Raw genomic sequence first — 144,179 nt, 5'->3', positions numbered from 1 at the left:
CACATTTTGACACATGACAACAGAAGAAGTAACAGTGGAATTTTCATATGAAAGTGGAAATAGACTACAATAATCATAAATCATCCCCAACATGCAAACTGGGGTTGCGGTTCAATTTCCAAATTAAGACTTCCAAAACTTGAGTTCTATTCCTAGCTCCAATGCAAATTTGCATTTCAGCTTTTGATTAATGATTTCATTTCTCTGTACTTCATCTCTTCCAAATATGAATAGTTTCCTTCTTTTACCTATCCTGTCTATTTGGACATAATGATTTTGTGGAGAGGAGAACGAGAAGTGACAACACTGGCAGAAACTGTTTCTTAGCTGAGTTCTTAAGTGCCCAATCTGATCAAGGCTTGGATTTCTGGATGTTACTGTAATACCAATGAAATTTCTCTCAATGACAAAAAAACCCAAAATGTTGCTGGCACAATATATTGCTAATAGAAAAAAAACTTGAAGAAAGTGACAAACATCATCTTCAGTGACATCCTTTGATGCCTCACCTCACATTGTAATTGTAAACAGGGTATCCTAATATATTTTCTACTTTACTAACCAGGGCATTATCATAATACACTTTTCCAGACCAGATGCATCCAGCAATCATTCCTACTCATCATGTCTCCTACTGTGTTCCTCCACAACCTTACACAGAACAATATTTATGCATATCCACTGCTAATTTCATCCTTTTGCATGTCCTCTAGCCCCAGCCCACCTGACCACAGAGATTCCTTGGTGAATCCAGGTCAAACCCTGCATTTTCCCAGGAGAGCATTTTCCAGTTTTCTGCTGTGCAACAGGTTTCCTTCGAGAGCAGGAGGACTCAATAGATCCGTATTTTCTAAATTACATATGTCAAAAGATATTCTAGGCACTCTATAATTAGCCAGCAAGGAAAAGCATTTCTGATTCATTAGGTCAACTTTAATGGTTTCCTCATTAAAAGTTTTTGCTGTTAAGCTGACAGAAGCTAGAATTTAATAGTAGCTTCCAGCACTTTCTTTATTAGCCGATCTCTATTGAATCAGTCTTTATCACCTGAAGAGATATTTTAAATGGAAATTCCTCAGCCCTGAGCAACCTAGATTGACCAAAGGCCTAGAGATTGCTCTGTCCCTGCTTTAATAAACTGACTGTATATATTGCTGCAAAGGTCAGTCCTCATTAGTCAGTGATGGCTACGCAAGATTTAACACATTATATTCCAGTATTAATTTGTCACTTGTTGATACTGACATATTCATATTGATATGAAATAGCTATTGGATGGAATTTATAAATACAAATCTCTGGTGACCTTGTACAAGAACTGTTCCCCTCCCACCCAGTTCACAACAGTTTGATAGTTCTGTGGTATGGACAAGCTAACTGTTAATGTGGCAAAATATACAATTAAGTTTCTTTATTGTCCCCTCTGAATACAAATCAGGTCAAATAAAAGTGACAAACTTGTGTTGTATGCACCTGAGGATGAGTGCTTTCACAGGTAGCTCATGGAAGCTGAGATTACCCTTTGTCAGATTTCAGCCAAACCAAACCACATCTCATGCTAATATTCTTGGGTTTGCAGGGAGAAAGAATTCTTTAAAAGGACAAAATTGGATTTCTTCCATTCTCATTAATGTCCCAGCTTCTTGATTATACATTTTCAGAGCACAAACTCACCCAGCTCTAGACAGTAATAATCTCGTACCACTTGGTTATTTCACAATATACAAACTAAGCATACAGCAAAGAATTGGGCCTACTAAATCCAATCAAGACCTGCTCTATTTTAATTAAAAACTATCCTCCTCAGGAGACTAACTTGGTTTTTTAATGGCTCCTTAATAGGTAGCTCGCTCTGAGTTTGCAAGTCACTTAAAAAGCTAACTCCCATTCAGACTTGTGCTTTCTGTGAGGAATTTAATTTGAGGAACTTACACAGTATTTTAGGAAAAATGCTTGTCTGATGAGTAAGGCATCATCCCAAGACTTGAGCAGTGGGAATACAATCCATGCATCTCTCACTGAGTCTGCCTATGACCTTGAAGAAACTATCCCTCAGAGCTTCAATTTCTGCACACAAAGTAAAGGTGACATTTGCCTTGTCTCACGTTTGGTCTATCTTGTCTGTCTGGATCATAAACTCTATGTTGGCAGGGACTCCCTCTCGCAATTTGTTTGTAAATTGCCTAGTGTGGCGCTTTACAAGCTGTAGCAGCTATTCTAATACAAATTAAAAATAGTCATTCATATGTCAACATACTCACTGATTTTTTTTCCCATCATAAGCCTAAGTAAGTGCCTTAAGTAGAGGTTTTTCTTTTCAACAGTATTAGATGAGAGAAGTGGGGAAGAGAGGTCACATGAGATGGGAAAATATCACCAGAGGCCATTCAGCTCCCTGCTTCTTCCATGTTATCAAGCTACCTCAAACACTAATCGCATTAATTTGGAATTTAGCAGATTATTAACAAGGGAACCTTCTTTGCTTAGACACTGAAAATGGCACAGAATGAAGAGGACTTTAGTCTTGGCCAGGGTGTTTGGCTTCGCAGAATTCCCTCATCTCAGTAGGAAAATTAAAGGGATTCAGGAGCTCAGTTGCCAGTGATATTTTTCCTGGTAATCTCCTCTTGAGGAAAAATAAAACTGGCATGCACAGCATTAAGATGTGAGTGTCCATAGCTGCAAAAGCTTGTTGGCACAGGAGTGACCTTGGCATCCTTCATCAGTGCCTTACAATGTAAACGGAGGATTCATGTAGGGAGGAGACAGCAGCAAGATAGGGAATAGATGGGAAAATATGTGGGCAGTAAAGTAACAATGAGCTTTCAAAACCCCTCCATAGTCACAGACCATAAAAAGTGGTCAAGAGGAGTATTTACAGAACCATTCTCTGGAACTAGGAGGAAATAATTCAGTATGACAGCAGTTTAGAGACTCAGCGTAAAAAAAATAAAAAATAAAATAAAAAATTAATTATGGATGAGGAAAATGATAAACACCATAGTAGTACCAGCACGTGGACACCTTGAGCTCCTCAGTCTCTATTATCGTGGCCACTTCTGTCTGCAAAACCACCCCAAACCTCCCTTGTTTACATTAGCATACATGTTTTGAACAGACTCTTTGTGTTGCCATCAGCAGCATCAGAATGGAGGTCGAGGTTAGCTGTGAAGAATGACTGTGAAAGTGGCATCCAGTCCTAGGCCCTCTTCCAGGTTTTGTTTGGGTTTCTTTTAAAAAAAACAACCTTAGACAAGCTGCAGAGTGGCAGACTTCTTGCTGAACAGAGCAATCCTTAAAGTAGAAAATAACAGGAAGGCTTAGAGGCATATGGAACCCATTAGAAATGGCATGTTTGCAGGGACAGATTATAAATTGGATCAACTAGAAAAGCATCTGAAAAAAATCCTGCCTACAGTTCCATCTTGTGTGAACCGTCTCAATCCAGCTGAAGTGTGTTTTTAACCAGAGTCTTCACTTTTCCATCATTTCTTCATTTTACCACATTTGGAAAACACCCATAAGTGACGACAACAGAAGCCCCACATACAGTAAGATCTGTCCTGGAGTGGAGGGAAAGGGGAGAGGAACAAATGGCACCTTCATGTAAGCACCATAACATACAACTGTTACATCTCCAATGTTTGCCAAAACCAGCAAGGAACAATTTCAAAGGTGTAAGGGGCCATAATCCACATTTGTGAAGACCCCAAAGGTCTTCACACCCTGATGCAACAGACATACGGCTGCAGCACTAGCCCAGAGTGACACACACTGGGGTGCTCTCCTACAGCCACACATTCATTACAAGTGTGACTTTCAAATCCTTGGCACCCCCTCTGCCTTTGCAGCTTCTGGAGTCTGATTTCTAACTTGCCCGTTTTATGCAGATGCAGTGGATTTCAACCTAAAAGAATAACAACCAGTCATTCATTAACATCAGACATGCAAAACAAATTTAGCTAAGCTGATTACTGTAATGTAGTAGCCAAGAGCACTGTTCAAATTGACATGGGAGAAGAAACGCCTTTGATACTCTCAGTACAACGAGCTGTCTATTTTTGTCAAGTCTCATGCTTCCTAATTACCTTAATACTATAAGAATTAGGTAATACTAATGTACAATCACTCGCACTGGGCTGGGTTCACAGGCTCCCATTCCACGGTGCTTACAGGGAATGCTAATCTGATAGGAGAAGTCTGGCTTCCACAGAAACACTGTCTTGCAGCTTCTTTGCAATGATCAGCCTCACCTCGGGATAAGGAAAACCCTAAAACACCACAGGGTGGAATTCACAGTGGAGTAAAGGAAATGCTACAGGCACAGGGGCAACTACAAACACATCATCCCGAGTGACAAAACCCTTTTCACTGACAGCTGCTTTATGGAGGATTGTCCCCCTGCGCCAGAAAATCCCCTCCCCAGAGCAGATGCCACAGGGTTTTGCCTCGAGTTCTGTGAAAGCAATTCTACTTTCCCACCGTGTGTGTGCCAGAGGACACCTAACACACCCTCTCACCTCACACATCACCTCCATAATCTGTGCACAACCCACACAGACTCTCAATATGAACCTGGCACAGCAAAATAGTGCAGCTAAAGAGATGCCCTGACTTAACCTGAGAGGAAAGGAGCAGTTCCTGGAGAAGACTAATTTTCCATTCATCCAGCCTTTTCCAGCAACACTCAAATTTAGGCCTGAAGGAGTCGCATGGGTGATGTTGGATGTTAGATATGATATATGCTAAGCATGTCAGTGCTGGTAGACATCAAGCAGGACCTTCTGTGCATACCCCATGGTGTGTGCTTCACACCCCGGTATTTTTCTCTGTGTGTTTATTTATGGGCAGATTTTGAAAAAGAAAGCAAAGCGTCCCAAAATGGGAACAGATGGGGTCTGCCTATTATCCCAAATCATTCTATGACAGTGAATAAAAACAAGCAAGGCTCATGTGTGGCAACCTACAGTGCAAGACACTAAGCAGACCCTGCTGACAAGCAGTATCTTATTGCTAAAGAGACCCACGCTTGCTCCCCTTTCATGGACTTCAGCAGAGTTACTTCTAGTTCACAACACTCAGAGTAAGGAAAGGAATCAGCCTTTGTGTGCAACAAACAGCTGAGACTCAAACTTTGGCACTTTGGCATAAAAAAAACCCACCAAAAAACCCAAAATAGAAAACCAAGTAGCTAGGAGCAGCATTAAACTTTCCACAGCTACAAATTGCTCTTTCATGCATGATACATACAATTACAGCATGCTTAAATCCTGGATTATTGGGACAATAGGTTGTAGCAGCTTTAATCCAAGTGAGTCATTAAGCTGTGCCACTTCAGCAGGAATCTGCATACTTAAAAAGTGTCTGTGTATCGTACAGTCCATCTGTGTAACACACAGTCCATACAGCCCAGCTTCAGTAATTAACTGAACTACACTTCCCCATGAACATATTGCTACCATGTGTATACATTAGCATCTTGGCAATATTTTCTTTTTGTAAAAAGATTGAAAGTATTAGTGCCAATGTGGTAAATCTGTCTACGTCTGTCTGTATGTCTAAGCCTTACGGCTGTTCGTGGGGATTCTCTATCTCTCTCTCCCCCCTTGTGTTAGACTACCAACTGCTTTGGAAACTTCTTTTTCCATTTCAAATGTATTTTCTGTTTCCGTATTGAGATAAAACTCCCAGGAGATGACTAGTGAGACTCTTGCATCTGAGGCAAGGCTAACAAAAGCGGTCTGTTAGCTGTTGATGATGTTAAGCTGAGTTGGAAAGCTTACAGGGAAGAAGGCAGTTGCCACCCAGTGCAAATCAGGCTGTCGGATTGCACTCCATGGAGAGGCCACCATAAAGGTCTGCTGGGAGTCTTCAGTGGCTTATCAACCTCTTCATATAACCCAAGAAAGCAAAAAGGAATGTGTTACAGGGAAGCCTGCTAGTAGATTTAGATTCACAGTTCGGGGACAGACTCCGAAACTTGAAGAAACCTTGTGAAAACCAGACTGTTCCAGAGACTCTGATGTAAACCTCAAAACACCGAAGAATAAACCAAAAAAAAAGCTGAGACAGGAAAACGAACTCAGCTTGTTCTCTGATCTCTGGGAGTGCATCTATACTGGCAAAATGGCTTAAGACCCCTAAAAGCCAGTAACCAACCTGAATCACAGCACACTACAGTATAGATTTACCATCTCAGAACGAACTCAGCTTGTTCTCTGATCTCTGGGAGTGCATCTATACTGGCAAAATGGCTTAAGACCCCTATCCAGAGACTCTGATGTAAACCTCAAAACACTGAAGAATAACCAAAAAAAAGCTGAGGCAGAAAAATGAACTCAGCTTGTTCTCTGATCTCTGGGAGTGCATCTATACTGGCAAAATGGCTTAAGACCCCTAAAAGCCAGTAACCAACCTGAATCACAGCACACTACAGTATAGATTTACCATCTCAGACCTTCCAAGCAGCCAGCTCAACCATCTCCAGCACATATTCCTGGGAGCAAATACAGTGAGAGGCAATTTAGTTATCCAGAATATAGCCAGGCTATTTCTTATGCTGTTCTTATCCTTTAAAAGCCAGTAACCAACCTGAATCACAGCAGACTACAGTATAGATTTACCATCTCAGACCAGTCTTGCCCTTCCAAGCAGCCAGCTCAACCATCTCCAGCACATATTCCTGGGAGCAAATACAGCAAGAGGCAATTTAGTTATCCAGGCTATTTCTTATGCTCTGCAGAAGGACTGCAAAGCCTTTGTAAAGCTTATAGGTGGCCAGTTTGAATATTTAGTGTCCTAGATAAATAAGCTGCAACCCAAATAGTTCTCTGGAAAACATGCTTGCTCTACTGGACAGTCTAGAGAAAGTAAGACTACTTCAATCTGTTGGAAGAGCAGAAGGACTGCAAAGCCTTTGTAAAGCTTGTAGGTGACCAGTTTCAATATCTAGTGTCCTAGATAAATAAGCTACAACCCAAATAGTTCTCTGGAAAACATGCTTGCTCTACTGGAGAGTCTAAAGAAAGTAAGATTAATTCAAGCTGTTGGAAGTCACTATCTCACTCATATGAGAAGGTCCTAAATAGAGGACTTGCACCTCCTGATAGCACCCACAAAGGTGAGATGCAGCTACCCGGAGCCTGCTTCATTTCGGGAAGCTTGGAAAAGGAGAGTACATAGAGCCCAGATATATCAGTGATGTCCAGACCCAGCAGCAGGGGCTTTTCCAAGTCTGTAACACCACGATTCTATCCTCTGATTAAAAAAACAATAATATTACTCACAAACGTTTTGCCATGGAACTGCCAGAAAGCTTATAAAAGCACAAAGGCAGCAGGAGTCATGCTGTTTGGTCATATAACTCTAAAGGATCACAAAAAGAATCTAAACAATATTTGCTAACATCATTGCTCCCAAGCTGCAGCTATACATGCCAAGTTTTACCACCAGGAAATAAATGGAAAAAATGCATAGGGAAAATCCAAATAGACCCCTGACTCTAGAGTTTTAGTAAGTCACACCAGAATTATGATTTGACATTATCTGCTAATCAGTGCTTTGAGAATTCCCTCCCCGATTCCTTGCAATAACTCTAAATCGAAAGATACACCTTAGAACAATATATTTAATAAATGGAATGCTAATTAAAATCAAACTTGTGACCTGAAGTAACAATCTCAGATTTTTACATGCTAATTGAAATTACTAATAGGTAGCACATTAAAAGATTATTTTTTTTTGATTTTGTGGACTCTCAAAAATGGCACAAAAAGGTTAAAATACAGAACAGTTTACAGAATAAAAATGCTACTCTCTCCTCACTCCCAAAACAAATACATCTGCATGCTTATTTTTTGGAAGTCTATCTTGATCGTGAGCTATATCCACCTAAATGCCTTCTGGGAACTACAACATCAGAGCCTCAGGCTTTAATCCTCCTGATAAGACAGTGCCCAGCCCATCTCCATCTCCAACCATGTACAGCAATCATGGGATTCCTAAAGTCACAGTGAGCAGAAGTTCTTCATGCTGCATCACAGGAGATATAGTCCAGCTAAGGAAAGGACCCCAAGAAAGAACACCAAAATGAGATGCAAAAAATACATGTCCAGGTGTTGATCAGTGTCAGCTGGACATAAGCTGACAATGTATGCTCAGAATCCTGGCTGCATAAAAAGCAGCGTGGCCAGCAGGGAAAAGGAGGTGCTTCTGCCCCTCTACTCCACTCTGGTGAGACCCCACCTGGAGTCCTGTCCAGCTCTGGAGTCCTCAGCACAGGGAAGACATGGGCCTCTTAGAATGGGTCCAGAAGAGGGCCACAAAAATGATGAGAGGGACAGAATACCTCTCCTATGAAGACAGGCTGAGAGATTGGGGTTTTTCAGCCTGGAGAAGAGAAAGCTTTGGGAGATATTATTGCAGCCTTTAAATACTTAAAGAGGCTTTATAAAAAAGATGGGGACAGAATTTTCAGCAGGGCCTGTTGTGGTAAGACAAGGGGTAATGGCTTTTTAGTTTAAACTAAAAGAGGGTAGATTTAGACTAGATACAAGGAAGAAATTTTTTTACAGTGAGGGGGGTGAAACACTGGCACAGGTTGCCCAAAGAGGTGATAGATGCTCCATCCCTGGAAACTTTCAAGGCCAAGTCACTGCTCTTTAAGACTATCACTAAGGACTGAGCACAGCTTACCTTCCTGCCTCAGTACCCACTTATGCCATGCTGGGAGATGAACTAAGAAAACAGGGTACCTCTGAACCTCTACTTTCCCAGGAAAGGGTGCAGATGCTGTGCTTAACCAAACAGCATGGATTGCTGGAGGGTTCAGCCAGCTCTGCTCCCATGCACAGACTCTAGGCAGTCTGCCCCCCACCTTTCCCTCACACAATACTCTTGGAAAGGAGTACTGCAAATACACCTTTAGTATTCCCATGCTCCCTCATCCCTGGGTAGTTAAGGAGGTTGAGGTGCGGAGAGGAACCAACAACAGTTGACTCCCAAACCCAGACGTACAGAGAAAATAACAGTAAGTTGAAGCCATCACTGGGCTGAAGTCACAATAGCAGTTTTTGTATAAACAGGGCTGGAATACTCGAGGCATCTCACTGAAAAGCCAAAGGTGCACATTTGCACTTCATCCTGGATTCACGCCAGAGGAAAGCTCTCATGGAAGCAGCTGTAAAGCAGCACCTGCATTGTCAGGCTGGAGAACAGAAGCCAGATGTTGGCCAGCAGCTGCCATGTCCTTGGCCGTGCTACCTCAGTGGGGCAGGCATCAGATTGTGATGGCTTGTCACTGAATTCAGAGCTTTTTGCCTTGTTTTAGCTTGGATAATTTCATACCCCTCACCTTTTTTGTCACGTTAGCACCTTTGCTGTAATATTTGGGGATTTTGCATGAAAAAACACTATGAAATCTGAATTCCCTGTAGAAATAAGCACATTTTTTTATTTTATTGATGACATTTGCCCTGAAAAAATGGACTTTAGAAACAAAACCTCTTACCTGTCTGAGCTCACAGGCCTGCAGCTTACAGTTGTATTGATTTTATTTCAAATACTCCCTTGAACTCCAACTTGTTCTGCTGTTAGTAGTGAGGTTGTGTGCTTTTCAGATCTTGATCCCCTGAAACCAGGCACTTCTTACTATATTCACAAGGGACAGTCGCAATCAACCACAGGTATTCTATCTCTTTAAAATGCGTTATCTGTAGTTTCTATAGCCATCAGCAGTCTTCATTTGTTAAACAACAATATAACACTCATCACATTGAACAATTCCAGGAAACAGCGACTAGTCCATCAGTCACTGTTGCACACCAGGTTTGTAAGCAAAGATGAGCCAACAACACCGGGACCTCAGTCCAAATTCTTAAAAAGATTAGTGAAATGCACTGTAATCCTTGTGCAAACAATATAAATGCCTAAAATGAAATCAATTTTGTGTTGAATATTCACAAGAATTTGAAGAAGTTCACCCTGGCATAAAAGAATGAACATAAGGCAGATTTGTTAACTTTACTGAGCATCATAAGGAACAAAAGATTGCAGTGCATAAAATAATCTGGGGTCCCTTTGAAAACCAGCACAGCTCTCAGGGCAGACAGGTTTAGAAGCAATACATATCTGCTCAAAGTCTCTTTTCACATGGACCATTCACTAGCCATACATTTAAGATAATAATAGCTTGCTTTCTCTAGAGCAGCCAGGCCAACATCACCACAAACAATTGCAAAACAACGGCTGGGAGACAGCAAAAGCCATTGCTGACTTTGCCAGAGATTTGTTGCCAGTTTATAGCTCTAACATATGTCATTTTGTGTCTTTCAGGTACAGCATATTTATATGTCTATATGATGACTCTGCTGGTCACAACACTCTGCTGTAGATCGACCAACTCTAAGCCACCTATTAGGCCTCAAGTACTTGATACTAGATATCAAACACTACAACAAAGAAGAGGCTACTTGAATATCTGCACCATCACTCCCCACTGAACCAATATCTGGGCATAATTACTATCTCCTTGTTTATGGAGGGGAGGCGAAATTTTTGCGCAGCCTACCAGCTTTGGCAATGACCACTTAGCCTAGAAGGCAGAAATAGAAAACTATAATGAAAAAAAGATTACAAAGGAGGCATATTGCAAACACGCAAACAAAAGTCTAGAATCCTGGCAGGAAAAGAAATAAAAAACAGTGAAGAATGAAGGGGACATGGTTAAACAAAGTCAACATCTTGAGAAGCAGTTGGTAAAGTGAGAGACAGATTTCAGCATAGTAAACAAGCTATAAAGTTCTCCACAGGAAGAGCAGACAAAGCACCCTGGATTACTGCAATGTCTAAGCCATTTCTTCTTTGTGATGATTTTCTTTAAAAAAAATCTTGGTTTTCTGCCTATTTGTTTACAGGGAGATATCTAAGTGGCTGTCTGTTTTGGAATGATACTTTGAAGTCAAATGCTGTAACTTGGCCTAGACACATTCTCACTTGTGATGAACACACGTCCCACTTGTAGAAAGAAAACAAAGGTTTTCAAACAAAGCAAAAAAGCAAGTGGATGCCTTCTTTTTTTTTTAAGATACATTTTCTATTTTGAGAAGAATTAAGCTCTATCACTCACTATTCCAAATACAAATTTGCACAAGAACTTGATAGCAATTGAGGGTTAGAGCAGCATTAAGGATATACTCACAGGAACCTTGCTTTGCCAGCATATTGCAGAAATTCCAGGACAGGCATGTGATCTCCCAAAGCTGTATTTTATGCTCCACGTTAATGGCGTAGCAGCAAGTGCTGGCTTTGTCACCTTCTGCTCTGGTTTCCTCACAAAACAGTGTTGTGAGCTTCCTGTCCCCTCAGCCATCGTAGATGTGGTGTATCTGGAAAGACATCAAGCACATATGCAGTAGACCAAACAAGTGACATTTCTTTGGAGAATGCAGTGAAGAAAGCCACCTGTATCCCACCTTAGCAGCTGCAGGAGGTCTGTGGCAGCAGTTTTAGAGCGGCTCTATCATGTAAAGGGAAACTCTGCCATTCACAGATTTTGGACAAAAATAAGTTGTTTCTCAATACTGATGTCTTCAACCTGATCCCTCACAGATCTTCTCTCCAACATTTTGACTGACAACAGATACGTCAGCTGGGTACACAACAGGCAGGCAACTATCTGAAGAAGCCAGTGGGGAGCAACTATGAAAACCGACTGGAGAAAGATGCCTCCTCATAAATCCCCCTGACAGAAATGAAACAGCAACCTGTCACTCAGCCCAGCCCCTAATTCTTTGTTTTGGAATCCTGGATGCATGCCTTATGCCTACATTTCATCTCTTTACTTCAGTTCTGCAACAGTCCACACAGACCCAGAGGAGTGAGGGAAGACAGCAACACCTTTCGTGTTTCCCTGACAGCCCTCTTTCACTTCAAAATCAACAGTGTTAAAATGGTTCACCTACCCTACCCATGTCTGAACCCATTCAAACCTCACAGGGAGAAGAGAGAACGCTTCTAACAAAGAGATAATTACAGTCCCTCGGCGGATGGAATTTCGCAAATTCAACATCCACATAAAGTATCTGCAGGCTGCATGGATGTGCCAAAACCCTCATCTGTCTTCCCAGAAATCAAAGGGCTTGCTTAACAAGAATAATATTATCCCTGAAGTTTAGTTTCATAGGAGTTGCATCATTCACAGAGGTATTGCAGCACCAGAGAAAACAGTGAAAGGGCGGGGGGAAGGCTCCTTCTCTGTCTCAGTATAGTTGCTTTGGCACTTTTAATACAAGGAGTAATATCATAGAGTTAAAATAAACCATGCTCTACATTACCACAGAAACTATTGCTGCAGTCACAGCATGGTAACAGGTGCCACCTTAACATTGATTCCAAGCACTGAGAGAAAACTCCTCCAAGCAAATTTGAAAATAGTTGATGAAGTTTGCTAGACCTGCACTTTGTTTGCTCATTCTCTGACCGGTGGTTCTTTCTCCATGCATACAGAGACAAACATACTCATGTGTATTCGTTCAGACATAAAAGTCCCAATTGACACAAGGAAGAAAAAAAGGTCTTCAAATGTAAAGTTTGCTAAAATGCTCTTACCAAGGAGTGCAAATGTGTGCTGATTATAAATATTCACTGAATGGAGTAGAAGTAATAAATTTGATATGCCTACCAAGGGCTATATATTTTCAGCTGATTTTATTCTTTCTGGAAGGCTTTATAATGCATTTATGAAGATATGCTTACAGGCAGGATTAAATCTCTCCTGTTTGCACAACTATAATGCAAAATATGCAAATGTGGTGGTAAATTAAAGCAGTAGTTGTTGACTTTTCTCTTCCAAGGAAACTTGATTGTGAAGGATTTTTCCCTTCTCCTATTTAGCTTATTGAAGTTTAAAAAAAACAAAAACCACCTTAATTTCTATACCCTAGACCCATCTTTTCTCATGCACCACCTTCCAGAGAAGCTAATGTGTATTTTGACTGGGAAAAGACTGCGGGACTTGTCCTACTCTGGAGTGACAAGCATGCAGTGTGAGCAAGCCAGGGCTTGTACTGAGACAACAAGAAAGAAAACAACTTACATTTAGACATTTGACACAGATACTGATCACCAGAAAGAGCATTTACTGTATTAAATCGAAATCTATGAATAATTCACCAGCTTCAGCTGATGACAAACCCAGAAGTGGCAGAATATTTGATGATCAATAATTATTTCTGAGATATTAGGAAGCGTGGCATCTTATAACTGAACAATTTAATTGAGCACTAGATTTGATTGTTTAATTGCACATGCTGTATCAATCTCTTTTCCTTTTGAATTTGGTGCAGGTGCTAAAAATAGTTCCTCGCTTTTCGAAGAAATGCTTTTCTCACCATGAATTACAAGACTGGTTGTCTAATAAGGTTTTCAAGTACCACATTTTGTGCTACACTCCCGCTTTCATTGAACTGCTAATAGACTTCAAATAATAAGTTTACTGGAAATTGCAGCTCTAGGTTCACTGAAATCACATTTGAATCTCATCTGTTGCTGAGGTCTATAATAACTGACAGTGCTAAGACCGAACCTGATTTTGCTGCAACCTTATGTCCAGTGCTCCAACAATAGATAAAGTTCCCAGCAGTCAGAGCCACAATACATGTCCAAGTTGTCAGTCTTTGAAACATTCTTCAAAAATGAAGCAGATCCATATATCTATCTAAAGAGCTTTTCTATGGGAGCGGCTCCTTTCTAAAACATCTCTTTTTAAAATGTGATGTCATTGTTTTCACACTGAGAAACTCTCAAAGTGCCAATCAAATTTATTCACTGACAGCATTTTCCTAGGTCTTCTGGTTTTTTTGCTATCAGCCGGGGATGCAGAAATACAACTTGTTGTACAAGCAGGATAAATAAAAGGGATTTATTTCAACTCCTCACTCTGTGTCAGAGCAGTGACCATCCCCACCGTTGTTTACAGGAGCTTTTAGGTTTTAAATATCCCCAAGGATAAGGATACCAGTGTTTCTCGTGAAACTGTGGGACAGTTTCTGATCTCTTTCACTGTGAAATCTTTTTCTTGCTACTTGCTCCATTTTTCTTTTTCTTGCATTACTCTATAGGAAACCTCCCTGTGCTGCGGTGAAAGGTTCTTCTTCCTCCTGAAAACACCCAGGTCTCCACACATGGGTACCTTCTTCCCTGCATGATCCTCACATCCCAAATCTCCTCTATCAGACATCAATATATTTGATCTTTAAATCATCTCTCCTAAGCAACTATCCTAGAATCTTTGCTTGTGTACTCAGTTTCTCTACACTGTTTTGAGAAGGAAGGACCAAAACTGTAGTTTCCTCTTATTCTAGAGCCCCTTGTCAAAACCAGCTGAATTTTACTAAAAACTGACTTCAGCAGGCTTCTGCTGAGGCCCATGGTGTGCAAATATCAGTTGTGTCTTTATGATGTAGTGCTTTTCAACATACATAACCCTGGACCGCACAGATCCTTTTGAAGAAATTTTCGGTGTGCAAATATCAGTTGTGTCTTTATGATCTAGTGCTTTTCAACATAGGTAACCGCACAAATCCTTTTGAAGAAATTTTTCATAAAAAGCTTGTCACTCACTGCTGTCTCCCTTTCACGGCTAGGTTAATTTGTAATCCATAAAAAGCTTGTCACTCACTGCTGTCTCCTTTCATGGCTAGGTTAATTTCTAATAACTTTCAGTTAAAAAAGAGCATTAGCCTGTTACAGAGTCTTGCTGAAAACTTCTCAACCAGATCCATAGCTTTTACTGAAACAGCCAGAAATAAAAACCCAGTTTACATTTCGCATGCATCTAACTCCATCGCATCCCTCTGCACAGGACCTGAGGTGCTGGGGCAGCCTGAGACCTCTCTAACTCACTATGTACCATAGTTGCCCTTGGAGCTAGCCAAAGATTAAATGCTTACAGGAGGATCTGAGACATTTTTTTATTAATCAATTGAGCCAATTATAAAATACTTTTTGAAGTAAATAATGCCAGCTCTAAGTTGCAAATAAACCCTAGAAATCAGAGCCTTTCCACTCTAAAAAAATATCCCAGTCTGGTCTCAACTTCCATGAGTACAGAGCACCTACGGTTCATTTTCTGTCATGAGGGCTCAAGTAAATTATGTCTTGTGTGATCCTGAAACCAAGTTGATGTACTGTAAACCATTATTTCTGTCCTGGTAGGAATAATTTCTTATAGCTACAATGACACATACTGTCCCCACTGCGAGAAAGCTGTGGGGTGATTGATATGAAATCAGCCCCTGTCACTAGATATCGGGATGCTGAAGCAGCAGACTGAAGATATAAAACAACCCCAGCATTCAGAGAGGTTTTTGCTATGTGTGTTCCATGCCACCTTTCAAACTCCAATAATTTCTGATCAGATTTTAGTTTTTCCTCAGTTAGTTTTGCTTTGACCGTTCTCATAGCCCTTCTTTGTCCACTTCCTTAAAGTGTTCTGCCTCTACAACCTTCACTGACAAGACTGTTCTCCAAAGCACAGGTTATTACAGAACAGCCGTAGAAGAAGAATTATAAATGCATACATTTGCCCCAAGAGTCTCCTGTAGGCAAGGCTGGGAACAGCCCCAGTCTGAAGGGCAAGGACTAGAGACCCATGTGGTGAATATCATTTCGTGTAGCCCAGAGTGGGTACGTTATGCCAATTAGTAGTGGTAGGGGTCTTTCATCCTCTTAGCTCCCACGGTAAATCCTGCCTGCAGTCAGCATTATGTTCATATGGTCTCAGCAGACATTTGATCTGCCTAATCAAAAGAATCCATTTTCTGCGACCCAAAGAAGGCATAATGCAGAGTACACTCTAAAAAAAAGATGCAACAGTTTTACACAGACTCTCAAATCATACATGAGTAATTATGGCTCCTGTGGCATTTGTTCATGAACAGAAAAGAGGAGTTCAATCAGTTAACATACAACTCCTTACAGATAGAGGGGGGAGGAAAAAGGAGCTGGCAACCCTGAATTTTGAATAATTTTGTTGGATTTATTGTTCAAATCCATGGTTACAGAATATAAGAACATAGGAATATCTTTTCAGTGGGCACATTTCATTTTTAACTGCTAGAGACCACTTAAATTTATCTGGACATCACTATCTAATCTGGTTTAATGCCTCTGCTCTCTAGCTCATGTATTTCAAGACGACACTTGGAATAGTCTTCAGTGTTCTGCAAGATTAGGTTTAACTTAAGACTTGTGACACCTGTATTTCTTAGTCATGACTCAGTTATCACAGTACAAGTAAGTTCCATTACCAATGGGTGACACAGAAGAGAAGTCAAATCAGTAACGGGGAAATACTACAATTAATAATAACTGAATCCATATTCAACCTCAGAATAACAACATATGAAAGCAACTATTTAAACTGCTCAGGTGACACCTGAGTCTGTTATTCTGGATGATGCTTCAGAGGTAATGCTCCATATGCTTGTATCATGCTGCCCATATATTACCATAAGACTTTCTTGGAAGACCTTCCAAAGAGTATAGTACGTACGACATGACCAGACAAATAAATACCGTCTCACAAACCTTATTAAGCAAAGCCACAAGAACACTACCTTTCAGACTCAATTTTATCACAAAACAATATTTAAAAGGTCCTGTTAATTTTTTTTGCCTTCAAGCTGTTCATTTTTTTCCTTACGGTGCTGTGTACCGACCAGCTAAACCAATAACCTGCCCTTACCTCCATGCCTGGTACGTGGAACAGCCACAGTCCTATAAGCATTTCAAAAAATGGGCTTTGCCCCCATCAGAAGAAGGCAGAGAATCTCTCCAACGTATCAGCAGTCACCAGAGAATTGGTAATGTTATTACAAATTTGTGTTATTCTATTTAGCAACTGCCTGCAATGCCTTAAAACAGCACATCACAATCATATGCTATAGTCTTTGCATTTTAGCTATTTCATTTACCAACTGTAAACCATTCACACTAAATGCATTAGCGGGAACTTCTTTTGCTTGAGTCACAGGACAAGTCACACTAATTGCCAGGATAAGACGTGATCACAATGTGAAGCTAGACAGCAGGGATTAGCTGGCACGCTATGAAGATGGAAAAAGACAGGGAAGACAGACCAACCCAGTCTACCTGTCTCAACAGCTTCCCGTAACACTGCCACTTTGGCATCTCCCAGTTGTTCCCAATGCAACCTTTCTGCAGGGTGTCCATAGGCACACTGCTCTCCTGGTAGGCTATGCAGGGCAGAGGAGACTCTGCAGGACATCCTGCAATGTCACCGTTGTCCTCCTGAATACACAGGGGGAGAAACAGCATTTGTTTGTGCTGTTCGAACCAAATTTCGGTTCTAATTGAACCTCAATTTCCAACCAAACCCAAGCAACAGTTCCTGCAACAAGGGTGGGAAACTTCTACAGCTAGAAGGCTTTTCCTCTGCTGCATTTCAAAGTTGTTAACACTTGCCAAAGAGAAAAAGAGAGGAGAAGTCTTTCCTGATGGCATGTCTCAGGAAAACTTGAATTTTGGGATCACTACCTTTGACTCTGTAGTAAGACCCTCCAATTTTTTAGCATTGATTTGCAGTTACTTGTTTGTCTGAGCCTATACAAAAGAGCTTTCTAGCACCACATTGTAAGCGCATTCTGGATGCTCCATCAAATAAATAAATGCTGTTATACAGTTGAATCTCACAATGAGGCATACTCATTCTTGAACACACAGAGTTAATCCCAGGAAGCAATTTGATTCTTTTAATCTGTTCGAACCCTAACTCATCTGCTTTTTTTCTTTCTTTGTTTCTTTTGTGTATGCTTTGTGCTTTTGTGTTGTCTTGGTTAGTATTATAATAGCAGATTATTAACAGAGATTTAACTTACTGATTATTTTTATTTTATAGTGAGCATTTTGCTACTGTTTTCCATTTTGGATGACACATACTTCTTACATTTTGGAATTACTGGCAACTATTTAGCATCTATATATAAACCAGCTCTTCCCATGCCTGTTCATGCAAAGTTCTCCATAACTAATCCTGCTCACAGTAGCACACAGGGCTTCCTTCTGCAGCATGGCAAAGATCACCAGAAGTAAGGCATTCACTAGGGCTTTCTAGATCACAGAAAACAGTGTGTTCCTCCCAGAAGTGCCCTCATCTGAATTGGCCTTAGTGCCAAACACAGAAGAACTAAGAAGTTATCTAAGGACGGAGCGGTGAATTGCCCTACAAAATATGGGAGCAACAAAGTCCTGCCCTTCTGGCTCCTGCCCTGGCACAACCACAACCTGCTAGGCTCCTCCCAGAAGTGCCCTCATCTGAATTGGCCTTAGTGCCAAACACAGAAGAACTAAGAAGTTATCTAAGGACGGAGCGGTGAATTGCCCTACAAAATATGGGAGCAACAAAGTCCTGCCCTTGATGCTCCTGCCCTGGCACAACCACAACCTGCTAGAACTTCTGGTCAGTCTGGCCCCAAAGAAGACATTGCTCAGCCTATTTCATTATGCACTATGTCTGCTCTAGGCATGTTAATAAATTGTACTATAAATATTGCTACCATAAAAATCCGGTGCGTTATGTTATATGTGAATTTAAGTGAAGTGCTAAGAGACCTTGAAAAAAAAAAAAAAAGGTAAATTAAAGTTACCTTTTTTTCTGCAGCTTCTGTATAATAAGAAAAGCTTTTTCCATGGAACTTTGAGTTTGCTTTTTGTCTCCACTAAACAATTCTCAAGTGTGCCTTAAAAGCTCAATGTAGTTATATTGGCCTTGAAAAGATCACAGTGCCAAGGTCACTGTATCCAATTCTGCTGTAAAGCAAGTGTGGAAGTGACCTTTGTACACCAAGGATGGATGTGATGCGTAGCTACGGCATCCAGTTTAACTGGAGAAGGTGAGAAAAATCTCAGATTTGTCTAATGCAGATGGAACAAAAAAACCTCTGAAGCCACCCATTCTAGGTTCTTCAGTCCTCAACATTTGTGCTGATTTGGGTACTTGCCACCATGCAAGTGGACACTCAGCTGCCTTCCTCTGCTCAATACACAGTTAAGTATGACACATACACATTTGGGAAGTTTTCTTTTGTTTTTTGTCAGAAGCTCTAGGATTGCTATTCATCAAATAACTCAAAATTCCAGGTGTCAGGCAATGCACAGATATTATGAACAACATATCCTCTCTATCTGCTTTGGATTTTTTGTGTGTCATCCATTATGGGACTTCATCTAAACACTGACTATGGAACAAAAAAACCTCTGAAGCCACCCATTCTAGGTTCTTCAGTCCTCAACATTTGTGCTGATTTGGGTACTTGCCACCATGCAAGTGGACACTCAGCTGCCTTCCTCTGCTCAATACACAGTTAAGTATGACACATACACATTTGGGGAGTTTTCTTTTGTTTTTTGTCAGAAGCTCTAGGATTGCTATTCATCAAATAACTCAAAATTCCAGGTGTCAGGCAATGCACAGATATTATGAACAACATATCCTCTCTATCTGCTTTGGATTTTTTGTGTGTCATCCATTATGGGACTTCATAGGATTGAGACAATCAGCAGCAGCTCTGTATGGATGAGACCACACTGATGGTCACCAGGAAAAGGGGGAGTTCTGCCTTCCCACGGGGGAGCTGGGAGCCACTCTGTCTCAGTGAGAAGACAGCCTCCTGGTCTGAAGGGAATAAACCTATTACTGCAGTCTGCTTCCCTATTTGAGACAAGAGTCTGGAGAAAACATTCACATCAAGCATGATTTTTTTTTTTTTTTTTTAAAAAAGACTGATAATAAATACAAAGCTTCACATTCCAAGGCTTAACCTATTAACTGACAGAAGCTAGACACGTTGCATTGTGAGATTTCTCATGTATTTTCCATCCATCTGGTACTGTCCAATACTGAAAACAGGATATTGGACTAAATGGGTAATTAATCTAATCCATTACAGCCAGTCCTATATGTTTCTTTCCCTCTAAACATGTACCAATACAGAATTATAAACAGTGTTGGAAACAATTGAATTTGATGTACTGAAGGTCACTGAAGAGCACATAATTCTCCCTCCCCTTCCATTCCACAAAATAGCGTGCTTTGTTTTCCCAGAACTAATTTCTATTTCATAAGTAACTCAGCTTTTAGACAACTTGTTACTCAGAAAAAAATCAAATACTCACTCCAGCCTATGAGGTTTAGAAAGATCTTTTCAATAGTTAAAAGCAGCATGGTAAAAAATCCCAATTTGAGGAGCAAGACACATAACTTAGAGTTCAAGTAGTAAAGCAATTCATCTTCAACAGAACAGCACATGGTAGCTCTGAAAACAAAGCTCTAAATTCTGAAAATCACTCTAAAATATTTAACACACAATCTCTTTGTAGATTTCTGTTGTACTCAATAGAAAAGACCCATCGTCTGCTCACAAAATAAATGCAAATCCTTACAAGGCTGGATAACCATAATATGGCTCCAGGCATGTTTTTGGTTCTTTCTTAGTATCGCCTCCTATGAGAATCACTGTATTCCCCTTGCTCAGGGAAAGCTCTTTAAATGGCTGTTTTTTCCAGCCTCTCCAACACTCTTTTTTTTTTTTTTAGGCATCACCTCTTTTCTCTTCTGCATTTAACACTTCCATTAATGCCTAAGATCAAGAGTTCACATTTTGGTGTGTTAATCCAATCAACTCACAGCTTGTGATTTTCATGTTGTTTTATGGCTTATAAAAACTAAACAGTAAACTAAAGAAATAAATTAACACTGTGCACTGTCAAGGTAAAGCCAGAAAGGGAGTTATTTACAGTCTGTTTTTGAAAGGGCTTAAGCTCATTTATGACTGAATCCTACACCAAGTGCTACCAAGAGCAGAACAGAGTTCTCTTCACACTGAACACACACTCAAACCAGCAGCACTCTTGATCCCCCAACATGCAACACAAATTATGTGCCAAATTAAACTTTGGTTTAAAAATTGCCACAATCTTCAAAAGGCAAAAATTATAAACCCCAAATTCAGGTTCTTTCTCTCACAGACCTGATACATCAGTTTTACTGTCTGGCCTGAGCATCTTACTTATGTCTTTGGGATCACCTTCAGGATATGTGTTTTCACTGTACAGGTGCAACAACCAGCACAATCGCTGTATCCCAGCTGTGACCTCCAGGTTGGAGTTCAAAATGAAGCTTCATGACAAACTAGTAAAGAGGTAAAGGGCATTTCTCAGCCCAAACTCAGAAACAAAGTCTCAGCCCAAAGTCAAAAACAAATTACTTTGATGGATTATGCTAATTCACATCAGGGAAGAGGCCAATTATTTTTTTCTTGGGGTGAGGGAGGCATCTTATATGCAGTATTTATTTGACACTTACTAGTCGTTACATGATTTCACTTCACCCACCCACACACCTTGCCCTAACTAGAGAGTCTAACAAAGTGCACCTTGACATGCTAAAGTTCATCTCAATCTTGTCCTTCAAAAAATGAAAGAAAACTATTCAGCCTTCCTTCATCAGCCATGTTTACTTGCTCTTTATGTTGATTCCCATGGACTCTTCTCACCTCCTGCTTTGTCACCTCTTTCTTAAAACAGTCTCAAAAGGGATATTCGACACTTTATGCTACATCACATCTTAACACAGTATGTGTTCCTTTAGCAGATCGCTTAGAAACAATCCCTGCTGTGCCCAGCCAAGAAAAACGTGTCAGACTTGGACCTTTCAGTTGGAATTCTTGAGAAATTAGATGTGCAAGTCCTTTTTCAATTGTGATTAAACAGAAAATAAAACTAACACTAACCCATAGGATACCGTTACAGGAATGAAAATTTTAATCAGATTCTTAGATTGCCTCTATTTGCATTAAAATATCACTTCTTGGCTTGTATATCCTTGTATTTGTTTGCAAGAGGGCTAGTCATCTCTGCAATAATAAAGCAGCATGTCCAGTCAATCACACATTACTGCTCCAAATCAAATAAAAAAGGGTTTCATGCTTACAGCAGGGAAAATACACAAAATGCAAAGGTCAGAACGTAACCAAAGAGGATTAAAAAAAAAAAAAAAGAGGGAGAGAGGAATCTTTCAGAAAAGAGTGTAGCTATGAAACTGCTATTGCTCTTCTGTGAGACTGTATTATCAAGACATTTCTCTTGGAATTCTGAAGAGTTGATTAATTTTGGTAGGCTAGATTCTTTCTCTGAAAAGTACAGAAATACATTTTCGATTATATATTATCCATCATGAGCTCAGTTTAATGTTTTCCAGCCATTCAGTGGTAAGAAAATTATGTGGCTTTTGTTACCCATTCATTTAAATGAATATTTGGCATTTAGGGAAGTTTGGAGATAAATCTATGGATGCATTGTCTCCCTGGCAGATATTTAGGAAGACAGTATATGGAATCAGGGAACTACAGATGGTCCTTCTCATGAAACATTTTTCCCAGGTGCTGGGAGCCAGTGTTTTAGAAGTCATTACTCATAAGACTCCCAAAAGAATCAACATCGTTTTATTGGCAAATGCATTTGTCTGAAAAGAGCGGCCTTAGAAGAAGTCAGAGTTGGGAGTGTGTTTATCAGATTGTCTTTCGACAAAATGGGGGTTGTTTGCCTTTTCTTTAAACCCTCTTGCAATTATTTATATTCTTATCACCACGGCTGCAGATGATCTTTGGAATAAAGTTGGATCTCAAATGGTCTACTTTCATTAACTGTCTCCAGGCAAATGGGGTGAGAGACGTGGGCAACACCTTTCAAGGGAAAGAAATCTCCATTGTAACTTATAACATGCAATTAGTCATGCAAAAATTAAATGCTCTGGAAATACAGTCTGTTTTATAAATGCTTCATTGTGAAAAGTAGATGGTACTTCAAAATACTGCTGGAGCAATAAGTTCTTTTTTGTCAACATAATATTCCCATATGTAATTACAAAATTGTGCACAAGCTGACCACTTTACCTTGCTCCATTAGGGAAATGGACAACTAACATTAAGAATACCATGACAAAACATCTAGTTTCAACTATGGAATGAAAAATAATTCCAGTCACCAAGTTACTTTCACTGTTTTTCTCTCTGACATATTTCATCTGTGCCCTTTAACCAAAGTCAAAACGTTTCCCAAGCCTTCCAGGAATGAATAAATTATATTTTTAAAAGAAGAGTCAATTATCCAATTATCTTCATGTGTTTACTAGCGTAAACAAGAAGAATCAGCTTAATTGCATCTAAAAGATTCAGTCTGAGGTCTAAGAAAAAATTTCTGCTGCTAAAGCTAGTGACACGCTAGAGAATAAAGGTGCCAAGAGAGGTCATATAATCTCCTATACTGTCTCTATAAGTGCCTGAAGGTTTTTACCAGCTGCCAAGGAGAACCGTACTGTGTCAGTGCAGAACATTGGGCTCAGGTACTTCTCAAAGTCCCTTCCAGCCCGACATATCTATTATTCCCTTGCTTATATGCACCCTGGCTCTATAAGCACATTGCATGCTGCACTCATACAGCTGAAGGTGACAGGCTTGGCATAAGTGTAGGGTGCTGTCAAAATACTAATACCTGCAGGACCAGAACTTTCCTTTAACACAGTGATTTTCCATTATTAAGACATGTGCGAGGTCTCTACACACTTCAGTTTCCTGAGGTCATTGCAGTATCTTTTGATTAACTGACCAGTAGTGCTTGCATTTTTGCAACTGCAAATAAAGACCTTCCTTAGTAATATCAAATGCAGTTTTCATTCCTGGTGAACACAGCTGCATAGGAAAGGGTGCTTAAAACAAGTCAATTAGTTATTTTACTAAAACAAGTCAGAATTAGTCATCTGTGTTACCTGTCACTTCAACAGCAAATGTTATGCAAGAAATTTAAAAAAACAAAAACCGAAAAACCACAACCAACAACAAAAACCCCACACAAGTTCATGCCGTAGGAACAAATAAACCAAATCTATGGTGTAATCTACCCTCAAGAGACAGACAAGACTGGGTATCATGCTGATTACTACTTTGTCATCCTCTCTCAAAAATCATTGCATTTTTCTACAGCAAAATATGATTCAATCTGTAGGTAATACATAAAAAACACAGAGAAATTGTACCTGCTACAGAAATGATCACATTTCTAGCCATATTCTGGGCCTCCACAAATTGATGTGAGTATCCATTTTGCCTGTTATTTTATTTTTAACTACAGTCATAAACTAGGCTGATGCCCTCGGGGAGATTTCTATAGCTGGTCCACCAAATACTATTCCTGGTCAGTATAGCATGACTGTTCCCTTCAATACATACTCCCTAGTTTGCTCCATTACCCAAGAAAGCACATTTTTCCACTAGCCTGAGATAAAAATCAGGTAGCAGTCATGAGATCTGATGGAAAAATATACTTTATGTAACCAGCCTTTTGTGTTCAACAAATAAAAGATACTGCTTCTCTAACACGTACACAAAATTTAAAGGGTTAGTGCAAGCAAATTAAAGAGTTTCCAAGAGATAGCGAAGTGGAAAAACCTTTAAGAATTTCAGGAACTCCAGGGTGAGTATTGGGACCATTATCTTCCCATCTGAAACAAAAGCATTTTAAGTTTGACATTTTGAAGTGGTTTAGTGTTGGTTTTTGCCTCTGCACCAATGTCTGCTGAGTACAGAAGTGTGTGTAGGTACCATCGGGGAGAATATTGCTTGTGAAACCCAATCAGTTATCTTTCATTGCTACCGAAACACTGTTTGGTACTAAGCACATCAAACAACTGCTCTGACGTTGTTTTGCTTTCCTCTGTTGACAGCCAACATAAGCAGGATTTCACCTGACTAGAAATCCTGTCCATTTTAATCATGCTAAAGGAGTGAGTCAAACTTGACAGACATTAGAAAGAAAACATCATTTCTCCAAAGATGTTACAATCAGATTAGTTTTCATAGACTAAGCCATAACATCCCTGACACTTCTGGTTTATGAAATTCTAAACACAAGACAGACAGACACACCTGAACTCAATGTCAGACTACCCATGACCACTTTACAGGGTGGTCCTCCTCCTTTCTCCCCACAGCCCGTGGTATTTATTTCACTTATTACACAATATGTTAAACAAGGTGATCTCTGGTGCTTACTGTTTGCTTCACATCCACGCAAAGGATTACAAATGCTCTTAGACCAGAATCAGGCTGCTTGGGCCAGGGGTCTGCAATTTAAGAATAAGCAGCATCACTCTTTATTCTTCCCTGAATCATGTAAGAGAAAAGTAGAAAGACTGGATAAAGCTGTATCCCTACAAACAGAGGAACACAGATTATTTAGCCAATATGGGCAAAGGCTCAGGATCTTTCCAAGGAAAAAATATTAAGTTATTTTCAAGGGAAAAAAATATTAAATTCTTTGCTCAAAAGTGGTGCAATATGCCCTACTCCTCACTGACAAAAATCAGTTACTATATGACATTTAAATTCAATGATTTTTTTTACTTCTCTAGTTTTAGAAAATAAAAACATACTAACCTAACACAGCTAAAGGCTTCGTCTGTTGCCTCTTCTTCCTTTAATACTGAGACATTTCTCCTCCCTTCTCCCCAGCTATGAACAGTATCTACATTTTGATGAGCATGTCCCCTGCTACTTGGTCTGTTTACTTGTCTTAGCTCACTCCTTCAAATTCTAGCAAATTCACTCAATCTCCTTGACAGACCCACATTTCTTCTCTTCTTTCTCTTTAAAGACAAAAAAAATAACCACCAAAAAACCACAAATAAGCAATCTTTGTTTTGCTTTTTCAACTAAAACAAGTGTCAGCTGTTTCTTCATTCTCCATCTTCAGCTCTGTCCCCAGCTCCCCAGGGAATCAGTTCCCCACATACCTACACATCACTGTTGGTATATTTGGAAAACCCTTGACCTCAGGTTAGAGCGTACCGCACAGCTCTCCGTGTTCAGTATTCATATTTACTCTTAATTATCTTTAAAACAGATTTGTTTATACAGCCAGCTATATGTTGAAAGCTGCATACTTGTTGCTTACATCCTGCCTTGAGCCATTTTCCCACAAGGGTATCTGCTGCCCTTTTGCCCACACACTTATTCATTGCAACTGGGATGGACGTCAGCTGCAATCCCTCCCACCGCCGTCCCGCTCTTTGCTGTAAACTGATGAATTCTAATCCAAATACCTCAGGGCATTTTACAGTCTCTCAAAGTCACTTTCGTGTTGCTTCATCTAGTGCTCTCTCTTAACAAGTATTTCAAATTGGATGATAGCACTAGGAGGTTTTACTCAAATACAAGCAGTACCCATTTTCCAGCCTTATTAAATCATAAAGCACTTGACTCATTTCCAAGGATTAGGTCCAAATATCCTCTGGCTATATTGACCATTCAACAAATTACGTTATGAAAGCAGCTCTACACTAAAGTAGCTCTAAAAGCCTGCCATCCTTGGATTTTGCATGGTTATTATTCCAATCAATACTGGAGTGATTCAAATCCCTCATGATCAACCTCCAAGGCTTCTTTTAGGTGCTTTTCTTATCAGTACAAACATTTTACCAATAATTTTTGTGAACTGTCCTCAGGGTCCATAACAACAGCCAGCCTTTTCATCATCAACTTCTTTCCATACCATCTCTGGTTTATGGGACACCAATACATGTCTTTTGGGAAATTCTTTGCCACCTTTCAGTGTTAATGCTTGCCGTCAGAGTCAGTTTTGTATTCAAAATCTCAAAACCCTAGACCCTCCCTGGTTGGTTGGCTAGATATCACAACCCTTAAAATGTTTATTCATCAAAAAATGATAGGCTACTGAAGACGAGCAAGCCTCCTTACAAGTTCCTGTCAGACACCCATGCAGTTTGCATGGGAGAGAATTCCCTTTTAAATGCCAAAAGCAAGAAACAAAATCCAGTGCTATATTAAATATTTCACTCAGAACAATTTAGTTCTGAAAATTAAATGCTTTTTCCCCACCAAAAAGATGTGTAGTCCTGCTCTAGCCAGGAGTATGTTTTTTTCTTTTCCCTCACTTTGATAAATTCAAACTTCTAATGGCAAAAAAAAAAAGTAATCTATGGTCTCTATATCCCATAACTAAAGAGAATTCCATCCCCTCTCCTCCCTCACTTGCAGAAATGCTTCTTGTAATACGTGTTTCTAGAACACAATACCATGAAAATACACACTGTCATTGAAATCTGTGCTTCAATGCTGTTCTACAGTACAACCCCCACCACAATCCCCAAATTGAGGATCATTATAACCTGTCTACTGCAGGGATTAAATCAGTTAAAATCCAATGGAATTTCTATTCGATGCTCTCAATAGTGTTACAAATCAAGCGAAAAGGCAGGGGCACATGAAGGGTGCACTAATTTCAATCAACTCTTTCCAAGTGTGTCAATGCCAGAGAATGATTGGATCTCAAATTTCATCATATGTGTGAGTATTGCTTTATTGTGAACATTTACATTTGCAGTTTAATCCCTTTAGGAAAAGAATACTGAAAATTGGTTTCAAAATGTTCTCTTCATTAAATTTGGTGCAATTTCTCTTGAAATAAACGGCACAGTCTGAGGTAGCGAGAACCTAGCAGATGAACTGTTAGAAACATTAGATAAGGACCTCTCAACCCTTAAAAGGAAAGAAATTATACTGTACATTTCCCAGCTGAATTGTTGCAACATTTTAACATCATTTCGGGGAACAGAATTTTAAGTAAAGGCTGGCAACGTGTATCACACGTTTAAAGAAAAACAGCCACAAAGTAAAGAGCTTAAAATGTCCAATGAAGCCACATTCATAAAAAGCTACTCACGTTTTTTTCTAACCTCTCTTTTCCGCCCTTTATGGTGGCTTATTCACAGTACTTCGCTGTGCTGGGAGACGGAATGATGTTGTAGCAACCTGGGAAATCTATCTCAATTTTGTGCTTCAGCAAGTTCCCATCTCAGAGACGACCTTTTAAGATTGTCCTATGTCTTGATTTCCTGTATCTCATTCACTCAGTACGTCCCACGTTGGCAACAGAGATGTGTATTGCACTTTTCACCATCGTGTGAACAGCAGCAACCTATCCATGCAACGCAGGCACCTGTACTGGTTAGAGGACCAGATGTCAAGTAGAGAGTTTCTTCTGGAAATATTGCTTTGGAGGAACCTCTTGTGGAAAGCAGAATTTGGCCCAGTAGAATTTGCTTTAATTAAATTTGTTCATGCTCACCTCAGTCCTGGGGAATGCATTCCAGTTACTGTGGACTGGTGTATGCTCAGTAAGAAGCTTGTGTCTATGTCCTCAGTCTACCCCAAACCATATCAACAGCCAGCTTTAGCTTATTAGAAACATCTACAGTGTTAACCTTTGGGTTAAGCAAATTCAAATTGTCTCAGATCTGCTGTACACTACACACACGTGGGCACTACTGTAAATTAGCTGAGGTGCTTGTTACTCCGTCATTATCTATGAGGACGATAAGGCTCTAGTTCCTTCCCTGAAATTACTATATTCCTAAAATTGATTCTTCCAGATGCCAGAATATTTTGGGGTGGCTCACATTCTCTCTAGCTCTCACAAAAACTAAACCAAGGAGAGTTTCACTGAAGTTGATGTGTTCTGTGAACGATTTCCTATTATGTTGAATTCACACTTTCCAATCATGGAATATTTCACTTAAAATTTCCAAACACACCTAAAGGTAAAACATTTCAAGCATTTTAAAAATTTCTTCTGTAAGTAGAAATTAAGGATAAGCATCTTACAGAAATTCCATGCAGCAATCTAGCATGCTGAATTAAAATCATGATGATACTGAAAGAAAGGCATTGGTAAAGCATATTTTGTCAATGAAATGTCCTTTTGTCTTCTCTACTCAAATTTTCAGTAATCTATTACTTGTCTTTCTGTGCATACCACTTATACATTAGTAGAAGATCAGAATTCTTTTTAAAAATACTTTTGACAAAAATGCTTATCTGATCCACACGAAAGAGTTACAAAAAGAATTAAGGACTAATTTATGAATGAGACCTAACTGGGCAGTAGAAGATTGATCTATAAAGAAAAAGCATCTGGTAGTTCTGTCCAAATAAATGAATGTTACAGAAGCAACATCAGAAGTAGCAGCACAGGCAGCATTACACTCCTCCTGTTTCACTGCTCTGATAATGTTTTGGAAACAGGAAAGTAGGGATGTACTTATACTGGTAACTGCCACCATTTTGGTGGCTTGATAAACCCTGAACAAGAGGGAATAAATAATGTGTTGGAAACTTTCCGTGTCATGCACCTCTGTTGCCTCTTATCTAAGAGCAAACAGGGCATGTTAGCATTGCTCACCACAAACATCCATGACTTTAAATCTGGAAAGGTTAAAAACTTCTGCTGACCCATTTTATTGCATGACACAGATGCAGAATTGCATCAATAACAAAAACAGAGAGGATACTATTGAAAGTAAATGAGGTTTTCCATAAGCTTACTCTTGATCTACCCTCTGGCATCAGTTGTTTAAAAAGACAGTCACAGAGAGAAAATCAGTTTGTGTGGGTGGAACAGACACAGAAAACAGAGGCACATGCTATTATATTCTCTTTGGTGGGTGATTTTTCCATATTTTCAGAAGAATCACCTTCCAGACTCAGTTTTCACCTGCAAAGATGCTACGGCTACGAGAAAGCCCAGAAAACATTCCTCAGGACCAAGTTTGCATTAGGAGAGAGCTGCACATAACAATATGCATAAATCCCATTTAGCTTGGAAAAGCATAAAAGCTTCAATACAACCTAATTCCGGAGAGTACATGGGGAAGCATTTGAACATTTTCTTATGTTCTAGCAAAGCATGTGGTTAAAGTTAAGCATTTGCTTTTGTTCTCTCCCGCACTACAAAGCAATGAGCAGGACAGAAATAGATATGCTCTTTAGTCTTCATATGTGTTCTCTCATAGTGAGGATCAGCAAACCATGTCCCTGATGACTCCTGAGTCCCTATACAAATATCTCTAAGACAATATCCCAAAGTAGGGCTGCAACTCTTTAAAATAGTAATCCTAAAACACGCTGAGGAGCTATACTAGTTGCAACCAACACGAAAACAATTTAACAAAAACATTCACAGAAAATTCACAGCAAAGAAGGCATTATTAACAAAGTGCCTCACATAAATTGACTGTATTTTATCTATTCAGTATTGCTTTTCAGTGCCAGAAGTCCAGCATTAACTCAAAAATGCCTGGGTCTGTGCTTACACAGAAACCCAGTCAAACAATTAGTAACCTAATCATTAAAGAGTTTAAGACAGAAAACAGATGTTCCAGCCAATTTTGTTAGAGCTAGGAGCCTCTGAAGAGAGATGTCTGGATTGTTTACTTTGCTTATTTCTGCAGTGCCAGAGATCATTCTCGTTACTGTGTTTTGAAGCGGTAATTTCTGAATGATGATGCTGGCAGAACTACAAACAAAGAATTACACTAATCCAATCTAGATGTTACTAACACATGTAGGACTGTCTTCAGATTTTCACAGGTCAAGCAGGATTTAAACACTGCTCCATTAATAAAACAGAAAGACACTGTTCTACGACTTTTTAAAGTGTCTTTTCCTAAAAGGGCACACGAGTCCAGAGTAGGAAAGTGTTTTGTTCTGCAACAGGAGCTCAAGGAAATAATTTATATAGTTTGGACTGCCAACAATCTAATTGCTTTAAACAGATAAAGCTCATCTTACTCTAAACATTTGCAAAACAATAACCTTGCTAACACAGCTTCTTCTCCAGGGCCTGTCCATGTACATAAACTTTCACTGTAACTGATAAACAACTGTCAAAGAACAATAAGCATTACATCAGTTATGAACTACGACTTCTCACTAACATTGACCCTCCCCTTCAAGATATCAGACAATGAAACTGAGTGTTGATTCAGATCTCTGGATCCAAAACACAGCCCTTTGGGGTTTGGTTGTAAATCCAAGCTGGAAACCCAAGGAAAAAAATTATACCTTCAGTTCTGATATTGATAGAATTGATAGAATGGTTCAGGTTAGAAGGGACCTTAAACATTATCAAGTTCCAAACCCCCTGCCATGGGCAGGAACCCCTCCCACTATCCAAGGTTGCTCAGAGCCCCATCCAGCCTGGCCTTGAACCCCTCCAGGGATGGGACAGCCACAGCTTCTCTGGGCAACCTGTTCCAGTGTCTCACCACCCTCACAGGAAAGAATTTCTTCCTGAGATCTCATCTAAATCTCCCCTCTTTCAGTTTAAAACCATTACCCCTCATCCTATTGCTCCACTCCCTGATCACGAGTCCCTCCCCATATTTCCTGTAGGCCCCTTAAGATACGGGAAGGCCACTATAAGGTCTTCCCAGAGCCTTCTCTTCTTCAGGCTGAACAACCCCAACTGTCTCAGCCTGTCTTCAGAGGAGATGTGCTCCAGCCCTCTGATCATCTTCATGGCCCTCTGCTGGACTCATTCCAACAGATCCATGTCCTTCTTGTGCTGAGGACTCCAAAGCTGGATGCAGTATATATTACCTATAGCAGCTTCAGGAACTACTGAATTCTCAAGGTTTTATCCCATTACACCTGTCACGAGACAAGACACTCCTTTTGCAGTTGAGAACATTTCACAAAAGACGAAAGTTTAGCCCAAACCCAAAGGCCAGAATTCAATTCAACATCTCACCCAGATGCTGGTAAGAACTCAATCTAAAGAGCATCTTTACCAACGGTATTGAAAATCATGAAGAAAGGAAAGGCCCCTGCCCTAATACCTGCTTATGTAACTCAGTATTCACCAGACCTCTCACAAAAAAATAAAAGAAAAGAAATAAGCATCTATCTTGCCTATGCTTTCTCTCACTAGATGAAACCTAAGTAGCAACCAATTCAGTACAGTTTTTAGATAAAACCAAGCCACAAGTCCTAAGGAAATGAACAGGGGTTTTCCTTTCTAGGATGTTTTTGGCTCATTAGAACAATCGCTTTCTGAGTGCAACTCTGAGTACCAACATGGTAAATTAATGGTGATATTAGTGAGCAGCAAACATCAAACTGGCAAAGATAGGTCTGAATTTTAGGAATTAAATATTTTCTTTCCAATTACTTAGGTGGATTATTCAAGGCAAGATTAAACTGGCTTTTGAGGCTGCATTTCTTGCATTTAAATTATCCAAAATGCTGGACCAATAGTATCTTCCTATGCATTACAAGGATGACATTTACTGTAAAGAGTTTAATATTGTTCAGCACACACAAAAAAATAAAAAGTAAGCAACAGGAGGAGCAAAGTAGGAACTTGTCCCAATCACGCAACTTCCTTAGGGCTCTTGTCCAGTGGACAGCATTGGCTGGGGACTTGTTAGGTAGATGGAGCCAGAGCATATAGCCATAGATTGGAGTAATAATCAAAAATAAAGTGCCCTTACAGCCATTTTTACAGTTGCCAGATCTTGAAACCCAGTGCAAAGAGAAATCACTGCCAGAAATACATGTATGGAAAAGAGGGGAAACCAATGGTTAATAAGCAAAGCTACAGAGACACTCACGATGGACCTTCACATACAGCCCTCCCCAAGGCTAGTCATGGCCTGCTGCATTTTACATATCATCCCTTGACAAAGCTAACTTCATCTCTCCATCAGTAGGAAAGCTGCTGTTGAGTGCATCTAGGTAAGCCAAACATCTGCTCCCTTAGTCTCCAGTCTCTGTCTAGCCAAAATAAACTGGCATTAGTTGAGAGAAAAGGCTTACTAGCACAACATCTTCCTAAGACAGCTATACTTGCGTACATCTGGATCGCATCTGGCCAAATAAAACCCCAAGCAGAGTAAGCATATTGTCATCTGCTCTGCTGCATAGGTGTACCAGCAAACCATGCTAAAGATAGCTCTTTCTCTGCCTGCCTAATTGGGTTATTCACCATTTTGGGGTTCAAGACACAGTTGAATAGGAAGCCAGTGGCTTTAGTCACTTCTGGTTTTGCATCCATACCAGAAACCTTTAAAGGTACTTTAAAAAAAACCTTTAGAAGTCTCCAATTTTCACCAGATTTCCCTACCAGCACACAAGCCAGAACATCTATAAGCTGTGTAATTAGAAGATTATTAAAGATCTGGAAACAGATGAGAAAGGAGAAGGCAGAAAAAGCAAAAGATATCATACCACACTGAATATGGGCAGGAGTCTAACCTCAGGATTCCCATTAGCCACAACCACCTCAAAAAAAACGGAAATGAGTAATTATACAATAGTATAGCATTAAACTAGAATTCAGTGGGTAACTGAAAAAAACCCCACAAAACCCCACACCAAAAACCCCACTCCAGCAGAAAAGGCACAGTTGTCCCTGAGCAGCAGGAAACTTTCCCTTAAGCTTAGTAGCAGCTGGATCAAATCCAATTAGAAGAAGATAATATTCATGATCTGTTTAGAAGATGTCCATTCAAGATTATTAGAAATAGTCAAACTGCTTTTCAACGGAGTAGAAAAATAAACAACCGCTGCTGGCATATCCTCTGCCAGATCCTGAAGAAATATAGCTCTGCCCAGCCTAAACCAAGAAGCCCCTCAAAACATAGATTACAATCAGTGTAGAAAAGCTCATGGAGGATGGTTTTCACCAAGCAAGCAACCAAAAACATTATTATAGGCCCCCAAAATTCTGGATCGAGCATCCAAATCAACTCCACCTGACAGAGTGAAAGTGTACAGGTCCACTGCAGCTTCTATTAAAATTACCATATGAGACAGTACTGAACTGGTTGGAATGGCAAAAAGCCTAGAAGCTTCAAAAGCCTGGAAAGTTTGAAATAACACTAAGACTGGGAAAAGGTCGGACTGAGGGAGGCTGAGGAAGACCTGAGGGATAGAAAGGAATATTTAAAGAAGGCAGCAGCGTAAAAAGCAAGGAAGTTGCATGGCCCATTTCTATAATTAGCTGGATGCATTTAACTTCCAGTGCATCATTTCAGTACACCATTGATTGTGTGAGTCCATAAATCCTGGTCAGAGAGCACCCAATGCCTGATTCCTACTTCTCCACCCAACTCCTTCATCCCAAAAATAAAAGCTCATGTGTGCTCCAGCCATACTGGAAGAGCCCAGAAGTATTTAAAAAAAAATAATAAATTGCAGTAGAGGGGAAGAAAAAAATAAGACAGAAACAAGAAGACATCAAAGCCCTCCGCTGCTCACGCCAGAAAAGCAGTGGCCTTTGGAATGCACTATACATCATGCCTACACGGCTAGAGAAAGAAATTCACATGCACACGATCAAAATACTTTCAAATGAAGCTGTCCAGATGTTTCTGCACAGCTGCATGTTAGCAATGTTATGTGGGCAGGATGCACTAGACCCAACAAGCCCTTCTTGCTGTGCAGAACATCTGCAGGAAAATGAAAGGCACAACCATAATTCACAAAAGCTAAAATTAAGTTCTCTTGTGCACGCTTTATAACTAAAACTCAAACATGCATAAAAAGAAAAGGGAAAGGTAACCCAGATGAAGACAGCTAAAGAAAGAGGAAAATATATCCTTGCATTGGTTTTCAATTTGGATTGTAATTATGATTTCTTTTTTCTCATTGCTCTCAGCGACCCATTTTCACATTCTCTCCCTTCCTCTTTTTTTTTTTTCTGCATATTGCTGATTTATGCTCCTTCACAGAGGAACTTAATCATTTGGAAAACTTCAAACTACAAAAACTCTAAAAAATGAAATGCACAGGCTGGAATAGTAATGAATCGCTCTGCTCAGAGAAGTTCTGACCATGCAATTTCTGTCTAAACATGTTGTTCTATAGAAAGTTACTAATTTTAATTATCTTTTTGATGGTAGATTTAGCAAAGCCCATTATGAAATTTTCACTCATTTTTAGTCTCAGAGTGAGAGCAAGGCTTCTCATCGAAACTGAAGCTTTAATCCAGCTTCAGTTTGTACAAGAAAAGATATGTTTTACTCATCTGTGAAGAAAAATACACTTTCAGACAACAGGATTTTTTCTTTGACCAAGATTTGTTTCTATTATCTGATCCAGAAACAGGTTTTTGAAAAGCAGAGACTTGGGTACTTGAGCATGACAGGACTTCAATGAACCTCAGAAGAAAATATAGAAGCCTTCATTACTAAGAGTAACTGCTCAGAGACCTGCTCAAGTTGTAGGCATTTATATTTATAAGAGTATCAGAGATTACATCTTCTACTGCTTGAAGCAGTTAAATGAACAGAGTTGAATCCTTGTCTGGTATTCCATGAACTTGAACAAAAGTGCACTGCTGCACCTCTGCCATCTGTTGAGAAGACTGACTGCACACTACTCTTACCTTCAGATCTTTTTCAATCATAGGCATTTTCAACTACAACCTCCCCGAGCCACAATAATCAGAGCTCAACTAGTGATAGCAACAGAGAAAATACGAGCACATGCAACATAAGCATTAACTTGGTCAGGTTTTCCATGTGTATTTTGTATAGAAACCAACTTCATGGCCAAAGGTAATGAAATAAGTTTGCTCTAGGAGAAAAGCCTACAAAATTATTCCAACACGGAGCATGAGTGAAGCTCAGGGTTGTTGCTACACCTTTCTTTTGGATAAACAGAATCCTCCTGGGTTGTCAGTTGCTATTAGCATTAAAATAACACTCTAACACCACAGGATTTGCCTTTTAAGTGGCTTAGAAACAAACTGTCTTCTCAGTAGGGAATTTTGCAAAGGGAACTTCAAGTCTGAAAGACCAGCCCAAACCATACCTCATTTTCACTTAATCTTGAGCTTAAATCTGCTCAGAAAAGAAAGCTCCAACTTCACTGGAACTTATAGTTTATGCATTTGAGGCAACACAGGTTATCTAGAAAATCCAAGAATGCTCATATAAACTACACACACCAGCAAGGGCATATGGTCCAAAAAATGCCACAACTTAGCAGCACCAGCAAGATTAACTACCTCAATACCACAAAAAGTAACTGATAACAGGTCTTCCAACTTCATTGCCTTTCACAAAATTTAAAAAAAAAAATAAAAAAATATTTAAATGAAACCCCAGAAGGTTAAAGGCTTGAGACTCCCACTACTGTGACCATTGGATCAAGCCTGTGGACTGCCAGGACTTCAAACCAGAGTTATTGTCTTCTGCTGTACATCTTTAGCGCCTAGAACAAGCATCTTCCCCTCCTGCTATCACGTCTCCCTTCTCATAGGATCTTGTTGAAATCAGTCCTCACCCGCAGCTCACTTTCCACTCCTCCTCTCATTACAAAGATCTTTCTTGGGTTCCTGATTTTCAAGTAAACTCCTATCTCTCTCATGCCCATTTTCACCTCATTTTTCCTCTTTTTATGAATGCCTGTCTCTATGACAATTTCTTTCCCCAGGTTACAAGTATCCTAAGCTCTTGGTTTTCACAAAATCCGCCCATTACTTCAGTTAACTATCCAGCAGCCAGCTTTTTTATTTTTAAAATCACAAAACATTCACTATGCTGTCTAGTCTGCCTGAAGTAGAACTGGAGGTGACTCAGTTTTCCCACGCCATGAAAGATCCTGAGCTTTAATTGCCTTTTTTGCTGTTTCACAAAGAGATAAAACTGAGATTGTTTGATATTTTTATTAAAACCAGAGGCAGAGATGTCTATCTCAGGCTAGACAATAAGTCTTGCAAAGGTACTCATAAGGGAAAAAAAAAAAAAAAATCTCAGTCTACCTATTTAACAAGAGATTTTTTTAAAACATCACCCAGATAAATGCTTTTCACGTTGTGCTAAGGGCTATAATAGGAACCCAGCATTACTTTAATTCCTTTCTCCCAAAATTTAATCTTGAACTGGGAAAAAACCTTCCAGATTAAAAACTTCATTCAGGTGAATATGGCCTTATGAGCAGCTACGGTTTCAACAGAAAACACTGCTAAAAAACCACATTTACCTGCTTTAACCTGGACTTCTCTTTTACAGCTCCTCTCCACTCAAAAAGGTCTCCAGTAATTATTCCTTGCTAAAGCTTGACTCAAGATGTCTGTCAGGCCTAACACCTCCACTTTGAATCTAGCTCTCACAAGGCATCTTTGATTGCGTCCAAGTTATGCTTGGATTCTCCTTCCTAATCATGCCCTATGATATCCTCTGAAAGATCTTCACTGTGTGGGAGCAACGGGACTGGCTTTGGTGGACTTTGCACGATTGCTGGAGGTTGCTTAAAGGGTTAGCCCAAGACAGGCATGTTCTCATGAATCTTGCTTTTAGCCTTCTAAAATGTTGTCAGCTTCAATTGTCTGTCCCAGTCTTCTGGTATGAGATTGGCATATACCAGACACCAGTCCTTGGTCCAGTGTAGTATCTTAAACAGCAGATGACACATGATTGAGGATGATACAATCTCCCTTTGGGGAAGGAAATTTTGGGTCCTTCCAAGGAAAGGTCAGGCACATTTATTTGCTGGAAGTCAGCCTCCCAGTCTCAACAAAATGGCAACTGTCCACACAACCACAGGTAAATGTCGTTTGAAGGACTTCCACAAGTAATACTGACAGCTGGAACAAATATGACCTCAAGCCTGCCCTTCAGGCCATTTGAGAATGGCAGATAATTTAGCAACGAAAATCGGATCACATTAACGTGGGGGGGGTGAGGGGAGAATAAAAAGGTGTACTAATCCAAAAATAGGCACCACTGCTTCTACCAGATCTTTGCTTTTGACTATTACGACAATATTGCCAAATCTTGTTATTTTAGTATGTTCCATGACTTTGGGGATTATTTTAAGTAATTCATCCTAGAGAAATTTTATTGGCATCACTCTTTAGTTTTTACATAGAAAAAGCATGTCAGCAAAAGCTTAAGGACATGAAAATGAAAACACAGAAACCAGAAAATAAATAGTATATACCTTTATTTACTAGAGGGTGGAGGAAGGTGACAGGCACAATGATTTGGAAGGTCTCTCAACAGTTCAGAATTCTGACTTTGTCAGATAAAACCATATCAGGAAGTCTTTATTAAAAACTACAAGATTTAATAGCTCCACTGTCCTTTTCCTGCAAAATGGTTTCATTAAAAACAGACCTGACAATTAATGTTTGAAGAACAATAGTTAGAGAGTGGGCAGGGTTTGAGAGTCAGGAGGATCTGGGAGGAATCCAGGGAAAGGCTGTAAGTGGGTTGAATATGTAAACAACAAAGTCAGAATTATCCTGAAGGATGCTGAATTCCCACAATTCCTGTCTCATCACTAGCCTGTGTTTCTTCTCCAGGAAATTTTCTAATTTCCCCCTGGTTTAATTATCCCCTTAACTGAACTACTTTGCCAGTATGCAGAAGACATAAATAAAACTAGTCATGGGCGATAAAGCCTTGAAAGTCTTCTATTGTACTGCTCCAACTCCCTATCATCCCTCCTAATTTTTAATTGAATGTTGCCATTAAGTGGTTCCCTTTAATATGCAACCAGTGAGGTTTCTTTAGCATGCAAACTCCTGTACTCCCAGCATAAGCATTACTGACATGACATTTCTAATTCTAATTATTTTCAATTATTTTGTAACAGTCATTAAAAATAGAGGGATATTCAATTAAGAAATAGGCCAACAGCCTAAGAGTGAGCCTTAGCAAATACGCTAAAGGTATTCTCAAATATTAAAAAACTGCCGTCAGAGGAAATGAGCATGATTTCTAAAGCTGCTTTCCAAAAACTGCTGCTAGAGATAGCAGGATAAGCTGTTGTAATCCTCGGTCTGGAAGCAGGGATACCACATCTTTCAAACTGCTGTAGGCAGTAACCAGTAGACCTTTCCCCCCCTCCTTCCCCACGCTTTAAACCTGTTTCCAGCCCACTGGAGTGGGAAATACATGCAGTGATACCACAGCCAGTTTCTGCCACCAAACAGATGGTGACTGCTGGAAGCCAGCAACACAGATCCTAGTCACTGAAACTTTATTGGGAGCGCCCACCAGTGTGAATAAATGTCTTTAGACGGACTAATTAAAAGGGCTCTTTTCATTAGTTAGGACCATCTGTTAGGCCACAGACCTGGTGAAATTGTGTGCAGGTGGACATTCCTAGTTGGGTATCGGCAAAAGAGCATCTCATGGCTTGTAAAGCTATTGTGTCCCAGTAACAGGCTAATGAGGTTCCACACAGCATGTTCCTTCAGTCTGTGTCTACAGCAAGAGTTTTACCCCTCTCTACCCACTTCATCTGGGTAGGTACTGGCTAGTGTTGAGCACCAAGCTCAAAAGCAGCTTAGTCTTCCTGGCCAAGTGAACCAAGTATTTCTGGATGTGTCACAGGTGTCTTTACCCTCCCATAATTATCCTGGTGTCTGCATCCAGCAGCAAAATGGAAAGAAACAGAAATAATTAGTTTCCTCCCCTTCTTCCCCCCCTACTCCACTCAAAAAAATGACAAAAGACCAGCTTGTAAAACTCGGGAAAATTCTACAAGAATGAATGTGGAATCCATGACAATGTGCTTTGGGGCAGAGAGGATATTAGTGCAAAACGCTTTCACACTTTTCCGTGAAATCAAATCCTTCACATAGTACAAGGTAATTCTTGTAAAACTCAGCATTAAATCCCTATGGACTCTAGTTCAGCCTTCCTTTGAAACCCATATACACCTGACAGATACAGTGTAATGGGCCAGACTTAGTTTTACACTTGCTCTTCCTTGCCCCTCATCCTCAGCCCGGGACATCCAGCATCCCTCAGTCCTTACACAAGATCTCATATTCAGAGTCATTGGTAACAGAACTCCTGCTGAAGCCCATATTTCCCAACTGCTCAGGGTTTTAAAAAAGCCAAAGCCAGCTTACCCCTGTGAAGCAAAACGGTCACATGTAAACAGCAAGTCATAGCTGTGAATCACTCCTGGCAATTGCTCACATTTCCTGGCATGGTAGCTGGTTATAAGGTACATTATCTAATATTTGCTTTTCTGAGGCGCTTGTAATTCTCAGAGGAACCAGAAGCTGTACAAAAATAGATGGGTTAAAAACCTTAGTCTAAACATGTTAATAAAATTACTGGTCACTGCAATTCTCCTGCACTAACCTCTATGCTACCAAGACTTCTGGAGGCGAAAGCCAGACAGAGGAGACTTCATTGCTAAAATAAGATAAAGGTCTGAAAGGAAATATTTTCAAGAAACAGTTGTTTCAGGCCTTAGCATACACAAAAGGTCACCAATAGGTTATTTCCCTCCCCTTATACATCACCTTTAAACAGCCAAACAGTTAAGGCAACACAGGCATCCAGGAAGCTGGCTAGCCAACATGCAAAGAGCTTTAAAAAAACGGCAGAAAGGCCAATATGTTCCTATTTACAATATTTTGTGACCCTAACCTAATCATCATGTTTTATTATTTCCTCATTTTATAGCTCTGCTCTTTCAAGAGAGCCAGCAGCCAACATTTCTTTGCCACTGGCCAAAGGAGCAGCCAAGTGTCTGCTTCACAGCCAATATCGGTTACTGAGCCATAAGCAGCTAACGCAAGGTTGTGAATGCACAAGGTAGCAGCTGATGCCCTTCTATTGGAAAATTAGACTTGGGTTTTTAAGCAGCTAAGGATATTTTTTTTTTTTAATAGCCTTAATTCATTCTGGAACTTGATTTGAAATTATTTGGTCAAATTTGGATTGAAATTAGGGCAGTCAGTGGAACTACACTGATTTATGCCAGCTGAGGAACTGACTAGATTTTAATACTACATTCTGTTAGTTTAAAATAAGTGGGCAAGAATTCAAGCCCAAAGAAAGCAAAATACAAATAGAAGAAGCATGTATGCTGAAGTCAGAAACCTCTAACTTAAAAAGCCTTGACAAAACAGAGATGATTTTCCCAGTGTGGGAGCCTCAGTAGAAGACCTTCAAGATCTGGTAAGAAAAGTCACTTATCTCTAAAGCAAGTCAAAAGTGTTGACATGGTGTATTCACTAACCCTATCTAAACAGTCACAACTCTTGAATTCCTTCAGTTGATACTTCTACAAGCAACCAAACCATCTGTAGCTAAGCTATGTAAGATGATAATGGTTCATTCCCATTACCTGACAAAGGTACATTGCTTCACAGAGATACAGTTCCTTTACAAGGCTTTCAGCCCTAGCAGTGACTGGCAACCTTCTCCCTGTAACACTGTCCCTCAACACAGCTGTCATGCAGAGGGGAAAACAATACATTAAGCCTATTTGAGTCCATCTTACTGAATTCATAATAGGACTAATGCCTAGAGATCCACATTTAAAGACCATCTCACCCCAAATCTTGAGGGCCTCCAGGAAACCTTGAACCTGAGCATGCTCTGAACAAATTTGCATTTGGACATGGTTGCTCCAAGAGATACACTGGGTGGAGTTCCTGTCCTATGGAGAGTCCAGTTATTACTCGTCTATAGCTTGTGATGTGTCTGGAAGAGGTAGAGGCTGAAAGATCTTGATAAAGTTTATACCCACGTTTTGCATTTTAAGGATTAGAGCCCCAGTTCCCTAGACCCCAAGAATTTAAAATGCACTGCAACCCTCGTTGACATTTTGCATAGAAACAAACAGTAGTCACTCAAAGAGGAAGCCATTCCCAAACTTTAGTCTTCCACAGAGACAAGAATTAAATTAATGTTTGCAGAGAAGAAAAAGTGAGCATCCCAAACAGCTTTTGCAATATGTCCCCATACATATTTAGCTCAAATATAGCCCAATACGTAAAGCCATACAAAATTCCTAAATGCGAACAGTGAAGTAGTAAAAAAGGGGATTTCAAACTTTTCTAGAAGAACATGATGTAGATTTCAGAGAACTTGAAGCAATTAAGATGTATGTAGAGCAGGAAGTAAGGTGCTTCAGCAAACAAAAATTTAGTCAATTGATTTAATAGCCTATTCTTAGAGCTATGCTAACAGATATAATTAACTTTATAATGCACCCAGAATTCCATGGTAGCCTAAATATGAGGAAGGAATAGCAACTAGGCAAGATCAATATTGCAATTTCCCCTTAAATGGAAATTCTTTTTCCAGTATACATCAGAAATGCCAGTCAACTCACCTGACTGGCAAGTTTGTGTTGCAGTGCATTGCTTACAAAGTGTTGTTTCCTGACAAATACCAAAGAAAGTTCTGCCTAAGTTGATTTCCCAGGTGTTATAAAATATTTTAAACTCTGATCCTACATCAAGAGTGGAAAAAAAAATAATCATAATCACTGCAAATTTAGGGGATGTATCCCTACAGGATCCATGGTTTGGTGTTGCTTTGAGAGGAATTTTGGGAACACCCTTGGAGGCGTTACTGGTATTTTAATGCTTTTCTACTTCCCCATTAAAATGCACTTTCACACAGAAACGTGTCTTTTTAACAGCCTCTGACCACAAGAACAATAGGAAGCTCTCATGCAGCAGCAAGTGAAATTTCAAGCACCTGCATTTGCCAGTCACACTCCAAAATGGAAATCAAACAGCGCTTCAGTCAATCTGGTAAAGGTAAAAATGGGATGATACTGGAGGTCTAGAGTGTCTACTTTTTTAACATATTGCTAAAAATTATTAAAATAAAACCTGAGTTTAGAATAAAGATTTATATACATTTTTTCACTTATGTGGAAAACAAGTGGCAATGCACCTTCATTAATGCATCATCATGAATTTCTGCAAAATTAAAATTAAACCTTCTGCTCTGAATCCCAGCATTATCAGATTTATTCTTAACCTGTAAGGAATTGCTTTGCACAGCTAAAAGTATGGGTTAAAATCTACTCTACAAGTTACTAAAATCCCATTTTATTTGTTATGCTTCTAACTAATTTCTTTTCTCCTCCCATTTGCATTTCATTCTTGGTTTATTCAAAAAGCAGACGTGTTAGCAGTTCATTCATAAACAGAGCTGGGTATGTACAATTAGTAGTGGGACAACTTTCTCCCTAGAGGCTGAACAAGCCACCTCTGGGACATTTAAAACCTCTACTGGCCCAAAGATCAAGAAGCACAATTCAGTTTTTCAATTTGCAAACCCTTAGGTACAAGTAGCAGTGAGTCTGCAGCATTTTAGAGGAGCTATAATTGATCACTTGCAAAGATCATAATTGTGCACAAAAAATGTAGGAGGGGAGCAGAGGTGGGACTGAGGTGTACAGCTAAGGTGCAGCAACAAATTGAGGAAAGACAATTTCAGAACAGAAGTTAAATAGGAATGAGAAATATTTAGAGTAAATAGCATAAAGCACCACAACTTGTCATCCCAACCCAACAGAAAGGCTGGCAGTAGACATGAGGACCTGGGAGCAGGCATGATTCATGTACTGGCTAATGTATGTTGTAATAGCATCCTGAAACTACTGGCAACACCAGAATCATAACAAAACAAGGAAGACCATTCAGCTAAATGTGCCATTACAATGCATGCACAGTTTTTTTACTGTACACAGGCCAGTAGATTAGTACTCATCACCTAACAATGTATGATTAGGTTCACTTCAGAAGGAGATACAGATGGGCAACGAGGATCTCCACAGAAACCACACAAGCAGTGAAATGCTACGTGCATGGGAAAACTAGATAAACTTTGCCCTCTGATAGATGATGCGTGTAGATAAAGGCAGACTGATATTTTCCCCTCACCACAAGTCAGGGGATAAAAAGGTGTTATAAAATCTTCCATTTCTTGATTACACACAGCTATAACATCCAGCTTGTTTTAATTAAAAGGATGGAACATCAGCACTTAACAAGATTTAGAAAAACTGCTTATGAGAGACCTTCCATTTACCCTTCTGTAATACGCCACTTACAACAACATACATTCCCCAACACCACACGTGAAGCTCATGTTTGTCAGCACTGCTATATGGGGGTCCCAGCATATTTCAGAAGTTCCACACAAATTAAAATAATGGGAGAGATGATACAATGCCCACCACAGGCTGATTCCACTCCATCTGCTTCCATAGCGCTGCAGACACTGCCTCTGAGCAATTTTGTCTAAAATGGTTCCTCTAGAGCAGGATAAAAGATAAATTTCCAATGTCTTAAGGAGACTGTTGCTAGCCACCAGCCTGGCTGTAAATATTTGTTGTGCATTATATAAGAACATTGATCATCATTTCCTACTGTAATGGTCTTCATTACATCAGCCTGTTTTCAGCTCTTCAGTCCACCATTAAAGTTACCCTTTAGCTCAGATTTGATATACTTGTTTCCCTTTACTTTTTCTTTTCTTCAAAGAATGTTTTGGAGGTTTGACAGTAGTAATAAACGTAAAGAGCTTAGTTTTATGGTACAATTTTGTGCTCACGCTATTCAAAATCAACTTGGATATAAATGGAAGCAGACACAGGCTACATGCAATAGCTAATTATTTTAAATTAAAAAAAATAAAAATAAGACTATCTTCACAAATTGACCAAAGGCTGGCAAGCCAGGTCGTCTGCAGCTGGTACAATAAGTATAGTGTCATCCACCTTCAAACAAACAGACACTGTGAGTCATGTTTCCAACAATCAGGAAGCAGTTAGAAATGCCATCATTATTCATATGCATTGGAGAGATGGTTTTTTTAAGTGGTTGAACCACTTTTTCAAACTTCTTACCAGAAAAGCTAAACCAAGAATCTCAGGTACTTGCTTGAAATAAGGCATTAGGACTTTAAGGCTAACATCAAGTATTAGGATTCAAGACGAAAGCTGGAAACGCCAGTGCTTCCTTGTAAGAGAGTGTTGACTTCACAGAAAACATAGCCCATGTTACCTTTTCTGCAGTCAACAACTAACATGCTTTCACCTGATGCTCTGAAGATGTGATTAGGAGGCAAATCTTCAAGAATTAACTCCCACTCTATCCTTCATTATAGGCAATTCATTCAGGTGCATACAGCAAGTACAAAACAGGGTAACACCCAAACCTGGCAGCCAGCAAGTAAACCATCACCATTAACCAAGGGAGGAAAGTCTTGTTTTTTCCCTACCCTCAACCCATATACAATTGATATTTAACCATGACAGTATAATTGTTTCAGGAATCTCCAAGCCCTTAGCCTCAGTGCTTATGGCAATGAGTTCTGCAAACTAACAACAGGAGTGAGGTAAATCAGTTACCTACCACATATAGTTAGTCTTGCTTATGTGTACATAAATATGTGAATATATATATATACAGAACTACATTGGCACAGCTTCCATCACAAGCCACAAAGTACTGAGCACTCGGTGCAATGAGAGGGTAGTCATGATACTGTAGCATGTTAGAAGAGCTCCAATATTCCTGTGGCACATCAACCCATAACGACACCCCAAGAGCATGACATCCTAGGCCAGATGCATTGCTTCAAAGCACATACCACCTTCTTGTTCATAAACACTCCCTTTGGCTCCTGAGATTCAACCACTTCCCAGCAGAGCCCTGAAGGCAGTTGCAGTTACTCACTGACTTAAACACTTGCTGAGTTTATATTTCTTCAATACCTTTTTTAAATAGAAAAACAAGAACAAAGACATTTAAAAGCATACATAGATTTCAATAATGTTAAAAACAACTTAAAAATTAAAGCAACAGCAGGCAGGAAATTAGGAGTTAAGACTGCTCCCTGATTCTTTCTGCAACCCACATCAGCAGCACTCCTTCCTGTCCTTCTCTCTGAATCAGATGCATCATTATTTAAATGCATTTATTTAATTTAGCTGTGCACTGCTCCTTCCTCTTGCAAAGCAGATAAAAATCAAGCTGATAGTGATCAAAGACTTTAAAAGATCAGCAGTCAGAAGGACATGGCTATTTTATCCTCCCTTCTCTCCACCTCTTCTAGAATAAACTGTAGAGTCTTACTGAGAACCAAAGAGAACTGTGGCTCTCTGGCTGCTTCTGACCCTTTAATTAGAGCAGCAGGGTAGAAATAAGGAAACCCTGCCTTCTACCTTTATGAACTTTGATTTCTGGCACTGCAGAAGAAGAAACATTTTAATAACACTGAAGAACTCTGAAGAAACATTTTAATAACAAAATTCCTCATCTGAGGAAGGAGTAAAGATTCTGATCTTCCTCTCCTGGTACAGTAGTTTGTTTAGAGATGAGAATGTGGCACATTTCTGTTCAACAAACAATTAATGTCCCTTTCAGTTGAAATTGGTATTGGGTACTTTGTGTTGCACTACTGCTCTTCAGCTAATAGGGGAGTCTCCCAAGTACGAAAGGAAGTTCTTCCTGAATGTTACTATGACAGACGGGTTAAGTGTAGTGAACAACTGATTCTTACTTTCATAATAAAAAAAATAAATCATGACAAATGCTCAAATTGACTCAAACTATCCCATAATATTAGAGGAAGAACAAGTTTAAAAAATGACTTATGGTTCAATTTCAAAGCCAACTCTTTTACTTAATTTGGATGTAACCCTATAAAGCTATTATTTTTATTACTTTCTAAACTGAAAACTCCAGTTTTACACAAATTGGAAAACCTCTAGGTACAAAAAATTCTCAGCTAGATGAAATCACTGAATATGATTCAAGTTTGTGTCAAGTTTAGTTAATTTGGTTGGATTTCCAGTAGATTTGGTGCTTTTCAAAAACAAATCAGTCCACTTAATACAGCCCTTCATAAAGACTTGTTTGCACACTCCGCTTGGAAATGCAGCCACATTCATTGGCCTCTGTTCTTCTCACATAAAATTCTCTGTCCGAATAATGAAAACTTTGAGACAGACTCTCAAGCTGGTATGAGCTAAAGGAGTTTCTCTAGCTCTAGATTTATGATACACAGATTCTGGTGCTTCGTTTCAGCAGCTGTTATGAATAGTTCAGAAAATATATTCTGTAGAAGCATACACAACACTGGTTTATAAAAAAATACAGCTATGATTATCTGGTGTACTAATCCAATTCATTTTCATCAACAAGTGTGTGGTCCTTGTTATAAACTAGACACTCAAGCAGTCATGAATAGGCCAGACCTACAACTAGGAGAAAAAATAGTGACTTCAGGAGATACCTCCCCATCAACTTAGATCAGATAATAAGTTAGGCCCAATAATTTTACTCTTCCTTTTTTTTCCTCCATGTGAATCCTGACCTGTGATGCATTTTAGGAGTCTAACTTTTCTGAGACTTTTTAAATTATTTGGGCATCTTTACTGGCAATATACTAGAGGAATAACAGTGAAGCTTCACTTCTTTCAGGGCCATCCAAGAAAGGGCATTTTTTGAAGGAAACAGTCCTTTGTTTCTCTCAGCAACACAAGAGCCTCCCTGAAGAGCTTCCTGCTATTCTGCAGGGTGTCTGAAAAGAAGGGGAATTGCTGTTAACCGTGCCTCTCAGGCTCCATTGTTATCAACATCCAAGTTCTTTCATTGCCCATTTTCCCCTCACCTTTTGCTATATTTCCTCAGACATAAATTTCTTGATTTTTAAAAAACGATGCCTACCTGCCTCATGAGAAGATTTTCAGAGGTAGGGAAAAAAAAAAAGAACAGAGAAAAGTCATCTCAAGTTTTACATATCTTAGTGTAACTTGAAAACACAATGGGTTCACTTTTATCCTGTATATTTTCTAATGGACAGGCTCATGGTATGGGAGTAAGGCTGCGTGCAATCCTCCTCCCTACATCTAGCTCCCCATGAAGCCCTGAGACACATTTAATCTGTGTCTCATACACACAATATCTCCCCAAGGTGTCAGAAACCTTAGGTCTTGTTGTTATCAACACCGACTCCTTGTCCACTTTCAAATGCTGAAATAAAGATTAATTAAAAAAAAAAAGAATGTAAATCCCACTGGTCTTAGTTTTCACTGGTTAAAATGGAGGCTTGTAACCCAATTATAGTTCTTTGGATGCACCTCAACTACTCCCATATAAAAAAAAAAAATCAGTTGTGTTGGTCATGCTTTCATATAAAACAGTAAAATAAAACAAGTCACAAATCCTTTAATTTGTCTACAGACTAAACTGAAATCCAGGTATTATGGGATTTAACATAGATTGAGTATCTCTGCTCTCCTTCCAATATCACCAAATTCAGCTGAATTACTGGCTACTACGAAGTGACTGCATAGTCGAAATAACCACAAGTGTCCAAAGAGAGGACTGATAGGTGGCAAAAAAAAAAATTCTCCTCCTTGAAAGAAATGCTTCTGCAACCTGAGTGACCAGTTTCTCTGCAAGTCCAAAACAAAAATAGTCCAGATGTATTCTATAGCTTGCATCTGACATATACTACATTTTCACCTTGGTAAAAATACAAGATCAAAAGAGCATAGCCAAGGGGTATAATTTTCTCCTCCTTTGTCACATCCCAAAATGTTAAGTACATGTTCTTTTCCAGCAATCCCCACACAAAAGGATAAAATGAACAGCAGTGAACTTCAGTCTATTAAATGTCACCCCAAAATAGGTAATTACCATATGAAGATTAAACTGATGCACTCCTTTCCTTACAAGGTTCCTTTTTACTAGCTAAAGATATTACCAGATCTTAATTGGTGTGGAAATGAAATCTCTTGGAGCCACAATTCAAAGACCTCCAAAACTTCACCTACCAGCTTATTCTAAACGGTGTTGATAAAACTGGGCCAAAATAAACCTTAAAAAATAATCACTAAGCACTTGTACACAGAGCACATGTTAGAGCCAGAATTGCATGCAGAATTTGAACTCAAGCACTTAATCTACATGGGTCACTGTCACTGAATGTTTGTGGTTTTTTTTAATTTAAATTTTTGCCTTTTTTTTTTAAAGCAATTATTGGCACTTCTCAACCAGTAATTGCTGGTCTGTTCCTCTATGGAAAGGTTTGCTGTCTGTGTCCTTACCCATAAGCTTCACGGCGAAATACAGAAATACATGAGCATCAGTATGTTGTAGGCTATAGGAAAATAGGATATCGCAACAGGCATCAGCTGAGCAGTTCAAACCAAAAGCTACAGGCAAACTTGGACTGCACATGAACCTAGCACTTGTTTCATTCATTGAGGAGAAGAGAAAAAAGCCACGCATTTCAGGTTCTTTAAAAGATTTATCTCTAAAAGTTAGAGCTATTTGGAGACAACCAGATTTAGTTTCACTCCAAAGAAATACTTACCAGACAATCTCTTTTCTATGATAGTTCCTTCAATAGCTCTTTGCTAAAATACAGGAAAGGGAGAGAAAACCCTGGATGGCTGTGTCCATCTTACATCAAGGGCAACCATGAGAGGAGTCTTAAAATTAGGTATCAAAGGAGAAAGAACAGAAAATGCTCCAGTCCAGACAGGTCAAAGCACAAAGCCATGGTATGTCACGTTGTTTTGGTTCAGGATGTTCCTTTATGAACACAAAACTCATTTTTCTGTTTATATAGTACTTAGAGAGCACATATAGAACTACATTGATGCCAAGAGGCTGAACAAACTCTGACACGTTTGAGAGGATGATCTACATTAACTTTCAAATACTCATCTACATGCCTCCAAATGTAAAGCAGCTGATGCTTACCACGAATGAAGAAATATTTTTTCCTAGGAGTTAAAAAATTGAGAAGTTACTTCAAAACGAAGCAAGTGTCAGAAGAGCCACATATACACATAAAAGCTCCATGATGTTAAGGTCATGTCATATTGTGGATCAGTCCATGTAAGCTCCATGTCAACATGGAGAAGTCACATATGAGAACATGCTGCCTTCTTTCTAAGAAGGTCTCTAATACATCCTATATCCTTCCACGGACACAGCACTTTCTTTGATGCTCAATACTCAAAAGCCATAGCTTGTAAAATTAATCTCCAAAGCCCACAGCTTTCCACTCAGCTACAAATTTTCCTTAACAAGTGCCTGTGAGCACCTGTATGCTCATAGAGAGAAATTTGTTTCCTTGTTTCCTCACTGCATATTCCCATGTAGGAAGCATTATCACAGCCCAAAAACTGAGCTAGACAAGGATGCCACAGAGCTGTGGCTCTCCAAAAGCTTCCAACACAGAAATGAGCTTTCATATTTCTATTCCAATATCCCCACTTGTGTCAAAAAGAAGAGTCTCATCCAGTTTCGCAGCAGACACAGTCCAACTGGCACTGCTGAGTTCACAGAGGCTTGAAACTCTGACATGAGTTACTGTGCCTGCTCCACAGACCTGGGTTCTGCCAGAGCAGCAGGGGAGGGGGGAAAAAAAAAAAAAAGACAAAACTCAAAAACAAACCACCCCAGAACACCAACCTGCTTGTAAGAGGGTTGGTTTTTCATTCCTCCATATTCATTACCTAGGCATTTATTCATTGGGACAATCACTGCCATCATGCTAAACTGACAGAAAGCTTGGATAGCTAATTTATACCCACACCAGAAAGATTCAACAGCATCACATAACTTTTGCACCCCCAAAACTTTATGGAGAGAGTTGTCTCACCTCCTTCCCAGCTGCCACAGTCCTCTCCAACATCTCTGGGCTCCAGGGCCTCCAGTCCCTTCCATCTGCTCAAGCCTGTGTGCAGCTTGGATTCAACCCTGGACCAACACAGATCTCACGAGCGCCAGTTCCATACAGATTTTTACAGCTGCTTTTCAAGTTCTAAGCCCCAGCTCATGGACTGATTCATCTGCAAATACCTTGCCAGCTCCTGCACTTGGTTCTGCCTGAGGAGAGCAGCAGCATTAAAAAGGTCATGACTTGTCACTGTTCAGCATGCACGTTTTACATGCTGAAATAGTTTCTGCAAGAGTTAGCACAGACAGAAAAAAAAATTCTGCAAGAGTTAGCACAGACAGAAAAAAAAAAAAATCATTGCTCCAGGATGCTGGCAAGGAAAATTATTCCCTCTACCAACACACTGGCTGTCAAAAAGAAGAGTCTCATCCAGTTTCGCAGCAGACACAGTCCAACTGGCACTGCTGAGTTCACAGAGGCTTGAAACTCTGACATGAGTTACTGTGCCTGCTCCACAGACCTGGGTTCTGCCAGAGCAGCAGGGGAGGGGGGAAAAAAAAAAAAAAGACAAAACTCAAAAACAAACCACCCCAGAACACCAACCTGCTTGTAAGAGGGTTGGTTTTTCATTCCTCCATATTCATTACCTAGGCATTTATTCATTGGGACAATCACTGCCATCATGCTAAACTGACAGAAAGCTTGGATAGCTAATTTATACCCACACCAGAAAGATTCAACAGCATCACATAACTTTTGCACCCCCAAAACTTTATGGAGAGAGTTGTCTCACCTCCTTCCCAGCTGCCACAGTCCTCTCCAACATCTCTGGGCTCCAGGGCCTCCAGTCCCTTCCATCTGCTCAAGCCTGTGTGCAGCTTGGATTCAACCCTGGACCAACACAGATCTCACGAGCGCCAGTTCCATACAGATTTTTACAGCTGCTCTTCAAGTTCTAAGCCCCAGCTCATGGACTGATTCATCTGCAAATACCTTGCCAGCTCCTGCACTTGGTTCTGCCTGAGGAGAGCAGCAGCATTAAAAAGGTCATGACTTGTCACTGTTCAGCATGCACGTTTTACATGCTGAAATAGTTTCTGCAAGAGTTAGCACAGACAGAAAAAAAAAAAAATCATTGCTCCAGGATGCTGGCAAGGAAAATTATTCCTTCTACCAACACGCTGGCAAGGAATTTTTTTTTTTTTTTTTTTTTCCTTCCCTCACACCAGGCTTTCATTTTGGAAGTTTTCCTTGCATCAGGATGCTAGCCAGTCTAACACAGCTCACAAGCATCTTAAAGTTGACATTTTTTTATTTTCCTAATAGTAACACTGAAATCTTCCAACACCAGCTTCATTAACTAGGTTAGACATCCTTAAGGTTCACTTTCAATACATGTATTTTCATTTCCCTCACTAGCACCTTCATGCAGAGAGAATTTTAGGTATACAAGCCGTTCTACCATGAGGTTAAGAAATGGCTAAGAGAACATAGATTTTGGTTTTTGCTTGTGCAGAGAGATTAATTGTGTACAGGATCTGCCACTGACATGTGCTGCCTGTTCAGTTCAACTTTTTTCTCCAATCCTTACCACAACCTTAATTTTGAAGCAATAACATTCTGTTTTGCTGCTAACATGCTATAAGCCTCTAGGTTCAGGAAAAGACAACCTCCATCTCATATTGCTCTTTAAATAAAGAAGGATTTCCAAGAACCTACTCTCACAGTCCTCAGACATCAGCAAGTTCATAGTACACGTTCTACCATGAGGTTAAGAAATGGCTAAGAGAACATAGATTTTGGTTTTTGCTTGTGCAGAGAGATTAATTGTGTACAGGATCTGCCACTGACATGTGCTGCCTGTTCAGTTCAACTTTTTTCTCCAATCCTTACCACAACCTTAATTTTGAAGCAATAACATTCTGTTTTGCTGCTAACATGCTATAAGCCTCTAGGTTCAGGAAAAGACAACCTCCATCTCATATTGCTCTTTAAATAAAGAAGGATTTCCAAGAACCTACTCTCACAGTCCTCAGACATCAGCAAGTTCATAGTACATACTTTCTGCAGCATTAGACAAGCTGTGGGGGAAGAGGCAACTAGCAGCATTAGACAAGCTGTGGGGGAAGAGGCCTACATCATAGGCCTACAATTTTTCCTCATCTTAGACCCAGAAGCTGAGGTTCTGCCCACAAACTGCTCACAACTCCAGAAACTCCACCTTCACATTACCACACTCTCCAAGTGTGCCATACACTACTCAGCAGGGTTTATTGGATTAGGATCACTAACAACTGCATGGCTTTTAAACAGGAGCAGGCTTGGGACACAGGTACAGAACAGTATGCATTTGACCATGCTAATTTTTATAGGTTCTGCACATTACAGTATCTATCGAGGGCTTTTTTTGAGTTCAGGCAGAACAGAGTCACCATGAGTTTAGCAGCAGCAGCATTTCGCAATCAAGGTCTTCCACAATTTCTCCAATCCTTACCACAACCTTAATTTTGAAGCAATAACATTCTGTTTTGCTGCTAACATGCTATAAGCCTCTAGGTTCAGGAAAAGACAACCTCCATCTCATATTGCTCTTTAAATAAAGAAGGATTTCCAAGAACCTACTCTCACAGTCCTCAGACATCAGCAAGTTCATAGTACATACTTTCTGCAGCATTAGACAAGCTGTGGGGGAAGAGGCCTACATCATAGGCCTACAATTTTTCCTCATCTTAGACCCAGAAGCTGAGGTTCTGCCCACAAACTGCTCACAACTCCAGAAACTCCACCTTCACATTACCACACTCTCCAAGTGTGCCATACACTACTCAGCAGGGTTTATTGGATTAGGATCACTAACAACTGCATGGCTTTTAAACAGGAGCAGGCTTGGGACACAGGTACAGAACCGTATGCATCTGACCATGCTAATTTTTATAGGTTCTGCACATCACAGTATCTATCGAGGGCTTTTTTTTACTTCAGGCAGAACAGAGTCATCATGAGTTTAGCAGCAGCAGCATTTCGCAATCAAGGTCTTCCACAAGCAGTTATTTTCTGCCAGATGAAAGCAGACTCCCTGGACAGCAAGTAACGGGCTGCCTGCAAAGTTAGTGCTCTATGCCCTTCAGATTAGGGAAATTGCAGATTTGTTTTCATTATGAGAAATAAACTGATTAGCAGATGGCTATTCATTTTTCCCCCCTTCTGTCAACTCTAATATAATATAAATGGAAATCTTACTTCAATGAGCATTCAAAGAGCTTTCAGGAAAAAAAAAAAAAACACCACAAACACAAAATTCCTGTACATTAAGTGTGGTTTTTGCAAATAAAGTAAATTAATCTTTTAGAAAGAAAGTTTGTTTTTACATTTGACTGATAGCAGGCAATATGATTAACATACATTGATCTGCAAGCTTTACACAGATGATTGAAGATTAATTTAGGCATTAAACCCACTTTGCTAGGTTTTACCCACCTGCACGGATATTCCTCAGACTCTGTAAGTGCCATTTGCTGCCTTTCAGCTCAGTATCTTTGTCAACATGCAAACCATGATAGGGTGTTAAAGGACAAACACTCAAGCAAGGAAGTCCCACTTTCAACTTCCCACACTCTTCAGGGCCAAATCTGAAGCTTTTTGCCAAGATTTACATTTATGCAGTAGAAAGTGCATTTGAAATACAGAGGAAAACACTCATGCAGGAGGCACACAAGTGTGTACAAGGAGGTCTGAGTCCAATGCTAGAAGAGTTAGACATGACCTGTCACTCTGGATATGTCATTCCATGTGTCTTTCACCTCCAAACATTTCTCTGCCTGCTCTATTTTGATTATAAACACTTAGTTGGGCTGCTCACATTAGCCCAGGGAGGCCGCTGCCTCAAGAGGCTTCCCAAACACAGCATAATGTGTAAACAAACAACTCTGGAGGGGATTTACAGGACTATAAAAATACAGGAGAATGCTTTATTTCCTCTGGAAGCTGTTCTTCAGAAGTCACCAAAAAGGACAAAATCACTACTACACTGGTGCCCTCCCCTACTCGTTCAGCAAATCAACTTTAATTATAATGTGATCCAGCCTTGCTATAAAGTTGTACAAAAAAAATACCACAGCTTTTCAGTTTATTGCTACCATATTTTCCATTAATTTACACCTCAATCCCCAGATATCACCTATGCAAGGAATTGCCATCAGCAAATACTTTCTCCCAGACCCAGGGGGATTAGGGAAAGTGCTGCTGCATGGTTACAGTGGTTTCCTACTCCTGCTCAAACCCAAAATTCAGAGCAGCAGCATACCAGTACATCAGTACACCAGGCTCCAACACAATACCAATCAAAAGAGTTACAGTATTGTAGTAGCAAATACAAACCTGGACCAGATAGGAGACCTGTGGAGGAAGGCACATGGTCAATGAATGCTTGCCTCTCACTAAGAATATAACTCTTGTCAATAAAGCACTTAAGCATGTTTTTAAGTCACATTGCAGTCAGTGAGCCTTAAAATGATTAAGTGCTTTCCTGAACAACAGCTTAAAGAAAGAGGAAATAAAGTATTCTCCTGTATTTTTATAGTTTATTTCAGAAGAAGGTCCCTTGATTGAAATAATACTCTTTGTGTTGTAACTATTTGACTCATGGCTTGAATTTCCTGCAGTATAACATTTCCCCAAAGAACACCTGGAAATGTTGAAATAAGGATTTGTCTTAATGGTCATTTCCAGTCTTGCAGTAAGGGCATGAATTATCTGTTTCCTCCTAGACAATGAACAATAAATTGTAATCTAAAAAAATTGGTCAGATATTAAAACATTCTGTAGAGCAGAATAAGATCTATAGCTGTCATACTAACCCAAAGTCTGGAACAGAACCAGACATGAAGTCCTTGTGGGATCTGAGGGAGCAGAGGATCACAAGGCCTCCTAGTTCCCCTCTCACTCCCAGTATATTCCTGGTCTTACTTTTTTAATTCCCTGGGTGGTAATACCAATGCTGTATCTCAGCTGACAAATCCTCAGGCCTAGACCCTTTTTCAAAGCCAGGTTTACCCACCATTCTTAAGGCATTCAACTGCTACCTCAATTTGAGCTCTGGAGGTCTCCAACAGCTACAGAAGTAAGAAGGGTTTGCCACCTTAACCCAACTGCCACCCTTTGGGTAACTGTTTAAAGCAGGCAGGTAGGGTTGAGCACACTTCAGCCCAGTTCATCAGCAACAGCACTCAATCCTCCCCAAGGAGAGCAGGAGCTCAGAGCCCAGAGCAGTCAACCACTGGCAGGACTGTTGGGTCTCAGGACCTGGCTCATGGTCCACACTGCAAAGCCTTTTCTTCATCATATGAAGAAGACCCTCCAGGGTTACTTTATCACTAGGGATGCTTACAACCTTCTGCAATTTGCATGGCTTCAAAGCTTTAAGAACTTCCTAGTTATTTCACCCCAAAAGAAAGAGTTAAAGAAATTTAAAGCCAAGTGATTGGATTTTTACTGTGTGAAATGAATTCAACCGAACACAGCAACTCAGTGGAATCCCCAGACCTCTTTAAATGAGCCCCTACAGCAGATAATCTCTTCTTAATCAGTTTGATGCTCTGATAAATCGGCTCTTATTTCCTAGCGTGGGGAGAAAAGGAGCAACTGAGTCAATGCTTGTTTGAAACAGAATATTTTGAGATAGAAGCTATTTGTATATGTAAATGCCAGAAAGCCTCTAATTTAGAAACACAGGCAATTCATTTCTATTCGAACTCCATAAGTCTATGTTTGTCTAATCCTAGGATATTTTGAGGGATTTTATGTTAGCCCATGTGCATATCATTGCACTTGCCTGCACAGCAAAATTTGCTTGAGTACACAAAACATATAGCAACTTGTTGGGCTGAGTAATAGTAATAATCCATCTAATCACAGTCAATTCAGCTGCTGGTTGCTTATGGGCATCTTTTACACATTAATTTAAAGACTGAATAAGCAAGATCAGAGCAGCTATTTAACAAAAGCATGCTCATAAAGCTCCTCTAAGCACCCAACATTCATTTTCAGAGGCTTGTGATCTGGGAGCATGCTTTTAAAATAAGTTTACCAGCTTTAACCTTTCTGCCTGTCATCAGAAAAACACTCTCAAATCAGGGAATTTTACTTCATTTGTTACTAAATAACACGCATATCTGATGACTAATTTGAGAATGAAGACACAATATACAAACATAATGTAGTGGGGGTTTCTGCCATATTTTCAGTGAGTTGCACTCAGACAGTTGAAATCACCCCAGCAAAGGCATAGCACCACAGAATGTCTAGGTGGCAGGAACAGTAAAGAAATACTTTTTGTTTAAATATGTTTAATGTAAATATGTTAAATATGTTTAGGCATGCACTGTCTCTGGAGTCGTAGCCCATGATGGGTTGTCACTTGTTTCCAGCTGCCTCAGAGCTGGCTGGCAGCAGCAGTGACCAGCAAGGAGCAGTTAATGGCCTACTCAAACAGGTCACCCCTGCAAGCCCCCACTGCTTAAACCCGGTGTCTTGTCCCCTTTATGCTGTCACAACAGGGAAATAGTCTACAAGTTTGTGGCTTCAAGGATGGATGTGGAAGAACTAAAGGTCACATTCCCCCAAACTGGGTGGCCATTCCCATGTGGAACAAGCACTGCCTGGTCAGGGTGTCAGGAGGTGGTATGGCAAAGTTAAAAAGCACGACTCCAGACTTCCATCCAAACTTGTGCCAAAGGTTGTTCCAATCCATGACAATGTAAACAGGGTCTGGTCACCTGGACCAAGATTCAGAGTTGGCTGAAGATGATTCTGTAACAAAACCGTAGCAGTTGGTGATATTCTTCCCCACAGGCCACAATACTTCACATCAAGGCAGTCTTGGAGGCCCAAGAATGCAGGCACAACACCATCTCATACTAACTATGGGAAACAGTGACCTGCAATTTACAGAAACAGCAATATGGATCTGTCTTACGGAATTGAAAAACGTGAAAGCAGAGACATGATGGAGTGATGTTGGCTTTGACTTCATAATTCCTTCGTTTCTGTGCTTCAATAGTCTTATTCAAAAATTTGCTTAATAAGAGAACACACCTCATGCATATGGGCTCTTAATATACTATGTTGATTTCAGTCTTTCTTTGATATGTTCCCAAGGCCAGCGCAGTACAATTCATATCACACATTAGCTTCAACCGTTTTTATTCAATCAGCTGTCAAGTACATGCTATACATTGAAATATCTCTCCTTCTCTACAAGAAAGCAAAATTTAAGATTAACAGAAAAAAACCCTGGCTCAGGCTTAGAAAAAAGGTACAGAAAAGATCTGGCTTTTCAAGCATTCCTCTATAGCCTGTTGTATGTTCTTCTACAGCTTCCCCAGCGTCGGTCGGTCTGTTCATCTCAGGGGAATTACATTTGATAGCATATTTAGTTCACAGGACTAGCACAGTTACATTAAACAGAGGCTGCTAATAAAACATTACATCTCCCTCCCCCCGGCACTCCATTTGCCATGATGTAAAAGGCAGACACCCCATAGAGAAATTAATCAGAAAGAAGGAGAATGAATTTAAGGAGTGAAAATTAAAGACCCCATGACATCTACATCCATCTACTACATCCAGATGAAACAGTGTCCCAAAACTCAAGGATGTATTAAGATCCTTCTGAGAGACAGAAGTGGTTATAGAATTCAGTATATTATCATCAATATAAATTATAGTTATTTAAATGGAAAGATTTCTTTCCTCATCACTAAAGCTCCACAGAGAACGCAATGTCTTTTAGAGGAAAGCACACCTGTTTTGCTCTGCAAAGTGATGAAAAAGCTTAAAGACAGATCCTGTAGAGGCAGTGTCAGTCTGACTTCAGTAAAGCCATGCTGCATTACCTCCACTAAGGTTACAGACTAAGAATCTACATTTCCCATAAAGGGAAATCTGAAGAAGTGTCCGTGTTCAAAGAAAGAGACATAATTGGGTGTCCCCAAATCCCAATTCTTCCCCAGTTGGTCTAACTGCCCTCAAAGCTTTTCAGCACCAGAACCATTCCAGCATAAGGTGTGCCTAAAACTGCCTTAAGGACATCTTTATTTCCACTTAGCCCTTAACCAGACACTTATCTGGTTAAGGGCTAGCTAAGTAGGGATGCTAACTTTGTAGCTTTGTAGCATCCCTACATAAAGATGTTTGCAGAATCTACTCAGGCTGTAGACAGAAAGGGTCCCAAATGCCTGGGCTAACAAATTTGTCTGAAATGGATTAACCTGCATAGAACGCAAGAGAAGCAATCTTCGCTTTAAGCACACGTGCACTCTTGTAACCCTTATATACTTGAACTTGTAGCACAGATGACAGCTTTCACTAGCAAGGGAAATAGTAAGATACGGGCAAAAGTACCTGCATTATGTAGCACGTTTTAAACAACCATGCAGGCATGTAGGTTTTGCAACCCCCTAGCTAAATGCCGGGATTTAAATTTATGACACGTGAGCAAAAGTACATGCAAGAAAAACCTCATGAACCTTAGCTCTTACAGACAATACTAGATTTATGAAGCAATTTACCCAGATTAGAGCTTCTTTAAAAAGCTCTAATCTTCTTTAAAAGGAATTTAGTAGAGATGGGTGTGAAATGCTACTTTCAAATCTGTTATGCCTGATTTGGCTAGAAGACCTGAATTTAGAGTGGGGAGCAGGGAGAGAAAGACCCTTAAGTAAATCACATCCCTCCACAACACAGGATACAGAGTAAACTCGATTTATAAAGCAAGGATATTGTGTTATGTCACTTCAGGTGTTTGCATATGAATAAGATTGAATCAACCATGCAAGCCTAGTTTTTTACCAAAGCCTTTAATTTTTACCAAAATAAAAAGCTTAACTATATTTTAAATTTAAACTCCCGTCTTCCAGATACACATAGCAACTTTAAGTCACTTTAAGGGAGACTACAAAAATCCCATCAGAACAAGAACTTTAGTATAAAGCTACTTCTATTCTCAAACACCAAGATCATTCTAATCTTGGCAGCTCTGGGTCAAAAAATCACAACTGGGCCTTGAGAGACCATTAAACAAATTTTAAAGTAGGATGAAGACTATATTGTCTAGCAAGAGCATGTAGTCTCATACTTCCTGTGCCACAAAAGCTGTTACTTGCTGAAGCAAGTGGCTGCATACCAGAAGACAGATAGGAAATGGCAAATTTAGTTTGTTTTGAAACTCAGCTCTCACATCATTTATTTACAGGGGGGGAAAAAAAGAAAAAAACTTGCTGTATTATGTTATAATAGACTTCCAACACACCCATAGATCGACAGCACACCATATGAAAGCACCATGGCCATGTCCAAGACTGCCCCAGTACTTAGTTTTTCTTAGTGATGAAATTTGTCTTGGGCCGGGGTAACATCTGCAATACCAAGGTATCTTATTGTACCACTGCAGTGATAGCAAGGTGCTATCCTGGTTAAATGATAGGAAAGAACAAGTGCAAAGGGAGCATTCAAGTAACATCATTTATAAAAATTATTTATGCTACAGTGTCTTCTGGGATTTAAGAAACATTCTAACTATACCCTCTAAACCTGTGGCGCTGTAAAAGGTTGGAGGGAAAAGTATGAGAACATTTGTAACAAGTGTTCATAACAGATTAAGTCAAGATGACTACCTATGCTTAAATGTTATTTGGAGGTATTTACCTCATAAAAGTAGATCTTGGTACTAATCAGCACTACACATGCGAACATTCTGCAAAATATTAACTAAGTGAAATAAAGTGAGGTGGAAGTTGCCATGCATTTCTGACTGTGTAACACCACATTTTTGTAAGTTAACTCTCACTGGCTTACACTTGGCATTTCCTGTGGTTATTTTCCACTACAACCTTATGAAACACTAGGCACTATTTCATTACTATATTCAATACTATAGCTTTCTTTATTCTTACATTACCATCACAATAACAGAAGGACAGCCATTCCCTATACCTTTCAAGAAAAAGGCCTGGCCCCATAGGCACTTGCTGAATAAAAATGCAGAGGTTTTTTGCCCTTGGCACATTAATCTGTTCCCTAATACAACAGGCAAACAATAATTAAGATAAAGGCTTAGATATATGAATAACTTTCACCACATGTTAGACTGAAGTCAAGGGTAACTTCACTCAAGGGTTAATAATCTGCCCAGGGTTGAGGCCTGTGTGAAATGTCAGGGTTTATCTGAAGCTGTAAGGAAGACTTGTTCTAGCTTTCAACACCAGCAAATAAAACACCTTATTTTAACAAGTTCACAAAGCAAGGCAATGCAATTTTGTTGCTACCTCAGTTTTCTGCCTGAATGTGTGCCTGTGCGTATAATAAAATGAATCATTTAGTCCACATCAGCTTTCCACAGGAATGTGACAATATCCAATTGTAAAAATATCAGTGAATTCCTACCTGAGGCAAGTTTAGCAGAATTCAGATTTGCTAGTTTTACAGTGGCAGGATGACCATCCTTTTCTCAGAAGCACTTTTTTTTTTGTCCTGTAAATAACATTTCTGCATTTGATTCAAGATGTTTGTGCAGGCCCAGGCAATATTAGACTGGTAGCTCTGGGACGTGGTGTATTTTCTAACAGCCTGAGTGAGGAATGAGGAGCCAAGTCTACTACCTACAAGCCTCACCACCTTGTGTACTTTCTCTCTTCCTCAGTTTACCATCAATAGCACTCTTCTAATAATAGCTTGCTTCAATGTTTGCAAAAGGAATTGAGTGCTAGGCTCTGTGCACCTAAATACAGATATTAATGATATCTGTTCACAGCTCAACGAAGTATTTTGGCATGCCATACAAATGTGAAAAAAGACTTAACCAAAAACTTCTCCTCAGACTAAATGCTTTAGCTCAGCCTGACAATTTACATTAGAAGAATTCACATCCACTGCAGGCTAAGGTGTATTTCAAACGAACATAACTTTTTGCACTGCTAAGGGAATAAGAGAGCTCTGGTAGGAAATAACACACATCAGCACTTTCTTCTCCCTTTAAGCACAGCGCAGGCTTTGAAGTAGCAACAAATGAGAACAGGTGTATTTTGTAAACAAATTTCTACATCAACTTGCAAGATTCCCATGCAAAGAGATTAAAAGACTCATCACCTTCCGTACTGTAAAGACTAACAAAAATAAACAAACATTTTTTTTCCAAGATAGTAGGTTGATCAATTAGGCCTATTGCAGAAAAGCTTGAATTAGTCTGATTAGTCTCAGCTACTTAAATTCAGAAACAGATGCCTCACTTTGCAAGACTGGTGATTAAAGGCTGCATTCACCAAAAAAAATTGGATTACACACACTTAAGACAATACCTACCATTTTTCAGCCCTCCCCCACCACAGCAGATGGCCTGTACAATTAGTGACTTCAAAAAATTCTCACTAGAACTCCTCCAAAGCCAAGACATGACTGCCCTCACTTCTAGAGACAAAGGTGTGTGCAAGCCAAGACCATTCTCAAATGTTCTCCTCATATTAGGACTGATCACACAGGTCAAGAAAGGCATTCAAACCACTTACACAGGGGTGCAAGTCAAAATACAGCACTTGCACGTTCCCAAAAGAGTCACCCATATGGCTATTGGCAGCACAGGAGAAGAAGAAGAATAACACAGAAGACTCAGCAGCAAATAAAATCCATATCTCACCCTCATAATGCTCCAGCCAACACAAGCGAGAAAGCCAGGACTCAGGCACAAAATGGCTCATTATCTACCCCAGAAGGCACAGCACTGCCAACACTGCTCTTTATCAAGTCCTTAACAGGTGTAAAATTAGCACTCGTTATTAAAGACAATGGAGTTACATGTATTGCCAGCAGCTGAAGAAATGTGCTAGAATTGTTTTCACCTCCAGTTAATTCGCTACCATTCAATAATGCACACAAAGCCCGTAAATTAGGAAAGTGCTTTCTTCAGAGCATGGCAGTGAGTTAAGCTGGTGTGTAAGCATCCTTTCTAAACACAGGTGCTTTCCTGAATGACAGCCTAAGGACCAAATTCTCTTTTCATCAATACCGATGTAAGTTCAAACAAACTAAATTCACCTGAGTGTACTCCCAGGTAAAGCTGTGCCGAGGTAATCTGTATCCAGAATCTGGAGCCGGAAGAAATCCTTGTAAGCAAATTCCAGCACAGAGTTATTTTCAGCTTATCTAACCCCACTGAACACAGATCGACCGGCTGCACCAATATCCTCTCTTCTCAACTACTTACAATTCATTCCCGGAAGCAGAGAAAAGCGTTATTTACTGAGAGAAGCAAAACCCTATTTCAGATGTATCTCATTACGGGAGATGACCTCAGGTTTAGGACTAGAAGTCACTGAATCACTCAGGAGTGTGTTGCTTCGCTGCGTATTTTTCTGGTTTAATACCGTGCTCAGCTTTAAAACCAAATTATTTAGATTCAGGAATCCTCTCACTGCTGAGCCACTTTTATTCAATAGCACGGTACTTCTGATCACTCTCTCCCTTATCCTCAGTAACTGGGAGGAGAGTTGGCCAACTTCAAACAAATCTGACCAAGGGCAGAAATCTTAGTGATAATTACGTTCCCACGGGGCCTCATGAAAACTGGCAGCGAGATAGAGGAGGAAATTAACTCCTCCACCAAGGGAAGGGTGGACACAAGTCAGGCATCACGCAGTCCCTGTGGCAGCAATTGGCCAGGCGACCAGCACACAAATTGCTCTGCATTAGCCACAGCCCACGCTGGCTTTTGTCTGCTGGGGTTGTCACTGGGAATGTGTCAGGAGTTGGATTTTAGTGGCAGGGGATGGAGGGAAGGTGTCCCTAAATCCATAAGAAGCCATGTTTCTCCGGTTCTCCTGCCAGATACCATACATAACCTCAAGTGCCAACCCCAGGGCAAAGCCCTCTTGCATTAATATAGTATATTACTGGTGTGTGTGGGAATGGCACTGGTCTAAGGGAGAACAATAAACTCAGAGGTAGTTACTAATCGCCGCAGGTTCTCTTTTGTTGTAGTAGTTCTGCAGTCTTCCTATTGTCATTTCATGATGCAGTCAGAACATGTCTGAAACACCCAGTATAAAAAGCAAACTGCGTTTCTATTCAAAGGCCTCTGGACAAGTTCAAGTTTGGACAAAAAGGGGAAAAAAAAAACCCAAACCTGTTTGCTAAGGTATGAAAAATCTTACTGCTGTCCTTGGTTCATCACGCATCTTAGCAAAGGCAAAAATCAGCACAAAACAAATAAAAAGAGCAATTTGTCTTTATACAGAGCAAATCTCCAGCACTTGTTGGATTGCTCAGTGTGGTGAGTCACCAGCACACTGCCAGGGCTGTCAAGTCATCACGCAGGCTGGCTACAGTACAAAGTTGAGTCCTTCCACATGGTCACCGCTCCCCTCCCTGCCTACAGAAGAGCTGCAGAAAAAGACTACAACCTTTTCACTCCATGTTCCAACTGCACAGGGAAATCTGTTATTTCTTCATCCGTCTCACATCCCTCTGGGCAAGGGGAGTGATCGTAACCTGATGCATGTAAATGCTAACAAAACTCCCACCTTGACATTAGGTGGTTTAAAACTTAAGGTACAAGAAAGAACAACTGCAGTGCAATAAGGACAAAAACCCAACCCGTTCCAGGTGGCCCTGCCACACTGGCACTGGCATCTGTGATGTTGCCAAAACTAGACCTGGGACTTTTCAAAGACTGGGAACTCACAGGAGAACTGGAATCACAGTCTGGTTGTCACAGGTACTTCTGTCAACCAGTGGAGCTGCTCGGTGACACACCGTCCTTCTTCCCAAGCCTACAGGTGCTCACTCCAGAAACAAAAAGCCACAACAGGTCCCTTTAGAAGAATATGTGCCAACATGCTGCAGGCTGGCAAAACAAATCATTCATTCACTCTGATAAGATGATAGCACAACAAAGGCAAGGCTGATGCAACACATTTGTAAACACAAAGCCAGGCTGGCTTTCTTGAAGTATTGCCACCTTTTAAACTTACATACAAATAGCAGAACTACCGCCCGTGCAGCTTGTTTTGGTAGGAGATTACAGTTAAATTACCCCTTGCAAAGTATCGGGAGCTCTGTGTAAATAGCAACCCAGTGGAAGCCACTTGAAATGCATGCAACAACTTGCATGGGTCCTAGAGTGCCAGGAGCAGCCCTACATCTTCTCTCTTACCATCAGCTGGAAAATTATTAACTAGCTGTGTATGTGCAAGGGGCGGAGAGAGGCTTTTGCCGGAGAAGGGACGGCAGGGCGCTCGCATTTCCAAAGGTTCCCAGTTAGTTTGCATATGGTGCTGTCAGACTGCTGTGCTCGTTTCCAGCCTGATTATTAACACTGCTAATGGGGAAAGGCCTTGGAGGGCAAGGATTGCACAGCTGCATGCCTGGCGCATGCAGAGCCGAAATTCCTGGCCATATTCCCAACATATACAGACCTATCATTTATATTAACTGATCTTATAACATCAATGACTCAAATATTGCATCCACACCATGAGCACCATGGAGGGGTAAATTTTGTTTAGCTTTCAAACCTGCATTTAAGATTTACACACCTGAAAAGGGATCATTAGCCCCTATGGCAAAAAAGTCAGTGTGTTGTCAGTACATCTGGAAGTATTTCACTGAATTTCACTGAATTTCTAGAGTTGGAAGGGACCATAGAGATCATCTAGTCCAACTCCCCTGCTGAAGCAGGATTGCCTAGAGCTTGTCAGAGCATGTTACTCAGGACTGCATCCAGGCGGGTCTTGAAAATCTCCAAGGAAGGGGAGATCATCCCCTGATATGATCAGAATACCTTCCCTACTTTCTGATTTTAAAGCAAAAGTAAACAAGATGTCATTTCATTAATGAAATTTAATGTTTCAGTGCTATTTCAGAGCTTGGTTTGTGTTGAGTCAGCTCAAGGATAACCCCATCAAGTAACATCTACATCCAAACTGGAGAAGGGAATTTTACCAAAGTCAGAGGACCTTTGAAGAGAGCTCCAGGACACCCGAAGAACATACCAGACCTTAGCTTGCTGATCCAATGCATTTTGTTTTTTCCAAACAGTAGATTAATAAGGCAACATAATAAGCTCTGAACATGTAAACCTAGAAAAATAGTTACCACATTAAATGTTTCCCTCAGCAGCCTACCAGATATTTTATAGAGAAATCCCATGCAAATGGTAGCTGTCTTGCTGGACCTCTTTGGAGTATGGCTATGAGGTGCATATGCATTTATTCAGCAGTTGCCTAAAAGTTAACCTTAAAAAATCCTAGCAGTGTGAAGTTCTGTCTTTTGAACTTGGATTTAGTAATTACCATGGCTCGATGTCTATACCCAATACACAACTGAGCAGTTCTCAAATGCATTTCAAACACAGGTGTAGCTCAGTGAACTTCAGGCAGAAGAAATTCTGATATATGAAGATGATTAATAAATGTCTCTGCTTTGCATAATGGTACTGCTGATCTAATTCTAGACATAACCTCACTGGCCCCAAAACAGGTGAGTCTTTGAGTCCTAGATATGAATTCTATTCCCAGTTTTTCTACCAGGCAGCTTTCCCTTACCAACCCTTCTCTCCTTCCACTGTATCCTCTCCCAGCAGGGGCCAGCTCCCATTGCACAATACCTACTGGCAAACTGCATTTACAACTGGAATATTGATAAAGAAGAGCTGGAAGAAAAGGTGGAGATACTTTAGGTATCAAAGAGCAAATCAGAAACAAAGCGAGGCATCTGAAGAGGCAACAGTAAGAAGAAAAGACGATGCGATGTCCTACAGAACAGTAAGAACTGGGAAAAGGAGAAACAGGGAAATCTTGCATTTGCAAATGTGTTTTATAAAATTGTTACATCAAAACTATACATAGGATCTTGCAAATGATTTGGCTGGTAGGAGACAGCAGAAACGTGACCAAGGATATAAACAGGGAGGAGCATCACATGGCTGCCCTCAGTCTTCTCCACCCCAGAAGGCACAGCTTTTGCAAAGAAGTGCACAGTCCTGGAACTGGCATTTTCTTCTGTTATGAATGTATCTGTATGCATTATTACATTTTCCTCCTTCTGTTTCTCTCCCCAAAAGCCGAAGGGAAAGCTTTGCTTTCCCTCATTTCCTGTCATACAAGTAAATAACACGTCTTCACTCTGAAAGCTGAGCAATTTGAAAACGGGATCCCATCAGAGCCTGTCTGCAGTGTTTCTGCTGCCACTGGTGAAGGTTTTGCTCCGTACCCAGCAAAGGACATTGCAAGAGGCACATTTTTAAGAACCGTTACATGCTCAATTTGGAGGGAAACACAGTAGTCCACTTTGTCCTTCCCCCTCATACCCTGTCTATTTAGGCTAAACAATTGTGTTTGTACAGCACTTAGCCCCGCGAGACTGAAGCCTTTAGGTACAAATGTAACTCATTTAAATGGTAATGTACAACAAAATGAGTGGCACCCTTCAAAACAAGCGGCATTTGTCAGTGTATCTGTGCCAGGTGCTGACAAATGGAGGGTCACTGTTACAGACGGAGGGAAAGGTCTCGCTGAGCCAATATTTAAAAGTCAGTTTTTCCAGTCAAAGGCCAAACTCTAAGACGTCTGCTTATTTCTCTATTGCCTGTGCCCTGGAGCATCGCGCCTGCCTCCCAGAGAGCCACACATTAGAACTCCAAAAGTATTTCCCATACAAGGTCAGATCAATTAAAATGTGCTTTAAATACAGTCACATGAGCTGTGTCAGGAGCTCCGCAGCCCTGATTAGGTCCCTGATGCTCTGAAGGGCAGAATCTAAGGCAATCTGCTGACCTCGGTGAGGAGAGCCAGATAACAAGGAGGCATGAACCTGCTTTTTCACTGGCCTGGGACTGAAGGCTTTGCTCCTTCTGGCCACATAATATTGCTCTAATACCTATGATGCCAGAAGTTAACTAATTACCTGGTCCTTCTCCTACTTCTCTACTAGGGTAGATGGTTGGACTCGATGATCCCAAGGGTCTCTTCCAACTTAGACGATTCTATGATTCTACTGAAGTCAACAGCAAAGCTCTAAAAACAAGTCTTTTGAAAGACAGGACAAGCTCTTTCAGCCATCCCAGAGAGGCCAGGCAGTATGCACTGCTGCCTTCTTCATAGGAAGGTCTCACAGAAGTGGTTACGTTAAAGAAATAAATGAAGTAAAACCTTTCCAGAATGAAGTTCTACTGGCTGACGGCAGGACCTGGGCTATCCACATGGAAGACAAATCAATCAAAAGCTGTCTCAGAGAGACCTCCTTACCACCGAGATTTAAATAATTCCTAATCTCTATGGAATATGTTAATATAAAAGTACAGCAAGTGTATTATGCTACTAAGTCTTGATGAAGTGGAGAGAACGCTGAAATGTCATTTGTATCTTCTGTATGAGCATCTCTTTTACTGTCCATCCCCCAGTAAGATGTAGCCAAGTGACAGCTTCCCTTCCTTCTCATCCAAGAGCCATGGGAATGTACCCTCATTTGTATCTTCTGTATGAGCATCTCTTTACTGTCCATCTCCCAATAAGATGTAGCCAAGTGACAGCTGCCCTTCCTTCTCATCTGGGAGCCATGGGAATATACCTGGGAATGACCTATCTCAAGCTGAATGCAATGGTCAGAAGCAAAAGACACATTAAAAAAGGTAAAACCAGGTCACTAAGGAAGTGAGCATCACCAGGAATCCCTGTGTGGGCTCTTCTGAAAGACTCCCCTCCTTTTGCCACCCTGGTCCTGCTGTGTCCATCCCCAGCTTGTGGGGAGAGTCTTGGGAAGGGAAACAATGGGTGAAGTGATGGTCTCCTGTGCAAGGTGTTGCAAGGTTATGCCAAACACACCCCATCATCAGGCAGTTCCCTTGCAGGTCTGATAATAAGTCTCTCTGAACACCTACATTGTCAAGAGTTACGTCTTACTCTATGTCGGGAATGACCTATCTCAAGCTGAATGCAATGGTCAGAAGCAAAAGACACATTAAAAAAGGTAAAACCAGGTCACTAAGGAAGTGAGCATCACCAGGAATCCCTGTGTGGGCTCTTCTGAAAGACTCCCCTCCTTTTGCCACCCTGGTCCTGCTGTGTCCATCCCCAGCTTGTGGGGAGAGTCTTGGGAAGGGAAACAATGGGTGAAGTGATGGTCTCCTGTGCAAGGTGTTGCAAGGTTATGCCAAACACACCCCATCATCAGGCAGTTCCCTTGCAGGTCTGATAATAAGTCTCTCTGAACACCTACATTGTCAAGAGTTACATCTTATTCCACACACAGATTTTTGCAAGTCAAATTCTGCATGAAACCATGAGATGCTACACACGGGAGCAGCCTGGGAGGCAGTTTCTGCTTTCCAAGTTGCACTTGTGGTATCATTTCACAACGACAGAATCACTCTTTACTTTCTCCCAAATACCACTGATAAGTATTTTCAGCAGGATCTTTGTCTGGTGAAAGTCAGCATAGCTCCACTGAATGACTGCTAAAGCAGTTTACACCATCTGAAGCCCTGGAGCAAAAAAAATCCAAGTCAATGGGATATAAGCCAAAATTGGAGTGTTTTGCTGGATACAAACCAGATTTATTTGTTTGCTTAAACAGGTGCCTAAGAGCTCTAGTGAATTGGAGCCCAAATACGGCACCTTTTTTCATTTGTGTCTGCTTCTGCCAGCTTGGACATCTGATACAGAGGTCATCTTAGAGCTAAGATTTTTGCCTTAAACCCTGCCTGTAGCCACAGTATAGAACAGCTGCCTGTGGAGTTATGTTCCATACGTAGCTTTAAAAATAAAATGCAAGTGACTGGAAAACGTGGGTTTATAACTAGAAACAGAATACATGAGTACCTCGAAATAGAAATAAATGAAACACTTTCTGCATGCTGAGAAAAGAACAAATAATCTCATATTTCTGTCACATTCTCTTTTAGTACTGATGTTTCAATACTGCAGTTAGAATGTCCTAGAAATGCCTTAGTTGGAACTGGTTAGACCAGAAGCACTGCAGGGTTTTACACATACATTAAATGAGTTTTTGCCCACATATCCATCTGATTTCTCTAGAGGGTTATCTGTGTTTGTAATAACTGCATTTCCAAACACTTCTAGCAATGTAGCAATGTCCCCGTAGATGGGCACTGCTTAGTACATGGTTATCAAACAGCACAGTTTACAGGAGTGGCTACTGACTCCTCCAACTCATCCATCCAATTTGTAAATTATAACAAGTGAGTTGAAATCCCACCTCCCAGGAATAGTTTTCAATATTGGACCATGACTATTCGATGGGAAAATGCAAAAGTAAGCTTGGAGGCCATGTCTAGAAGGCAAGGTTCTCCTCACTTTCCTGAGTCCCTGGTCACCAGATGAGAGTCGTGCTTTCTCACTTGGTTTCTGTTCCAGTCCATACTTCATCTCTTCCTGAAAGATGCCTGACTATTTGACTGAGGCAGTGAAGACCTCTCCTCTCCCTGCCCCTCACAAGCTCTCCTCTGGTGTCCTGGTTACTGAAACCTGGTGAGAGGTGGGGAAAAGGGGATTTACACTCCACTTCCTGGAATTTGATCTTTAGGCTTTACCTAGAGTCACCATTGCATTGGTTTAAAAAAAAAAAAAAAAAAAAATTAAAAAAAAGACAGCAGCTGTTAATACGTTTTTTCTTGTTGCCAGAAAATAAATGTGATGTAAGCTGCTTGGTAAACTGGGCCATCAAGTGACCTAGCAAGGGTTGTCCCAGCAAGGAGGAGGCAAGGGATTTCATGGAAAGATCTGCAACCAAGGGAAAGAGAATTCTAGTGTGAATTATCCCCCACCCAAAACTAACTCAGCCAGTTCTCCAGTACCAGTGGGTTTCTAAGGTTTATTTGATCCCATAACAAACTCAACTCATTAAGTATGCAATTTAAGGGCTATTTGAAATCATTAAATCTCAATAGAAAATTAATGAAATAAAGCATCCAGCTTAATTTTGCAATTATCATTTGTAACCTTATATAATTAAGCCTTTTGCACAATAGGCTTGAATCATAAACTAAGCAAATATTTGTACAAATCTTAACTGGACAGAACTGCAAAAGTAACCAAAGAGAAGGAATATTACAGGCACTGGGGTCTTGAGATATTAGATAATTTACTATCCACAACTACCAATAAAGAACAGTATTTGCAGATGGAAAAGTCTGCTATTTCATCCATCAGTGCCTCACCTTATTTTGCATCTCAGGCTCATTTTGTGTCACCATGCCAGAGGCTAAATGTATTTAATATGCATGCTATTGCCATGTTTACATGGAACTAAGCAGCCCTGAAATGCCTCTTTTGCTACTTCGTGGCAAATGTAACCATAGTTAGAAATTAAGGACAAAATATGAAAGGCTGCAGGCCTGATCAGTGAACACTACGTAGCAGAACAGTTAAATTGTCAGGTCTATAAAAATTGGGATGGATTATTAGTGGCTTGATTTTTGTTTCAGAAGATTATAATCTTGCCAGACTAGGGGAGAAACAACAAAGATCTCTGAGAAGAGGATGAAGTGGCTGGCAAAAAAGCAAAAACTCTTGGGTCTGTTCAAGAGGGAGTTTCAAGCTACCTTGAAAATCAGACTGAGCCCAGCTCTGCTGTGCCCAGGGCTCAGAAGCTTCCACAGGTCAACCCACCTTGCAGCAGCTCCATGAAGATGTGCATCTCCAGAGGACACCAGCGCAAAACTCAACACTGCAGTGCAGAGCTCCCACAAATACATTCACCTTTTGGCCCTCTTGTTTTGAGGTTTTCCTGTCCCTCAGCATGCTACTGCCTTTTTTATTTCAATTGTATTTATTTATCTGTTCCTTGCTCTGAAAAAAAACCCCAACAAACCACAACGTATTGAATCACCACATGGTTTTGATTCCATCTTTGGAAGAACTGTAACTTTCTGCACACATCAATATAGCAGGAATTTACAGCTTAATAAATATATCATGGTATTCGAGGATATCAACATGGAGATCCTCTAGAAATCATAGATGTAGATGCCACATTCCCCCCACATACAACCCAAAGCAGCACCAAATGTCAGTAGGCAAACACGGTGCACCCTCTTCCTGTGATAAACCAGAGGTAGGTAAGACAGGAGGAGGGAAAAAATTCACACGTTACAGGCTATTTGGCCAAATATCTGGAAAAATACTCAAGATGGTGTCATTAGAAGCACTAGTTTTAGAGTATATCTGCCTGGAGTTACTCCAGCCAGCATCAGCGGGAGATGAGGACCAGGCACAGCTACTGTCTAACCAGAGAGGAAGCGCAGCAGCATCAGAGAGAAATGAATGTAGTCATTTCCTACGATGGACCTGCGAGGCCCAGGGCTTGACTCCACTTCCTAAAGTCTTCTTGTGTTTTTAGACCCATTTTTTAATTGCTTTGTCTCATCAGGGAAAACAAGCATGTGAGCCGCAGGTCTTTGTTCTGTAAACTATGAAGTGCTAAGAGAATATAAGTATTATCATTGCTATTTATTTTACCCTTCGGTGTTTCGTCTCTTCTTCCCGATTGGTTTATGATGACTAATGTCAAAAACTCTGTTCCCAGTTATCTCTCTTGGGCAAAGAGATAATATATGACATTTAATACAGTGTACCACAGGCCATGCACTCACTCTCTTCCACACATTAAAATCATGTACACAGCAAGAAGCAATCGTAACAATAGATGTATCTTTTATTCACAGATAAAAACTGAAGCAAGCTGTTATAATACATATTTGTACAAAGGATTTGAAAAAACCATAAAAAGGAAGATGATTAGAAAATATGATTCATTATGAAATGCGGTATTACATACACTATTAAACCTTTTCAAAAGTATTTGTTTGGCAACAATTTATCAATAGTTTCCACACTTAAGTGGCCTCCTTCAAAAAAGCACAAATCTCATGCAGCATGTATAAACTTGATCCTGAGGGTTTGCCTTCCTTAGAAAAACTGTAAAAAGATATACTATTTGTCTTAAAAGTTCAAAATGCAAATGCTATATTTATAGTCAAAACTATATAAAAATATGGACCTAACTTAACATTTACAAAAACTTTTTGTTCCTTTTTTTTTTTTTTGCTTGTTTTATGGTTTTGGTAATAAACATAATTCTCAATTCCTGCAGTCAGAGAGGAAAAAAGAAAACCAAAACAAACCACAGTGCCCTTTGTAGACTTCCTCACGTTACGTTTATGACTCCAAAAAGACCAGGTCTCTGATAAGTGAGGTTAGTAACCACGGAAGTAGGTAAGCAGTTAATATATATCTATATATGTATATATAAAATGGAAAACAAACATTTATTTTGATCTGAAAAAGTAATAATACAAAACCTGAAGGTAAAACAATCATTTCAAAATGCCATAATACAACTTTTCAATAGATAAATGTTCATAAAAATATCTTGAACCCTAACCAAGAAAACAATTATAATACAATTTTAATTCTGCTACATAAAACAGCTTTTCTATGAAACAAGAAGGCAAGTTCAGGTATGAAAACATAATTTACTTATTGCTTTTGCTACAACGTTGTTTGTTTTTTTTACATATAGTCATAAATACACTATACAGTATAAAATATTTCGTAGGAATACATTTTGTGGTCTGCTTAGGTTTGCTGGCTTTAATTCTAGCACCAAATACAAAAATGAAAATCAAATTAACTTTAAAGGCACTTCCATTGTATGTTTGTTTGTTAATTAACATCTTGGTTTGTACTAAATTTCTTCGCTTCCCTCTGGTGGAAGCAATACTTGATCCTCCTTTTATCTTTGTACAGTTCAAGTCACGTTGAGGCACCAAATGATTTACGAACATTCCCATCCCTCAGCTGTTTCTTTCTTTTACAACATTCATTGTTGCTTTTTAGTCTTCACCTTTCCTCCTTCACTTCCCAGCTACTTAATCTCTTTACTTCTTCATGTCGTACGATCCAGCTTCACTTCCCTCAGTCCCTTGAAAAACCTCTCTTCAAACCTCCACTTCCCTCACTCCATCTTGTGCATCTGTTATTCCAATATCAAAACACGTCACTATCATGATGTGTGACTTGCACAGATTAACACACTGCTCCAGTTCCTCCGTCACTTGTTCCAGTGCCTCCAGATACTCCTGTGACTCCTTATCGAGATCAGGATCCACTTCAACTGTCAGAAAAAGAATTAGCGAGTAAGAGAAACAGCTCATAGTAAAACATTATTCTATCACAAGGGAGCCAATAATGTAGAGTATAATTTTATTTCTCTTGAACTAAGAAGTATTTTTCACTTCATTCAACAGATGCAAACCATTTTTTTCCCTTCTTTGGAAAGAAGGATAATAAAAGGTTATATGAGTATTTAATATTAACAAGCATCACAGTGAGCCTCTACATTGCTTTGATGTTCTCTTCTGGTTGGTTTGGAAGAGCTTTTTTTGTTCATTTCCAGTACTACTCAGCACTGAACAAAACCTGTATCACAGAAATACGAATGGAGCCACAGAGTATTTTAGGGCTCGGTTCAGCAAAGTATCTTAGCAAGTGCTAAATTATTTCAGTGGGACTGCTCACATGCTGAAATTTGTTACATGCTGATCATACTGTTGTTTTTGCAAAATACTTACAGTCTTCTTTCCACTTATTTGGATCCATCATCAGCCTGCACTTTGTCTCTTCCAACTCTTCCTTCAAAAATTCATGCTTTGCCTTTACTTCTCTGATTCGCTGCTGGCGCCTTTCCAGTATCTTCAGCTTGGTATGGAAATACATCAGACCCTTTTAAGACACAGAAAGACCATCTCAAATTTGTCTGCTATGAACTGACACAGAAAGACCATCTCATAAATTTGACTGCTATGACCAACAGTTTGACACAAATTGCTCCCAGCTCATTACTTGGATGAGTTAGCAGGTGGGCTGTTTTGTTTGGTTGTGGGACTGGTGGGGTTTGTTGTTGTTGTTTATTTATTTATTTGAAGTTCACATTAATGGATTCTAATCTAGAGGAACAGCATGCTAGATCACTCGAGCATTTGTTGCACCTCTCTGAATTAGCAAACATCTCTAATACATTATGGAATCACTCCTGTTTGTACAGGACTTTTTTTTTCCCAGTAGTGCAAATAATAAACACAGTCTAATAATAATGTAAGAGTTATATTTAATCCTAAAACATATGAATTCTTATTTTCTTAAAAGCACTCCTACCTTCTCAACATCCTGGAAAGGCTATTATGAAAGAAATGGGAAAAAGGCGTCAGAAGAATATAGAATTCTGGTCTCCAAAATAGAATTAGCTGAAGTGTTTTCCAATTACAAGTAAATTAAACTCAGTCTATCCCTGATTTAATAGAATCCTGTCATTTACATAAAGAGTTAATGACCCTATAGTTGAGGGATGCTGTAATGTTTCATCAGCCAGTCTAAGATTATAAAGTCTTCTCATAATGTATTCATTGGTAACTTCCATTTACACCATCAGTCATGTTAGACACAATTAATTTTAGACAGTAATCATTTTCATTTTCTGTGTTAAGGGTACCCCAACATATGAATTGTAAAATTAATAATTATAGTGCTTTAATTGCAATCAATTTTCCGAACACCATTCCGGCATTGAAGCAAGGATTCTGCCTGTATACTGTAATTTAAGTTGTCTACAGTTGTTGTAAAATATGGGCTGACCTCAGTTTCCTCTTGTCTGTGTCGCTGTAATCGTTCCACATCATCAATCTCATAAACTTTAATTTCAAAAGGCTCTTTTAAAGTGCCTGGCAAAGGTGGGAGATCAACCCATTGGCCAGTAACACTGGGTTTTCTTCCTAGGGAGGCAGCATCTGGTAACGGAGCAGGAATCAGTCTACGACGCTGGAGACCTAAAATACAAAAGACAAACGTTCCTCAGACTCTAAGAGACCAACAGACTGCAGAACGTACAGTAGTAAATTAAAGAAACATCTAGGTTCTCGGGATACTTAGGAATAAATGCTTTTTTTGATCTTTTCCTTTTAGTAAAATACCCTCAAGCTGCTAATTCAGGTACTGCCTTGACAATGTTCCACTTGGTTCATGGATAGGAGTAACAGCCATTCCTCTCCCAAAGCAGATGTCTGAGCATCACTTATTTATTCTCTCCTTGCAAAGATTTTTTGCCTGGATTAATTTTAATTTGGTGGGCTACAATGGTTTGTGAAGAAACTGCAACCCATGGGAAAGACTCAGGGTGGAGAATTTTATGCAGAACTGTCTCCGGGGAGAGGGTCCCCACAGTGGAGCCAGGGAAGCATGTGAGGACTCTTCCCTCTGAGGAGGAAGAAGCAGCAGGAACATGTGATGAACTGATCACAACCTCCATCCCCCTGTGCTGCTGCAGGGGTGGAGGTAAAGAAATTGGGAGTGAAGCTGAGCCTGGGAAGAAAGGAGGGGAGAGGGGAAGGTGTTTTATGATTTAGTTTTTATTTCTCTTTTCTCTGATTTGATTGACAATAAATTTAATGATATTTGATTAATATTAATATGATTTCATGATATTTTCTCTCCCCTGTCCAGCTGAGGAAAGGGAGTGACAGAGCAGCTTTGGTGGGCACCTGGCATCCAGCCAGGGTCAACCCACCACAAGGTGCTAAATACCAGCCGTTTTCAATGACTTTGTGGGATTAGGAGGCATTCAGAAGGCATCGACCAACCAAGCTGCAACCTGAGCCACCTCTAATGTCGAGGCCTATCGCCATCCAATTTGCCCCAGAAGCTCAGAAGCTCAGAGCATGACAAAACTCACCAATTCCTCAACAGGAGGGCTCCCAGATTTACAAACAAACAGTATACTGCCCCCCTGATGCATCCACTAGTTCGCAGGTTTCATGAACCAGAGACTGACTTATGTCCTTCAAAAATGCTGGTACTTTTGTATAGAGGAGTTGGCAGTTTGGTGTCCAGCGTTTTTTTGCAATTATAAGTCTCTCTTTATTCTCTAAAAGGCTGACCTTTACACTATACGTGTCAAGGATGAGTATGTGCATACAGCTGGTCAGGCAACGTTAATTAGGCTGCAGTCCAGTCCCTAGGTAAATAGGAGAGCTGAAGGCCACCAGAAACAAGCTGAAATGCCACATGGTAGCAGTAAGTACAAGCAGATTTTGGTGACTGGTGACAATAAATTTAGTGCCTAATTTCCTTCTGTTACTAGAAAACAACTCAGAGGTCTTATTTATTCTGGTATTTTTACAGAAGGGAGCACATCAAACAGACAAGACAGTGCTGCCAAAATAACTTCTGGGCTGAGAGGTCTACAGGAGACTGAAGTGCAAGTTAAGACTGTCAGGTAAGCCCTCTCACAAACTTCAACAGCAATTAGAGACAAAATCCCAGCAGGTACCCCCAGAGCAACACACCTCCGTGGATACCTGAAGGGTTACCTGCTTTACATGTTCTTAAGAAAAATATCCCTAATTCTTAATTGCATCCTTGCTAATTTCTAAGTACCCAGAACAATCACAACAGGAATTTCTTGGAAAGGGGAAGACTTGATTCTACTGCTACAGCATCTGTTCATCATTGTCACAACACCAATTCATTTAGCCTGAATCGCCACTATAGCCCTGCCTGCTGAAATCACCCACTGTAACTCTGATCCTGTACCCACTTTGCTGACAGCAGGGTCCCTCTGAAGAGGATACTGAACAGAAGCAGCCAAACACGTGTACTAAGCAGGCAAACTTCATATCCTTCTGCTCTGCCAGCCAGGGTCAATGTCATTTCTCCAAGAATGAAGTTAAAGGATAAGGGGACATGGTTTCCAGGGTCATATATGGGGAATAGGATCTGTCCTTACATCCAGAGACTGCATGACTCCATCACAGCTTAGAGCAATGTAAGGCATTCTAAGAATCTCTAACACTTTTGCAAAGATTACAATACATTTCAGGCCAATAATGGGTCTGCACCAAACATTTCTTGTAAGAAATATTCCATGAACTTCCCAGGAAACCTCATTTCATGTATAAAACGCATAATCATCTTGAATTCTAGAGCACTCCAAAAATGTAATACATAATTTACTGATACAGAGCAATTTCAATTGGAAAAAGAAATAGTTTGTCATTTTTAAAGATGTTATAAGCATTTCCTGGGGCAAAAACAAATACAAATCCGTCAGTGGGTAATGCCTTCTCAATATGTGTGCAACTTATACAGCTGTTAATATTGATTTGTAGGAAAGGTTTAAGAGGTTGATATGCTACGGAAAGAGAACTGCAGAAAATGTTGGACTAAGTTTCCAAAATGATTTATCACCTGCTGAAGCAACTCAGCTGCTTTGACCAGAAAGCACCATGAGATTTAACTCATTTGGTTTTACTGCCAGAATCAGGCACCACGGGCGTCCCCAGGGATTGCAATAATTGCCACTTTCCAACCAAAAGGTCGGATTCAGCACATTGCCGATATTAGTTCCTACTATATTTCCAACAGGCAGTATGCTTAGGTTGCCGAATGAGGCTGCTGGTCATTACCTATATGGCACTGATTGACACAGATTCTTTATGATACTACAGGACTTCAACCCAGAGCAATAAAAATGAATGCTTTAACAGCGGTCATATGAGCCTGATTTTGAAGCTGGCTACAACTAGCGGCACTTACACGAGCACCACCTGCGAAAGCAGTAAGGAAAGGCACCGGAAAGCAGGAAAGGGGACCTGGGTCTCGTACGCCCACCTTTGCATGGGGTGGTTGGACATGTCTGCCTTGGAAATAGGACCCAGTCCGTTTCCTATTGCTTATAGCATCCACACACACACTCTAAAATTCCCTTAGAAAAACATCTTACAGTGCAATACAGTAATTTTGCAAGTAGCTGGTAGCATTAACGTAAGAGTTGCTGCTTCTTATACACACACCCTTCTGCTCTGACCCTAAGCCTTACCTTTGGGTAACCTAACACACATTCAGCAATCCTCATTAATCCACAAACACTCTTCTCCCCTCCTCCAGGCCTATTCTCTTGTTTCCAAACTACTGCCCCAGCCCATCCCACTGAAATTCCCTGACAGACGCCGGGCAGCAGAGCTCCTCCTCTCCTCACTGCCCTTCTCTCACCAGTCTTCCCTGGCATTCAGCTGACCTTCACAAAAAAATCTCGTCAGTACCCACTGAGAACCCTCCCCTCTTCCCAACCCACCTGTAACACCCTCCTAATTCTGGGCTGCCCTGGTGCGGCCCTCACTGTGGAGGGGGGAAGGAACGTCCTCCCCTCTGCCGGCAGCCATCTGCTGCCTCCTCCCTCACAGGGAGGCTGCTGGCGCCCCGGGGCGCCTGGCGCCTCTCCTGCCCTCTCCGCCACAGCACCTGTGTTGCACCTGCAGCTTTGAAGTGAAATAAATGACAAGTAGCTGCTGTCACAGCGAGATGCATCCACACGCAACCGCATACAGTCTGCATCTCCCAAAACCTCCTCTCCCTCTCTGTGGGAGACGCCATGACCACCCCCCCCCACATCCTCAGGGAGGCAGTGGAGCGTGGACACCTGGCCACCTTCCCCTTCGTTTCTTACCTGTCGATCGTTTCTTGGGGGACTTGAGGCTCCTCATCCGTCCTGGCGAGGACATCCCGCTTTCGCTCATGGAGTCGTGCGCCGAGGAGGCGCTGCCGGTGGCCTCGCTGTCCCGAATCATGCTCTCGTAGCCGCTGCTGCCCCCGCTGTGGTAAAACAGAGCCGTCCTCCCCATGGCTGGCGGCAGCTCCCCGCTTAGGACGCTGCTGTTGTCGCTGCCGTGCCCGCTGCTGTACCGCTGAGGCCGCCGGGGCGCCGTTATCTTGCTGTAGGGAGAAGGCAGCACGGGGATTTGCGACTTCTCGTCGCTGAGGTTGATGCCGCTGTCGTTGCCGCTGTCGGAGTCGGTGGAGCCTCGGAAATGGCCCACCTTGGCAGAGCCGCCCGACACCAGCTCGTTCACCCGGCTGTTGGCCGCCCTCATGGCCTGCTTGGTCCCCATGATGGTCCCTCGGCCGGGTTTGCCGCTGACGGGCTGCACGGAGCGGGGGGCTGCCTTCCCGCCGGGGGCCATGCCGGAGCCCTTCCCTGGGGGCTGTGCCAGGGACTTCACAGAGGAGCTGAGAGATTTCGACCCGCTGGCGGAGAGGCCCCGGTTCTTATTCCCGGTGGCTTGCACCTTCTGGTTAGCTGTGGGTTTTGCCTGGCTATTTTTACCAGGCACAGCGGCAGTGAAGGGCGGTGGTAAACCTACACTGGGGGCAACAGGGGGGACCCCCAGCCTGGGGACGGAGCGCCCTGCCCGGCTGGTGCTCCCGTTCTCCCTCGCCATGCTTGCCTTGGACCCGACCGACGTCAGGCTGTCACACCTCTCCAGGGACATGTGGCTCCCGTAACGGTGCACGGCTTCGCTCTTCGATGACTTGGCCTTTAAGCTGGACGTCATCTTGGGCAAAGAGTGGTCGCCCTTCAGGTTCATTTTACTGCTGGCACTTTCACTGAAGTAAGATCCAGCTTTCAACCTCAGATCTGCTTCGTCTTCAGCCTTTGGCGTGGCAGCTCTGGCAAAGTCCAGACTGGAGGCTTTTCCCCCACTATTACCCAGACCAACAGGTTTCTGTTCCAGGCTCGACTTGCGCACAGGAGGTGTTGGAGGTGTTGGTCCACCTGGCCTGGGCAACATGGTCGACTTCTGTGGTGCGCTCTTCTTTCCCAGCGATGATTTCAAGCTGCCAGTAGCCAAGGAGGCATCCAAATTCCCTCGGGACACAGCCTCCGACAAAGTACTGTTAGCGTGCGACACTGGCATCACTCCCAGCGTGGTGGCTCCTCTCTTCAGCTGTGGCATCTTCATTGTCACTTCTGACTTCTTTGCAGCTCCGCTGGAGGACTTGCAGGCCATTTCACAACCATCCACGACCCTCTGCGAACAGGCGAGCATAGTCTGCGACTTCGTCGGCCTGGGTGCTGCACCAAAATATTGGGCAGCTTTTCCTGGCTGCTTCTCAGTACCAAATGCGTGAGTTTTTGGAGACAGCAGTGAGTCCGCCGGTTTTGCTTCCAACTGGTAATCGGTGCGCAAAAGCCAGGGATCTTCAAATATACCATGTGGATTCTGCAGCTCTTTATAGGTGAGGACAGTATTATTGTGGATTGGAGACGAGGTAGTTTTCGTTTTCCTAGGAAGACTAGAATGTATTGTTTCTATCACAGGTGTATCGCGAGAATGACTAAATTTTATTTTTACAGGCTGATCAGTGACACAAAAAGCACTTTTTATCTGAGATGCTTTGGTAGTTTCAGAGGTTTGTGGGCTTTTGCTGATGCCTGAGGAGAGCTTGCTGGAACTCAAGCTCTCACTCTCCAGTTCAGAGAAGCAAAATCCACTATCGTTGAGAGCGCTTTTCAGGGGGACGGACAAATGGCATGAATCCAAGTTGAAGGGTTCCTCGGACTTATTACAGCTGTAAGATGACTGTGCGACAAAGCTGTCACTAGACTGGGCTCCATCACTTTCGATTGTACAGATACTGACTTCACTAAGCCATGAACTGATGGAGGAACGTCTGCTGCTGGTAAAGGGATCCTTAGCAAAGGGCACAACAATATCAATATTTACACCAGTAGAAGTCTCCTGTGAGGTATAAGCATCAAACTCATCATTTATGCTACTGATAATACTGACCGGCCTCGAACCCGATGCAAGGGCCTGAAGGGAGCAGTCGCTGTTAAAGCTAATGATACTGGAAGGTCTTCCGTTATCCATAATCCCGCTAATGGATAGTTCTTCCACCACAGTGAAAACAAGCTCATCCTCTCCATTCAGCTCAACAGGCTGCTGCAAAGTCACCGTGGTGGTTAGTATGTCCCGATCAAAACACTTCCCTCTGAACGCTGACCTGAAGCTGTGTACCTCTATCGCACCTGACTGATTCTGGGCATTGCTACCAACCAAGAATGTGTTTCCTACAGGATTTTCCTCAGGTTTGTTTCCCATCTGCTTGCTCATTCCCACAGGAGGAGTCCGAACTGCATTGCCATTTTCCAGCTCCAAATTCTCAGCTTTGGAGCTCGGTGTGTGCTCTTTCTGCTGTGGAGGTGGAGGTGCTGGGCTTGGCAAGGGCCTCTTCATGTACAAGGATTTCTCCTTAATGACACATTCAGCTGTGGCCTTATTCTGCTCCGGATTCCTTGAAGGGCTATACCTTGACGACTGCAGGGAATCAGTGATTGTCTCTCTCTCTCCCTCCAGTATCGAGTCTATTATTTTGTTGTCAGCTCTGCTCTGTGGCTTGGAAAGCTCTGTTTTCAAGTGAGGTGTGCTCTTTTCATGACAATTGCCATTGCCACCCTTTGGTGCAACAGCCTGGAAAGGAAGGTTTTGCCCTTTTTTGGGAGATGCAGTTTCCTGTAGAGCTGGTTTCTTAAATCCTCCAGAAGGAGAGCCAATTTTTTCCTTTATCAGCTTAGACTGTGCATTTTCTGTACCTCCAGGGACTGGACTACAATTGGACACAACAGAGATTTCTCCACAAGCAAATTTGATGGGTTCCTCACTTCCATCAATGCACTCTAACCTTTCTTGCAGTTCAGCAAAAGTGTTGCATTTAAAATGGTCCTTGTCAGAACTCCTACCAACAGCAGAATTGTCTTTACTTCTCTTCTTGTTTAGGGATGGGATTATGGGAACAAACTCTGGAGGACCTTCATTATCTGTCAATTCCCTGTCAGACAAAGCTGCACCATTGGGACCAACATAGATGACAGTATCACAAGACTGTTCACTGCTGGAGGAATAATCAGGATCGCTAGATATACTCAGGACAGGAAGGTCAGGGTCAAGGGCAACAGTTCGTGGGTGGAATGGTCGCAAATGGGGTGGTCTTCGGACATGTCCCTCTTCACATGAGCTCTCTCCTCCAGACGAGCTGGATGCATACTGCAAATGATCAAGAAGGGAAAATTTATTGATATAAGTATTTATATGTACATACAATTGGTGAAAAGGTCAGGCTTGCTATATACTCTGTGCTTCGTGTATACTATCACAACTACATCTAGTGGAAAAATGTTAGAGTGTGAATTAAAATAACAAGGTCACGCTACATAGATTTTACTGTATTAGGAGTAATATAACAATCACACCTTTTCAGATAATTTCCATTAACTATTATGCATTGTCTTTCTGTTTTCTGTTCCTTTCTTATTGGTTTTTAATTAATATGAATAGGAGCTTTTGACATAGTTCCACACATAAGCAAAGAAAGAATACGTGTTCAGAACAAAAAGAAGGGAATTTCAGGATTAAGGATTGGGGGCGGGATGATGGCTCAGTGCCAAGTCATTTGTCAGTTCCTCTCCTGAGCTTTTATGCATTTTGTATTACTTCGTACTGCCGAGAAATCCCATGTTCCCCCACCAAGAGGTTAGGAAAACTAATTTTCAAATGAATTAATTTCTGCTTGTTTGTGAACCAACCTTGGATTTCTTCTTCCTCATTCGGTGGATTCGCGATGCAAGCTGAATGGTGGTGAGAGTTTCCGCATAATTAGCCGGGGAGTCAGAAATATGCGCAATCATAGTAGTTCTGCAGTTGATGTTCCCAAGTGATTCCCTCAACAACATTGTCAACTTGTTGTCCCTGTGTAACAAATGAGAACACTAGGATGGTTTAAAGAAATCACAATCTTTTTTTGCAGATTTTTACACCACAAGCTGTGCTTTCACTCTCACAGGATATATGCATGTATGGTACGTGTAGATAAGAAATATGCTCCTGTTATTTGACTACACTTAAAATGTGTCTAAATGTACACATACAAAGATACCAATATTTCAATTATGTATCTTTGTAGTATGATAAGTCATTTTATTTGTTACTTACACAATTGTAAAACCATTGATTGATTAGTAGTTTAGTTATCTCAGGCTCGTATTACCCAAAAAGCTCACGATTGCTGTATTTTTAGCTAAGCAGACTTAGCACCTGGATAGCTAAGCTCTGTGAGCTCTGTGCAAACGATTTTGATAAGAAAAAAATAAGTCAACAGAAATGGTAAGAAATCTCTAAATAAATACAACGTTAGGTATCAGCAATATATTAGCAATGCCACTCCATCTAATCTATTTTCCATTCTGCCTCCCATGCTCTGCTCTGACATAGCAAATCGGAAGCAGAATTTCTCTCTCAAGGCTCTCATGGTGATGCTAGTCCTCTGCCATGGACAGCAGAGCTGACAAGACAGGTGGCGTTTTGTCTTCTACTGGTCTCCAAGACATCTTCCCAGGGCTCCCTGAAGGCTGCTGCCTATCCTGAGCTGGCCCAAGATGTGGGAACTACCATCATGTCTGCTCACTAAACCATGGTGGTGACGAAGTTGACGATCTGCCCTTCCCTACTGTAACCCATCCATCCTCTACTCCATCCACAAACCCAGCAAGTAGCCCGAGGAAATTCTCTTTCTTCCTAATACAGAAAGAAAGAACACCTGTTTGAGATGCAGCACTAGATAAATATGTGAAATGACATGATTGATAACAACAGCACAAAGTTATAACGCATGAAGACAAGCAGCAATTAAATTTAAGGACTGAAGGCCAAGATCTAGTAAAGGTGTTTACAATGTGGCTGTTGTCCTTCAGCTGGGCTCCCCACAGGTGTGTCTGACATAATATTATTGTCAAGTACACTCCACACCTAAATGTTCACTTCTGCTAAACAAATGTGCAACATGGTGGTCACCTTTTTTTTAATTGAAAAGATGTATCATTCAAAAAGGCACACAGAAATAATAACCTTTGATGACCATACTTGATAAACTCACTAGTATTTTCTGAAATTTCAATGCAATTTTTGAATTTGGAAAAAGGAGAGAAAATCCTATGAAATTTTCATAAAGTTGTTCACTAATGTGCAGCTGGCTGAGATCGGTCTAAATTCCAAACCCAAGAGGAAACAAAGAGGAGGTAGAAAGAAAGAAAACATTTTGGCCAATTTCCCTTGCTTTCTTCAACAGTCAAACTCTCCCCAACACTTCATCCAATTTAAGTATATACCCATATGCATATAATTTTTGGCCATGTAATTAAGAATTTCATGTTACTATGTGACATTTTAAAAGTTGTATGTATGTGTATATCTGTATAGACAAGTAGATGAATAGATATATATATCTGTAATATAGAAGTAACCTTAAAAGAAGATGGACCTGCCTCTGACAGAACTTCCTTTGACTTCATCTTAGGTAAATAGTAAATAGTTGATGCAATTCATTGCTAAAGTAGTATCAGCCACAAATTTAAGATAATGCAGATAATGATTCACTTACTTATATGGCACGTGCTTAGCACCATTAATTAAGGCCAAAATTACATTGCCCAGGGCAGAGAGAGACAGACACAGAGAGCCTCCTCCATCTCGGCTCTTGCTCAGCACTTTTTCACAGCTCCCTAGATCAATGAGATGCAAACGGCTGCGTCCTCCAGACACTACAACAAAAAGGGGAAAAACAGTTGTACATCACGTTCTTGCATGGACTCAAGCCAGACTTGGTATTCAAAATGTATTCAAATGAGGAAAATAATGAATACAGCACGGCATAATGACCAAATTAAATATTAAGGCTAACCAGATATTAGCCACAGCCACCAAAGTTAAAGGTGACTCGACTGGTTTGAGGGTTCAGTTAATTTTTTTTCAAGTTTATTGCAAATTATAGTTTAAACTAACCCAAACCCACGTCATTTAAAAATAAACAACAGCGTAAGAAGATTCATACTTCCTCCTTTTCCACTTTTCTCCATGCGATACTGGTATATGTGAAGAGTAAAAAGCATGTGTGAATTCCTCCTGTCTTCCTCCTCGCATTCAGGTTTGCTGGTACTTCTGGCAGCAATTGCAGCATCAAGGAAAAATGCAGCTTTCTCTGCTGTTGGGGCCCTTAGCTCACTTTGGTTTTGAAGCTTGAATACAAACAAAAAAATGACTAATTAGCGCAGGGGCAATTTTTTTTTTCTTTTTCCCAAACTGGTTAAATCTCGCGGGCACTAAAAGAAACAAATATGTACACCATGGGAGAAGGGCTTATAAATAAAAAGCAATACATTTTTTTTACCGTCTTAAAAGTTGTCATAGTTGTTGTCAGATAAAAGGAAATAAAAAGGCTCAGAAAAATCTATGTTGTGATATCCATTATACCTGGGTTCCACATATTGGATCTTCTCTCAGATAAACCCCGGGAGACTGGCCATCCTGAAGGCTGCCAGTGGCTACTTCAGCTAACAAATCCTTAAGGTTTTCGTCTTTGCCACTGATCTCCACAGCAGATACTCTAACGGAGAACCGAGTCCCAGTTTTTTCTTTACGTTCATTGATTAATTTGAAGAGCCAAGAAATTGCACAGGGGATGATACCAAGGCTTTGTGTGGAGTTATCCTTCCCAATCATTGTAAAAGATTTTCCTAGAATGAAAAGACAAAGATGAACTTAATTCACCTTTCTTGTACAAGACAGCATCCTCTTCATATCACCACTGTACACTACATGCAATGCCAAGTGCCGCACCGATAATAAGAAAAAACAGATGCAAAAATGCAAAGTATTTAATTATTAATCCATTATTATTTATTGAGTTTTTGCAATTTTTGTAACTCAAACCCACAGCAAATTACTGTTAAAAACATCTCTGATCTTTTAATTTTCATTACAATGCACCTATATAAACTTGTTCTTGAATAAACTAATCTGATATTACGTTTTACCTTTCCAAATTAAAACTTACAATCCCAGTGTAGAAATAAATCATGATAAGTTTGCAAAGCTAATTAAAAAGAAATTCTAATCTATTCATATACTCCAGGTTTATTGTTCCAGGAGCTGACAGCATGTAATTACCAGACTGACATAGTAATTAACTGTAACGAATTTGGGAGCTCACCAAGCTTGACATGACCAAAGCAAAATATGCAACCATCTGCACCATTCACAACAGACTGGATTACTTCTGCTACTGTTCCAGAGCATACCTCAGCCTGAAAGAAAGATTAGACAAATAAGTAAAAAAGCACATACTGCTACGTTTTTTTTACCATTCCTCTGTAATGAAATGAATGACTCAATATTTTTGAGGCGTAATATTCTCCCCATTTTTATGGCATCAGTCCTATTATTTTAGTAACTATGCTATCCTAGAAAATAATAAAATATGCTACTACAGCCTAAAATAGTTCTCAATTCTATTAAACCAATTCTCTTGGAATATTGATTCCATGACTAATGTAGCAAACTGAATGCTATCCAACCAGGCTTCCTGCTGGTATAATAGCTTAGCCAAGGCTATTCAGCAACAGCAGCAACTCCACTGAAATTAAACTACTGAAGAGTGCTCACAGGAATTAAAATAGACGGTTATACTGAATAAAATGCATTAAGATCCCTGAATAAGGTTTCATAGTATCCTATTTTCCTCTTCCAGGGGGAACATCACCATCAATGAAGAAAACTTGCTAAAACATTTGAGTGTACTAAAAGCAGTTTATCCCCATCAGTGAAGGTTTCAAATATACTATAAGATGATCTATTAAGTACGGCGACTGGGGGCAGGGGAGCGGGTTGGTGTAAATATGTAACTACAGTGAAATGATAAGGCTCTGTTTGCAGGTGGCATGGCAGCAAGCTTGCCTCGAGCAACGACGTCTACACAAAAGCGGCCGTGCTGGCCAACGTCACCCAGAAACACCACAAACAGGACACCCAACAGGCCCACCACAAGGACCCGAATGAGCCTAGGCCAAACCAGGGATCAACAGCCTGAAAGACTGGTGCCAAAGCCAGCAGAGAAGCAGGCTGTGAAGGGCTACCTTGCAGCAGGGCTGACAAGGAAACGGCCTCAAGTTGTGCCAGGGGATGTTTACATTGGACACTAGGAAAATATTTTACACTGAAAAGGTTATTAAGCATTGGAACAGGCTCCCCAGGGAATTGGCTGAGTCACCATCCCCGGCAGTATTTAAACGGTTGAGTCACCATCCCTGGCAATATTTAAACGACAGGTAGACATAATGCTTAGAGATATGGTTTAGTGATGTTTTTGCCTTCTTGCCAGTGTTAGGTTGATGGTTGGACTAGATGATCTGAAAGGTCCCTTCCAACCTCAACAATTCTATAATCCTACGGAAAAAGTAAGCCACTTCCAGTTCTGGACTAATGTTGAGATAACTCATGTATTTCTGCACAAAGATGCCATTTGAGCTTATGCAGAATCTTAACCCAGCCTCCTGGCATGGCTACCATTGCTTTAGGCACTGATCTGTGGGGGAGGTTATTCTCCATCTTTAAGCTCTTTGCTAGAACTTGGACCTCATAGATATTTTCATATCTCTAGTTGAGAACCCAAAAAACCTAAACAAAATCCTAGGAGAATCTGAGGGTGGGATTTGGAACTACATCTTGTCATGCATCTTTGTCATGCTTTCTCAACATTAATATACCCTTTTCACCTTGGATTGTTTGCGTTTTATTTCTTTCATGAAATCCTAATTTTGTCCAGTTCAACTTGAAGCAGATCTTCATATTCTGCTTATTTTTTTCCTATTTTTAAAGTTGTTTAGGATTTTTTTTTTTCTGAACCCAAGATTTTTCCCAGAAGGGCACTCAGGTGTCCAATCTCATCAAATACACTCTTTTTTTTTTTTTTTACAGGGCAAGAGAAATGCATGCACCACCAGCACCACCAGCAAGATAAAATAATCAGTCAAAAACACAGTATAAATAAAATGGAAAAGGCAAGGAAAATATAAAAGCTCCCTAATTGTTTCAGTACAGCAATCCCATGGGGTTTGCTGTATCTCTTCTCCTAACAACAGTATTTAGTTTAACGTTAAGCACATGTTCATTTGCCATTGAAAGCAGTGGGGAAGGACTTTATTTCAGTGACATCAAACAGGTTAAAACCTAACTGGATGGAAAAGTGATTTTCAAATTGGCTGTGTGTCTTCTTCTAACAAGAGAAAATGCAGGAAGACAATTTAGTCTGCAAATCCATCTCCCCAGATATTACACCTTAATTTTACATCTTGACTAAACTGAAAATGTAAGAATTTACCCACTTATCTATTAATTACCATGTTTTTTCCAGGTATTAAGGCAACTCATTCAAATAAAATCCCCAGAAACAGAAAGAACTCTTAGGGCAATAAAATGCAGTTAGCCATGAGAAGACTCAGGAGGTTTATGCGAGGGACTCCAGTACCTGCGAAGCATCCTGGGGGAAAACTGCATCAAAGGCAAACATCTTTGGGACAGCAACAACGCCTCTCCTGTGACCTGCATTGGAAGGCCCACTTGCCGCTGGATCATAAAACGTGATCTGCTTTTTCCGCGGGTCTACCTTTAGGAAGGACATGGATTCGGATGTTTCGTGTGCTCCTTGAGAGGGACAAATCCTTACCATCACTTTCACCTGCAAGATTCAGAAGGAAGCAACAACTTGAGTTCCCAGCTACAGACGAACACATACAAAGCATTCCTTCCAAACCCACTCCCCCTGCCATGACATGTTCATTTGTAATATTTAGGTGTGTCAGAACAACCGTGGGACAAAACCAGAGCCAGATTTTCCAGCCTGGTTTCCACCCTGGGGTCTTCACTGAACTGACTTTTAAAGGTGCACTTTGTCTCTTCAGTTGACTCTGTTCCAGTTTTACCATTTCAATTTATAATTGTCTGATCTGCAGGTATAATCCACTGTAGGTGTAATGCTAAGCCTAAAGAAAAGGAAACTCTAGTCTTCTACCTTTTAAGTACTTAATGTGACCAAAAGCATAAACTAATCAATCTGAAAATCAGCCTGAATAACCCAGGGCTCAAAGAGCTCATGCATTCAAACTGAACTAAATCTAGAACCTTTCAATTCCTGGTTCATATTCTTCTAATAAAAAAGTGCTTCTCTTAGAGCCTTCCCAGACAGAAGCCTTTATGCTGTCATTGCTAGGCTCTTTGGTGGTTAGTTGCAGATTTAATGGGAAAGGAGGGAAGGGAAAAAAAAAAGCATTAGAAGGTCAAAAAGCTTGAAAAGAAACCACTCACAAAGTGCATTTCTATAGCAGCATTGAAAATGCCAATTTCCCACACATGGCATTTTAAGACAGCATTTCTTGAGAGCTCAGACATGTTGGCTGTGATTCCCAAAGCAGCTTATGCCAAGTGACTGGGTCTCACTAAAGTTCAGCAAAGGCTGCACACCTGCTTCTTTTAAGCTTCCTGGAAATCATACTCTCACTTTGAAAAACTGTGAAATACTGCCTCACACCCACTTATGACCATTTATCCTTAAGAAATGCTCCCAGGTCAGAACCAGCGTGTTTTATACACCTTGTGCTGAAGTAAATGCCTATTACAGGCGCAGTGAATCACTTTGCCAGTCTTCAATTCCGCACTGCTCAGCAGATCAAACTTCAGAGAAAAGCAACGCTTGGCCAGAGTGACTTTTCATGGCCAGCATGCAATGTTTCAATAACAAGCTGAACAGCAGCATTATCTCCTTATCCAACTACCAGACCACTTTCCCAGCACCAGTGTCAACCATTTAGTTTCACTGGGTGAAGATTCTCCATGGCTGTAATGACTGCAGCCAGCAGAGCAGGAACAAATTACACCTGTACTCCTCAGAGCACCCATGAGGAGCTTCGTCTGCTGTGAGGCAACTACTGACTCACAAAACACCCACTCCTTTTACAGCCCCTGCACCTAATTTGGAGGGGGAGGTATAGATAGTGACCCCTCTGCTACAAATCACCAGGTGAGCCCTCCAAACAGAGAGAGTATGCAGTCCCTTGCTAGCCTGAGTCAGGTTCATCTCTAGCTCTGTGCTGGATGTTGCAAGGAGAAGCCAGGTTGGAAAGCATCCATCTCTGATAAAGAATGATCCTCCTTTTCAGTAACTTTTTCTTGCTAAATTTAACCTTAAATCCGCCAGAACAATTTGACTCCTATTTGCTATGTTCTAAGAACATGTTTTCGTTAAAATGGTGTGCGCTTATTATATTGACACATCATTTGTGTTTTTACATTAAAAAATGTGCTTTGCAGCCAGCACTTCCCCATCACCCCTGTATCCAGCGAAATAATGACAAAGGAAGAACCAAAGCTTAAAAACCACTTCAGCAAAGCACAGCGTGGGAGAGGCAGGTAACGGACAGAGATCAGAGTAGGCTGAGCCACCCTCTAGGACTGCCCTTCGTACCAGGCGAGATGACAAAGGTGATGGCAAACACACCAACACCCAGTGGGTGCAGGTGAAATGTAGTGTCTGAGCCAGGGTCACCCACGGCAGACAGGTGGGTGCAGCAGGAAGCCCCATCCCAAACTGTCCCTGCCCTTCTCAGCTGGGGAGGGTGGGTAGTTTGAAGATCTGTTGGAACGGGTCCAGCGGAGGACCACGAAGATGATCAGAGGGATGGAGCATCTCCCCTTTGAGGACAGGCTGAGAGAGTTGGGGTTGTTCAGCCTGGAGAAGAGAAGGCTCCCAGGAGACCTTATAGCAGCCTTTCAATATCTGAAGGGAGCTACAGGAGAGCCAGAGAGGGACTCTTTGTCAGGGAGTGTAGTGACAGGACAAGGGGCAATGGTTTTAAACTGAAAGAGGGGAGATTTAGATTAGATTTCAGGAAGAAATTCTTTCCTGTGAGGGTGGTGAGACACTGGAACAGGTTGCCCAGAGAAGCTGTGGCTGCCCCATCCCTGGAGGGGTTCAAGGCCAAGCTGGATGGGGCTTTGAGCAACCTGGTCTGGTGGGAGGTGTCCCTGCCCATGGCAGGGGGGTTGGAACTAGATGATCTTTAAGGTCTCTTCCAACCCAAACCATTCTATAATTCTATTATTCATTCAGGTCCTCAACTGTCTCATTTTTCCAGCTCCTACTTTCTCCAGGAGCTAAGCTGCACACTGACATCCTTGCACAATTACTCAAGCATCCTCACAGAAAATATTTTCCAGAAAATGGCTATAAAAGCTTTTCCCCAACGTTTTTTTTCTAAACAAAGGGTTAAGAAATAACCGATCCCCACCCAATATACACTGCAGGAGACTCCAGCAAAGGTAGCAGCAAATTCTTCCACCTATTGACTCAAGCAGTCTCCCAGTTCCAACACTTCCTTTTCTTTCCCCTTTCACAGTGATATGAATATGAAAATACAGTCCCAGAAAATAAGCGAACCTTAGAATAAATGAAACAGCTGCTTCAAAAGCCAAGCACAGAGGTGATACACTCAAGGCTGTTTCCCCATAAAAGCTCCATGAAGCCAGCTTTGTGCATTAGCCTGCTAGCTCAACCTTGACATGCTACCAAGGTGCTCAGAATAATAACCTCCCCCAGGGAAAAAAAAAAACAAAAAACAAACAACAAACAAACCTAAATATATATATATAAGTACAAATGCCCACTTCAGGGTCACTTGATTAAAATGAATTTTAAAATATATCCAGCTTTCAAAGCACTTCTCTAAACAGTCCTTTCTGTTCTCTCCTCTACCTATTATTACTGTATAGCAGCCAGAGCTTGGAAAAGAGGAAAACTGGTTTGCTCCTGACCTAAACAGTGAGTTGCTCCCCCTAACACAAAGATAGCTTCACGCCCACAAAACCCTTGTGTGTCAAAATCAGCTTCTTGAGACCCCCTCTCTGAAGCAGGAAGATACTAAAATAGCTTCTCATAATGGATCAGATCTGAAACGTAACAGGCCTCGAGGGTCATCTTCATCTTTACAGTGGAAGTAAGCTTTCAAGAAAAATGGGAGGGGGAAGAGAAAAGCAGCTCAAGGGAGTTCCTCTTTTAGTGTTTTGTGTATAAAAGCTGATTTGCAGAGCAGAAAAACACTGATTTCAAATTTAGTTTCTCTGCTCACTAAATCTATCCGTTAAGTGACGCCTGCCAGAACCTGGAGGGTAATAACGTGTCACACTCATCCACGATGACTGAGCCAGACTCTGACTTCACTCGGAAATGAAGCAGAAATGCTCGTGAAAGTACCAACAAGGACAAAGATTACTCAAACGTATCCCTTTGCAAGAGCAAAAACCAAGTGCAGGCAGATCCTGGGCACACACACGCTTCCAAGTACATAAAAGAAAGGTTTGGTGTTACGCTATTTATTCTTCTTACAATTCCTCCCCCCCTGTGTTTCAGGACCAATCTCAAGTGACAGGTTTTTATTCTCAGCTCTGAAGTTCATCCCCGTACTCTTCTGGGATGGAAGTCTTCTACTGCAGAAAAAGCAGCGTACCATAGAGGCAGGGTGCTTCCTGCCTTAAGGATCAACTTAACTGCAATAACTCTAATTGCAACTTAACTGCAATAACACTAATTGCAACTGCAATAACACTAATTTCAGGTCCGCTCGGGATCACACCCTCTGCAGGGTTGGGGGAGGCTTATTCAACACTATGTCCAGCTATCCGGTGGTCAGTTCCAACTGCAGTGGTAGCAGCTGCTGGTAATGCTTGCACAAAGCGAAGAAAGCACAAAATAAGGAATTCAGAAGAAAATTAATGAAAAAAATGGAAGAATAAGACAGTTCTGAAAGAATAAGAACAGGACTTGGAGGAGGGGGAAGGAAGAGAAAGCCAAAAGGACTGGTGAGGGTGGGGAGAGAAAGAACACAAAAAAGGAAAGACAATATAAATATGGCAATTCCAGAAAAGTCATCTCGGGCTCAGGGTACCTCTGGCCTGACCACTTCTAGACTCCTTAAGGAGACCTAAGGTGGCACATCCTTCTTGTGATGGGGGTGACCCTTCCTGCTAGAACTGGGGATTTTCAGTGACTCATTTTTTTGCTCCCTTTTCATATATTTCTTCTTCAACATCACAGAAAGGTGTAGAGCAAGAAAAAGAATTACAAGTGGAAGATTATAATTATCAAGGACATGAGGATTTTTACATAGACATTCATGCAGACATTAAATATTGGATAAAGGCTCCATTTTAATGAGGATGTTGATAGAAAAAAAGAGGATAGATTTATATTTGAGTTCAATTTCTGCAAATAAAAGAAACACAAACATCATAATACTTGCACATCGTTAACATTTTCTTCAGTGCCTGAAGACAGCCTAAATGATGCCAGCCATTGAAGTATCTCATTAATTAACTGACTCTAATCTGGTGGGTTTTGTACACTGGGGGTTAACTCTCAGCTGCTGAACTTTCCAAACTCATGTTTCTGCAGGAACCAAGAGGTCAGCAAAATTGCTGAAGGAAACTCTATTAAAATCAAAACTGTTAGCGAAAAGAATATGGCAAACACATCCTGAATATGCCATTTAAAGATAAAGAATTTTAAAAAGTAAATAAACAAGCAGATAATTTGGAAAAGTCCCAGAAATGGGTGGCATAAGGTCAGAGGCCCACTCAACCAGCACAACAGTGGGTGCAATTTCAACCTTCACTGGCGAGGATGGGACAGTAATTCACAGCAATCAAGGAACTTTATTTTTGTTTCTTTTTAAAGTTTATTTGTCTGTCAGCCTACAGTGGAAATCAGGGAAAAGAAAGTCTATAAAGCTTGCAAGCTAGAATTCATTTGCTCCAGATATGTGAGGGCAAACCCAGTGGATGGATGCTACGGCATAATAACAAAAGTCATACCGCACTTTTATGCGCGCGTAAAGAATTTTAAGGTAGACAAACTGGCAAAAGGTAGATTTCTGAATAAAATGGAGGAGGGAAGTCCCTTGTATGCAGGATAATGACCACGTGGAGGACTACGGGGCTAAAGGCCATACAGTTTAGAAACACCTGATGAGACCACTAGAGAACCACAGAACCATATAGTACACTCAAATATCAGTAATTTGTGGAAGTCTGAGCCAAAACTCTAGACCGTGACATCTTGAACCCTTATGAAAGTCAAATAAAGATATATAGATGCAAACTTAACAATTCTGACCTAAACAATTCTAACCTGACCGGGGAGTCACAGCAACCAAAACAACAGGCTGGCTGCAGGAACAGTCAAGATCATGCTAAACATGAAGTGTATGTCAGTGTCAGAAAGCAGGTTGGGAAAAAGTAAGAGACAGACCAAAAAGCCGTGAAACCCAAATTTCAAAGCAACCCTCTGACATGAACGTGAGACTGATGGCCAGAGGCAAGCTAGCAGTTTTGTCTAATACAGACCATATATTTTGGATATGACGAATTGAATAGAGCGGCGGTAAAGTCATGCATCAAGGAACACAAAACTCCTCCAAGACCAGTGAGGCATGCATCGTGTCCCAGAAGAAATCACATCCAAGGCTGAATTTGTAGAGAAGAGAGCCAGTGATAACAGAGAGAATGACACAATCCTATATAATTTTAGACAGAAACATCCAGGAGACTGAGACAGTTTCACATTGATTATTACTCCATAATTAAAAGAGATGGAAAGGCTATCAACTCTGGGACCAAACGAAGGAGACGGACAGTCTCACACTTAAAGAACCAGATAGTTTTAGGAGCAGAATCCAAATCATCACAAACCTCTAGTACATATTTTTGACGATGAATACAAAAAGACCTAAATATATAACAGAAAGTTGGTCATTCATCTTTCAGTAGAGCGAAGAGTGTCAAATTCTCCATGTGGTGTAATTTGGGGCTGACACGTAGACAGAGAAGACTCCACTAATTCACTAAGTAATGACTAGACTCCATGGCATTTTGCATGCTGAGGAAATTAAGGCCCTGACCCAGCCAAGTATGTTAGCACAGGCATAACTGTAACATATGGTACCTCCTTTGAAATCAGTGGATGTGCAGTGTTGATGTGTTTATAGTGATGCTTTGTTAACATTTGATGCTTATATAGTTGTCAAGTTTCAAATTAGAGAGAATGAGAAGGAACAAATAGAAAGAATGAATTTAAAAGCATGTCAAATTTTAGAATACACGCGCTCAAGCCTTTTTAACAAAAATAAATTCTGACTTGATCTGTCTATATTTTGGGAAAGTCCTGGCACTATACTGGAACCCGTTCTAAAAATGCTGGTCATATTCTGTGTTACAGCAGCATCATAATCCCTAAATGAACAAACAATTTGGTCTTTAGCAATAAATGTCATTATATCAAATTTGAATGGACACTAAATATTCCCTGGAAACACACATCCTTGACAGACATCGTGCAGCCAGGAAGTTAATTTTGTCCAATGTTCACAAAATGGTGTGTAACAGCGGGTTAATTAAATAACTATGTTTAGACACCCACCATTCTGAATTAAGATTTCTCAGCAAGAAATTATAAAGAATTCACATTCAGTTGAATAAAGACCACTTTCCAATGAAATCACTTATTTTTCAAATACAGTGTAAATCAAATTACAAAAGTCCTAGTTCAGAGCCAATATTTTTCATGGATTTAATTGTAACTGACAGATATATAACCCTTGCTAAATTGGTTTACTGTGGGTAGTTCTTACAAGCCTTTCATATACTGCCACTACCAATGGATGGCAAATTTATATGCAAAATTGCCATGCTAGCATAGACCATCTAGCTCCCCTAGGAGGACCTACAAAAAAAAAAAAAAAATCACTTCTGTATTGTAGTCTATTAAAGAAGAATTGATTCTTTACTCCCAGGAGACAAAGAAAACTATTTCATTTTTAAAGGTGAAAACAAAGTGGAAGAAATTTTGTATTGTTATCTAATTTTTCCACTTTTTTGTTTAAGCAGTTCAAGGGATTTCGGCAGGGATGTATGCACCTTGGATGATATGGGACTACATACATAGATAGAAGAGCACTTAGTATGATACATGATTTATATCAGAACTAACATTCTAGTCATTAGGAAACAAGCAGCAATAAAGATGACAAAATTAAGTACCTATTTGTTATCCGTCATCAAACCGTCGTAAGAACCAGTGAATGGGACACACAGCACACTTAAGAAAACCCTGCATGATCAGTAAATCATATTAGCAGTACCTTAGCTATGGCTTGGTAAAGCATAAATGAAAGTAAATGTCTAAAACACATAAATGGAGACCAATATGAATATACCTGTCCAAGAAACACGTCTGACAATTCAGGTTCTCTTTAAACACTCCACTTCAATTGTCTCACATAGGAGGATTCTGTCATTCTAACATAAAAAATTGACAGGATCCTTGGGAGAGACAAGCACTTAAAGTTGCTGTTGTAAGTGATGCAGTATTATAAAGAATGAGCTGAATAGAACCCCAGAAAAAACATTTTGCATGAAAAAGGCTTCCTACCATGCTAAAGAAAAATAGCAAATTAGAATGCTACACAGCAGCCACTGTAAAAAGGATGTCTTTTTTAATACCACAATATGATAAATTATCTTAAGTAGCACATTAATGTCAGAAATTGAGCATAATCTAACTTCTTTCCAGTGACAATATTAAATGGCTTTCAGACGTCTTTCCTACTATTCTGACATTAAATTTAATAACACCCAGAGAGACCACAAAAATGATTCAGCTACAAGAATCATACTGTACTGGATCATTGCCTTTTAAGTAGGTTTCAGCTAAATGATTTGGACTCTGATGTTTTTGGCACATTCAAGAAAAAGGTATGAAATTTGCTACCTAACATTTATCAGTAGTGAGCATAATTCCTTTCAGTATCCAGTTCGCATTGATAGCAGAATTCTCCTTTGTGCATGATAGTTTGATTATTGTTGATTATATGAAAAACCAGTCCCAGATAGACCTACTGCTCTAAATTTTTTATTTTTTAAAAAAAAAACACACTTTTTCCTGCTTGGTATTCCTGAACACGGGCAAACCCTCCAAGCACCTGTAAGAGTGTATAAAATTTTGCACTCTTAGTAAAGAAAACCAAGCAAAAGGCTTAATTAAAGATTTCTATCACACAACATGTCCACACACTCCTGCTAAAATTATTGTAAGGGGAAAAATTGGTATTTGTGAAATGTAAAAGAAATTAATAAGACATTTATTTCCCACCTTTCAAGGGAGTACTTGAAATAATGAGAAATTATAAATAGAAATTGCAGAAGACACGTATAGCTCTCTGCTGTAGTAAGTCTCTAACAACAAATGTATTCAACCATAAAAAGTCATATAGCAATTTCACCACAGCAGAACTGTATGATATGCATGGAGACGGTGATGTGAGACTAAGAACAAGTTTCAGTCTCGGGCTCAAACAATCAATAACTGACTTCAAGTGCAAGAACTGGCCAACACAGTCTTTTCGCATTCCTGCCTCCTGCAACAGTTCTGACAATGCACAGTTATTGCCTTTGCTACAGTCATACAGCCAAAAACAAGAATTCAAGCCTCTTCGCTTCCCCAAATGTCAATCGGGCTCACAAGTTCAAGACAAGGTCCCACAAACAGGAACAGGACCCATCAGCTGGACTAATTCCAGTTCTAGTCACCACAGAAACACCACAATAGTCTTGATGCTGCCTATGCTCAATTCAATCAGTTCCTTAGATTCAAATGTCCCTTACCCCAATTCAGAATAATTCTTACTCATATGTTTAACTTTGAAACCAATGAAAAGGACTTAATGCAGGGGGAAACCCTCCACCGAATCAGTTCTTTAGCTACAGGGAGTTTCTTTGGCAGAAAAAGGCAATAATCATGGTAGGTCAGCTTTGGAAGCACACATCAAATAAGGAAGTTAAAATTCCAGGTAAGGGGGTTGATTTGTTTGGTGAGGTCTTTTTTCCAAAGGTTTAGGCTTACTGGGGTCCAACTCTGTACCAGCAGCAAAACACATATAGCTGCTGCCTCTTCTACACTGGAGTCTTAGGATCAAGGTCTCCCCTTACTCTGCCACAGCCATAGCTCCCCTAAGATAAGGTATTTTAGAGATATATCCACAGGGGAGGAGGTGAAATCTTTACACTCCTTCAGTTGTTACCATCCTCTATTAAACTTCTTTAAAGATATTACCTCAAGAAAGAAGGCCAGTAAAGAACAAAACATCAATGAGCCCCTGTTATTTAAGCATTATGAGCCAGAAGAGGAATTTATATCATGTACTGTTAGATAACTAAAGTTGCTTAATCTTCTTGCCTCCTGAACAGTCAATAAAGCATTTCTTGAGAAGCTCAGACTCACGATAACAAACCTAATGCTGTAGCTTCCATGATGGCTGGTAAAATGGGTTTCGGTCATGCCTGATTTCCTGACAGCTTATCATTTGTGTATGCATAGTTAGAGCTCCTCTTCTTATGCGCATTACCCTGTGTTAATCAATACTACAGTTCATCTGCCTCTTTATCCACCCAGTAACTTCAGTGCCATGAGATCTTTTTGCAAGTCTTCACAGTCAGCTTTAGCTTTGGCTACTCTGAATATGCAGCTTCACCACCTCATCCAAACCACTTAGGAAGGCACGGAACAGCACAGACCTCCATATGACACCACTGCCAACTTTGCTCCAGTGTGAAATTCGCCCTCTTGTTTCCCACCAGTTATTAAACCACTAGAGAATACATGACAGCTTAGGGTTTTTTTTAAGAAACCTAGGTCAGGGGACTTGTCAAAAGCTTTTTTTAAAAAGTCCAAATACACTATCAACCACACTAACCCTATTCAAATGCTCGCTGACTCTTCCACATAACATATGCTTTCCACCTGTAAAAGCTTCATCAACTGATCCCTACTATATTCCATTAATCCTGGCCTGTTAATTTCTATTTTTATTATTGTTTCAACCACTCTGCCTGGTTGCCTGGTCTGAAAGTCAGCCTTACAACAATATACTTCTAAATTCCTTCCTTTTTTCCCTTTTGACCCCAAACTGACATCACATTTTCCATATTCCGTTCCTGTGTCTCTTGTAACATATTAAACACCAGCTAAAAGACAACCCTGAGCATCAGTGGGGTGGGAAAATGTTAAGAATTACCGTCACAGGGGAAATACAGAAAGCCACTTATCTTGGTCATTGTAAATGTTTCAACATGTACTTTGCTCTAATCTTCCAGCAGATTTACAAAAGAAACAGGACTACCCAGAGTGTGTCACTACAGGTAATAAATAGTCACCGTAGTATTCAGGCCTTACTCACTTGAAATAAAGGGAATTTCCACACAGTTGACATACGATTCACCTCTTCAGCTTTTCATAAAGTGAGCCACATTGCTCTCACTGAAGTATCTTGGACACTTCATGGGTTTTCAGTTTGTTACTCTAATTTTCATTCTAACACAACCTATACTCTTCTCCTTAAATTTTATCTCTTCAGCCCCTTCACAGTAAGAAAAGACAGGTTTCTCTATGGAATCCTGTCCTGCTCTGAAAGAAGTCATTTGACAAGAAGGGAATTAAAACTTGTCGAGCTATCAGTGCTCAGAGAACTCAACCCCTTGAGGGGAATAAGGACTGGTCCTCGATGGGTCATTCTCAGCTTAGTAAAGTGAAGTTAGGTGGGAATTAGCAGCCCACCAGCACTGCTACATTCTTGTCTGTACAGCAGAAACCAGCAAGGAACCAGTCCTCCACATCATAACTAACCATGAAAGACAAAACAGCAGCAAGCCAGGAGATGAGGAAGAAAAAGGCTGCCCCACCAATTGCTTAACCCACCATAACCACACATTAATAATAGGTTGAGGGACACCACTGACATGGGAACAATCACACAAACCAAGGAGAGCATCAGCCACAGATGCTGCGGTAGGAAAAAGTGACTCCAGAATCCACCACTGATTCTGTCCCCTATGCATATCTTGTACTTATTATTGGACAGGCTGCAAGAAAAAGCCATGGAAAAAGACAACCAGGAGGAGTGTAAAGTAAAAGCTGTTACAAGAAGAGGGACTGAAGTTAACAGAGGACCACAGCACATCTGCCAGTGTTTGCTGATTCTTCTCTCGGTTGTTATAATATTCATCCTCATAATAAGGAGCCTTAAAGCTAGCAATTAGCACACCCCATCACCATTTGGATGCTCTAGATATTAACTCAAGAACTAAAAGGTTGACTTAATTATCGGAGAGCTCTTCTCTGCTCCAATACAGGAATCTTCCAAATCATGGTCTCCAAGTACACGGCAAAAGGACACAGCTGGAGCCCTGGGCCCAAAAAAACAGTATCTTCAATGATGTTTTCAGCTGAGAGCTAAACAACGGAGATCTTTGAGGGTGACCAGCAGCTTGTTGATCCATAAAGGCTGGAAATTCTTGGTGTGGTGTGCCAAGCAGGAGAGAAATATATACATGTTGGAAACTATATACACGTTGGAGAAGCTCACACAGCTGAGCAGCAATGCTGCTAAAGGTCCTGCCTTGGCATTTTGGTAGAGATCTTCCCTTCAAAAGCCTTCAGCTGTGCTGACTAATGAAGAAAGTAGGTAGACCACATGATCCAAAGCATATAATCTCCTGCCATCTGGTATAATGATCTTGATTAGATCTTTGTTGATCTGTTTGAAGCACCCAATAAACCAGAGCTTTCCACGAGGCACATAGTCATGCTGGTAAGCTCCACCGGCCATCCTCAAAGCATAGGGAAAAAGCTCAAGTCTCATAGCTCCACGTAAATGCAGGCACACAAGTGCAAGGAGGTGCAAAGACAATTTTATTGAGCTGCCAGCACAAGGAGACACAAACATGCTTTAAAGGTCTTCCTAAGGCAAAGAACCTCAGAAATGCCATGCTCCCTGTTATTCCTGGTGCCACAGACAAGTGCTAAACCTCAAGGAAAAGAGGCAGGCACAATAAATGGGCTCTGCTAAAACACACATATAGAAAGGCTGTCCCTTAGCAAACCCTCTTCCACCTGAGAATCTCTAAATCACTGTGCCAGCTTTGCTGTATTCCATCATTTAATACTACATCCTCTTTTCCAACACACTGGAAAACCAGGAGAAGAAACCACATTTTCCACCTGCTTAGAATAGCACCAATTACTCCTTTGTTTTCCATTTAGTACAAACTTACTGGCTTAAGAAATAGAGTGAACAACAGCATCAGCTATAGGCATTTAGGCTGACAATCTCGTTATGTTAATGCTGATTTGTATGGTTACTCAAGGTGCATATTTTAGCTCTCCTGTGCACACTACATACTTCAATTCTATCTTCAAAAGCTAATCTCTTGTAACCTATGTAAATAAGTATTCAGACTCTGCTGTGTGGGTGATTAAACAGTTATAAATATGAATAAAGCTCTAAATAATTTGGTTGTATTTTAATTAATTTTAAATAAAATTAGCACGAATTTTACAATTTGAAAGGTGCTGTGTTTCCGAAGTTGGAGAGGCATCTATTTCGCTCCTGCTACTGCATTTCCATACTCCTGATTTACAATGACATGTGAAGCAGAGGGTAACAAAGCCCACCACGACGTATCTCCTTAACCTCAAGCCAACAGGCAGCATCAGGGGCTGAGCCTTGCTGGCAACGCAGAGACCACTTCTGTCCACCCAAGGTGAAGTCTGCATGTGCGTTGGTTTTGGACCAGGGATGCCAAAGGAAAATTTGTCTCTTGCTTTAATAGAGGGAAAGACAAACCAGCCTTTGCCAATGTTGCTGCTAGTGATGTTAACTGGCTTCAAGGAAGCCAACACTCTAGCACTGAATGTGCTCTGAGGCTGCCAACTCTTTCCAAAGCCAACAGGTGATAACAGCTCTCAGGCACATTCCAGCAGTTGTGGCTATTTCTCTACCCCAAGACTTTTCCCTTGAGTCTATCCAACCCTGTACTAGGCTGAAGGCTTCCAGCCCTGTTAAAATTCATCCAGAAAACTACTACTTTAAAAAATTGAAATCCAAAGTTACCTTTCCAATGCCAGGGTTGTCCTTGATTTTGGACACGGCTCTCAGAAGGCATGGTGGTGCTGGGGGAGGACAGAGCTGCAGGATGCCACTAAAGTTAGTAGCATAAATAGAGAAGTCGTGTGTGTGTGGCAGGGGCGGATGGTATTTCTTTCTCTTCGAAGACAGGTTAAGCTTCTGTGCTGCTCTGTATAAAAGTAATAGCAAGAAAGGACAATGTTACTATGTGTTAATGGGAATGTGGACCAGACAAACAGATGCTCGTTGTCATCACTGCCTGCTTAACAAATCAAGTCATTGCGTTCTAATCTGATTTCACAAGGACAAACCATCAGGAAGGATGAATAGAAGGAAATATGGGTAGAAAAATTACTGGCAAAATATTCCGTTAATTTCTCCCCCAACAGAGTTTCAATTATAATCTAACTTTCCCCTCTTTCCCCCAACAGCTTGACAGCTGAATCCTAAAATGCTAAAATCTCACTGACGTAATAAAAAGCTGAAATAATCCCCTTGTCACTGGGAGGACCAGATGGACTTTGCTGGTGATAACATTATGAAAGTGCTTCTTTGTACTCTACAAGTTAGTCAAGGCAGAGGATAACACTCCAAGTCAGCTGAGCTCAAGATCCTCTCTTGTTGGCTGCACTGAAAATCCTTAGATAACAGAGAATTTCCTTCAAGACAGATTGGTTTTTCCTCCTCAATTCCATTCTTTCACATTAAAAGGAAAAGCTATTAAAAAGACATGCTTTAATGTGCTGAATGATAATGATCCTGCTTTTGAAATGCAGAATTTCAAAACATAAAAGATGAAGGAAAAATTAAAACATACAATTAAAATTGTAACATTCTTCCTTGTGAATAAAAATAGGAACATAATCAGTTTTCTGCTATTCCCCATCAGCAACACCAAACAGTATAGGAAGAAACAAAAACAGAAATTCGACTCTACATCAAAACCCACATGGGAAAAAAAAAATACCACCCTGCAGAATGAAGTAGAACAAATATGTGTGTTAGCAAGCACATGCTGGGCAACTGCGGATGGCAGCGAGGGTGAAATCTCAGCTCTGTCAAAGCCAAGAATAAGACACACATGATCTGACCCCAAGACTTTTGGTAGATAGACCACCCACAGATACATATCATAAAAGCATCCAACATGCTGTCTTTTAACATTACTATGAATGATAGTTAAGCCAGAAAAAATGCAAAGTGTTACACTGCCAGCACCTGTGGGCAACCTGAGACCACGCTTACTGATGCCAACAGGTCTTCTGGGGACAAAGTATTACTCTGGTCCATGCTTGCAACATTAAGGCACTTTGGCCAAATTAGTTTACAAATACGTGGCGACAAAAAGTCTCTGTATACAATGGCTACTTTATATATTCATCCTGTCTTTCAGCCCAGATTAAACTGGTAGTATAAGCAAAAGACATAAGGAAAAACTAAGGCAGTGCTTTGCTGGCATACCTAAGTCAGGGTAAATCTAGACCCTCTAACCTTGCCACGAATCTAGGCATCAGGCAGCCTCAGAGTCAGCTTAGCAAGCTGATCAGAGAAGGAGTCTCTTCCTTTGCTTGTATTTATGGTAGGCCAGAAGCAAAAACCAACACTGAGAGCAAAAAGGCTGCACAGTTTCTTCCAGCAGCACCATTTCCTTCAAATGAGTTACAGTACAAAGAACTGGTTGTACCTGAGGAGCAAAACTACTCACTTGGGTCAAGATCAGACAGCTAGTTGTATGAGTGGGAGGACTCTCAATACAGACCTCCAAAATTCCCAGTCCTACGTTCTATATTCCCAAACTTGTATGTTAAATCCCTGGACTTTTTTACTTCATCAGCTTCTAGAGATGCAGACCCCCTATGTTCTTCCTTCTCTCCCTACACACACTGCAGTATTTAGAAAAAGACAAAGACTCATGTGATGAAAAAATAAAGCTCTAGTTCCAAACTCAGAGGGAGCCAGAAGCCACTGCCTTGTGAGGGATAAGTTGGACTTTTGCCTCTGAGGAAAGAAGCAGCTTTTGACTCCTGCTGCATCCTGAAACCAGCAGGAACCGCATCCCACAGTGAAGCAAAACACTACAAGCATGGGTTTATACAGAACCTCGGGTTTTTAGTAGTAATGAGAACTGACTTAACTGCCTAAATCTCAAGTTCCCTTGCTAATACCTCATTCAGTATGAAAACATATGCCTGGAATAGGACACCAGGCAAACAGTTGCACAACTTTGCTACGGCTGCAGCTGCACATTAGAACCGTAATGTCTCCCAAATTATATGCAGCTTTATTGTGCAGAAAAGAGTCTCTACCTGTTGGTACTCTCATTGTCAAACTCAAGACAGTCATTACCTTCCATCTCCAAGTACCAATTAACAACTGTGGTTATTATTTAATCATCTTGTTGATTAATATGAAAGATAATGTTTGTTTCCTTGTTTACATGCTATGATCCCTTGTTGAAATGATAAAAACTTCTCAAGAGAATGTCTTCAAAGTGCAATCAAGATATACATTAAATCCTGATGAAATAATTATTCCTTCAATAGATCTGGCTGAAGGAGCTCCTCTGGGAAACATATGGGAAAGAGAACGAGATACAAAGGACAAATTTACTCAGGAATTGTGTACTCAAGCATCTAAGCACTAACAACTCAATGAGTAAATGGATCCAAAAAAAAGGTCAAGATAAGCAAAACATATAAACAAATAAACAGAAAAGTCAGCCTTTTTAAACTACAGCATCTCTCAGAATAGCTCAGTAACGCGGTTTTGGACCATTTCAAAAAGCAGATCGAAGATATCAAATCCATTACTAGCTGTCTTAACTTCTCCACCAAGACAAAACAGCTTTCAAAGTAATTCACTTCCAACAGTATTCACACACTTTCTGCATCTCCACTGTTCAAAGGACAGTGCCATATGCTAGCTAAAGCAATTAACTGCTACAATGCTGATAAATCCTCTTCCTATGAGTCTGGAGTGCCACAATTTTACTAAGAAATTTGGCAGAGGGACTGCTGATGTCCATGCAAGATAACAGGAAACTGAAAAAGCAGAGGAACTGGAGTAGCCATTGTAGAAAATAATCAGTGCTTTGATGGGCAACAGGCCAACTGCACAAATAATGATGTACGAGGTTCACATTTAAAAAGCATCTCTTCTCAGGTAGCCGTGCACAAAGCTTAATTACAACCTCTCTGTGTTTGAATGCAAGAATTACTTTGCCCAGCATTAAAACAAGGTTGTTTCTGGAGTTGGAACACCACAGACATCTTTTACCTGCAGTATCAAACAGCTCATTGGGTTTGTTGGGTTGTTCATGTTTTTTTGAACAAAGAAAAGTTAAGGATCTGACGGAAAGAATAGGGCAAGTTAGGCAAAACGAAACATCCCTATCAAACTGTAGATTCTGAATATGAATTTAAGTAATTGTTATCCTCAGCTCCTACAAAAAGCACAATCACTTCTTTACCTGCTACAAAAGCCAGCTGAGCAGCTGCCTTCATATGCTTTGCTTGGGGTCCTGGACTGGTCCAGGCAAAGAGCACCACATAAGGACATCAATCCTTACGCACATCTTGCAGCACCAGCAATATACTTGGTGGCATCCCAGCCAAGTACTCATTAGGCCAAACTATAGGCCAGGCTGGTTTGGACATGGGCCCAACTAAACTAAAGAAAATCCAACTTCACAAAATTCCTTACTTAGTAAAATTCATGAGAGTATGTATTCACAGGCAGCCGCTTCTGAGACGCTCCAGAGTGCTGGATTTATTGCAGTCCTTATCCAACAACTCATTAATGAATTCACACCTAAGGTTTGGACCCTTTTTTTCTCTAGTATTCCTTTTCTCAGGTGGATTTGTCCCATGAAGACAGGGAAGGCAAAGCTCTCACGGATTGTGCCCTTTTTGCTTATCACCAGAAAGACAGAAGATGGGCTCATACCAGATCACTTTCTGCAGGAGCCTAATTAGGTGCCATGCCTATTTCCTGATTTGCTTCTTTTTCACAAATTTAATCTTGCACAGGAGGTCATCGCATCCATCTTCAGCACCACAGTGGCTGTCTGACCTTCTCCAATATCACTTCTCTTTCCTCACAGGGAAAATTATGACCTTTAGGGAATATGATGCAAAACTTAAGTGTTACAGTCATTTGTTTTTCTGGGCATTTTACAAGCATTTTGTCACAGCTTTGACACAGATGTATGCTTTCCACCTACCTTCGCTTTCCCCATTCAGCCTCCACCAAGCGGTTTTCTACAAAAAATTCTTGCAAGGGAAACTAAGATCCACACTCTTATGCCTCTCTTCCAATTAAAGCATGAGAGACACCCATATATATTATTTTTACCTCTGGCCGTGAGATCTACTATCTGCGTTTTGCTTAACTCTTTCCATCTTTAATAGAAGATGTCTTTTAAGATGCTCTGGAGAGTTCTTTTCTCATAGCTCGGTGTCACGGTCGAAAATAAAACTAATATATGGCACATGCAGGGGCACTCAAATATCAAATGACAAGGGACAGTCTCTAACCTGCTCTTTTCCCCACACAATTTACAGATTACTAGGTTTTCTGCCATGCATGGATGAGACCAGTGAGAAAAAGCATGGCCAGATCAATTGCATAACGCTCAGCATCTAGGGAGTAAGACTGCAACAGCAGCAGCTACAAAGCCTACCCATTAAAAGAACCACACATTTTTTCATTTTAAATTCTGTCCATGTGGTTAACACAACATTTCAGATATTCTGATGTACAGCAAGCTGCTTCTAGCTTACTTTCACTGTACACGTTCTGCACATTATAGCTGTGAAAGTAAACAGCACAATTTAAATCCCTGAAGAACAGTGTTCCTTCTGGCCATAACTCCTCCATGAAAAAAGAAAACTAGATTTGAAACTTTTAGAATTATGCAAAGTTATAAAAGTGTTTGCTTAAAATGCTGTGGTATTTATTAAGCTTCAGAAGGAAGAGTGATGTGAAATACACTCTAGGACACATACTAGAAATGGGTCAACTGGGAGAGATACGGAGGATTTAATTGACATGGTGGGTTTATGGACAAACCGCCACGAGTCAGAAATGGAACCAGTAATCCTGCTTCCCATTATTAAGCTCCACTGACAAAAATAATAAAAGAAAACTTATGCACATTCATTTCAGCATGACTCATTACATATTAACAATTTTAGTGTTATTAGCCAGCCTTATCTTTCAGAGATCACTGTCATTATTATTCATATTGTGAGAATGCTTAAGGGCTTCACGGAGAGGGTCAAGGCCAAAGAATTGCACAGTCCAAGCCTTAAATATCCTGAACTTTGGAATTTACTCAAGAGTACACTTAATCTTGGTTTTGGTTTGACCTTGACAGCCACCACGGGAGCAATTTTCCTCCTGGTTCTGAACCCTCTGCAAAGCTTGCAAAATTCTGGACACAGGATTATGCTGGGAATCGGTTCACTCTAAATCAAGACTCTTCCAAACTTTCCCAGTTCCCAGCCTAACAAGGCATCACTCCTCTGCCACATAACCCATATCCCAAGCCTCTCCCGCTGCAAACCAGCTCCAAAAGAAGCAGTGGGAAAGTCACAGTCTGTCATTGTATCTGCAGTTCCAGTTATTGTTTCCTTAATTACTCGTCAATACAGACAACAAATAGACGGATGTCCTACAATACACCCTCCAGCTCTCTGTCCCAAGCCTTCCGCAGCTCACAGAATAAACTTGGTTGGCATTATTACTTTTATTATTGCTATAACTGTTTGATTTGTGGTTCTAAAATTAGCAAGGTTAGCACAATGAAACAGCGCTGTTGCTACCCAAAATCCCAAGCAAACTTAAAAATAAACAAGGTATCCATTTCCACTAACAGCATTCAATCTGGAAAATAAAATCTGGTTCAGAAAGAGCCATTTTTAAACAGAAAACTGAGAAAGTCTAAATCTGTCGTGAAGGTTTGGAAAGGACAGGCACAATCTGTATTCCTGCAATAAATTTTGTCCAAGGAGTTACTTATAAAGTATATGTTAAATTTTGGGGTTATGGTCTTTTCTTCCCCCTAGAACAAGCTTACTAGGTTCCTGTGATGCATATATAACTTCAGAAGGATATAAAGGGTTTCCTCACTTTAGCACCATTACAGAAGTCCAGCACCAAACCTTTGTTTGCTTAGCTGTCCCAGCAATGCTGTCGAGAAGCACTGCCAGGAAGAACAAACAATTAATGTTCCTTATTTCAGTGGTTCAACTTCCTCAATAAATAATTAGTTCATCTGGATCACAATGCACAGCCTCAAACAATAGCATTTTTATAATGGGTGATGGCAATAAAGTTTCAATAGAAAACCATTATTCTGAAACATTCCAAAATGTCAAACCACATCCAATATTGTGAAGGCCAAGGCAACATTATGAGAGAAAGTATTTCCAATATGAGAGTAAATTCATGCCTTGCTTCTTGCACATAGCATAATTTTGCAATTCAGGCTTGAATTTCAGTCTCTCACTTTGAGTGACCTCTTAATTTTCTCTTACTATCTCTTATTAAAATCAGCAAGGCAGAAGTAAAAATCTGCTATGTTGACATATAAGGAACATCATCTGCCAGCAGCCGATCAGAGAAGACAGGTCCAGAAGGGATTTTAAGAAGTTATCTATGCTTTCCCAATGCTCCATGGTAGGATGAACTTTACCTAATATATTCCAATATATATTTGTCCAACTTGTTCTTAGAAACCCCCAGTGAAAGCAAGTCCACAGCCTCCCGAGGCAATCAATTCCAGTTTTTAACTATTCTTACTGCTAGAAAATTCACACCTAATGTCTCATATAAATCTGCCTTGCTGGAATTTATGTTCCTTATTTTCTCTCACCTCCCCGGCAGACGTGCAGAAGGGCTTATTTACTTCTACAACTGTTACCTGTATGAAGATCACTCCCACACCTCGCTCTTCTCTTTTACGAATGAAAAAAGTCATGATCCTTCCCCAACCTTTCTTCAATGGTCATTTCCTTGACTTCTGACCATCTTTGTTGCTCTTCCCCTACTCTGTTCACATCTTCATCAAGTATGGAATCAAGGCTTCGTGCATGGGTGAGCAATAGCTGAAACTCACCTGAATTCAGGCACCACACAGGAAGACGGGGCAAAGCCACTTTGGGATAAACTCAAAAAGACCTCTGGAAGATGGCAAATTAAAATATACCTGCAGGGTACCCCTGACATCAGAAGAGCTTCCTCATGCTGTACAGACCCAAGAGGTGATCCCTCCTCTCTACACATTAGCTACACATGATTATTTAAACAGAAGCAACCAAACAAGCTCATTTTCAAGTATTTAAGGTATTTGCACGCAGGAATCCAAGAAGGAATTTTCACAGCTCTTCTCTGTAATTTTTCCCCAGCTTTAAGAAACACCAAAAGGCAGACCTGCACAAGCGTTGACTGTTACACTCCAACCATTATTCTGCTCTCCCAAACCATTAGTTTCTGAGGTCACTGCTTGTTTTATGTTGTGAGGGATGTCAGTTCCATATTCTCCTCACCTTGCAGATTTAACACATTTATCTGGCCAAAGAATATTGCTTCAACAGCCAGGACCAGGATTTAGGAACTGACTTCTTTGTATATCTATACCAGAGTAAGAGCTAGTCACCGCAGCCTGCCACATACCATTTCCAGCTCTGTTCACTAATGATGTTAAACAAAGCAAGAGCAGACGAACATATTGCTGTACTTCCACACTCGCTGTTTACAATTGTACCATATGACAAACTGCTGAAAACCTGCGTAGGTTAAATCTTTATGTAAGCAAGCCTGTCAACACCTAATATAGAAATATGTCAGCTCCTGGGCTGCACACAGCTATGTATCGAAAAATCCAGCTACCTGAATGCCAGCAATATTTCCTCGCTCTGTTTCATGAACTAACTGAGCTAAAGCAGGCAGAACCACATCAGTCTAAGCATGCTCCTTAGGCAAAAAAAAGTTGGACTTGTTTGCCAGCAAGACACAGACTCATGAAACAGTCAGGTTGAGGAAAATAACGTTCTAGTCTCATTCATAATCTATCAAGTAATAAAAATATTTTTTAAACTACAAAGTAATGGAACAGAAACAATGGTGCTAACTAGCCCTTCATTATTAAAGTAATTACTTAAATAGATTACTTAAAATTTTGCCCTGCAATATCAGCTCCCAATATACAGAAAGAAGCCAGTACCAAAATGACTTACTAGGCAATAAAGTATTTTTGTTACAAAGGATATTACACTCCACGTTATTCCTCAAAACCAAATCTGGTATGAAAAGCAAAAGCATTCTGCTCATTCAGGCTGCTCCAGGGAAGGAACAGGCACGTTTGTGATTGGAAAGGATGGGAAATAAAATACAGGACACAGCTAACAAGGGGTTCACCTGAAGCACAAGGTTCAGGCAAACGTCAGGCAGGAATCAGGGGGACAGAAAGAGGGGGATATCCATTCACATTCCTGGTCACATATAGCAGTCTGAATATAAGTTAGCATCTGTGACTGTAAAGCCCACTTTATCATAGAAGGTCTGGGGTGGGTTATGTTTTCAGGTTACCTTCCTTTGTCCCAACACACCATCCCCACAGACACACCTTCCTCATCACCTCCAGCTCCCTCAGTCCCACCTATTCACACACATCAAGAAAATCCACAGAGGATCCTTTCCTGCTTCAGCTGGGTTTTACTTCAGATGCTTAGTCAAAGGCTTGACACCTATACTGCCAAGTAAATAACTTCTCAGGGGGGCATTTACTTATTCCTATTGTTAGCGAGTTAAATGGTCACTGACAGCACTAAATGATGCAGTGGAAATAATGGAAATAACCCAAGTACAGAAGTCGTATGCCCACATAATGACTATTTCTAAGCAGAGGAGGGACACACCGACTTCTTAAAGCCCAGCGTTCCTGTGATTTATTTAACTGACATCAGTTCTGAAACGGTACTTCTCAGAGGTATAATAGGCTGAAATTGCAGCACCATTTAAAATAACACTTAGCAGGAAAATGCGAGACACATGTTCTTCCATCACTGCCGATGGGGGGGATTTGACTATTTCTGACCCAAAGATGGTAACTTCAAATTTCAGCAGAAGTAACTCACTCCCGAAGACCTGCTCGAGACACATTATCAAAGAATAATCTGAAGCTTGCCCTGGACTCCAACTAGCTTCACTAATAACATTTAGATTAGATTCATTTTATGCTGATTAACTTCCACTGAGTCATTTCCTTCCAGTAAAAACTCCATAGGGCAGTGCTTCGTAATAAGCGAGCTCCACCACTGAGGACACGAAAAGCCCAACAAAGCAGAAAGCAAACCTCAGAGCGTCCCTCTGTGATGACCAGCAGAATAGCACTAACTGATGGCTGAGTGAGACACTGGCTTTGAAATGTCCTGCCAAAAGAAACATCTTCCATCCTCCAGCAGGAAGGACGAGGGAAATTTTAGAAAGCCAAAATTCACTGCTATTTCACAGGGAATTTAAAAGTACTTTCAGAGTAATCCTGCAGTTGATCAAGCACTGCAGCTATAGTCCTGGTGCATTATTTCGGCTTGACATTTCATTTTTGCTACAAATGATAATGTGGGATGTCTTATTTCGCCATGAGCACAAGCAAGCAAAGCAGCCTAGCTCAGAATAGAGATGGTGTCGGTTCAAAGTCCATCTGCCCTTCAAACCACATCCTGCACACAGTAAACAGAGTGTTAGAGTGACTGCAAGTCAGCCATGAGAACCAAATATTCAATTAACTATCAGTCTGATTTTACTGTTTTACCTCCTAAGTCTGCCTGTCTTAATGAAGTATTAAAATAGTTAAATACCTTATTGGAAGAGTCTGAAATGCACTAATAAAGTTGCAAAACAGGTGCAAACTGTCAAATTACATCCCCACAGGAAAGTCACCGTTATCATTTTACCTATGGAATGCTCCGTTCCCACTGCAGCAAAACCACCAGCGCAGCTGCCACTGCCACCAAGCTGAGGAGCCCCAAATAACGGAGTCAGAGCAAGCACTGGTGTTCAGGAGTCCAAGAACCAAAAAAGCAGGCAGACTGGGAGGGCTGGGGTCAGGGGGAGGTGAGAGTAGTGCTCCTCTTGACACGCTGAGAAGGGCAGAAAGAAGGGAAGAAACCAAAGGGGAAAAGAAACTCTGGTAGCCAGACAACAGTGAGATTCCATGTATTGAGAAAAACAGAATAATCAGGTGTATTCAGCTATGGATGAACGAGAAAATACAGAAATGCTCATATGAAAAATCCTTTTCGTATTTCCTGCCAATCTGGCTGGCACCAGGCTCCCTCCTTGTTTCATTTTGCCACCTCCAGCGTAGCCCAACCTGCTCCCACACAACCCCTGTGATATCCAGATAAGGCTTCTCCTTCCAAACACCTCCTTGACACTGATGCCTTGCACAATCTCTCCTTGGCTCATACCCTGATCCCTAACCATCTACACTGAGAGCTCCATTTTCCAAAGCAATGCCTCCTAAATACCCAACGCTGCTTCATCTGGTCACCACCACCCTCGATGCTCTTAAATCCTCCCCACGGGCCCTCCACCTTGGCTGATGACTCAGTGAATCCCCCCTCTAACCAAACAGCCATACCTTGATCTCAGATCTATTGGGCTTTGGAATATTTTTTACGCCAGCCGTGCCCATGTCCAAAACTCTGCCTGCCCTCTCCTCTCAGCTACTCTGCTTTCTTTACCTCCTACCTGTGCTGAACTACAGCTCTGTGTCTCATCTCTGTTCACCCTGTCAGTCTCATCATCAACATCAGCACGGATGAGCTCTTCATAGCAGGGAGCCTGGCGTAGCGTTTGTTGATAAGGCACTGCACAAATACATGATGCAGTATTAGCAATCCCAGTAATGATGTTCTGCTCTTAAACAGGCTGTCCTGAGAGTCATTTCTGTCTCCGAGAACAAAGCCTACTAAATTCATGCTTATCTTCTAATTTATCCTCCTTACAGGCTAATGCGAAATGGGATATACCTAAAGTCTACACTCTCTTGTTTGTCCCAGGCAGTATTATGCTGCCACAGCAACTAGGAAAGCTTAAGCTGCCCTAAGATGATATAAGATACTGCCCTGCCCCGTCTCCTGCCCACACACAGCACTGTGCTACGTGCGGGTCACGTTTACTCTCTGGGGACCACTAGCAACCACATTCCAGCAGCCACCACAAGGCACCGGCAAGACGAGGCAAGCCGTGTGGTGGCACCCACTCCGTGTCCATGTGCACATCTGCACGAGGGCTTTCCTGCTCCCCCCGGCTCCATGCAGAGAGGAGAAGGCAGCTGGGAAGAGATCTCCTTCTCCAGCACCATGCAGTGGAGGAGGATGCTCTGCAGGGACCAGGCTGCTCCAGCCCACTCGATTCAGAAGAGGGTTTCATTAAGGGGAGAAGGCTAATTATATACCTGGCTCCCCCTGAAACAGCTGGACGCTCCGCTTCATCTGCAGCTCTCCCCCAAGCTGCAGATTGCTCAGCCACCCTTCCTGACCAGCTTGCAAAAGAAATTGGGGCATTGGGGGACATTTAACAAAGAAGGGTTGATGCACCAAGTGGCCCTCCACCTTGGCTGATGACTCAGTGAATCCCCCCTCTAACCAAACAGCCATACCTTGATCTCAGATCTATTGGGCTTTGGAATATTTTTTACGCCAGCCGTGCCCATGTCCAAAACTCTGCCTGCCCTCTCCTCTCAGCTACTCTGCTTTCTTTACCTCCTACCTGTGCTGAACTACAGCTCTGTGTCTCATCTCTGTTCACCCTGTCAGTCTCATCATCAACATCAGCACGGATGAGCTCTTCATAGCAGGGAGCCTGGCGTAGCGTTTGTTGATAAGGCACTGCACAAATACATGATGCAGTATTAGCAATCCCAGTAATGATGTTCTGCTCTTAAACAGGCTGTCCTGAGAGTCATTTCTGTCTCCGAGAACAAAGCCTACTAAATTCATGCTTATCTTCTAATTTATCCTCCTTACAGGCTAATGCGAAATGGGATATACCTAAAGTCTACACTCTCTTGTTTGTCCCAGGCAGTATTATGCTGCCACAGCAACTAGGAAAGCTTAAGCTGCCCTAAGATGATATAAGATACTGCCCTGCCCCGTCTCCTGCCCACACACAGCACTGTGCTACGTGCGGGTCACGTTTACTCTCTGGGGACCACTAGCAACCACATTCCAGCAGCCACCACAAGGCACCGGCAAGACGAGGCAAGCCGTGTGGTGGCACCCACTCCGTGTCCATGTGCACATCTGCACGAGGGCTTTCCTGCTCCCCCCGGCTCCATGCAGAGAGGAGAAGGCAGCTGGGAAGAGATCTCCTTCTCCAGCACCATGCAGTGGAGGAGGATGCTCTGCAGGGACCAGGCTGCTCGAGCCCACTCAATTCAGAAGAGGGATTCATTAAGGGGAGAAAGCTAATTATATACCTGGCTCCCCCTGAAACAGCTGGACGCTCCGCTTCATCTGCAGCTCTCCCCCAAGCTGCAGATTGCTCAGCCACCCTTCCTGACCAGCTTGCAAAAGAAATTGGGGCATTGGGGGGCACTTAACAAAGAAGGGTTGATGCACCAAGCAGCTGCTGAGCTGCATGAATGCCAGCAAGCCATCACATCCCTGAAGAGCCCCGCAGCTCCCGTGACACTGTGAAGCAGGGACAAAGCATGCATGGGTTTGGGATGTATCTGCCAGCAAGGCAGTCTTAATTGGGAAGAGCTGGTACCCCACTTTCCTAGGTAATTAATTCAAATTTAATTTTCCCACGTCACCCCAACACAGGATTTCTTGGGCAGATCTCTTGGGCGTGGGTTGAGCTTAATAAGGAAGCTTTAACAACTGATTCCACTCCTTCCCTTGACCTGTCATTCACCAAGAATTTCTTACAGTTATGCATAACTACAGCAAGCACTTCTGTCTCAGCCTCACAGACTGGCTTAACTACCACAGGTCAGCACAAAAAGGTCTAACTCAGGATCCAATGAGTCACACATTTTCTTCACCTTTCGGTGAACTACTACTTATTCATAACCCGGTTATCCACTTTATCTGTCAGAGTAATTTAAATTGTGCCAGCTCTGCACAAAGCCAGGATACCAGTGCATCACAGCAGGGTACAGGGCAAAAGTTTACAGCTATTAAATACAGAGAACTGATGAACTACATTATGAGCTTAGCAGAAATATAATTCTTGCTTTTAACAGGACAGAGGATGACAGGCTGAAGTGATTTAGCTAAAAACACCTTAAACACGGCAACTTCAAAAAAAAAAAAGTATGTTTCTTTTTTTTTTTTGTGCTTTTTTCCCCTGCATTAAATTCTGAAAGTAGTGATAGTCATGGAATAATCAGGTTTAACAGGTTAGCAGTAATGTATGCCTCAAGTGTTCCTAATACATCATAATCTTCTTTCACAGAATTTGCATCACTGTCAAACCGAACTACTGATTTTCGTTTGATGCTTTTAACATGTTTCTATGGTTACTTTCCAAGGTTGCATCACAGAAGCCTGAACAGCAGTTCAGAAAGACAAAAGGCATTTTGTATCCTTCATCATATTAAATAATTTATGAAAGTTAAGGCATCCTCATGGAAAAAGAAAAATCATAAAGGAATAGGTTCTGAGGTTATTTTCTCAGCAACAGTTTGAAGCACAATAAAATCAATATCTCCACAAAAGCCTTCAAGAAACAGACTATTTGACTAATGTTCCATATGGTACAAAATGCTAAGGAACACATCCTAAGTTTAGATCTATACGCACAAGCCTATATGAACTGCATGAATGGATCCTAAAGCAGAATATGTAGACATCTAATTTGCTACTGTCAGCTTCGTCTTTTAAATCAGGCACCAGGCATTGTCTCAGAAAGCATTTTACATCTAAAAAATGCAAAAATAAAACTGAAAAAAATGAAGTAAAAATGGTAATGACAGCCTTTATTATTTCCCTCATTTTTCATTCAAAGCCACACAGATTTCACCCATCCCTGAAACATTACGAATTTTGACTAGCGTAATGAAAGCTTGTACACAAAATATCTGAATTCTCTGCCTACCGCTACACCAGATCAGAGTTTATTGGAACTAATTGAAGTGTCTGAGGCTTGGAACAAAAACACATTAGTCATTTAGTGGTTGTGCTAATATTGCTATGCCTTTCCTGCAGTTTCATTAGATACAGACTGCTTCAATACCCTAATCATATGCTCAGTCACAGCACAATCAGTACACAGAGTACTGACAAGCTGTCCCACCATGCCTAAAGCTGATAAGGTGTCTGCTCTATGAGTAACCTCAATTATTGACTATATTTTATGGTCAATCTAATGACCAAATGCTTATCAGTGAACCATCAGGTGCCTGTAATAGGATAGTGACCCTTAGTTTATATGTACCATTACTGCTCATTAGTGAATAATTAGATTCTTTAATCCACAACTCACAGACATTAAAATATGATGGAATATCCTGAATCTAGAAAAAGACGACTATGCTTATTTTAACTCTTAAGATGTTCAATTACATTACTCAGAGATTATATGTTATATCTAGTTAAGAAAAGCTGCTTGCAAAAAGCATATCATGTGTAATGTTTTATGTCATGTCTAAATTGACACAGCTTTCCCAAACATGCAGGAATATGACAGGAGTGGAAAGATAATGGGTGTGACTCACCACTGTGATCCTCCGGATTTATTCACTTAAATGGTTTTAATACGGCAAAGCCCAGGAACACTGCAAATAATTCAGAAACCTGGAAACTAGTGAGCGCACAGTGAGTGCTGTGTTTGGAAGACTAACTCATCAAACAAAAGCAGGCAGATGCCAGGGAAAGTAGCTCCAACGCTACGGCTATTTGCCTGCTTCAAAGGCAGCAAGAGCAACCCTGTGACCAAACCAGTTTTGAAAGACGTGAAAATAACCCAACATCAAACAAGATCGAAATTTAAGAAGGGAGACTTAATACAGTTTGTCTTCTGCTCCACATTGCTCAGGGTTGCTTGGGTTTAATACGTTATTGTTTCTTCTAAACAGCTTTGATTCCTCCTGACTGCCCCGTCACTGCTCAAACCTTCCTTCCAGCTGGCCCTTTTGCACCGAGGGCAGGCACCCCTGCCCTCATCGTAACACCGTGCTCCCACCACTGCCACCAGCCACCAACAGCCGGAAATGTCACCTTAATGGTGATGGCTTCGATTTCTCGGAGGCCTTGATTCTTCTCCCAAGGGAGCGGTATTTTCTTTTTTGGCAGGCAGCCTATTAACCTCTACGCAAGTGCATACCCATTCTTCTCCTCCTCCTCCTCCTCCTCGCTGCCCTTCTCCTGCCTGCTCTTGGAAACAACATTTCCCCTCTTCCCCAGGTGTCCAGGTGACAAAAAAAACCCCAACAGCTTATTCAGCTTTATACCACAATAAACCAATATTTACTTAGTTGCAAGTGTGGCCCACAGAAGGGTACTACAACTATCTCACATATTTTCACGTTGTCATATAAACTGCATTCCTCTTAAATCTGAAGAATGCAAGATTAAACTTCTCCTCCTGCATTTTAAGGGTAAACTGGGAGCCTCTTCACAGCCACCCATGCCCATGAGCTGCACTTTTTGCTCTGGCTTTCTCAGTCTGTCAGTGACCTACTGAGAAGCTGCTAAATCCTCCGGTCCTTGGGTAACATGACCAGTGGGCAATGTCTGGCAATTTGCTTGTGTGACAGAGTCAGATGTTAATCAAAGCTTTCCTCCTTCTCCGACAGATCAGAGTGAGGAAAAAAGCTTAAAACTGATTTAATTTCTTAATACGCTTCTGTCTGCTGGCTCTAATATTTGGCTTTGATTTTGAATACTTAGCACTTCCATGCTAGACACTCTGCATTTCTAGGTAATGAATAAAATACTTTTTTTTTCTTTTTTTTGAAAAGCAGAACATAATTAAGCTTGAAGAAATTAAATATGACATTCAAATGAGAAAGAGCTTTGGATGAATATGTAGATTTGGACTGCACATATGCTTAACAAAACTAATGCATTCACTGCAAAGACTATCTTAAAGACACAGAACATAATTAAGCTTGAAGAAATTAAATATGACATTCAAATGAGAAAGAGCTTTGGATGAATATGTAGATTTGGACTGCACATATGCTTAACAAAACTAACACATTCACTGCAAAGACTATCTTAAAGATACCCATTTTAACCATGGGTAGCTCTTATCACCAGGTAAATGTTTTGCTGCAGCTCTTAAGTTATTATTTTCCAGGTGAGGACATGAATTCTGTTGTATTGTCTTTCGAGTTTGTGACATTTCAATCACAAAGCTATAACTCTCACTGAGGAACAAACTGGAGTAAAAATCAAACCAACCAACCAAGCAACAAAACCTGCACAGACCTCCTGCCTTCTCAAGCACAAGACAGCCCACAAGCAAGAGTCAAAGGGTGTTATTTCACTGAATAGAGACTCCAGTTTTAATGTGAAGACGACATTTATTTGCTGCCAGAAAACCATGCCACAGCCCAGAAGCTAATTTGCTAGGACCTGTACAAACACAGTTAATGCTGTTCCATGAAGAACAAGACTGGAATCCTTTATTCATGTGGAAAAAAAAAAAAATAAAAATCTGCATCTAGAGGTGTTGCTACTAAGGAAATCATAGATGCTGTTTCCATAAGCACCCTACAAAGGCTTTGTCTTCTAAAGTAACTAACCCTGCGCCCCAATACACTGAATGTTAACAGACATGCATATTTTTGCCTAGACACTTTATTTCTGTGACAAAAGAGCCCTTTTCCCAAGCTAAAGTCCCAACCACAGCCCATTTTACAAAAGGGCTCTTGTAAAAACATGAAGTTACTCATTAGATTTGGTCAAAGAGAGTGCAATGATTCGAAAAAAATCAATATGTATGTGTGACTAGCAATATATTAATTGTATTTATTCCAGTAGAGAAGAGGGAACAAAATGTGCCAGGCTCTGCATAACATGAGTAACACGCTGGTCCCTCTATGAAGCTCACAATTTAAGTGGCTGAGGAGAGAAACATGGTAAGGGAAGAATCAGCAAACCCAATGAATAGGGACCACAGAGTAACATTAATGTCATGACTCCTCTTTCATCTCTTGGTACTTGCTGAGAGAGGATTAGCTAAAACAGGGGACAAAGGACAGAGAAGTGCATGCTGCTGCAAAGGATTCAAGGCAGGGATGACCTTCTTCAACACACTCAAGGCTGGATGGTGCAAAGGTGAAGAGAAGACAGAACTAGAAAGGCTGGAGCAAAGAACATCCCATCAGTACTGAACAAAAACAGCCAGCACTGTTGATATCCCAATATCTGTGGTCCCTTGATACGCTGCTTCCACCCCAGTTTCTGCCAGCATCTGTCTCTCACTCATCCTAGAAGATTTCCTCCTCGTCCTCTCCCCTCCCGCTGCACAGCTCAAGGGTAGAAGGAAGACTCAGCACGGAAACTTTGATCCATAAGGTCCCCCAAGCCAGGAGGAGTTGGAAGAGAAGAAGGAGCAGTAGGAGAGGAAGCTTCTCCTGAGGTTAATGCCAATGGTGGTAGAGCAGCTTTGCCAGGACTATGCACCTGAGGACCTCCTCAACATATTAATGACCGCCGGGGATTAACAATGGATCTCTTTCCCCCAGCCTTTGTAAGATTTTCTGTGTTTCAATTTGTATTTTTAATCACAGTCATAATTGAACTTGTTTCTTGGATGCTTGCTTTTAGGGAACCCGAGATTCTTAGACAGCCCCTGGAATACTGAGAAATGAACGCTGAAATACAGTGATCAGCAATGTGATGAAAGATCACGAAAATGCTACAAAGCTAATTCAAATTACTGATAATTGTTAAAGGAAAAAAGATATTTCTCATTTAAGTCTCTCTCTCCAACAACCACCACAAAAAAAAAAAAAAAGAAGTGCTTTGTGCAAAGATATTTCAACCATCCCTGTTCTTTGGTTAAAAAATTGAAGAGAATCAATTTTGAACAGAGGAAACATGGGAAGGGAATAAGCAATGTACTAATGGGTTTTAAAATGTTTTAGCTAGCACAGAGCTGCTGAAGCTATAAAACTCTGATTCACTCAAGGCAAAGACAGATTCATGAGAAGCAATTAGGGCCTGATCCAACGTACAATGATGTCATTTGCAGTCTTGCTGTTGACTTCAAGAATCTTTGAATCAGGCCAATGACAATCATTAGGAAGGATCTGTCGCTTTACAATAAAACCAGAACTGAGTTTTGCTGATCAGTGACAGAAACATCACTGGGAGAAAAGATTTTGGATCTTATTTCAGATTATTAGGCACTGATTTCTTCCTCTCAATGCCAAAGGGGGTAATTTTATTTTCTGGATTCCCCAGTGAAAGTGACAGTCTTTACATTTGCTTATGACATACAGATGCACAATGAAATAAATCTGATGGAGATTAAGCTAAATCAGACTGTTCATACCCACTATGAAATGCAGCAATGAAAGCTGTGCTCCTGTCCAGCCCAGGTACTTTAGAGAGGATTCATCTGTCCTTATTGAGGTAAGTAAACAAGAAAAGATGCCTGAGCTTTTTCCCTTTCCTTTCCTCTGCACTCCCACTGATTTCAGACACCTATCTTAAAATGAAACAAATCATCCTCTGTAAGCAACCATTTCTCTGTGTTGACTTTAAACTTAGCACAGACACAAAACACTAATGTACACACACCGCTCCTGGGGCAGCAATTTCCCAACCTCTTGCGTACAGACAGACCATGATATGTAGCCATACAATGCTTAAGACTCACTGTACTACATTTTTCTGAAAAAGAGGATGTGGGAAGTTGAGCTACTCCTGAGGTCAGATCGTAACTTATAGTAAACGTCTTTTTTTAATGGTGCAAAACATTTCAAAGATCAAGGAAAAGGAAACAATACAATTACCACCATGATTACATGATAACAAGGATCCTCACTCAGTGCATAAATTTGACTTTAATGCCATTCACAGACATACGTTTTTCAATATTGTCTCAAAACATGTTCAGTTATGAATTAAAAAAGGAGTCTGGAATGCAAGTACAAAGCCCTGAATTTTGTTGTTTTAAATACCATCTGCTTGACAGCGTATTGCATTTAATCAACATTCCTAATTACAACAAACACTTCACAAACAAAACTAACATATCATTTTTGTTATAAGACCCAAGAATGGAAAAAAAAATAGATTGTGCCGAGCTACTGCTGAAAAAAGAATGTCTTAAACTGCTGTAACTGTTGCTACTGACTTTTATTTGCACAAATAAGCCATGCTACTGAATAAAAGTCTAACTTTTATTTAAATCTGAGTGAAAAAACCTTTTAACTTCAGCTTCTGCTCCAAGGAAACTTACAGAATAACAGACGCTACAGGTGGAAATGGCCATTAAGGACTAAACGAAGACCAACACACATTTTCTTGAGTTTTGGTCAATCAAGATTCCTGCTCAGGTCTCCAGAGAGAGAAACAGAGCATAATCATCACATCCCTGCTTCCCAGTGGCAGTGGAAAGTCACAGCCATAACCAGATGACCAACTCCACCTCTCAGCAACCAGCACCACATGCTTTGCCTTCTACCCATGGAAAAGATTCAAGAACATTTCACAACTGTTTGAAGACCCATGAGAAGTTACAGAAACCAGAAAGGTGAAGAACTACCTTATGAAGAATGATGCTGCAGCTGAGGTACCTGCCGAGACCCCGGCTGGAGCAACCAGGCTTTGGGAGGTGGCCGAGCCGCCTGCTCCCACGGAGTCGGAGTTGTTCTGCCCTGAGCTGATCTGAACATTGGGACCATCCCGGCCACTTTCTGGTGCTGTTTCTGCCTGAAAAAAATAAAAACATATATACAGGTTAATATACTTGTTGAACAGCCACAACAGGGAAAAATCTCGTGCAGCATTTCCAAAGAGTGTCTTTGCAAGGGCGAAGGTGACGATCAGCAGCGGCTGAGGAGCAATACAGCTGGACACGAGTACCACAGTAGGTCCTGCAACAGAGAAGGTAAAAAACCATGACCGCAGCAGACGAGCAGAATAACACAGAGACCCTTTGTGATGGGTAATGCACAGTTAAATAGTTTGACAGGCATGAAGAAATGGAAAACGATAAGCAGAACCCTTTTGTTTTACAGTGTTATTTGGGAGCTGGCAGAACTGTTTATCTGGTTCAGTTATAACTGTCAGGAATTATTTCTCAGTGGCACATCATCTACAAGACCTATCTGTTTAAGAGGAACTAACCAAACAGCCACATTTGTAATGTGTTTCCACATGAATAACCCCAAGAACTAAATAAAAAAAGATTGATTTTTTTAAAACATATATATACAGGCCCTGCTTTTCAGCATTATTTATCTTAGCAGCACAAGTGCACCGTGTTTTTTTTTCTCCGGCAAACCGTTCCAGTGGAAGAACAGGAGTGACTGGAGATGCATCTTCTCCAGCTTAATGCATCTGCAGTATTGGAGACGGAGTTTGGAGGAGGGGGGATTGTTTTGGGGTTTTGCCAAAATATCAGACACCTGTATTGTGAAATTGTGTCATGTTGTTATCTTCATGCTTAGGCCACCAAGTTTTTCAGTACCCAAGTTCAATTAAGCCCCATCAGTCAAATGCTCATTGACAGTGCTGGGAAGGCCTCCTTTTCGGAAGAACCTGCTCCATGTCTAGGAGTACTGAAGATTTAATTAAAGACGACACCACAATAAATATTTGTCAAAAAGAGTTAATTGCTTCATGTATGATAATATATGATGTTTCTGTCATCTGAAATACTACTTTGACATTTCCAGCTAATTAGCTAAAATAAATTCCAGAAAAGGAGACAGCCTTGTAATGAAGCAGAAACGCAATTAAGTACTTCCTGGGATGCCACCAAATTTTAAATTTTGTGCTGCCATAGATCATGTTTTACAACTATAGATATGCAGACATGGTAATAAAGCCTTCCCAGTTACATACACACCCTCAATTTTCTCATACCCTGACAACCCAAACAGAGTTTTTCTCACGAGAACTGAGGCAACCCAGTTATTAGTTATCAAGTAAAAACTCTGCCAACTGAGCACTGCTCGACTGATGCATGAAAGGCCATCTGGAGCTTCATCTGGACTCATTCCCACAGGTTGAGTGCTGAATTCCCAGTTCCCAGCAAAGTCAACAAGAGGAAAATGCACCCAGCTCTTTTGAAGGTCTGCTCTTTAAAGATTAATACTATTATCAGTGTTATGGAGTGGCTGACTAATGCTCCACCATAGACTGCTACAGAAAAAAAGTACTTTTATAGAGACGTGAGGCTGAGACGCAGAAGAATATTTATGCAAATTAACTTAATTCTAGAGAACCTACTGGCACTAGAAGCCTAACTGGAAATTTTGAATAACCCTCTGCAAAACTCTTCACTCTGTAATATAGATCTCTCAGGAGACTTGGTGATACAGGTGAAAAGGCAGGGACCAAGCACTGCTAGAGGTCAAGACTAGCACAAAAAATGGTATGCCAGCAATATGAGCAGGTACTTTAGCATCATCAAATTGAAGCAACAAATCTGTTGTCTCGATCTATACCATCCATGGAGTGTATATGGCATGGGGAAAAGCAATGCAGACTGGGAAAGATGCAGGTGTGACATCTGAACTTCTGAGTTATGTGAATTGATGTAAAGTGCTAAGAATAAGCAGCACTTGCTAAGGACTGAGCAACTTCTAGGCTAAGAAACCTACACCAGAAACTCTGGAGCCAGTACACAGGGCACGGCGCAGCCAAGGGGCTGCCATGCACAGGGGCCAGTGGCACGATGGCCATCAAGAGATGGAAACCCTACCAGCAGCCACTGGCAGGCTAACATCAGCATTTGAATACTCCCACATGTTCTGCCAGGAAGACAACCATAACCCTCTGTCACGTGTGCTGTTGCCTCAGCCTAAAAATTACAGGGTCAAGATGAATTCCCAAGACTTATTTTTCCGTTCACCGTCAACAGGGGCTATATTAGACAACAGGACTCCAAAACAAAGAAAATAATGTTTAAGCAAAATATTGAAAAAAGAAGGCAGAAGCAGTTTCTAATCACTTGTACGTTAACTAATGCACAGCCTAAACAATGGCATAATCTAAAGCTGAAGATGAAATCTGTAGCTAGCATGAAACGCCAGTGAATTTTACAGCAAAGAGTAACAGATTTGTAAGAACTGGCTGGAATCTGTTAACCAGACGGGGTTTCTTTTCTTTGTGAACACTCTATTCATCTTCTGAGAGATCAATTCCCATAAAAGCTATTCACATTTAACAAAAATATGTGCAATGTATAACATGCATGCTTTTTTCATCACTTTTTTACTTCTACAAGCATTTAGAAACCTACATTTCTAAGAGAGACCAATGATTGTAGACATAGCACCTAACTCGAAATAACCAAATCAAAGCCGGTATTTCAGATAGCAGATGGTTAAAATACTTTCTAAAGCAACATATCTAAGTTGGATATCTGTAAATTGCTATTCCGACTTTTGAAAACTCAAACTAATTTCTGGGTAAATTTGGAAGTTTTATTCTAGGTTCTATGCACGTGTGAAAGGAGAATGAGGGGAAGCCAAGGAGAATGCATTTATTCTTGTGAAGGGGGAAAATGTAAAGACAGACAGGCAAGATAAAATCATCAGAAGACTAATGCAGAATTCAACTCATATCTTTTTCATTGTCTTTAATCACACAATTGGTATTCTTAAACACAGAGGTAACATCAGGTTTTTCTGCATGATGAAAAGCTGAAAAAAAAGCACAAAATAAGTTCTTCCAAGTTCAGGATTCGTTTCAAGGACTGCTTCCACCATCCAAAGTGCCAGCATTTTCCAGCACAACTGTGTTCAGCTCTCCCTGAGACAGCTCCATCTCTCAGCTGATGAGGAGGGCTCAGGTATTAGGAAATTTGTGAGTCTGAGCCATTTGCCTTGGGGCAGGAAAACTAAAGACAATTAATGGGACCTTGCTGGGCACTCCAGTTTGTCACACCAAGGTTTTGGCTTGTGTCACTTAGAGCTGCTGAAGGGATAGGAATAAGATAAGGGTGCTTTGTTTTTAAACTAAATACTTCATGATCAGCTCAACCCATGCTCTCTCTTCTGGTGACTGCGTGTGGAAAATATAATTCTCTAGAGGAATGGGAGCAATTTTGCATGACTTTTCTAAGCGTGCAAGTCTGCACAGGGAGAAGACTCCAGTCTGCAGCTGAGAGGGAACTGTGCTTCAGCATTTACTAAATTTTCATAAATCATTCATGATCAAACACAGAAATCATAACCTTATCACTATAAAGTGTTACTGACTGCACTGAATATTTAAAGTGTCATAAGCCTCCACATCCAGAGATTAATGTTTGTTTTCATTTTCTAAGAAATGGTTTGGGGGACAAAAACCATTAACCCTCTGGAAACCAGCTAATCCTCAAAGGAAGGATTTCCAAAACTCCTCTATAGGGCACCTTCCCTCTACTCTCTCCAAAGCCTCATGAAAACTGGTACCAGTAAGAGCACAGCAAGGACAAAACTTGAAAATGTTGCACCAGGCATTTTGCATGTGCAGGACTGACCAACGTCTGGGTGCTTCGTATCAGTGCCTGCATCATGGACAGGAGAGTTTTGGTACCACATCTCAGCACCCATCCTGGGGACATGGGAGCAGTGCTAGACATGCTGTATTTTGGCTGGTGGCATCCAGACACGCAGCTGAGGTTGGCAGGGGCACAACAAGCAGTGGCAGCACGAGTCGTTCACCAATTACAATGGCCAAAGGCTGGGGGAGAAGACAGGAAGAGATGGAGGCGACCTAACATCCTCGAGTACTGGAGATGTGCTGGGCAGAGCCAGGGCATCCCCTGCCCCATCCCTGATTCCCAGCACACATGTTCCCTGCCCTGACCAGATGGCAGGAAACATCTGCCCAGGTTTAAACAAGTCAGACTAGTCCAAAATTACACTGTAGAGAAGTTGGCCGTAGATTAAATTTCCAGGTACACAGTCCACTGCCAGGCCATTACCATCTAAAAGAAAATTACAACCCTAACAAGCTCTTTACAAGTTTGAAGTGCAAAGCCAAGAACTAAACCATAATGTTTCCAGTTTCCTGAATATTTCCATTCTCTGGACATTGACCTTCGTCCAGGGGTCCCAAAAAAGCCAAGTTAGGTGCTGTCACTTTGCCTTCGTAACTCATGCAAAATATGTGGCTGGGGACAGGCAAGAAAAACATGGGAATATAAAAATCTAGAGGAAAAATAGATCAATCCTGGCATTGCACAGTGATGATAAAAGAAAACCAGACGGTTGGATGGAGCCGTAACAGAAAGTAATCAGATACGATGTCTAAATATAAGTATCAAGAACAGACTCACAGAAGAGGGAATGGAGAAAATTACAAAAGCATCAACAAGTCTGACACACATCTGTGTAATCAGAGTCAGAACTCAATACAATTTATTTTATTTCAAAAAATTGGCCCCATAATGAAAGCATTCAGCAGGGCTTCAACAGTGAATTGCAGGTGAAGCTCCAGAAAGATGAAGCCTTAGTCTGTAGCGGGGCTTTTTAATTTTCTTTTAAAGTTGTTTTTACTCCTTTCTGACTAGCAGACAGGCATACAAAATTTTGACTATTGGCTTTAACTTACTGTATTGCCCTTTCAGACTGGAACATCACAGCCAATTAAATTGTAAAAACTGCTTGATCTAACGATTTTGCAATATATTAAACCTACCGTTTGTATATGATAAAACAATAGTTTTCCCCCCTAAATGATTCATCCTAAGACTCTTATGACCTACTACCACTAACTGGAACAAACGTGACGTAAATCTGTATCAGGATGATGCTCATACTGCAAACCCTTCCTTCCCATAAGCGTGGATAAGTCCTGCACATGTCTTCTATGTGAAGTGTCTCCTCCTCACACTGCTTAGCTTCATGTAAAGTTCACTGTGAAGTATACGCCAAGTTGAAGTGAAACGTATTCTGGATAAACTTTTTACTGCCTTTTGACTATGTTTCTGCCAGGGCTCATTATAAAATAACTAGGGCACTTCATAACTACAATAGACTACTGTAGTCATTTTATAACCTGCAGCTGCGATGCGGTAACAAGAATGCCTAAACCTGTAGTTTCAGACTTTTATGTGCATCTCGTGTTCAATGTGAATCAAATGCAGACCATAATATCCCTTCCCCAAAATAGGTTTTCAGCTACAAGAGCTGCTAATGCCTGGCTTATCATTGATCTCTGAAGATGAGGCAGAAGGAGAAAAAAAAAATCACAGAGAAGAAGAATTAAATAGAAATAGCAGGGCACGTCTGCTGTCACAGGCTGAAAGTAATATAGGAGATTTAGAGACAACCTCAGGGCCTTTGCTTTTTGAATTAATACCTGAATTACTGAAACAGGTTACGGGTTTGGATCTTCACCACCAAAAATCACTAGCAGTCTGTGCTTCATGCACAGAAAGGACCTCATCCTTCAACTGCAGGGCACACGCACCCAGCTGCATGCACACCTGGTGCCTTTGGCAGAACAAGGATGAAGAAGAGTCAGCTTGTTTACCTCTGACCAGGAGCTCCTGATCTCACCTTGGCCCGAGAGCTCTCCTAAACCATGCTCTTGGGTCCCTGAGAAATCTGTTAAGGTTAGGGGCAGGTCTTGGGCAGGCTTCCTTCAGCTATGAAATGCCCATTCCTTCTTTGAGCCTGCCCATGTTTCCAGGCTGGAAGGTCTCTGCAGCCAGGGCTCTGGTAGCACAAAAATGCCACCCAGCAGCAACCAACCAATTGCTTCACATGTCAGCCAGTGGGGACAGTGGTACCAAAAAAGGCAGCAAGCAATGTCTTGGGTTTTTTTTCCTGCCCCTTCACAGCTATCTGACCACCAGTGACAAAAACTTCCCCCTCCTACCTGCTCCTGTAAACCCACCCACTTGAAAAGTCAGGAGGACATGAAAAAAAGTCTAGCAGGAAGGATTTAGATCCCGCTACACGTAGACACTCTCAAATTGGGACTTTCCACACACAGTGGGTTTAAAAGCCAGACTAGAGGAACTGTTTCTTCTGATGCCTCCAGGCAAGCATCAGAAAGTGTTGCCCAGAGCCCTCCCTGCAGACATGTATTACAATAGTTACAGCCTCCAAAGCCAAAAAAATATAGTTGTATACTGCCCAGGGTGTTTTAATTTACCATTGTGATCAAAATTAAAAATGAACTGTTTATTCAAGTGGACAAATATACAGTTGAATCCCTGCTTTTTGTCAGAGGCTGATATGAGCAAGCAAAGGAATTCATTAACAAGCTCATAATAATGCAAATTTCTGTCAGTTTAAGATTGGGTTTCCTACAGGAAGACAAATGCTTTTCCATTAGGACTGACTTCCACAGGCCAGATGTGTCTCTAACAGCAGCAAAATACGGGACACATACAGAGCTTTGAATTGGGAGAACTTCTGTCGCCTTCCTCACTCCCGAAAAAAAAAAAAAAATCTCAATGACTTTAGGCAACTAAACCAAAATCTCACTGTGCCTTGATTACTCTCTATTCAACAAAATGGAATCATCATGTTGGCAAGAATTACAGTTCTTACAATTTTATTATAATCATTATATTGTTATAATGATTGACATAAAGTGTCAGCAAATAAAGGCAAAGGTGGACAGAGTCTGTCATACCTAATTTCTATTTCAATCATGCTTGAACTGCTTATACATTAGATGTAACTTTAAAGAGGACACCCCTTGGGACCAATTTGCCTGACAGTTACCACACACAAAGCACCCATTGACTAGTGTCTTGCTTGAAGAGGTACAAGCCCTTGTTATATGAACGGAAAACTGGGTCTTTAGTACACCCAAATCAAGAGAACAAGGTTCAACTACAGCCGAGCTCATGAAACAGTATTAAGTTTGCAAACATGGGGACAGCTCTGACTGTATGATCATTGTTGAAAGACACCAAGATTCCAAATTAGGGATGGAGCTCTGCAGATGCTGCTCTTTTCTCCTTGTGGCTGATCCCTGCTGACCTGCTGTTTACTCCCCACATGGAAACCTGTAACCCAGACACACAGTCCCAGCTCACCATTACTAGAGTGAAATCTCCAAGTCTGCAGATATCCCAAAGCTCTTTCAAGTGGTCAAATGTCATGCCAGTGATGAGGAACTCCAGAAGTGGAGAGGAAGTGCCCAAATGTGAATGGGCAAAGAAGTGCTAGGTGAGACGACATAGATAAGAGCATGTATTTAGGAAAAAGAATCTAAACCATACCTAAACGATGCTGAACTGAAAACTGACAGTTACAACTCAGAAGATCTAAAGGCTGTTGACAGATCCTCTGAAATCATCACTCAAAGATATAGCAGCAGCCAAAACAAAACAAAAAAAAAAACCCCACACCACCGAAAAACCACCACCAAACAAATTTTTAACATCACAACACAGGGCACTGAGAACAAGGAGGAAGGGGTCCACATACCGAGTACCAGGTGCAGTCCTAGCCCTGCACCTCAAACCAGTGGTAGTGGAGTAAGGGAAATGACAGAGCCAAGCAAATGGTCCAGATGATGGAGCAGCTGCCTTAGAAGTAGAGATGAAAGAGGCTGTGACTCTGGTTTGCAGAGGGGATAGCTGAGGGGGACCTGACTGAGGTTTGCAAAGTCATGGAGATAGCAGCTAAGCTGAAAGAAAGATTATTTCTTTGCGCTGGGATAGAGAACATGTGGAACCTGCTGACACAGGAGGCTGTGGAGCAGAGTGGCAGCAGCATGAGAAAGGGCTCAGACAGCAGGTCCAGAAACAGATACTAAAAGAACAGACAGGGATGTGTACCTGAGACTTCCCCAACTGTGTATGATGGGGAGTATGAGCAGACTGCAGAAAGCAGACAGGCTCCATACTCTCCCTAAACATTTCCAGCTCTGCTGCCAGAGACAGCTCTGGGCTAAATGGGCTGGAGCTCAGACCCAGTAGGATATTTCTTACGTTCTTATCACACCCATGCAATCTTCTCACTGAAGTCTTTCTGAGCTTAAATAGTAACAGAAGGTTGTGCTATTCCCACAGGCCCCCACGTGTACTTCAGAGTCATCAGGAGAGGTTGGTGAGACTCAAGGGGATGTCTACACAGCTACTCCGCGTGAATCAATGAAACCCAGACCCTTCCCAAGCCAAGCATCACAAGGGACGCTCTCTCCTTCTTCATCCTTCCACTGCCATCAGCCCCCTTACAACACCCAACTGCCTTGCCCACCTTTACCACCATCACTTTTGAGAAGCAGAAGGGGGAGGTTCTGTATCATGGATACATTATCTTTGCCCAACAATGACAAAAACACAGCAATGGACTCCTGCCTACAGCACCTTCCAAATGCTTCCCTCAGCTGAGGCATCAAAAAAGAATAAACTTGTCCAGTTGTGAGACAGTGGCAGCTATGCAAACCCTGAGGAGTTCATTCATAAGCACTTGGCCACCAAACAAAAGCAATAACAATAATAATAGGTCAACTCTAGAAAATGCCTAACCACAACATCAGTTTGTGTAACAATTTATGCAGACTCAGTTGCCTAGCAGTGTTTCACACTTAAATCTTACAAGTACTACTTTCAGATTCAAAGCAAACCTCTAATTATTGATCCTTCATTACACTGGGAAATTACCTCATCGTACTTTTAAAGTTCTATTTATAAGTCTAATAATCTCATCATTGATTACGGTGACTGTATTCTAATTATAAATCCATTATCTCCTCAACAATGAAATAAAATCAATAATGCACGTAAATGGAAAAAAGGAATTTAAATGCATACATTAATGTCATTTCAAGTAGCACTATTTTATGCACCATCTCTAACAAAACTGTGTCACATCATTAGCAATAATGTGAAAAATCTTTTTCAATTAACAGAGCTGATTTGATGCTAAGTTCAGTAAAGTGGCAATCCATTCCATTAAACACACACATATGAAATCCTTGAAACATCTATGAACTCTATCTATACAGCATAAATTCTCTCCCAAGTGCCGAAACAGAAAAGTAGATACATTTTCTATTGATGCTTTTTAAACGTCCTTTCAGAAGCTACCACCCAGGGCATTTCAGTGATTCTACTTGCAAGTCACAAAGAGCATCAATATTTGCCACATGCTCAGCCGCGCATGCCACAAAAGAATGGGAGATGCTCTCAGCACCGCTCACACTGTGCACAGCTTGACTATCTGGGGTCCCCATGACCTCAACGTGCCATCATTCCACTATACAGCCCATAGGGTAAATGCTACAGTCAAGACATCCCCAAAAAAATGCATTATGTTAAATCCTATTTTACACAAACAGAAGGACTGGGCGATCCACACTTGCATCCAGCCGCGCAAATCAGTTCCTTCCATGTGGCAAAGAGAGAATCACTGCAAAAGACTTTCTCTCCACCAGCCTGCACATGGCTGAGGTCTGAGCTCAGCCTCAATTCATCTGTTTTCTCTGCTGCATTAAATTCTGAATCCAAAGGGCATCATTCAGCTGCAGCCCACCTTTAACAACCAACGTAACCACTGCAGAGCAACGGTAGCCTCATAAAAGCACTTCTATGTCAGCTATACAGAACCCTTCTCAAATGCTGGACGACACTTCTGAGCTCCAGCCAAAAAGTATGAGCCTTTCTTGTAAGGCGATTTCTAATACTGGGATGGTGTGGGATGCACCAATTAACAATCAGTTCCCTGGCGAGTTCATAGTGGAGCACATGCACAGTATAAATCACAGAATCTTCATGGTTGGAAGGGACCTTTGAGATCATCGAGTCCAACCACAAAAAATGGACCAGTGGGAAGCAAAAGAAGCTGAAAATTAAATAAGCAAACAGAAAAGGCCGTCCCAAAGAAACTAGCTGAAAGCAGGCAGGAGTAGAAAATCTAAGTATTTTGCATAAAAAAGAGGGGATTATTTATCTTAGTGTAGCTTACGATACAGCTTGCTGGATGAGAGAATGACCTGTGGGCCAAAGGTAAATCCTGTACATTATCATTTGCACATAATCTCTAAAGTCTGCTTGCCTTAAATCTCCTCCTGATGAGTTCAGGTGAAGTCTGGGCCAACATTCTTTATTACTGCTTGTTGACTTCAATTGTCAACAAAGGCGAGTAGGGACTTGTTTCCCCTCTGAGAGCTGTAATAACAACTGCCTAGCCTAGAGGGGTGAAGGATCAAAGGAGCTGTTTTCAGGTGGTAATTTGAGCCACAAGAGGCTCTGAGTCCTGAGAATAGTTACCCTGTCCCACATCATAAAACCAATAGCATGGCAGAAGTGTCAAATACGCAATAGAGACGCAATCCACACCCCCACCTAATTTCCAGGTTGTAGCCAATACTTGTTCTGTCAACTCTTAACATTTTTCCTAAGCTGCTCTGATACCTGGGGATACTTTAAAAAGTAATGTAATTTTCACCTTCAGCACCCTACACTGGGGGCAACCTAGAAATAAAAAAAGAGCATGAAGCCCTTGGCAACTACACAGAGCACAGGGCTGGGTTTTTATCTGCACATTCAAGGATGAATTTCCAGCTTTCCAACTTTCCAGCTTTCTAAGCTGGTCTGCTACCCAGCTGCTGGGGCATGGTCTCACTGATTCTAAATACGAGGCACCAGTAGCAGCATCATCCTCCCCAATCATTCCCCTCCCTTGGCATTTGCCAGGGCAGCAAAGCACAACACAAGGCAATACCACCATGTCAAAATGCAACCATCTCAGGAAAAATCTTTTCCACGAGGGCTATAAATTAGGTTAGAATGAGAAAAGCATTTAGTAACTTGAATCAAAAGGTTTCCTTCTGCTGCTCAGACTTGTTATGAAGTGACCAACACTAGCTTTGAAGATTTATTTTTTTTTGCCACCCCCTTTCCTCTATGTACTTCCTCTACAACCGCAGTAGCACCAACACCACCAAAGCTAAAGGGAAAATAGAAAAGCCTCTAGGCAACCCCGGCCCCACCACCCGTCTGGGGTTTGCTACTGACTTCTGCAGAGCCAAGATGTTATACGTTAAGAGTCTGAGAGATGTCCCAAATCTCAAAGTCATTCACACGTCTCACAGACAAGATTTATGGTCAAAGCACTATATTTTAATTGTTTCGTTACAAAATATCTCTCACACATTGTATTAATAAAAGGTCACTGGGAAAGCTATCAAGAAGAATTTTAAAAATTAATTTAAAAATCCATTTGGTATGACATTTATCAAAGTAAAAAAGTAAATGCTGGAAAGTAAATCTTGTCATTGTTCTGTTTTCCACAGTCAGCTTTTTATTGCATCTTCTAAGCAAAATGTAAGTCAACCTTACTATAAACAAACAAAGACGATTTAAGGAAAGTCAACAGAGGCTGAACTACCCTCAGATGAATCCATCTGGTTTACATTAGGGTAAGCAGAAGACTTGTTCCTAAGAACTACAGGAAGGCTTGAATTGTGACTAAAATAACTTTCAGAGATTTTTCACATTAAACAAATGAACATAACTCTTAACTTTAGAGTACATGCACCCATTTACATATTACGGGTAAATCCTCCCTCCCTGAACAAGGCTGTAAACTTAACTTTAAATTTGTGAATACTCTCAGAGACATACATTGGCCTATTGATAACTTTAAAATTACATATACACATGATTTAAGTAGGACTTTTAAGTCACTTTTAATTTTCCAGTGCTCCAACTTTTCCCATTTCCTAATGGTGCATTTTTCTAAATATTTTTAAAGCAACTTAGAAACTGATACAGATCCAAAGAGCCACAATACTTTGCCTTATAACCAGTACCATTCGTATACATTCAAATTAGAAATATAGTGTGGCAAGGATTTCATTTTGCATAAGACGAAAGAAAAAGCAATTTGCAAAAGAAGCTGTATTTCACTGTGATGTCTTTATAGCACATGGCATGGCTACTTTACAACTTTTATGCAGTACATAACATTGCATCCTAATAACACAGCCAATTGAAAACAAAGTAAGACTTCTTTTATCCATAATACACAATACATGCAGATACTTATAGGTGTACAAGGTATTTGCAGTGGTTTTAATTTTCTATATCTCAGTCAGATTCCAACACATCTAAGAAGCCTAAACAGCTCTTGCTCCTCTGCTTCCGAGTGGCAACGCTGAGCATTGCTAATACTTTTTTCCATTCGAGTAGTAACCTTATATTCACTTGTCAGTTCTAGAATTTAAAACATCAATATAAAACTATTTATTAATTAAAGCTGTCAGTCGCCTACTACAAATCAGCTGTCTTACCCAGAGTTATACCAGCTCCCTCCCCTCCACAGTGCTGGCTGTCTGGTCAGACTACTTATCACTGCTACTGGTGATTATTTTTTGTAATTTTTCCACAACAGGCCACTTGGGTAAAGCAGCTGATTACACCCTCACCTTTTGCACCCTAGTGGCAATCCCAGTCTTCCCCTCCCTGGACCTTCCTCCAAATCCTTAATTACTGCTCCTCTTCATGGCTACTGAAGCCCACTGTTATTATTTTGGTTTCAGCAGCACCCACACTACGCTTCAAAGACACATTCCTGTTCAAAAAATTTATAATCTATATAATGGATTTTCACACTTGAACTCCAAACACAGATTAAAAATTTACGATGTCCTGCACTTCTGACCCCCAGCGTTCAGCCCAGAAGTGTTTTTGTTACCATAAGTGACATTACAAGGTAATACATGCGAATTTGGGGAGGGAGATGAGAAGAGCAGAAATCAAGTCATCTCTTTTCTCTCTGCAGACAATTTCACTGCTGCCACTATTAAAACTAATCATAAATAAAAACCACGGAACCTGGAAAAGTGTTTGTACGTATGAGGTGTCCAGAGGTTTGGCAGCCATATGCTGGGATGTATTTTCACCCCTGCAAAGTACCAGGCACACAGCACCCATGTTGGCCACCCAAGCAAGGGTTTGCTCCGCATCACCCACCCAGGCTCTGCAACAGGCATCTGTGGCAGCCAAGGCAAGCCAAGACAGGCACCCAAGAGATAAGAAGGACAAAGCACCTCTTGGAGGTGCCTGTTGCTCTCCCACAACTATAAAGGGAGACACAGTAATTAGCTTAGAATAAACACCTGTCTTTTTGGCAGCTAAAAATAGTTGAGACGAACCCCAGCTTTTATCTGTGCCTGTCTTCCCATTTAGAAAACTAATGACATTCACGTTGGATGGAGCACCAAGCTAAATCACTGGGATTTAAAGCACTTGGATAACAGTTTTGCTACCAGGGAGTTCAGCTCTTGTTTCAAGAGCAACCCTTTGGTAAGGAAAAAAGGCAAAATTAGAGATTCCGAGTGAAGTGGGGGTATTTACATCACTGCTGAGAGTGTAAACTCCCAGGTGAAGGGACCAACTCCTTCTGCATTTGTGTGCTATCTTGCCTAGCTGGGAGCTGTAGACTCCAAGATGCAATCACTCTACACATAATAAATAACACATTCAGTGCTGTCCTCTCTACTGCAATTCTTCTTGCTCCAGAATTCCTCCAGCCACCCCAGCTTCACCCCACAAGAAGATGGAAAATGTTACTAAAGACAGAGGTCTCTGAAAAGTATATATATCCACAGCTCGCTCCTGGGCTAATCTTAAACCTAAACCCTGCCTCCAACTTCAGGAAAGAATAGCCAAAATTTAAAAATAAATCAATCAATGAAGAAAACTTTTCTAACGGGAAAGGAAGTTCCGATCTGACAATCAACAGAAGTTGGGGAATCCCTGACTGCAATATTGTAACATGAGGTGAGATTAGCATTGGACAAGAATGTCCTGCAGTGGATGCTGTCCCAGGCAAGGGCTAGACTAGCCAGTTCCTGAAATCCTGCCAATCCTATTTCCTCCAACACCTGTGATTCCTCTGGGGAAAAGCGGAAGGGAAGCACTTTCTGCCTCACCCACCCAAACAGCTTCATCAGACACAGGGCTCTTAATAATACAAAAGGCAGTAGGAGAATTCAGACGCAGAAAGCACAATCTGGGCAGAGATGCACAAGAGTCATTTGGGCTTACATGAATAAAATAAATTAATTATAAAAGAAAGAAAGGAAACAACTGAAGCCTAGCTTCTCTCCAAAAACTGCTTCTAAATCCGAACTGTCCTTGCAGATGACTGGATCACATCCAAGCAGCCTCCAACACTCACAGTCTAACAGTGTTTGTCCTTTCATTAAAGGTCACTGTTTTCCAGGCTACTGAGTTTCTTTGCACATTTCTAGATCACACTTAAGCTCTGTTGCATTATACGCATTTTTCCTTCACAGGGGTTAAATGAGGCAACTCAGTTTTATCTTAGAATAAGGCAGTGGTTAGGGAAAACCACATCTATCAGTCAGCACAGTTAAGCAGGAAGAAATCTGGAGCTGCTGCTAGTGAATTATTTAAGACAAGAATAAGGGCAGACAAGGAACGAGCAGAGAAATGGAAATACTTCGGCTTCCAGAAAGTGCAGGCTTCTTAACCCCCTAGCTTTCCCATTTTTTCTGCATTTCCGTGATATACACAGAATTTAAAAGATAATTAAAAGGTAACATCACATGCCTGACATTGTCCAAACCGATCCCCAACGCATGCAGCAGCATTTTTAAGAAAAGCACTCAGGACAGCAGTTCCTCAAACTATGAGGAGCTGAATGGACCATTTTTTCCCTTTTCCCAATGTAAAATCATCAGAGAGAGATCTGGCATCAGTGAAGATTCACTGGATTTAAATGAGGACCCCTCAGAGGTGGGATGTGTGTCCATTCACAAATTTCCATATGAGAGAGAAGTTTGGGAGGGAGGAATCGCATCTCCAAGCCTTTTCTGGAAGGAAAAACAACAGCCACCCTGTGAAACTGATGTCATACAGCAGCACTTTAAAATATTTATCTCTGATGAACTTGGAGCTCGACCAGCTGAAGCTACCAAGCAATATTAGGTAGTGTTTACATACAACAGCACATAAGGCATTATGTTAAATTTAAAGCTGCCTGGCACCAACATAGCCAGTCTTCCAAGATCTGCTACAACATCTTTAAGTGAAACCCATGACTTCTGTTTGTACACATTTCATCATCACTCACACTCCTCTCGGTTCGCTACCATGGGAAAATGGTTTAGGAATAAATCTTAGTCAAAATCAATCACTATATCCTTCTTCTTTATGCTTCTTAGCACGATTCCATAGATAGTCACAAATTTACAATGAACTTGCTTTTAAAGGTAACATGAACCTCCATAAAGCTTTTTCATTTCCAATAGGAGTTCTTAAAATACACATAGAATACAGGAAATCAACATCAATGCTTAAAATCCAAATGCAGTGATATTTATAGGCATGTTGCTCGGAAGCAACCTTCTGAACACCCTCCTTTACAGCAAACTGGTTTGCAGCACATCTAACCTGAAGATTAATGCTCTCCATCACAGTCTATCAGCAGCATCTGCTGCACTGAACACGGCCTCAGTAATTCAACGCCAGACTTGAGGGTCAAGTTAATCTTTGAGATAATCCCATGAAGCTCCCAGAGTTTCATGTGTAACAAACTTGGCCTTTTCTGTTTTTCTAAAAGGATCACCAAGTATGTGACAGCCAAATAACATCACCTGTATACGTGAAGCTAGAAGAGGTGCAAGAACATCTGAGGAAAGGATCTCACCATCTGAGATAAGAAAGCAAATTCCTTGTGACATCTGACAGAACATTGTTCAAAGCTCTTTCAGCTCTTAAAACATGGTTTAGAACACCATTAGCTGATCCCCTCTAAGATAAATATGTATACATCTCTAATTTTGTCTTTATCTCTCTGTATATCCACACACATGTAAACAAAACTCAAGGATCTGAATTATCACTACTTACTAGACAAGCCTGAGGCAGGAAGCTGTTCACTCTGGAGATACTCCACATGCCCTCAAGGTACTGCTGAGCTTGGATGGTGACGGAGCTCAGAGCACCGCTGAGACCGCTGGGGGCCACCGTGACTTGAACGCTGGAGTTGGGAAAACCGCCCGCGCCTTGAGACCATCCAAGTCCCTTCTTCTTCTCTGCCCCAGAGAAGAAACTGGGTGACTTTCCAGGCTGCCTGCCCACCTGCCCAGCAATGAGTGGCAGGTCTCTCTGGGAAGACACCGTCACCATCCTGGGTACCATGGTGGTCACTGCCCCGGGGCCGGGCGGGAGGTCGGGCATCTCTGGGTAGCTGGCTTGATTGAGGGTGTGCATCATCTGAATGGCTTCCTGCTTCAGCTGATTCAAGTGAGTGGCACAAGTTTCGCATCTGCTCTCTCCTTCATTCCTGTTTTTCTGTAAATAGTCAGGCACTTGGAGCTTGTCAAAAATTAAAGCTGATAATCGTGGGTCCTAAAGGAGGAGAGGAAAGGCAGAAAAAAAGCATGCTAAGTTAAAACAACGCAGAAAAAGGAAGAAAGAGACAATAGTTGTCTGTGATTTGCTCTCCACCCATGGCAGTACTTTAAATCTGTTCTGGTAACTCTCAGCCTTTTTTCTCCCCAAATACCCTAACAGGCTTGCAGGTCACAGCAGATTAATAAACCATAAGTGAATTCATTTGTATTAGATCCAGCATGAAAATTATCATCAAAATTAAATGGTGGAGCTGTGGTGTACTTGGTAACTATTCATTCTTCTAATTAACTCTCCTTTTGAGACACCTAATTTGCCTGTTATTTCCCATGCTCAGGAACAATGTTAGTTGAGATTCTGAACCTACAAATATCACAATGTGTTTCAAAGGCACAGCACCACCTTAAACCTAGGAAAATTAGCGACTGTAAAGTATTTTAAGAAATCAGCGCGTGACCTGGTAAACGTTTTGTTGTCCTCCCCCTCAGAAATGATCAATCGAGTGGCAGAAGAAACAGTTTACATGGTGCTGCCCACAGCTGGCTCCTCTGCTGGCGAGGACCGTTATTTCTCATCTTTGCAACCCAGATGGTGACAATATTCCCTTACGCTGCAGTTGCTTTGATGAGAAATAGATTTGAGCCTACAGCCATGTGTGAAGGTGTGACAATGTGCACGCTAAGACGCTGATTTAAAAGCAACACCTATTTTGTTTCCACAGAGCAATTTTCCCTCCTCTCCCCTCCCCCTTGCCAGTTCATTTTAAGGCTGCCCAGGCATTTTAAGGGCCAGCTCCGTGTTTCCAGTTCAGAGATAGAGTTACCTATCTCCTGAAACACACAAACACCTTCCCATCCCAAGCCTGCTACCGTAAAGATTAGTCAAGAGATTAAATCCAGCCCTGCTGTAAACCTGCTATCAAGAGTAATGCTTGTGCAGTGAAACTGACCCAACTTCACACGCTCTCCTTGAGCGCTCTAAACAATTAAGGTTTTAATGAAATCACAGCACAGCCAAAGGTTTATTTGTATAATTATTTTAAGGGAAAATATTTAATTTGCTTGTTAATAATGAGGGCGCACAAAGCTAGTAAGTTAGCCATTCAACATATGCTAGGGGTATCCCCAGATCACTAGTCATTTTTAAAAATGTATTACTTTATGCCAAGCTGCAATTGCTCTCCAGGAAATGAGTGTCCTATTAGAAAACTAACTAATTCTGGTTTTAATTACAACACACATCAATAAAAGTCTTTTAAGTCTTGGCACTGGTACTTTGGCTTTGCTCATTATTCTCTTTCAACTGTGCTATTTCCCTTTTCTCTGAATTCACAAAGTCCTAAAACACTGCCTGACTTCAGCAGCAGCACAGAATTTATCTCATTTTCAGCTGCTGGATTGCTCCTGCAGTAGTTTTTCCATCTATCTCACAAGGCACAGTACGGTGTTGATAGAAACCATTGTGAGTCTATCTAGCATCACGCCATTCCACAGCCAAAAGCCATTAACAGAAGTTGCTTTTTCTGCCATAATCTAAATAATTGTTTATTTAGACTGACTTGGGGGGAGGGGGGGGAAAAAAAGGTACTTTTCAGGCTAAGGAAAGCTATTCCTGCTGCTGAATGAACAATAAATTGCATTCACATTAGCAAACCAGTTCACAAAATCAAGTGAAAGATGCTGTTCCATTTTTGTCTCTTTTCTCTTTATTGAGGTTTAGATCCTGGTAAAAATGCCTTTGAAGTTGCACCATTTGCTTACCCTCGTGAACAAGAAAATTCTTTGCCTCCAAACCTCCCAGAAGACGCTAATACTAAATTAACAGATATTAGTCGGGGGGGGGGAGTAATTAATATTTTAGAAACTTTTTTCCTAACTCTTCAGCAGAAAGCGCTATTGGTGAGACTTAAAAAAAAATATATAAAGACTAAGTGCTGCGAGCGCTATTAAGCCTCAGGCAAAACAAAGGCCACGCAGTCTCTCTCCCAAGAAAAACAAACAGCACGGCGCTCGGCAGAAACCTTTCCAAGGGAGAACCCTCTGAGCAAATTCTTGCCGAGGCTGAGACACAGCATCTATTCAAACGGCCCCAGAAACCAGCACCTTCCAGCACCGGGTGCCCCGTCCCCAGCCAGGCACATCCCTGGGCTCCCTCCTTTTGATCCAAGTTGGGCACAGGAGGAAGCACCTGCGGGTCCCGACTGCGCGAGCCTCATCTGGCAGCGTTTAAAATTGCTATCAAATGTCAAAAAGTTTCAAATGAGCAATTAAAGCGAATTACTAGGTGAAACAGGCTTCTCATTTAAAAGAAACGGCTCCTTTTGATGTAAAGAAAATTAATGACCCCAGTCCCTAGCTCCATAAACACAGTTTGCAGCGTAAAGGCAGATCAGAGTCAGGCCCGTCTCGCAGTCACAAGGAAATCGAGTGGATGCCATATTAAAAGGGGAGAACAAAAAATAAAATAAAATAATTTTATTCATTTAGAAAATTACATAGAGCGAACCATGTGAGCGCACAGTATACCAAATTTAAACCTTCTAATTTATTTATAGATTAAAAAAAAAAAAGAAGCCATCTCATTTCCAGTGCTTGTAGTTTGCCAAGCATTTACAAGGAGCCTTTTAACCCGCTCATCCAGCCCCTGTGGTCCCCAGTTGGCATCTGTGGCCACCTTCCTCCAGCTCCTCACCCAGGGCCCAGCTGTGTGGGCGAGATTGCTTTTATTTTTCCACTCCGTGCGACAAAAACACCTGGCTAATGGTTGGGCGTGAAGGGCAGAGGAAACACACGTTACTGTTAAAAACATTAACCGTAACTTAAAAGTTAAGCCAGTCCCATTAAAGAGGTTTTACTGCCCGGTGACAATGCCTGGTCCCAGGGAGCCCAGCTCGCTCCCTAACAAGGCTGGGGTGGAAGTTACACTCTCATGTTTTACAGGGGGAAGAAATAAAAACTTGAGTGACCAAATGTGTTCAAGGCACACGTGGGAAGAGGAGGAGGGGGGAGTAGTTAGAGCCGAGGCAGACAAAGAGGGTGTGCGAGTGGCTGGGGGGAATGGCACCAAAATTAGACGTACACCACACAGGCCTCTGTTCCAAACGCTGCTCCGAAACCACTTTAGTCTGCCGGGCTACAAAGGAGATGACTCCTTTATTCCTCCCGCAGCATAAATAAACGGTGCTGGGCTTTGTCACACCTACTTTCCAAATGCCGGGCTCGCCTCCTGAACAAGCAGGATAAGCCCGATACGGCGATGCTGCAGCTTTTATAGCTTCCCCTCCCGCTTACAGAAACCAAAACCCTAATTTCAGTCACAGCTTGTTAACTTTGGCATATGAAGTTGAGATGTTTAAACGCTGCAGACTGTTAGAAAGGTAAAACAAACGGTCCCACTAGCATCAACTGCACCAGGGAGCCTTCAGCTCCCAGTGGTGCCAAGGCAGGAGATAATTACACATACTTATATATGAGCAAGAATTTTCTGAAATGCCTGAATTTACCAGTCCTTTTCAGCGAGTGGTTCTCACAGACACAGGCAAGCTTGCAAACTGCTGCTGGGAGATCAAACACACACATGCAAATGGCCCACAGGAGGATGAGCACATGGACGTGGTCTGCAAGTCCTTCCAAGCTCAACTGGGCCTGATGGTACACTGGAAAAACCAGGATTGGGCTCACACTAGAAAACAGGGCAAAACACCCGTTTAGTTCAACTCCAGCTGCATTTAGCCTGGAGTTTGCCTTCAGGCTTTATCTCTGAAACCAGGGGTAGGTAAAAAGAACTCAGATTTGAAAACACATACAGCAACATACAACAGAAGGAAAAAAAACCAGTTATTTCTATAATTCTGTGATTTTAATTCATGCTTCCCTCTCTGCTGTATGCCCCAACTGCTGCATTTTCCCCCCTGTGAAATGCAGCAAGGATTTTGGCCATGCAGGGAACACCAACGCGCTGCCTGGGGGGCACGCAAACAAAACCCACACCTCACAACTGTAAAAGACGACAGCCCGAGATCGGTGCCCTTGAAACTACAAGAGATAATCAAAGCAACGGGGACGCAGCCAAAGGGCTCTGAAAACCCCCGCTCCAGCTTAGGTGCCAAAATCACAACCAGCTTTCCAAAAGCATGCAACACCAAATGACCTTCCTGGAGCTGAACTCTTTCGGAAACCCAAAGCAGTTTGTTAGTAAGACCGCACTTTAAAAAAAAAATAAATTAGATTATTTAGAAATTTTAGCTCAATCTGTAATTTCCCAAGTATTTCAAGTTTGCAGTTAGATCGTTTGTTTAGCTAACAAGGAGTAATAGAGAGTTTTTCCACTGCCCAAGAGAAACAAAGCTACAAGCTTTAAATCTTACCTGCAGCTACTGACTTGTAACTCCCAAACTAAGCAAGAGGAGAGGAGGCAGAAAAGCATCTGGATTCTCACTTAAGAAGTCCCTGAAGTAATACCCACCCATCTGTAACCTAATCCTTTCAGTGAGGAACTCTCCACTGAGTGCGAACAAACGATGACGAACAAATGATGAAAAGTCAAATTGCCAACAGCCGTCCTCAGCAATTACCTGCAATCCTGCCTGGCCCTGGTTTCTGCCACGCCACTATAGCTGGAGCAGTATTCTGAATTAAATTCAATTCCAGATATAAAGATAATTAAAAAGAAAGAAGAAGAATCGCTGAATGTCACACTGAAATGTATACTCAAATACAAACCTAGGTAAACAACACTTTTAAAGGATGCTTTGGGAGAATGGAATGTACTTCCCCAGTGCAGAAGAATCAATGCTAATGATTTTTTGTCTTAATTGTCTTTCCAGATTTCTGCTGTGCCGCTTACAGATTAGTTTTTATCTTACATGACATTGTGAGATACCCACTAATATCTTCTATATTGACAAATACTTTGAAGGTTGACGCTTGCTTTCAACTATATAGCAGTCACTGTCAGAAAAAGAAGAAAAAGAGAACACTATACTCGGCAAAAGCAGAGATTGTTCAATGTAATCAAGGAAAAAAACAGTTCTAATGGTTAACTTAAATTTTTTTAAAAGAAAAGTTTCCGAGTAGCTGACTATCTCAAGGGAATGAAAATATGAGCTGTAAGTCTTCAAGTAACCCGTGTTGTGAATTCATTCAATTACTGACCTAATCTTATCAGAATATAAACAATCAAGGAAAAACAAACACACAAAGCTTTCACAAAAACAGAATTCACCAGAAGTCCCATCTCCTGAGGGTTAGGGATTTCTGAAACTTGCAGCTTAATTTTGCTGTCCTTGAAAACAGCCCTCTGAATAAGCAGGAGAACAATCAACGTTTCCAGAGTGAGCAAAAAGCACACGCATTTAAAAAACAAATAGATGCATTTTTAAGGCCAAATTCCAGCTGGCCTCTCTACCTGAATGTCTCACTACCTTTAGGCAGAAGATTAATTTAAACCAATGGCCTGTGGTCCTCCTCCCGTGCTGTCCGCTAGCAGGATTTCATCCTATCTCCAATCCCATTATTTGGTTTGTAACCACAACCTC

At 41.0% G+C, this 144,179-nt stretch overlaps 1 protein-coding gene across 2 annotated transcripts; it reads right to left on the bottom strand.

Moving 5' to 3' along the window:
- Window positions 1–72,061: 72,061 nt before the first annotated feature.
- KIF26A (kinesin family member 26A) lies at window positions 72,062–143,069 on the bottom strand. Of its 2 annotated transcripts, XM_014957689.1 has the most exons (15): window positions 143,010–143,069; window positions 138,140–138,640; window positions 121,892–122,058; window positions 102,134–102,317; window positions 88,612–88,821; window positions 86,299–86,392; window positions 85,560–85,822; window positions 85,141–85,324; window positions 84,691–84,850; window positions 82,841–83,003; window positions 78,923–82,301; window positions 75,058–75,248; window positions 74,581–74,601; window positions 73,998–74,148; window positions 72,062–73,540 (listed from the first exon to the last, which is right to left on the bottom strand). In XM_014957689.1, the coding sequence occupies exons 2-15, from the start codon at window positions 138,503–138,505 to the stop codon at window positions 73,365–73,367; spliced, it is 5,709 nt and encodes a 1,902-aa protein (XP_014813175.1). In that variant the 5' UTR covers window positions 138,506–138,640; window positions 143,010–143,069; the 3' UTR covers window positions 72,062–73,364. The 2 variants fall into 2 exon arrangements, with proteins under 2 accessions (XP_014813175.1, XP_014813176.1); XM_014957690.1 differs by lacking the exon at window positions 74,581–74,601.
- Window positions 143,070–144,179: the final 1,110 nt, after the last annotated feature.

The sequence above is a fragment of the Calidris pugnax genome, unplaced genomic scaffold (assembly GCF_001431845.1).
Source record: "Calidris pugnax isolate Ruff unplaced genomic scaffold, ASM143184v1 scaffold211, whole genome shotgun sequence".
Lineage (NCBI taxonomy): Eukaryota > Metazoa > Chordata > Aves > Charadriiformes > Scolopacidae > Calidris > Calidris pugnax.
The sequence above is the reverse complement of the archived record's forward strand: the minus strand, read 5'-3'. Positions and strand labels throughout refer to the sequence as shown.

Coding starts and splice junctions, on each gene's coding strand:
- KIF26A (XM_014957689.1), bottom strand. CDS start 138,505: ATGATGCACACCCTCAATCAAGCCAGCTACCCAGAGATGCCCGACCTC. Junction 88,822..102,133: donor ACAACCCTGGCATTGGAAAG/GTAACTTTGGAT, acceptor TGAATCTTGCAG/GTGAAAGTGATGGTAAGGAT. Junction 84,851..85,140: donor GAAAAGTGGAAAAGGAGGAA/GTATGAATCTTC, acceptor TTTTTGTTGTAG/TGTCTGGAGGACGCAGCCGT.